Genomic DNA, 144,179 nt, shown 5'->3' on the forward strand with positions numbered 1-144,179 from the left:
GATGCTGAAAATCTGAATATTTAAAATTGAAATACACTGCATGACAACTGTTTTATAAAACAGTAAGAACTTGAAATGGTTAACCAATATTATGCAATAAGTTCTGCCAATCAGGTGTCAACAAGTCTTGTGGAGAATATCTTAACTCATACATTAGTGATTGCTCTTAGTGTTAACAGCATGTAGCTAAGGTAGTAATATGTATTTTCCCTTAAGTGTATCCTGATGTAACATAAGAGCCAATCATGCATTTTAGATATAGTTGCTAATAATAAACCTTCCTGTGCAATCAGCACCAAAATCATCTTCTGCTAAATATGTCATGTGGGCATCTTTTCCTACTAGGCATCAGTAGTTTAACAAATATCAGTCAGAAGGATTGGCGGTAGTGAATTCACCCATAATGTATTCGCAGTGCTGGAAATTAACACCATGAAATTTATTAATACTTGAAGAGGGATAGAAAACACATGAATGCTTCTGGTCTGTTATGGTCAAAATTGAAGGGAATGAAATTGGTAGGGCATGGAGGGGAGGTGGTGAGAGTACAGGGTGGCAGCCAGTTGGAAAATAGAATTACAGAAATAATCAGATCAGCCATGAGGTTATTGAAAGATCCACAGGCTCAAAGTATCAAATGACCCACACCTGCTCCTTATATATGCAAGGTATGTACCAAACACTGAAGGACCTGTTATGTATTCCCAGAATTTCGACTTCTTATTTCAACAAAGATAATATTCCATGTTAGAATTTATGCAATTTACCAAAAAGTCATCTATGAGAAGATTCATCTTTCCAGCCCAGACACTGTCAGGTACTGAATGTTGTATAGGGAAAGGGGTAGAAAAGTCAGGGGTAGGCCATAAAAACCTCAGTGAGTGAATGGAATGAATCCTTCAATAATAAATATCAATAATCATGTCGGTAATCAATAGTTACAAATTCTAATTTCAGAACCCAAATATAATTAGCACCTTCAAAGTAAATCTCTTTACTTCCATGCCATGGTAGAGACCTATAACAGTTGCAAAGGCTCTTTCACTTGACTGCCATGCCAACAACCTTGTAAGCCAAAGCATAAGCAAATTCACTGAGCTGTGCCTAGCAGGAAGTTCTTTCCACAGAATCTATTGACAATATTGGCTGGAAATCCTGTCGCAAATAAACATCGTTGCACTACTTAGGCCTATTCTAGTGTTGGTAAATCCCTATGTAGCAGTAAACTTTGAGTGATGGAACACATTGCTGTAAATTTCACACCAAAATGCCAGAAATATGAGCATGGATCAAAGAGCTTGAATGACAGGCTATAAACAATCTCTTGGCCCCAAGATTCATTTCATAAGCTTTTACATATTCAAGAGAAACATTAGCTTTAACTGGAATTTCTTTGTTATAGTTCCGTTTTGAAAACATTTCTGTAGTTTGAGTGGTTATGCTCCTTGGACTCCATTACTTCAGACCAATTAGAGACCAGAGGGTAAAATATTAAAACACAACCAGGCACCTTGTGTCCCAGGAAATGAACAGATAGGAGTTGAAAATTGTGGCAATGACATCTTTGTCACAGTACTGCCCAAGGCCATATACAGGTGAGTTCATAAATGGTAAGCAACAGACCTACCTGCCTTACTATGCAAATTGGAGTCCTACACTGAAATGCTGATGTAGCATAATTAAATCTCTTCAACAGTTCATAGCGTTTCTTTACATTGGCTCAATTCTATACCTGTGCTTAATTTTTGCTTTAATAACTGGGTTAAAATCAGATTAGCACAACCAGTAAAAGAAGTTGTGCTCAATGTCATTAGAAATTATGAATAACCACCACCCTTTATAATCTTAGCTGTGAAATTATTTAATTAACACATTTACATATTTAAGAGGTTTAACTAAAACAATTTTTCAAAAACTTACAATGTTTAAAAGAAACTGGTTAAGAATCCATGGTGTAAATGTTTTATATTAAGCTGAAATATTAATACTTTTATACTACTTTATTCTTTATTCTTAAATACTTTATTCTTTCATGGGATGTGGGTGTGTTGAGGGTCAGCCAGCATTATTGCCCATCCATCATTTCCCTTGAGAATGTGATGGTGAAGTGCTGCTGCCCATGTAGGGTAGATACACCCACAGTGCTGTTTGAAAGGGAGTTCCAAGATTTTGACCTCATGGTTTTGAAGAAATGCTGATACATTTCCAAGTCAGATTGATGTGAGGCTTGGAGCAGAACATGCAGGTGGTGGTGCTCCCATTGCATCTGCTGGTCTTGTCCTTCTAAATGTGTCAGAGGAAATTTTGTGTCCTGTGTCGTGTAGATGGCAAGCACTGCTTCAATTGTATGTCTGTGACACTGTGCCAGATGTAATTGTGGTGACTGGAAGATTTTCTGTTGCCTCTTCTTCTGGTACACAGCAGCAGTGAACATCAAAAAATTGCACACCCATTCTTTGACTTTCTGGCATAATAGACAGAAAATTACAGGCCTGTGGTTGTGTGATTTTTCATGGTGCATCAGGAGCACCAAAAGGTGAAAATCTCAGAAATTCTTTTAATAGAAACCTTTTACACGAAATCTGTACTTTTACCATGTTGAGTTTTAATTCCAGTTGATAAGCTGCCAACAGAGAGAAATCAAGTCTGGATGCTCTATCAGGCCACTGTCGTAAAAAAAGTCAACACTTTTGACAGTGTTTACCATTTACAAAATGCACTACAGTAAATTGTCAAGGCTCCTTTGCCAGCACCTTCCAAACCCACAGCAGCTACCATCTAAAAGGACAAGGGCAGAAGATGCATGTGAACACCACTGCCTGCAAATTCTCCTTCAAATCACACACTATCCTGCCCTGGAACAGTTTAAGTTGCCAATGGTAGGATTTGATAAACAGCTAAGCAAGCTAACAACAGCATTAAACTGTGAGTTAACATCTATACTCTTGGCATGCCACCAGCAATGAATAAATATCATTGTCAGAGTGTCATGTGTTAATAAGGGTGGAATGTTCATTCTAGCAATGTTTTCAGGCTGCACTTTGCTTAACAACATGTTCAGAAGAAATACTGAATAATTCCATGAAGAGACAGTGGAATGAGTTCATTCTGAATAAATTAAATTCAGTTTATGTACAAAAAAATTCAGCAGGATGGTTACAGAAAATTCATTCGCTGTTTTGACAGAATGTAATTCCTATATTCAGGAGCGCTACCTCTATGTGGTTACCCTAGAGTGAGGTTACCCTAAACTCTTTAGAAGAAATTTTATTTTCCAGCTCAACTATGTTCTTAAAAAAAATATTCATCACCAATCAGTAACAGGAACATAATATCAACAATTGCAATGATATTAACATGCCACCCTTACACATTTTGAACATTTTTGATAACTATTCATATCGGACCTTAACAAAGTCTGATATTGAATTTGGCTGCACAGGAGAGGGATAAGTGATTACACTTCATTTTTATTGCACTGGTCCAAAGCTACCAGCCAAATGTAAACGGAAAAATTACTGCTGGCAATGAGCACTGTCAGTGAATGCTTAATGAACTTGTTTTAAAATCAGTTTAAAATAAATAAATGTCATTAATGCATCAGACTCATGTGCACATCAGTAAACTTTCATCGAAAGTTATCTCCTACAGCAATTCCAACTGTATATTTTGACTAAAATGATAGTCAGCCCAGTTTCAATTTCAGTTATGAATTGGGAACCAACTTTCCCTTACTGAAAGGAGGGTACTAAATCCACGTGAAACTCTGTTTGGAATTTGACATAGTAAAATGTTTTACCTGCACCCCATTGATCTGTTCTTTAAAAACAAAATGTGCCAGCATATCTGGTTGGGTTTATATCAGTGAAGTACCTCCTTTGATATATTTTTCATGATTTCTATCACTTGAATTGGCACAAAGCCAACCAGCCAAGTATTTTCCACTATGGATAGTGTGGAGGTGGGGACATGAACACTTTAAAAAGTTCTTGGGTATCAGGGACCTGAAGAGGATAGTATGAAAAGAATACCCTTGGAGTTCTTGCCTTTGGTATAAAAATTGCCCCAAAGTGTTTTCCAGAACTACAGAACACATAGGGACCTGGAAACTTCTAACAGGATTAGGCAGGAAGGATGTTCTTGATGTACAGAAGCAGGGGTGATAGCTTAAGAATAACAAGTAAATATTTTAAGACTGAGATGTAGAGAAATTTCTCCTCCCAGACAGTGGTGAACCTATGAACTTCACTAGCACTGAAAGTGGCTGAGGCCAAAACTTTATGTGTTTTCAACAGGGAGGTAGATATAGCTCTTGTGACTGAAGGGGTCAAGGTAGAAGGGAGGAGGGCAGATTAGGGTAAGATTAGGGTATTGAGCTCTATAATCAGCCATTGAATGGTTGAATGGTCTACTCCTGCACCTACATTCTTTGCGTCTGTGTTTATGAATATTGCTGACAAACCAAAGAAGACTTCAGGAGGGAGCACTCATGGTCAAAAAGATAAGTTCTGAAGAAAGTCTCACAAAAAAGTGAAGAGGCAAAAAATTTTAGGGAAACCTATTGCAATGATGTTGCTACCAGATGAATAATTCAGCATTTAGAACAGGGACCAGGAGCAGATGTTTCAGCTCAACATGTTTAACATCCTATAGATCAACCAAAGTCTCACTAATGGTGGAGCAAGCTCAAGAGGCAAAATGATACACTTTTGATCTTATTTCTTACGGATGAATGACCAATAAAGTCTTTTAATATATGAGAAAATTTGTGAAAAAACATTGGCTGGATTGATATTATATATATTTTTAAATGAAATGAATGGGCCAAATTAATGACATTATGTCATTCTTCCCAGTTTTAAAATTACTTGGAATAAGATTAGATTAGATTACTTAGTGTTGAAACAGGCCCTTCGGCCCAACAAGTCCACACCGACTTACAACCCACCCCTGCATTTGCCCCTTACCTAACACTACAGGAAATTTAGCATGGCCAATTCACCTGATCCACATATCTTAGGAGTATGGGAGGAAACTGGAGCAAACCCATGCAGGCACGGGGAGAACGTGCAAACTTCACACAGTCAGTCACCTGAGATGGGAATTGAACCCGGGCCTCTGGCGCTGTGAGGCAGCAGTGCTAACCACTGTGCCACCGTGCCGCCCACCGTCCCAAATAGTTCAATAATATTCTCTGTAGTAACAGTGGTAAATTTCAGTAAATCATTTGGACACCCCAAATCCATTAACCTGACTTACTGGATTGTTAACCTTATATAATAGACTATGAACCCTTTGTTAACCTTAACTGATACATACAATTTTTCACAATGGCACATTCACAATGACTCTTAAAGGTCAATTTAAACCAGCCAGTCCTGCAGCAATTGTGTGAATAGAGGTTAAAATTATATGGAGATGTATTTGTAAGCTAAAGACATTATCTGTGCCTGCCCCTCTGATGCACCCCTACCATTTTAATTTGTCTGGTTTCAGTCAAATGAAGGTCCCTTGCCCAAGAGGAACAGATGCTTAAATTGAGTTAAATTCACACCCTTTCCTGTGGACTTAATTAATACCCATAAAATCTCAAATCTGTTAGTGCAAAATGGTGACTGCCAGAAGAGATGCAGATAAATATTATTATTCTTAATTCTTGATTCCTTGGGCCATGTTTGCTCCTTTCCATTCTTTCCATACCTTCCAAAGACTGTTTGCATGAGTTCCCAACAGCAGCCTGGATCCCTATCCCCACTGTAGATACTGAATCCAGTCTGACAGCAGTGACATCATTCTCCATGGTGGTATGAAGAAGTTGCAAAGAAGGAAGAACCTTTGGGCAGGTAAATGAGAGCCTGGCCTTCAATTCTGTCAGGATTCACATGTACATGGCTTACCACCCACATTGAGACTTGCCCCTTTGATTTCCAACTTGCTTCAGATGTCAACACTGATTAAATCGAATCCTGGCAGTCTTGTCCCATGACTTGTACCTTCTCCTCCAGCTGTTGCCTGCCAACCCATCCACCTTTGTGACATAATGTATTTTGATGCCAATTAGAAAGCAGAAAGATTCATTATCCATTGGATGAAACTTGACTTTCAGCCAAACAGCCTTGTAATCAACCAATTGCACTATTTTTATACTTGGTAAAGAGAAATGTTCAAAGACATGACAAAGTCGTCAATCTTTTTTTTAATGTTTCCAAGAATTTCCTCCGGTATTGTGAACAGTGTTGTGGAGTTTGATTGGCAATGTTTGGAGACTCCAAGCCAAACCTAGATAGTTGGCAACCATACCAGAGCTAAAATTAGGATTTTCATTTTCACAAGACTAAAATAGATACAAGGTCCATAAAGAGTGGAAATTCCACTTTGTCACATCTAGAGGAGGGCCCAAGTTTTGGGCACCAGTTTTCTAAAATTGTGTGGCCACCTAAAATAGGATATTAATCGCCAAGATAAATGAATGTGAATAATGTCTGTTTTTGGTTCCTCAATCTACAAGCTGCATTCTGATACAGTCTGGTCCTTGCTTCAGACGTACTTATGATTGCTGCATTCCGAATACTAAGTGTCAGCAAAACGTATGTGAAAAAGATGAACTTGAGGAGCAAGTGTATACCCCCACCCCCTCGCCACCCCCACCTGTCCCCTCACTGACTGCACATTACCTGTAATAGATCTCCTGCTCTCTTCCCTCTCCTCCCTCATCATTACCACTCCATCTCCCCTTCCATGATCAACCTTGGGGCTGCTTTTCCAAGGCAATTGGCTTGAAATGTGTTTGCTAAAAATGGGCAAATTCTCTGTGGAGGTCAGATAGTCCATGTGGCCTGAGCTCTAACTGTGGGCCAGTGTTGTGTCAGCTGGCTCAGGTTTGCCTTGGGGCTTGCATTGCTGGCAGTACAGCATCATCCAGACTTTGATGAATTTCTAACCCAAATACCAATTCCATATGTTTTCTGGACCACTTCAGCTCTTGCTGGAGGGGTTTTACTATGTAACCTTTCATTTCTAATCTCCAATATATTCCTATCAGTGTATCCCTTAAATGTTATAAATTACTATTGTCATTACTCCTCTGAATTTTCCTGTGTTTTTCCTTCAAATTGCAAAATAGTATGATATCCAGGATATCCTTCCTCCCATCTGCAGTATATGATTGCTTGTCTTGTGCTCATTCTTTACTAATGCCTCAAAACTGTGGAACTTCCTATCTCCCAAAATCTTTCTTCCTTCTCACAATCTACAGCATTTCCAATCCCAAGCTTGGTGTCACCGAGCACTATGTCTTGATTTATTTCCTACTCATGACTACACTGTTCAAACTTGATGGTGCCTTGCGCAATGGGCTTTGGCCTTGCACCTAACTTTCTCAGTATCATTGCTGCATTTCCTGCCTTTCTACTTTCTTTCTACTTTTCACTCTACTTTTGAATTTATTCAAAAGTCTGGCTTCCAGCTAACCCCAAAGATCCACACACTTTCAGAAACACTACATGAACACTCCTCCCCCCCATGAAAGTGCAGATGACATATCAATAAAATATTCAGATCATGTTATAACTAATATCATTAGCAGAGGAAACCTTGTGCCATTAAATTTTACCTGCGTTCACACAAACTGCAGCTAAATGACTCTCTCTATATATCAAGCCACTGACTACAGACTAAACACAGACAGACTGAAGTTTTTTTCCACTTAATACCATTTATTGCAGTACTGGTCCACGATAAAATGGGCGCAAAGAGGTTATTGCGAATAATAGACAATTTTTTAAAAAAGATTTTATCCAAATTATTCCATTTCTTTTCCTTCAAATACAAGCAGAAAGTGTTTATTTGATGCTAGGGATATCTTAAACAAAATCTTTAGTGTCGAATGGCTCAGATATAGGAAGTGGCGTTCAAAAATACCCTAGATTGTATTTTGTAAAGTATGAATGAAATGACAGAAAAATATTAAATAAATATGAATTGGGGAAACTGGTTTCTTCTGGACTTAATTTTGGTGCAATTGCCATAAGGAAATGTAATATTATGCTGGAGATTTCTTCAGAAATTATTCTTATTCAGTGAAGAGGCCAAATAAAATGAGTTTCCACCAACGTTATAACAGTTGATTGGGACAATGCCCAAGGGAATTTCTGCCATTTAGCATTTCACATAAAGCTTGGTTTTCAAATTTTGGAGGTCAAAATCAAACTTAGTATTTTAAAAATAAAATCCTTATAACATTCCGTCAACATAGAATTATTTATGATTTGCCTTTTGTGTTGCAATTTTAAACATGCAACAATATTGCCATCTTCTGGTAGAAATGGAACCTGACACATGGATAACTGATTTTCCAACATTGTTATTCATACTCCTTGGGAATGAATATTTCTAAACTTTTCAAGTGTACTTGCAATTTTAGGAGAATAAGCACACAAAGCACACTTATGGAAAAATCAAGGTTGAGGAAGATATACACAGCGTGTTGGAGTGAGAAATTCAGAAGTATTAATGACTGAAGTAAAGCAATGGGCAGTAGTATGTTTTGATCTTTGTATAAGAACATCTCATGTTATGTTCAAGAGGGAAAATCCCACATAAAATTATTTCAGCAGTAGTTACATAGCACAGACCAAGAATTGCTACCTGTTTGCTTGTGTTGGCTGTAAATTAAAATTAAACGACAGGTTATAATGCCAAAAAAAACAAACAGAAATAGAGCTTCTGGTGTAGTGCTGAAGGCAGAAAAATATATATTTTAATTAGAAAGGAAAGAATCACTACCTTAGAAGAAAAAATACTCAGTAGAAGTCTTGGCTAGGATTATGCTAACATAAACTTTGGCGCAAATGCTAAGTTTTATCGATTGAATATTTCCTAGTTGACACTGCCAGGGTTAATCCCTGCCAGGGGTTGAGGTCAAATATAGGGTGCTAGAAAAAGTCTAGCCGGTCACTGGTTTGCCCTCGATGTATGTATTTGCAAATAGCAGGCAATGAGTAATTTGCAATATCTTCCATTGTTTCAGGACATGAGAAATCCTGTAAACTTTAGTCGAACTTTAGAAACAATGAAAAAATTTAATATTTCCTATTTTGACTCAACATCACTCTAGAGGTTTAGCATTGGAAAAATCACTTCGTTTGTGCAATTAATATTTTTGACAGGTCAAATTATGTGATGATGATACATAGGCTTATTTGAATGTTAAATGCATTTAAAAAAAATGTCTAAGGAAAAGCGCAAAAGAAGCAGAACAAAGCCTTGGCAGTGAGTACAAAGACAGAGTCAGGCAGTCAAAAATTGACCTTCCAACAGATGAAATGTAACATTACAGGAACTGCCAGAATGGCTCTTACGTAATAGTGAGACAGAGGAGTTGGGTGAGCATTGCATCCAAGTGTAAGTCTGCTTCCCAGTCATAGTTTTATGACTGACAGACAAGAGTGCTCCAATGGGCTCTGTAGACGTGAGGGTGAAATACTTTGCAATACCGGAAGGATGATAAGACTACCAATAGTTAAGTCACATGATTTTACAGATGAGAGGTATTAAAGGATGCATACAAAAAATAATTTAGACAGGGAATTGATAATGCAAACAACACTGAGGTACTTACCATGTATTGCCCATACTTTCCTTTGTTTAGGGTCATTACAATGGGGGAACTGCAGTGTAAAGAGTGGATCCCAGTTTGCAGCATCTGGAATTGTTTGCAGCTGTCCTTTAAATATGGTGTCAGCAGTACAAATGTTGGAGTGTCCTAGCAATGGTGAGTACTTACACCCCTCCACAGCATGTTTTTTCAATTACTCCAGGAATGGTATCCAAGAGGACAGTGGCATAATTAAGCAGGCAGGCAAGTTTATCAGATGTATCAGGTAATCAGGATTAATGAATGGAGAGTCCACTGACATGGTATCAGTACAATGCTGGCCCGAGTATTGTGTGTCTGGCCGTCTCCATCGATAGGTTTGTAACAGGTGCAGACAGCCAGTGCCAGCATATTCTGTTGATGCTGGAAATGCACACAGTCCTACAGTGCATTGCTATTGCAAACTGAAACAGGAACGAGGGCCTTGACACTACTCCAACTGTGCGTTCCTTTCATGGAGACAGGGTGATGGGAAGAGGTTTGCATAGGAAGGAGCAACCACACATGGGACCCCAGAAGCTTCTTCTCAGAACCCTCCAGAGGCACACTGTTCCTCCTCCAGCGATCTTAAAGACTGTAGACTTTCAAGCCAAGGAGGGTGAGCCTACATTTGAGCAAGAGATGCTCAGCTGGCTTGGTCCCCTTAGGCAGCAAAGCACTAGTGGGATGACCATCCAAGTTTTCCAGGCAAATAAAGCCAATCTCATGGAGTAGGCACCCCTTGCCCTAAAGGCTCAGTGAATGTGCACTAAGAGAGCAATGTGAAGTACAATAGACAGAGGCTTGAGTCCTTGAAGGAAGAGCAACATTAGTGATTATTAAGAAAACGACATAAGAATTGTAACTATGCCTCTGTGTGCAAAGGGCGTGCAAATCCCAACTAACCCAGATCTCTAAAGCACTGTTGAATCATGGAATCCCTACAGCTTGTAAAGAGGTCACTGGCCCATCAATCAGCACCAACCACCACCCCCCACCAAAGAGCACTGGATACAGACCCAGCTCCTGACCCTATCACCATAATGTCACATTTCCCATGGCTAACCCACACAGTCTGCACAATTCCAGGACATAATGGGACAATTGTGCATGGTCAATCCATTTAAACTGCACATTTTTGGAATGTGAGCACCTGGAGGAAGCCTGCACAGACCTGGGGAGAATGTGTAAACTCTACATAAGCAGTTACCCAAGGCTGGGAATTGAACCTGGGCCCCTGGCACTGTGCTAACCACTGAGCCACCATGTTGCCCACCAAGATGGCAGATTTACTTCCCTAAAGGACATCAGTGAATGAGAAGGGAGTTTACAACTATCAATATTGGTTACATGGTCACCCTGAGACCTTCTTTTGTATTCCAGACATTGAATTCAAGTTACAGCATGTGTCATGGTGGGAATCGAATCAACGTCCCCAGAACATACACCTGTTCTGGATTACTAGCCCAGTGAAATTACTAATATGCCAGTGCCTGTCTTTAAAATGGCATGAGGGTCAGACCAAGATCAGCCATGATGATGTGATGAGGCTGGTGGATTGTTGGTTTGTGACAATGAAGGGTTAAAGGGAACTGGTGACAAAAAGTACACAGTAACCTTGTTGTAGTGAACTAGTTAGACAAATGAACAGGTCAAGCAGTCAGTGAGCTGTAGCCACCAGGTGACCGCTCTGAATTACATGCTGAGATTTGTCTGCCTGCCAGCCAGTCAGCTTCTCAGGGGAGGAGAGGAGGATTGAAAATGATGTATGAATGAGGTGAATTGGGGCTTCTGTGAGATGTAAATGCATGGAAAAAAAGGTATGACCACTCAATGGTGAGATTCTAAAATGATTAAAGACTGGAGGTAAAAATTGTAAATATTTTTCTTGACGTGGAGATTCTGATTGATTTTCATTTTTCTTAGTTTTCCCACCATTTTCTCCATTACTCATGTAATGTCAGGGAGGCACAGCTTTTCTGAAGTGCTATTATAGGTTTTGTGTTAAAGGGACCAATCAGAGAGCATTGGCAGGAATGTTCATTTTGCTATTGGATGTCAGGAGCATGAGAATGAAAGGGTTTGTCCAAATTTGGATAAAACAAGCATTACAAACAGTCTCATTGTTCTGCTCAATGAGGCAATGTGCACAAATGGTTAAATGCAAGGCAGTAAAGTTGAGGATTATCAGATGTGCCATTATTTCATTTATTAGCAAAGAAGACTTGATGAACTGAATGGCCTACTTCTATTCCTATGTCTTATCACCCAATTGAATCTGTAACAGTGTTTTGATAGGCATATTTGTTTCTTTTAAAAATATTATTTCCTTCTGCCTTACTTTATGGTTGGATCTTGCCTGAATATAAGCATCATTTTATCACATTGACTTACTGATCACCAACAATCTGTCTTGGTCCACTCACGTCAATGTAATGGTCAAGAAAGCACAACAAGTCTCTACGTCCTTAGCAGGCTAAGGAAACTCAGCAGGTTCACAAGAATCTTAACAGTGGATGTAGGTTTACTCACTGAGCTGGAAGGTTCATTTCCAGATGTTTTGTCACCCTACTAGGTAACATCTTCAGTGGGCCTCAGGTGAAGCACTGCTGAAAATTTCTGCTTTCTATTTATATTTTTGGGTTTCTGGGACAACACCTCCATCCTAGGACAAGCCAAACAAAGACATGCACAAGAATTCCTAGAAACATGGCATTCCAACCGGATCTCTATCAACAAACACATTGAGTTAGACCCCATCTACCACCCCCTGAGAAAAGGAACAGGAAGTGACTTCACCACAGGAAATAACACCACCACAGGAAATGACATCACCAACCCAAAGAAACCTAAACATATAAATAAAAATTAGGAATTTTCAGCAGTGCTTTGCCTGAGGCCCACTGAAGATGTTACCTAGTAAGGTGATGTAACGTCTGGAAATGAACCTTCCAGCTCAGCGAGCAAACCCACATCCAAAACCTCAACCTGAGCTACAAATCTTCTCAAAACTCACTACTCTTAACAATTTTTTTATAGATGCACCATAGAGAGCATCCTATTTGAATTCATCACAGTGTATTTTGGAAACTGGTCCTCTCAAGACTGCAAGAAACTACAGCGTGTCATGAACACAGCCCAGTCTATCATGCAATCCAATGACTCCATCTATACTTCCCACTGCCTTGGGAATGCAACCAACATAATAAATAACCCTTCCCACCCCAGTTATACTCTCCTCAATCCTTTTCTGTTAGGCAGAAGATATAAATGTTTGACTATACATATGAATAGATTCAAGAACAGCATCTTCCCTGCTGTTATCAGACCTTTGAATGGACCTGTCAAACATTAACTCCGACCTCTCTCTCTGCAGCTTCCCTGCATCTGTAACACTGCATTGTGCACTTTGTTTTGCTACCTTGATGCACATTGTATGACATAATCTGCCTATACAGCAGGCAAAACAACTTTTCACTGCATCTTGGTACATGTGCCAATAATGAATCAATCAATTGAAAACTGTACATCTCTGAGATGACACTTGTGACTGATGGGACGTGTTGAATTTCTGACTGCAGTTAAATGATGCTCTTCTGAGTGTTAATTAGCTGTGGGACAGATGTGAATGGCAGGATAGGACAAGAAGTGGAGGATACATTCCCCATTGAGTCTTTGGATGACAGAGTGGGGAACTCCACAGTTTGAAAAATCTTGCCAACGTTCAATGAATTCCTCAGAGTTCAAGATTAGGAAAATTATATTCCTTGTTACATGCAAACTACTGCAACATGGATATGACGTGCAATTTTCAAGTTTTCAGATAACTCACAACTTGCCAAAATTGTTTAGTTTTTGTTCCAGCAAGAAGTGAACGTGGTAGTAGTGGACTTTAGGAAGATGCTGACAGGTTTGGTAAAATGTCAGATCAGTTTAATGCAGATATATGTGAGGTAACACACATTGTTGCAAAGTTGATGTGTAAAAAATGGCAAAACTGTAAAATTGGGGAAAGTATCTCCTTAAAAGATGATGTTTTTCATTGCTTAGAGTTAAAATGGATGTCTGAACAGCAGTTAAAATGCAGGTGCACAGATTGAAACATTTTGTATCGACCATCAAGCAGCATTTTTACCATGACAAGTCTTTTCATATTTAACCAATTAATTTAACCCAAGCACATTGAAAGCCAATTAAGCTTAAATCTGATGGTGTTGAGAACCTTGAACCAATCCAGCTGTAAAGAAATGTGTATGTTAGCACAGGGGCAAATGGGCACGGGGAGAGCCAACTGCCATCTGCCAACTGCCATTTTCATTGGTGACCTTTAAGCGGCAATTGGATAGGTACATGGATAGGTGCTTAAGCTACGACAAATGTTCGGCACAACATCGTGGGCTGAAGGGCCTGTTCTGTGCTGTATTGTTCTATGTTCTATGAAGAGATAAGAACTTTTCAGCTCCATGAAAAAAGCAGCATCTATCCATAAAGGTACGCAGCACTTTTAGATAATATTCCAGCAAAAAGAATCAGAAGAAAACAACAGAGGAGGCATTTTGGACAGAGGAAGATGACTCAGAAAGTTCAGGAAGACACATTCTGATTGATCTTTGAGAGACTAATTGTGGATTAGATTCCCTACAGTGTGGAAACAGGCCCTTCAACCCAACCAGTCCACACCGACCCTCCGAAGAGTAACCCACCCAGACCCATTCCCCTCTGACTAATGCACCTAACACAATGGACAATTTAGCATGGCCAATTCACCTGCCCTGCACATCTTTGGACTGTAGGAGGAAACCAGGGCACCTGGAGGAAACCCACGCAGACACGGGGAGAATGTGCAAACTCTACACAGACAGTCACCTGAGGCTAGAATTGAACCTGGGTCCCTGGTGCTGTGAGGAAGCAGTGCTAACCACTGAGCCATCATGCGGCTCCATTTTACCAAAATTTATTGTTTTCTTATTACTCGGATTTATATAAGAGGGACATGTGTTATTGGAACAGCATAATATTAGAATCTTGATTTATTCAGGAATAAGTAGTTTGGTTTGTGAATAATTCTGTTAATTTGTTCACCATTGGGGTTAGATAAATAAATTGTTACTTGTTAATTATAGAGTAGGTGAAAGGATTCCATTCCATTTAACTGCTCCTTTATAATGGGCTAGGGGTAAGAGGTAGGTTTTACCACTTTTCACACTTTTATCAGATTACAAGGTGAAGTGAGCTTCTCCGGGGATTTCGGTTTTAATTATCACAGGGGTGTTGACCTCCACTTCATAACAACATTGAGAGAGAGTATAGAGAAGCAGTATGATCAAGTGATTATCATTTTGAGAGGGATGCAGGAACAGATTAATCTGCTGATGCTTATAACTGATTTTGAAGGTGGAAAGGCAATTCGCTAGCTGGTAAATAAAGCATACCGGCTTTGTAAATAGCAGCAGTGAATCAAAAAAAGCAAGGGTATCATGTTGAATCTTTGCAAACCACTGTTTAATTCACAACTGAAATAAGCCTACAATTCAGGGCACTATATTCTAAGAATGGAGTTAAAATGCTGGAAAGCTTACAGGGAAGATTATCAGGATGATGTTGGGATAATGTAATGTGGAGACAATGGTGAAGTTGGAATTGTTCTCTTTAAAGCAGGGAAGGTGAAGGGAGATTATTTAGAGACACTCAAGATTATGACCTTGTTAAATATCAGAAAAAGTAATATTATTTCATCTGGAAAATGGGTCAGTAACCAGACATCATAGATTTAAAATACCTGATAAAATTAAAAAGTTTTCACAGGTATGAGGAGCTGAATGGTAATTTTTTTTCTCTGTGTGATTCAATTAATTCTGTTCCAGTAAATTTTTTTGCAAATGGCACAAAAGTTTATTCGGCCTAAACCTACTTATTTTTATATGACAAGCAATAAATGGGCAATATTATGGGATGTGATCCCCAAAATACTGGTAAAAAGAAATATTGGAATTCTTTGCAAAAAAACGGGAATGTCAACTACTCAGTCAGTTTAAACCAACAGTCCTGGCATGTTGCCTCAATGCCCCATGAATGGAGGAAGGATAGAACACTACACTTATATGCTGTATTTACAGGAATTAGAAGTCCTTCCCTCCACTTCTGGTTTGCTGAAATTGACACTGTAAATTTCACCAAATGCAGTAATTCCAACAAATAAAGATTTAGTTTATGAGCTGCTCAAATGGAAAGTTCTTAGATGAATTTAAAGTAGTATTACTGTGCTGTTTACACTTCTACCTGTCAATCAAAATCTAATTGCACTGCAGGCCAAGCATCAGAACAAATATCATTTGTAAACTGGGTACAGATCAACACTTCCTGTTTCAAAAGGGATAAATGCACCAGTGCAAAGGATCTTCAAATTTCTTTTCTCCTTAACCTAGACCCGATACCCATCCATCCCCACCGCCTCCACAACCACCTCCACCTCTAATTTTGTAATTACATTGAATCAGAACTAGCAAATTCTTTTCATAATTCCTGCAGTGTTTAATATTTTCGGTTCAATTTATTTCTTGCGGTCATACTAGTTAAATAAATATCTGAAAGAGTGATGGCACTCAGGAAGCTCATGAGACATTGGAGCATAAATTCAGCATTGTTGTACTTGTTTAGATGGTGTAACATGGACACCATTATGATGGATTCAGCAGACTATGACTGATGCCCAATTATAAGTAGGTTTGGCATGTCGCTAATTTAGTCAGGGCAATTACCAGGCAGCCCAACACAGACTGCTTTTTAATACAAAAATGAATATCTTGTGTCCATATCTGAGAAATTCCGTCGAATGGTTTTTCTCGTCTCCACAGAGACCAATGGATGCCACCAGAAAAGCTGTAGATAAATTTCTTTCTAAGTTTACATTGACATGTAGCCGGAAAGAATCCTCTCCTTTAGCCATTACCAAGGTTCTGTCAGTCTATTCTGCCCTATTTAACTTCCCTATTCATGATACCTGTAAGGCAACAGTTAGGTGTGTGTTGGGCAGAATTAATCCAGAAAATCATATTATTTCTTACCTGCAATTCACTGGACTTCTTCCGAACAAATTCCTGATGAAGGCCTTATGCCCAAAACATCGATTCTCCTGCTCCTCAGATGCTGCCAGACCGGCTGTGCTTTTCCAGCACCACACTTTTCAACTCTGATCTCCAGTATCTGCAGGCTTCACTTTCTACTGGACAAATTTAGAATGTTTTGTAACCACTTTTTAACCAGTTTTGTAAATTAGCAGATCTAATTGTCAGGTTTTTTGAAAATTGAAAGCTAATTTAGCTAAAGATATCTACATGAATGATGGATACTTAAACCTTAAGAAACTGACAACCATCAATAGTTTCTAGCGAAAGCAGACACATACAAAAATGATCATAAAGACTGAACGGTTTTTAACAAAACAGTTTGACACTTGAAAATGCTTTATGTCATAGTGTCTTGCCTCAGCAGTAATCCTTCTCCTCTCCAACTCAGGAAATTATCAGTCCAAGCTCATCTCAGAATTAAGTGACAATCTAGTGCATTTTCAGAGTAAAAGTGCCTTTGCCTGAGATATCATGCTTTGGGTGGAATACAATGTCTGCCTTCTTAGTGGTTTCAATACTTTTGTAAAAACTAATAATTCTTCTTTTCAATAACACAAAATCAGTCAGCCATGCAGTCTTTGCATTTTGTGGAGACTGCAAATGTGTTGCTGGTCAAAGCACAGCAGGTTAGGCAGCATCTCAGGAATAGAGAATTCGACGTTTCGGTTTGTGGAGACTCACTATGTCAAAGATGTCTGCCAAATTTGAGCCAGAGAGTCATAGAGATGTACAGCATGGAAACAGACCCTTTGGTCCAACCCGTCTCTGCTGACCAGATATCCCAACCCAATCTAATCCCACCTGCCAGCACCCAGACCATATCCCTCCAAACTCTTCCTATTCATATACCCATCCAAATGCCTCTTAAGTGTTGCAATTGTACCAGCCTCCACCACTTCCTCTGGCAGCTCATTCCATACATGTGTGAAAAAGTTGCCCCATAGGTCTCTTTTATATCTTTCCCCTCTCACCCTAAATATATGCCCTCTAGGTCTGGATTCCCCGACCCCAGGGAAAAGACTTTGTCTATTTATCGTATCCATGTCCCTCATAATTTTGTAAACCTCTATAAGGTAACCCCTCAGCCTCCGACGCTCCAGGGAAAACAACTCCAGCCTGCTAAGCCTCTCCCTATAGCTCAAATCCTCCAACTCTGGCAACATGCTTAAAAATCTTTTCTGAACCCTTTCAAGCTTCACAATATCTTACCGAAAGGAAGGAGACCAGAACTGCATGCAATATTCCAACAGTGGCACAACCAATGTCCTGTACAGCCACAACATGACCTCCCAAATCCTGTACTCAATACTCTGACCAATAAAGGAAAGCATACCCAAACGCCTTCTTCACTATCCTATCTACCTGTGACTCTACTTTCAAGGAGCTATGAACCTGCACTCCAAGGTCTTTTTATTCAGCAACACTCCCTAGGACCTTACCATTAAGTGTATAAATTCCGCTAAGATTTGCTTTTCCAAAATGCAGCACCTTGCATTTATCTGAATTGAACTCCATCTGCCTCTTCTCAGCCCATTGGCCCATCTGGTCCAGATCCTGTTATAATCTGAGGTAATCCTCTTTGCTGTGCACTACACCTCCAATTTTGGTGTCATCTGCAAAATTACTAACTGTACCTCTTATGTTTGCATCCAAATCATATATGCAAATGATGAAAAGTAGAGCACCGATCCTTGTGGCACTCCACTGGTCACAGGCCTCCAGTCTGAAAAGCAACCCTCCACCACCACTCTCTGTCTTCTACCTTTGAGACAGTTCTGTATCCAAATGGCTAGTTCTCCCTGTATTCCATGAGATCTAACCTTGCTAATCAGTCTCCCATGGGGGACCTTGTCGAACGCCTTACTGAAGTCCATATAGATCACATCTACCTCTCTACCCTCATCAATTCTCTTTGTTACTTCCTCAAAAAACTCAGTCAAGTTTGTGAGACATGATTTCCCATGCATAAAGCCATGTTGACTATTCCAAATCAGTCCTTGCCTTTCCAAATACATGTACATCCTCTCCCTCAGGATTCCCTCCAACAACTTGCCTACCCCCAACGTCAGCCTCGCTGGTCTATAGTTCCCTGGCTTGTCCTTACCACCTTTCTTAAACAGTGGCACTACATTAGCCAATCTCAAGTCTTCTAGCACCTCACCTGTGACTATCGATGATACAAATATCTCAGCAATAGGCCCAGCAATCACTTCTCTAGTTTCCCACAGAGCTCTAGGGTACACCTGATCAGGTCCTGTGCATTTATCCACCTTTATGCATTCCAAGACATCCAGCACTTCCTCCTCTGTAATATGGACATTTTGCAATTTTGCTTAGTAATAGTCCAAAAGTAACACTGCATTTGAAACAACGTGAAAGACTTTCCTTGTCAACCTTTCCTCTCACCTGAGGTGTGGTGACCCTCATGTTAAATCATTAGAATCATCTGCCTTCAACGAGAGAGCAATCCTCTGGTCCAGTAGGACCATGATGCAATTACATTTAATTTGTCATGTTTCTGAAAACCATTAAAAAAATGCAATAACAATGCAGGTTTTCAGTTTGACCTACAATGAATAGCTCCCCAAGTTAATTTATTTGTAATTTGAAGTCTATAAAAAGTAACTTTTCTTAGATGACGGAATCAGCAACACAGATTACATCTTGATGGAAGTTTTATGTTTAAAGATTTTTTTTCCATTGAACATTCTGCATGGTTCCCCTCAATGACTTTATCACATTCTATTTCCCACGTTGCACTTAATTACTACAATAGTTGTTCTTTAAATAAATATTTTAGTTTTATAAAGAATCGATTGCATATACTCGAATAATGGTTGATCTCAAGTAAAATTCAACTCCTCACATTTGGCCAAAAATACTTAATTTTTCATGTACCTCGTTCATAAGTCTGTCCTTGACTTTCAGCAAAAAAGCCACTCTTCTTACGTTTACCAGATGCTTATTTGCTGAAATATTCACACCTTTGATGTAAACACCACACATAGCACACTAGTAAGGGTGGTAATTCATTTATTTATGTCTGTACAGGTTAAAGCTCCCTCTCTGATACTTTAGGGGTGGGATTGATGGGCATTGCCTCCAATCTGGCAATTTTGTGATAGTAAGTCAAAACAGAGAGGCTGGATTTCAACCCAGCAAAACAATTACTTGTGTATAAGTCAACATCCTACATTGTGGCTGAAATTTTAGAATTTTCAAAACTTGACATGTCTTTGAGTAGCTGTGGTCTTTGAAACTTTGCAACATTTTGATTTTAAAAATCCAAAACTGTGCGGTGAGGAGACAGATACTGTATTGTGAAGGAAGCTGATGGAAACTAACCACCGTGTAAAGGGTTATTTGAAATAGTTCACCACTCTATTCTTTGTCTTGGGCCTATCTAGTGATTATTGACCGAGGGTACTCCATTGCAGAGTGTCTACTGAAGAGGTACTGATTCAAAACAATACAAAGAATAATTGCATAACAGCAATAAGTACAAATACATTTGGCATAATTACTAGGATCTTAGGGAGCAAGTACAGTTGTATCTGATCTCTCTGAAAGCTGGAATTGAACTCATTATCTCCAGTCTCAGATTGACTTTTGTGACATCGATACAATGGGTGGAGTCAATGTAACATGAATATTAATCTCCTCAGAATTATTATTTAATATAACAGTGTCAACAGTAAGCTGAACTGTACCTTTGGTTAAAGGTTAATAGAGGCAAAGTTGAGCTCCTTTCCAATCTCTGTTAGTTATTTTTCCAGTTAGCTAGCGACATGAGTTTATGATGAACACTAGACTCCTGGAATATTGTACATTTTTATTCCTTTACAGATGTAAATGACTTGTCGTGAATTTGCAACACCTTGTTTTTATTTGTAGTATTTTGCATTACTATATTCAAGTATTTTCTGCTCCCCTTTATCTATGCCTGCTGCATCACAGTCCTGTCTGTTCCCACAGCTTGGGCTGGGTCAGTGCTGTGGAGGGGGGGACATTTCCCAATTCCTCTTTGTACAATGCCAGGAAATTCCAACCTTGCAGTGCTTGACTTCTCTTATGGCAACAGAAATAGCTGCCATTGCAGTTCAAACAGGCAAAAGGCTGTGAAATCTATGAAGGTCAAAATGGCAACTGAGGTTCCAAGGCTAGATCAAAAATTCCTCTGGTATACATTGACACTGGAGTAATTAAACATCACTACGTGACTCAACTGTTTTACTATCCATTTGGCTTTCAAATGCCTTTTGGCTGCTTGACTGAGATGAACTTTATATGTCATCCAACACTTTTTCACTACTTTGAAGCCTTTGCAAAAACTAATTCACAGGTCATTAAACTCTCCAACTGCCCTCTTGTAATAGTAGTAAACATTCACAATTTTTGACTTTTGCATGTTGTCCTTCTTCTCCATCTTTGCTTAGACATATCAAAGGAGTTCACTTACCTTCACACTTCCAGTTCTGACATAGGATCTATGCCAATATGTTAATCTTTACCCCGAAAACAATAGAAATATGCAACAAGGAAACCTGAAAGCTACGTGAGCTCTTTGCTTTGCTAATTTGAAATAGAGATGCATTTGCATGAAATTGTTGTTCAAAGATGATATGATTAGATTACTTACAGTGCGGAAACAGGCCCTTCGGCCCAACAAGTCCACACTGACACGCTGAAGCGCAACCCACCCAGACCCATACCCTTACATTTACCCCTTATCTAACGCTACGGGCAATTTAGCATGGCCAATTCACCTGACCCACGCATCTTTGGACTGTGGAAGGAAACCGGAGCACCCGGAGGAAACCCACGCAGACACGGGGAGAACGTGCAAACTCCACACAGTCAGTCGCCTGAGGCGGGAATTGAACCCGGGTCTCTGGCGCTGTGAGGCAGCAGTGCTAACCACTGTGCCACCGTGCTGCCCTAACAAATGAAGAATCTTAAATTTTAACTTTCACCAGAAATTGCACATATGGCTTAAAATTAAATTTCTAATACGCTCTCAGGAAATGTTTACCAATTACATGTAGAACATTCAGATTAGACAGGAACATTTCACAATCTATTCTGAAACAACCTTATATGTTATTACAAACATCAAAGACAACTATCTAGCTGCCCAGAAAATAATACTTGAAAAATATCTGAAATTACATTTTCAGAACATCTCTGACAATCAAATGCTGAGTTTCTCTGGGGCAGTACAGCAAGTTTGAGACAAAGATGTTTGCCAGGAAACATGGTGTTGTGTTGAAGTGGCAAGTAACTGGAAGCTCAAGATCTTTTTTGTGGACACAACATAGGTATTCTGCAAAGTGGTCACCCAGTCTGTGCTTCAGGAGAGGAGGCCACATTGTGAGCAGCAATTGCAGTAGACTAGGTTGAGAGAAGTGCTGCTTCACTTGGTAATTGTGTTTGGGACCTCGGATGGTGAGGAAGGACAAAGTAAATTGGTATATGTTCCACCTTCTGCGATTGTAAGGGAAGGTGCTCTGGGGCTATGGGGAGTGTGGGTTGGTGTTGTGAGCAAAGAATGAGTGGATCAGTGTCCCGGAGGGCTGATAGGGAAGGCAAGGAAAATGTCTGTCTGGTGGTGGTGGAGGCTGAGTACAACCTGGAAGAAACAGCACCTCATTTTTTGCTTCAGAACCAAGGCTTAGTCGTTTGGGGAAATGAGGTGAATGAGAACCAATGAGAAAAGACGCTGCATGCATTATGAAGTGAGAGTGGTAGATCATGAGCTTGGCGAGAGATATTTGTGCAGTGGCAGAATGACAATAAGTTTGAGGTAGCAGAGAGAAAATGGTGGAACTTGTCCTTGCAAAGTGCAAAGGATCATGAACCATCTCGCAGCATTGTCACACTTTCCTCCAGATCATGATCACACCACACTGACCGAGGTGGCAACTTCAGACCAGGCGTGATCATCTGAGAGGACAACCCTCCTTCCCAAAACCCTGTCCACAAGACATCCAGGTTCCTGTATGCAAAGCTGGCTGCCCACTTTCCATCCTCAGCCGTGCTGTTTGGAATTGCACAGCCAATCATTCCTGTCTTGTAGTGTTTGAAATGACGCGCAACTGGGATTCCAATCTTGCACTCAGGACGTGATTTCTATCATTGCTGAGTGCAAGATTGATATCATGGAGGCAGGATACATACTTAATCAAGTGAACAGTGGAGAAACACAGGAGAATAGTCATCAGGGCTGACAGAGGGAAACCTCTTGTAAAACTCCCTGAAACTGACACTTAGCCAAAATATGAAAAAAAATACCCAAAATCCAATTTACTGAAAAGCAAATAAAAACAATTTACAACAATCTTAACATTCATTAACAAAAGTACAGTCTGTGACAATCATATGTTTTCTCTGAGAAGCAAGGACAATGAGGCATGATTATGTTGCAATAATTCCTTTCAATTAAGTTGGGTGAAATTCTGAGTCTAAAAATAAATCTCTTGTCCTTTGCTCATAGTCAGTTTCCACACAGATTTGATTGATCCATGTAAGCCACACATCTGGTACAATTCTCTGTGTTAGTGAATACATGCTTATTTGGATCATTAGTTGCAAGGCAGATGCCAGTTGGTTCCACCCCTTGGCTATGTAGTACAGGACCTCGAATATGGTCTGGACTGACATTCAACCTTCTCTGCTTGCTGCCACATGTTGTTCCATTTTTCTGATCTTGCAGGCTTGGTCTAGCCTTGGCCATGACCGGACTTTCTTGTTCTAGCATATTACATTTTAAATTGATTATGGTTTTATTCATTCATTCACATCATTTCCACCTTAAACTTAAATGTGTGGAGTTTGCTGATGAATGCAGAATGTTCAAATTGTTTGCAACTTCTCAGATACTGAAGCATTCAATGTCTATCTACAACAAGACATAGACAGCATCCAGGCTTGGGATCTTAAGTGGCAAGAAACCTGCAAAGATAGCAAACAATGACCATCTCCATCAAATAACCAACTTTCCTCGCCATTCAATGATTTTACCATCACTGAATCTCCTAATGACCAGAAAATGAACTGGGCTAGCCAAATAATACTGTGGCAACAAGAGTTGATCAGAGTCTAGGAATTCTGAGGCAACTAACTCACCTTTTGACTCTTCAAAAGCCTGGCCACTTCTACAAGACATCAGCCAGGAGTGTGATGGAATATTTCACACTTGCCTGGAAAGTACATTTCCAACAACCATCAAAAAGTTCACTACCAACCAGGACAAAGAAGCCCAAGTGACTGAAAACCTACCCTCCATCTCCAACATTCATTTCCTCTGTCACTGATGCACAGTGGCAACAGTGTGTAGAATTTACAAGATATATTGTAGGAAATCACCAATGATTTTTGAAAGGCTTATTCCAAATTCACAACATCTGCCACCTCAAAGGATAATGGAAGCAGGTGCACGAGGCCACCATCACCCAGAGGTTTCTCTGCAAGCCACACATCATTCCTGACTTGCAACTATATTACTGTTCCTTCACTGTTGCTGGGTCAAAATTCTGCAACTCACTTTTTAACTGTCCTGTTGATGCGTTTACACTATATGGTCTTTAGTGTACCACCTTCAAGTGGTAACTCACCACCACCTTTCTCAAGGGTATTTACAGATAGACAATAAATGGATAGGTGCAATCCAACAACACTCAAGAAGGTTGACACCATCTCGGACAAAGCAACTTAATTGCATCACATCAACAAACACTATTCCCTCCACTACCTATGCTCAGTAGCAGCAGTGTGTACTATCTACAAGATGTACTGCAGATATTCACCAAAGACATTTAGACAGCACCTTCCAAACCCACAATTACTTCCCACCTAGAAAGAGAAGGGCAGCAGAAATATGGGAACACCATCACCTACAAGTTTCCCTTCAAGCCACTTACCATTCTGACTTGGACATATATCACCGTTCCATCATTGTCACTGGGTCAAAATCCTGGAATTCCCTCCTTAATGGCATTGGACTGCAGTGGTTCAGGAAAAGGAAGGCAGCTCACCACCACTTTCTCAAGAGAAGTTAGGCATGGGTCAATAAATGCTGGCCAGACAGCAATGCCCATGTCCCATGACTGAATAAAAAAAAGATGGTCTAGCATGGACTTACACATCCTATGTACAGATAAAAAAAAATTCAAGACACCAGTTTCAAACAAAATGATATTCAGATTCTCCAGCTTCATATTTTTGCTGATGTACTTTCAATATAACCATTAAGGTTATCTCTAGTAATGCAAAGAAAATTAAAAAATTAATGGTTCTTAACTGTTACATTCACACAGTAGTGTATAGAATCTACTGAATCAATACTTAGAGTGGATAAAAAGATAAAAGGCAAGCAAATAAAAATGAGAAAGTTTGTTCAGAGCAGAGATTTGCGTATTACCTGTGATGCACCCTTGAAAGCAAGAAAGAAAAATCAGAATGGAATATTTTAAATGTGCCTCTCTGCAAACTTAGTTATTGAAAATAATTACAATTGTTCCATTTGGAAAGGAAGTGGCAGCAGAAAGTGTCAGGTTCACACATTAAACCAATGGAATAAGACTTGCAAACCACTTCCACTTGCTCCACACTAATTAAACTATACCCTTACAGAATGACTGCATGCACACTCTATATTGCTGTACCAAAAACTTGTCAAGACTCCAAGATAAATTAATCTTACAAGGTAAGTTACTGATAGACCATCACATACCTTTCACTTGTGCAAATGTTTGGATTTTAAAATGAATGTCTAAAGAAAGCCAATTTAACTTAATGCTTTCCATGAAGATTATAGTTAAGGGCCACCCTTATACTAGACACCAAAGTGCAAGGAGGGCAACTGGAACTGCCAAAACTGTAGGAATAACACTCTCTTCAATTTTGTTAGCACCTCAAAATGAGTGTGGAGATTGTGACATGTAATTTTCTCATGTTCACTGATTGCAATGTAAAAAGCATGCAAAAATCACATTACACACTCGTTTAAATTATTTCAGTGTCTACCCAGTACAAGCCATACTTGTTCAATGACTGGATGAATCAACAAGCGTCCAATAATGTGAGCAATATCAGCCTTCACTGCTTAAAACATCGCTGTGCTGATTAAAAAGGAAGTACATTGTGGCTTGAGGTATTCATAGCTGTTTTCTGAAGCTGCAATGGATGAACATGTGGCAGTTTAAAGTGAAGACATCCTGAGTGAAGCCCACTCAGTAATTGGGCTCCGCTGACGCCTCAGCAGAATAACTGGATAGTCAATGTACAGTCTTGTATATATGAATGACTAATTCCGATCTCGGCATGTAAAGAAATGGAATGTATGGCATCACGAATTGTATAGATATCAAAATAATTTTATGAATAAAGTATATTTTTGAAATTAAAAAAATCCTGAGTGAGGTATAAATGTCATGCATAGTTCCTGACTGAGGTTCAGGTATAAAAATAACTCACTGACTCTCCTGCTCGGAGTCCTGTTCCCCTCCTCCTCCCTCTTCCAGCTGATTGTCCTGCTCTACATGACCTCTGCTTATTCACCATATCATGATGTTTTCTAGGGGCAATGACTACCAATGTGCAGATGACTGGGATTGGTTTGTGCAGAAGACTTAAAGTTAGCAAAATCTCAGCATCTGCTACTCCTCTCCCTTATATTTAAAATTATACACAGCACCAAACACTTGTAGAAATGAAACTGCATGCAGATAAATTTACCTAGCAACTAATCAGGAGCTCATTCACAATATAGTGCCCTGCTGAGTATGTGTTCAACTTGTAGGGCTAAGAAAGGATAATAGCTTCAACTTTGAGATTCAGGCCTTAAGCCATGGTCATCTCTTCTGAGCTCCAAGTGATCTGCACCACACAAAATACAGGTCTAACCAATACAAATTTCATGGCCCTTATTTTTTGGGAGAAGATGACAGACAACATGATGCAATGAACATTTGTTTCTTGCAAGTCAATTGAAAATTCAGGCAGCAGAGGTGGACAGAGGTTAGCACTACCCCCTCACAGTACAAGGGACCGGGGTTTGATTCTCAGCCTCGGGAGTCTATCTGTGTGGAGTTTGCATATTCTTCCATGTCATCCCACAGTCCAAAGATATGCAGGTTAGTGGACTAGCCATGGTAGATGCAGGGTTATGGGGATTGTGTGGGCTGGTCTTTGGAGGGTTGGTGCGGACTCAATGGGCCAAATGGCCTCTGTCTGCACTCTGCCAATCCTATGAAATCCTTACTAATTGTTATATTACTTAAATGGATGTCTTAAAGGAAAACTCACAATGAATTACTTTACATCTTAAAAGAAACAAAAATATGTGAACGTTGACAAACAGACACAATCATTCTGTCCTACACAACTGTCATGCCTTGCCCCTCCAAAAGCCATGTGATCTCTTGAAAGAGGTGACAAAACCAGTCAAATGGGGAAAAGAAAATCTAATTAATGTCATACAGCACTGATCTTCAGGATGAGGCAATCTCTATTCCAAACGGGAAGTGTAAAGATCAGCTTAACGTTCTCATTCAAAATTGCCTTCTGAACTGCAGTCTCCCCTAGATCTTTAACGACTTTTTCTTTTCAGAAGCTGAGAGGCCTGCTATTCATTTCTAATATTTTCTTTGATATATCTAATTTTCAATATTTAGTTGGAGTAAATTAGTAGTTTTCAATACTTAATGCTTCTTTTTGACATAGGCCTTAAAGCCAGCAATGAATTGTGGAAGTAACATAATAAATTGCTTGTATTCAAGCAATTTCCAAAGTGCTTCCAAATGCACTGTTTCAAAATAGTAACCTATTCAGTTTCACCAGATGTACATTAAAAATGGTATTGACTGAAACCTTAAGCTTTACTGACAATATTCTATAAACCTTCTCCTTTCAGACTGGGCAGGCTGTTAGTAACTGGAAGTACTGTATTCTGACTGTTAAGTGACAGTGAATTTGGAATTAGATCAGAGTGACGAAAAATGTGGAAGCCAAGACTGCTGAGCGGTATGAATGATAAAGGGGCATTGAAGAAAACATAGAAAGGTGTAGCAGTTTGAAACCAGGAAGAATCTGAGGAGGTGACTAAATAGAGAGCAGATTAGTGCTCAGCTCATGGACTAAAGCTTCGGGAGTCACCACAAACAATTATCATTAAGCTGTTCCATAAGTAAGTACTGGATTGAAGGTCACATTAACGTGAATACAAGAAAAACAAACTGCAGCAATTCAAACATGCAGCTCACCACCACCTTCTAAAGGGCAACTAGAATGGGCAATAAGTGTTGGCCAGCCAGCAACATTCACAGCCCATGACTAAAAAAAATTGCTGGTACATTGAGTTGTCCCTTGGTGTTTTAACTCATCTTGCTCAGTATCTGAGTTCATTGTAAACTCCATGATTACCTTAGATGTCACTGCTTTATTGGATTGACTGCTCTATCCAGTCAATGGCTTGCACTTTGAGTAAACACTCTTTTTCCTTTTGCGTTACTCTTCAAACACTTCATGTTCTCTTCTTCTGATGGCATAACTAATATCACACTCATCCTATTTCTGTGTCATTCAATATTTTGTAAGTCTCAAATGATATTATTATTTTTTTTCTGAATTGTAAAACTTAAGGTTCTCTAATCTTAACTGCTAGCACATGATTTTATATTTTAAATCATTCTCTGTATCTCTCCAATGATTAGAAGTAAATTCCAATATTACAAAGATTGTCTAACCATATGATAGTAAAACATAACTTATAAAAAAACTCAACTGTAACAATCCATTCTGATGTTCTTAAGTTCTCCTACACATTGTAATGATAAGCAAAGAATACTATTTTCAAATATTCTCTGTGCTACATCTATTCCTTTGATTGCATTCCTAAGTCATTTGTTTTTATTTTGTGACACTTGTAAGATGAAGTGTGTAAAGATCCATCATTAGATTTGTGTATCCACTGACAGTAAGCACTCAGCAACCCACACAGGTAGAGTTCTGTTTGCTTGACATGGATCCAGATTCTATACATGGTGACATTACACCAGTTAAAATCACCAAGCTTACCAGCACAGGAGGTGAGAAATTTCCTGTGGCTTTGTTGGTTGAAACCAATACTATTTCTTCTCATATGCAACATTTCATTTGTCAATATTAAATTGCTTTCACCTATTTGTCAGAAATACAGAGAATTTGCACATGGGGTTCTTATGATTTATTGCTGTAACTTCAACAGAAGACCAAAACAAACAGCACCTATGTAGTTTTTAGCATTAAGCTTAAGTGCTATCATTTTTAAGCTGTTTTGCTAGTGTATCTGAGCTGAAAATGTGTTGCTGGTTAAAGCACAGCAGGTCAGGCAGCATCCCAGGAACAGGAAATTCGACGTTTCGGGCCAAAGCCTTTCATCAGGAAGGGCTCTGGCCCGAAACGTCGAATTTCCTGTTCCTGGGATGCTGCCTGACCTGCTGTGCTTTAACCAGCAACACATTTTCAGCTCTGATCTCCAGCATCTGCAGACCTCACTTTTTACTAGTGTATCTGAGAACAGTACAACAGCAGATCAGGAAAACCTCTGAGAAAATTCAAGCCTATGATACAGATTACTGCATTTTGAGTAGAAAAGGTTTTCATGGCTGTGAGATAATATCCTTTCCAATTCAAAATGTCAAGAAGGGTTGTTATTACCGGGATCAGCACTCTCTGTCTGGCAATACTCAGCAAGCTTTGGATCCTGCAGCTTACATTAAGCAGTCAGTGGACCAACCATTTATGAATCTTATTGGATTTTAGGTTGTGCAACAATAAATGATCTTGTCCCTATTTGTTTCTGTAAGGTGCATCTCTTGGACAGGTCTTTACCAGCTAACTCTGCAGTAATAATGTTAACACAGTTTCTGAAAATCTGTATATTTCCTGCAAATGCTACCAGAATTAACAGACTGACAAATTAAACTTTTCATGTTGATATTCTGTTTGTTTTGTTAATTTCAAAATGCAATAAACATATCTTTATTTTTGTTAAAGAAGCAGAATTCCACAAAGACTTAGATCTTGAATAATCTCAAATAGCTCATTTTCTTCCTTATAGCTTGCTTCCCTCTAGTGGTGATATATAGACAATTGTAAGAATGGAGAAAATCTAATGCTGAAGTTTGATGTTTTTTTTTAGATTAGATTTACAGTGTGGAAACAGGCCCTTCGGCCCAACAAGTCCACACCGACCCGCCGAAGCGAAACCCACCCATTCCCCTACATTTACCCCTTACCTAACACTACGGGCAATTTAGCATGGCCAATTCACCTGACCCGCACATCTTTGTGACTGTGGGAGGAAACCGGAGCACCCGGAGGAAACCCACGCTGACACGGGGAGAACGTGCAAACTCCACACAGTCAGTCGCCTGAGACGGGAATTGAACCTGGGTCTTCAAGCGCTGTGAGGCAGCAGTGCTAACCACTGTGCCACCGTGCCGCCCAAAATAGAGCTCTTACAAAATATTGCTAGACTATTGCACTTATCTCACAATTCCAAAATTGGTAAATACACTCATTGATATTTTATTTTATTATAAGTACAGAAGTAATTTATAAATAAGTAATTTATAAAAGGTACTGAGGACACATCTTGTCTCTTTGTGGGACATGTGGAACATCCTTTTGTCTCATCCAGAATTGAAAAAGTTTATCAGTTTTGCTTCCAATTATTTTCCTTTCCTCACCATCAGCTGTCCATCTCTGATTCTTCCTTTCTCTTCTTTGACTTCTCTGTTTCCATTTCTGGAAAAGACAGTCCACTACAAACCTAATGACTTCTACAGTTAGCTTGATGACACTTCCTCATGTACTACTTGCAATAAATTGATTCCATTCCTTGCACCCACTCCTGTCCTCATACCTCTCCTCCCTCCAAGAACAACAATACAGTGCCCTTGACTTCATTTTCCATTCCACCAAACACTGTGTTCAAAGAATCTCTCTTCAGCATTTCCATCAGCAGGATAGCATGACCAAACACCACTTCCCTTTCCCTCCACTGTCAGCATCTCACTGGTTCTATTCCTTCCCCAAGACTTTGACCCCTCCCTGATACATGCAATCACTTCTTGAACCTTCATGGCATTTTCCTGTGAATGGTGAAAGGGGTAACACATGCCCTTGTAGCTCTTCTGTTGTCACTGTCCAATCCCCAAAGACACCTTCCAGGTGAAGCAGCAATTTGGTTGCATTTCTTTTGATCTCAAATACTGAATTCACAGTTAACAATGTGTTCTCCTCTACATTGAAGAGACCAAGCACAAAGGGAGTGACTGCTTTGTGGGACACCGCTATTCAGCAAAACTGACTCTGACCTTTCCAGTAGCTTGCCAGTTCAATACATCTTGCTCTTATGCTAACATTTCTGTCCTAGGCCTTCTGTATGTTCCATTAAGCCTTGTGTAAGCTTGGGGAACAGCGCCTCTTCTCTTCTTCATCACTTTACAGCATTCAGAACCTATCACCAAGTTCAGCAAATTCAAATCACGAATACTGTCCTCCATTTTGATTATATCTATTCTTTTCTTACAGTCTTGCTTGCTTAGTCGGCAGAGCTGATTTATTTTCTGCTACAATCACCTCCCATCAGCACCTACTCTCCACCCATATCACTCTTCTATTACCATTTGTCTTTTGCTCTGGGCATTCTTAGCATCTGTTCCACTCGATCTCCTGCCCCTTTTCATAAGATAAACATTAGTCATTTTTCCAGCCCTCTTTAGCTCCAAGGAAGAGTCACATTTAATTCATTATTGTCACTCATATTTTTACAAAAAAAATTGAAAAGATGTTGCCAGAACTGCCAGGTTTCTCCAAAACTTTGTTTTTATTTCAATTCTCCAGCACCTGCAGTACTTCTGCCTTTGTTTATACAGAAAACATATTTTTGCACATTATATTTCATTATTCCCATTTACCTAATGCTACTATTATTCCAACTACCAGAGAGAATAATTAAATGGTGCTTTGCCATTTTAATCAATCACACTTCCTTGAACGTTCTCACCTCACCCTACCCCCCCCCACCAACCTGTTATATCTAACCTCCCTCCTTTACAACTGAAATTGTAGAAATCTGCTTTTAATGTAGTTTGAATCAAAACTGCATTTGACCAGACTCACAATCCTTTTTAAAGTCAGGGAGCTGATACATCAGGTGCTAAACAATTTCAGAGGTTGAACCAGTGTTTATGGGGAAAACAGTGAAGAGGGAGCTTTACCCTGTATTTTATCCTGTGCTGCTCCTGTCCTGCTCCTCAGGCAATTGACTGTGTGGAGTTTGCTCCATCTCCCCGTGTCTGCGTGGGTTTCCTCCGGGTGCTCCGGTTTCCTCCCACAGTCTAAAAATGTGCAGGTTAGGTGAATTGGCCATGCTAAATTGCCCATAGTGTTAGGTGAAGGGGTAAATATAGGGGAATGGGTCTGTGTGGGTTGCACTTCAGTGGGTCAGCGCGGACTTGTTGGGCCGAAGGGCCTGTTTCCACACTGTAAGTAATCTAATCTAATCTAAAAAAAAGTACATGAGCAATCTTTAACAGGTAGAGTAAAGGAGAACCCTAAAGCTTTCTATAGGATTGTGAGGAATAAAAGGATGACTAGGGTAGGAATAGGGCTAGTCAAAGACAGAAGTGGGAAGTTGTGTGTGGACCCTGTGGAGATGCTAAATGAACATTTCTCATCTGTTTTCATTCAGGAAGAGGAGAATATTGTAAAGAAGAAGAATGAGATATTAGATTAGATTCCCTACAGTATGGAAACAGGCCCTTTGGCCCAACCAGACCCATTTCCCTCTGACTAATGCACCTAACACTATGGGCAATTTAGCATGGCCAATTCACCTAACCTGCACATCTTTGGAGGAAACCAGAGTACCCAGAGGAAACCCATGCAGACACAGGGAGAACGTGCAAACTCCATACAGTCAGTCACCCAAGGCTGGAATTGAACCTAGGACCCTGGTGCTGTGAGGCAGCAGTGCTGACCACTGAGCCACCGTGCTGCCCATCTAGTTAGGAATCTAGTCTAGAAAGGGTCTAGTTGGTAAGGTTAGTAAGATGGCAGTGTTATCAATTCTAGAAAAAGTGAGAGTAGATAAGTCCCCTAGATTGGATGGGATTTATCCAAGGATTTTCTGGGAAGCTAGGGAGATATTGGAGCCTTTGGTCTTGATCTTTGAGTCGTCACTGTCTACATGTTTAGTACCAGAGGACTGGAGGATTGCAAATGTTGTGCCCTTGTTCAAGAAGGGGAGTGAAGATGACCCAGGTAATTATAGACCAGTGAGTCTTACATCTGTTGTAGGAAAAGTTTTGGAAAGGATTACAAGAGATAGGATTTATAATCATCTAGCAAGCGACAATGTGATTGCAGATAGTCAACATGGTTTCATCAAGTGCAGGTCATGTCTCACAAACCTCACTGAATCTTTTGACAAGGTGACCAAGCATGTGGATGAGGGTGTGGCAGTTGACGTGGAGTACATGGACCTCAGTAAAGCCTTTGATGAGATTCCACATGGTAGGCTGTTGGAGAAAATGTAGAAGCATGGGATTGAAGGTGATTTAACAGTTTGGATTAGAAACTGGCTTTCTGTAAGAAGGCAGAGAGTGGTGGTTGATGAAAACATTCAGCCTGGAGTCTGGTTACTAGTGATGTGCAACAAGAATCTATTTGGGACCACTGCTGTTTGTCATTTTTATAAATGACTTGGGCACAGGCATAGGTGAATGGGTTAGTAAGTTTGCAGATGACATTAAAATCGGTGGAATAGTGGACAGTGTGGAAGAATGTTGTAGGTTGCAGGGGAACTTGGATAAACTGCAGAATTGGGCTGAGAGGTGGCAAATGGAGTTCAATGCAGATAAATGTGAGGAGGTTCACATTGGGAAGAATAACGGGAATGCAGAATACTGGGTCAATGGAAACATTCTTGGTAGTGTGGATGTGCAGAGAGATCTTGGAATTCACGTACATAAATCTCTGGAAGTTGCCACCCAGGTTGATAGTGCTTTTAAGAAGGCATACAGTGTGTTAGGTTTTACTGGTAGAGGGATCAAGTTCCGGAGCAGTAATATCATGCTACAACTATACAAAATGCTAGTGCAGCTGCACTTGGAATATTGTATACAGTTCTGGTCACCCCATTACAGGAAGGTTGTGGAAACATTGAGAAAGGTGTAGAGGAGATTTACCAGGATGTTGCCTGGTCTGGAGGGAAGGTCTTATGAGGAAAGGCTGAGAGACTCGGTTTTGTTTTCATTGGAGAGAAGCAGGTTAAGAGGGGATTGGATAGAGACATACAAGATGATCAGAGGATAAGATGGGATGGACAGTGAAAGTCTTTTTCCTAGGATGATGATGTCAGCTTGTACGAAGGGGTGTAGCTACAAATTGAGGGGTGATAGGTTTAAGACAGATGTCAGAAGCAGGCTGTTTACTCAGAGAGTGGTAAGGGCATGGAATGCCCTGCCTGCCAATGTAGTTAACTCAGCCACATTAGGGACATCTAAACAGTCATTGGATAAGCACATGGATGATGAGGGGGATGGGCTTAGATTAGTTAACAGGTTGGCGCAACATCGAGGGCTGAAGGGCCTGTTCTGCGCTGTATTGTTCTATGTTCTAGGTGACTAAGTTGGAGTCTTGAGCTGCAATATTGTTTTAGGCTGGGCTTACTGAAAGACAAGGGAGTTGAAATGTATTCCAGCAACAGGCACTGGGATGCTAGTGTTGCAGCAAGTTGCTACTCACGTAGTCTACTAGTGCTCATTAAAGAGACCACATAGTGTTTGTGTGGCTAGCACCTGGCCTACCCTCCTGTGCTAAATGGAAACTGTCTTCTTGTAAAGTGCTACAGTCACTAGGCTGATTGAATTGGTAACATTTATTGCCCAATTGGGCAACTTGCTAGAGTGGGTCATGAGAATCACTTGTCACTACCCGGAGACAAAAACTGCAGCTCTGTTAACCTGCCTGATTGTCATCCCATTTGGTGAAAATTAAAATATTCTCAAAAAAGGAATTAGTTGGAAGCTGAAATTTAGCTGTATCCCTTTAAAGCCATTGAAGCTTAACAAATATCGACTATTCATTTAATATGATGGAGATAACAAACAGTCTGTGAAAATATATATGGCAAAGAGTTCCCCAGCTATGGAGTACATTTCCAAAGGTAGAAGGTAATTTGTCTCTGCCAATCAGCCCTTTTCTTTATGCAATGCAAGCCCATTCAGAAGGTCCGATTTTCTAATTTTTCAGCTGTGGGAAATGCTCTCCATAAGCAACAGTTGCCGCTCTCTAGTTATCATCAACAGTCAAACTGTGCTATGTAGATTAAGTCATGTATACATCAAACACCAGACCAGTAGAGGTCCCCCTCCAAGCCACTGCGCATTCACATTTGGTGGCTCAGTGGTTAGCAGTACTGCCTCACAGCACGAGGGATCCAGGTTCAATACCAGACTTGGGTGTCTGCCCATGTTGGCATGTTTTCTGCCAGATGCTCTGGTTTCCTCCTACAATCCAAAGATATGCGGGTTTGGTGGATTTGCCATGCTAAATTGTCCATAGTGTTTAGGGATGTGGAGGATAGGAGAGCTGGGTCTGGGTGGGATACTCATTGTAGGGCTGGTACAAACTTGATAGGCTGAATGGCGTTTTTCTTCACTGCAGGGATTCTATGATTCTTTTAGTGTCCCTGGATCGAAGCCCTGGAATTCCTTTCCTAAGAACATGGCGGGTGTGCTGATGCCAAATAGAGTTCAGCAGCTCACCACCACCTTCTCAAGGGCAACTAGGAATGAGCAATAAATGACGGCCTCAAGGTCAAGATTAGAGTGGTGCTGGAAAAGCACAGCAGGTCAGGCAATGTCCAAGGAGCAGGAAAATCGATGTTTCAGGCAAAAGCTGAAGGGTTTTTGCACGAAACGTCGATTTTCCTGCTCCTTGGATGCCGCCTTTCCTGCTGTGCCTTGCCAGCACCACTCTAATTTTTACTCTGATCTCCAGCATCTGCAATCCTCACTTTGGCCTAATAAATGACAGCAAGGCCCACATCTCCTGGGTAAAGTGAAAAAAGCAGCACATTCCTTTCCCCATAGGAAAGCAATCCTGACCATTTTCTAAATCAACATCGATGCATTTATATTTTATTCAGTCACATACCATGGTAACAACATCCTTCCAGAATAAAGAATTTCACACATGGTCTTACTTTGGACATGGATTTATTGGATGCCTTTTCATTCACTTTACACCTTTGCTTTTTCAGTTGTGAAGCACTTTTTTGACTTCTGCCTTAAACTAGCGACAATGGACTCAATGCAACTCCTCCAGTGTGATTTCTTGTCTGACATGTTGGCATCTGACCTATATGACTGTTACCAAGAGTAAGCCAGTGAAACCCTTTTCCACTCCAAGTCCACATCAATGGGCTGTACCATGGCCCTGCTTGTGAAATAGCTTTCACAAGGTCTCCCACGAGATTCATTTCCTTTGAGAAAATGGTTCCTGAATGGTCTGTATCACCTATTTTTGTTAAGAGCATTCTGGCCACTTAAGGTACATAAAACAAATCCTATTGTAGTCAAGTTCTAACAGACCATATTTCTAATGTTAACAGCAAAGCTACTGGATTCCATAAATTCTTAACGTAAACAGGTGGACATCAGAAAATTATTGAATCTTATAATCTGTAGGGAGTAAACTTAAATAGTATCAATAATAAAAAAATTATGATTTATGTTCGCTTGTATATCAATTAATCTTGTGAGTGCAAAGCCACTAATTTGCATTCGATGTTTTCTATTAGGCTGAAAGGAAACTAAATGCAATGTCTGTTGCAATATTTCAAACATATTTTCAATCAATTAATCTGTTCAGGAATGTTATATCCCACATTTGGAGCAGGTGTGACTTGAACCTGGTCTCCTGACCCAGAAGTGGGGGGACACTATCACAACAGCCCTCTGCAGTATTTCATGTGCTTTCCAATATTTACAGAGGTAATCATTTTATGTCAGATATCACATCCAGATCATAGTATCTGGTCAATAATACCTGTATCACAACAGAATAGATGCTTTCTATGCTCAAATGCATCTAATTTCATTGGCTGTTCATGAATATGTATTCTTTCATATTGTTCAACTGGTCTTTCATGTCCAAATGAGGCACGACATGTAAAATCAAATTACAAATAAGCTGCCTTTGTTGCACCCTGCACTTCTCAACATGATCAATTCTTTTAAAACAAATTTACGTGTGAAATTTGCTGCCAACATTTTTGGTACTCAATCAGATTACTGGCTGCTTGGTTTTTCAGTGATTTGAATTTTAGATCTATTGCCTCTTTGACTCTTGGCAAGTTCAACTCTAATCACACTCCCACTTATACTTAGCCCAGTAAGGGAGGTTAGAGCTTCTTCTGCAGTGCCCTCATCCTTGTAATCAAGAAAAGCCCTGTGTTGGGCCCCCTGCCAATTCAGACGCAATGGAACTGCATTGTGCTCTCTTAAGGTATTCTTTAATTCACTGACCCTCAGATTATGAGGTAGGTTACCCATATAAATTGTAGTAACTCTGGTTGGAGCATTAAGCTGGTTTTTACAGCTAGGCTCATGTTCTTCACTAGCTTCAGTATTTCTGGCTATTTCCATTACATTAGTTTTAACTTTGGTAGCACCTCCACTTTTCCCGGACGATATTCTTTTGTCTAATAGCCTCTGGAGTTCTTCCTCTGCGTGCCTTTCCTCCTTCAGAGCAACATCCTTTCCTGCTTTTTGTTCCCTGAACTGAAGGCTTTTAAGGATTGGAATTTTTTCCATCATATTTGAATCCACCTGAGCACCAAGAAAGGAAAACACAAACATCAAGATCAGAAAAACTATGTACATGTGAGAAGGAAAAAAATTGAGGTGAATTCATATCCTTGAAAGCTGTGTCACAGTTAGACAGGGTGGTAAAGAAGGTGTTAGCATGCTGGCCTTCATTTGCTCAAACCACTGAGCATAGCAATTGGGATGTCATTTTGTGGTTGTACAGGACATTGGTGAGGCTGCTTTTGGAGTACTGTGCACAATTCTGGTCACCCTGTTGTTGAAAGGAGAGTTGGACTGAAGGGTCTGTTTCCCTGCAGTATGACTATGATTTTAAGGTCACTTCTTCAAGGTAAATTGGAATTTTCAAATTAGCCTGTGGACCTCCTGTAGCTTGGGGAACAGGCAATTACCTCAAGGCAATATCCCAATAGCAGACTAGGGAGCCAGTATAATCTTCAAGGCCTGTCCTGCCTCACTGACCTCATTACAGTTTCATATTGCCCAATGCAGGAGTATCCCTCCACAATGATGCAGCTATGACCATTTCTGAGTTTAAAAGTTTCTGTAACGACACCTCCAGATGTAGCTCCTTCCATACTGGAGGACCTTCATTGGCTTTGTGGCTTGGCAAGCCCCCCCCCCAGCCCCACCACAAGAATTACATCCCAAGCCTGTTAATTGACTAATTCAGGAAATAAACTGCCGGTTGACTGTTTCCCACATATTGTAGAGTCATTTAAACCCAGTCAGGGCCCTGATTCAAAACCCAGAATCCTGCCAGCAACTTAGATGTTGTCACAGACATCATAATGGCACACAACGTCCATTGAAAAATATGGTTTTTAAGAGGTTGTATTTGTAATTATGTTGCAATAATGTGGTTCACTAAAGTATGTGCAATTCTCAATTACAGCTGTGCTTTCATAGACTGCAAAGTGGGATACAGGCACTTCCCCACTGGAAAAAGACTGAGGAACATGGATGGTAAGAGGGGGATCGAATATAAGGGTCACTGTATAAGACACTTCAGATCTCAGCTGGAATAGTGCATACAGTCCTGGGTGACACGTTGTAGCAAAAATGTGAATGTATTGGAGGGAGTACAGAAGTGTTTTACAAGAATGATTCCAAGCATGAAGAATTTCAGTTATGAAAATATGATTGAGCAAATTGGAATTGTTTTCCTTTGAAGGAAGGAGACTAAGAGGAGACCTAACGGAGGTTTTCAAAATCATGAGCAGACTCAATAGAGCAAATGCTGAGAAATTGTTCCCAATTTACAAGAACAAGAGGGCCATGGATTTAAAGTGATCTGCAAAAGAAGAAAGGGTGAAGTGAGGAAAGATGCTTTCACTCAGCGAGTAGTTACGGCATGGAATGCACTGCCTGGGAATGTGGTGGAAGCAGGTTTAACTGAGGGCATTGGATGATTATTTAGATAAAAATAACATGCAAGGATATGGGGTAAAAGCAGATTAGCCCTAGGCAGTAATGCTCTTTTGGAGAGTTGATGCAGGAATGATGGCTGAACAGTTCCTTTCTGTGTCGATTGTGTCGCACGTTGTCCTGAAAAAGAACAACGAGACCAGTACTTTGACAGAAATAATGAATAATTCTTTCAGGAATTCAAAGAATAAAAAAAGGATTGTAAACCTTTGACCAAATAATTCCTTGAGGCTTGGAACAGCTGCAGTTTGTTTTTATCACTCTGCTAGGTGTAAGGATGTAGTCTACAGTGAGATCATGGCTGTCCATCAGCTCTTCTGGGATATCAAGCAACTAGAAAAATGACATGAAAAACACAGAAATAGATTATAACTCATGTAACTGGTTTCATTGATTTTGTCCCAGAATTCACAAAGATTTCCAATGGCCCGTAAGTGTTACCAGGTACGAAACAAATTAACTCACTAATAATACCCTGCCAATCTGACATCATTTACTACAGCTGGCATTTCACTTTGGATTGCTGCTGAGACAGCACCCTCTGGCATCCTCTCTGAGCCACTGAACTGTACTGAGAGGCATGCTATTTGGCGCCTTTGGCAGTGACTGAATTAAAGGAAAAATTGAAGTATCAGGCTCCTATAGCAAACATACATGCAGGCGTTTATTTTTTTTTCCAATTTATTTAGAACTTTAAACCATGTTTAAATGTTTACCTTGTCACAACTGGCTTCCTGATTGGAGTTGGAGATTTTGCACCATCTTCCGATGTTAAGCAGTGAGGTGTGAGACTTCAGTCTTCAGGTCCCACTGTGTTTAATTCACCCCAAGCCACGGAGATGTTCACAGATCAACACCTTTCACAGCTACTTTTACATACTTACAAACACTTTAATGTCTTATGTTAATAAACTAGATGGTCCTTCCAGTAGCTACTTGTAAAGTCTTTTCCCATCTGAACAGCAGCTCCAAAATGATTTCTTTTTTTTGGAACAGCAATACTTATATAAGACAGTGATGTCTCGGTGATCTGTCTAGGGGCACTTGGGCTAATGCCATACCTTTCTTCTCCTTGCCCAAGGTTGGCATGATTTCTCTTGAATGGGTAACTTGTTCTGTAGGAAAGTGTAATCTGTGTTCAACTGGGTCCGTTTTGCCAGGTTTGAGCAGCTGTTTAGAAGTGAGTACCCTTTATGAGCAAGAAAAGCTTGGATCTTTGCCTGGATGAGAAATGTGAACTGTACCATCTGTCCTTGCTTAGAAAAGCAAAGAACAGTTTTGGAGAGCAAATGGATGAATTGTACTGTGCAAATTTTGTTGATGCTGTTGTAAGCTGTATTTATTTCCCTTTAATGCTTCACCTGTGCTGGGATCACTGTGTACTGCTGGTGATTAACTAACTAGAAAAGTGAAATAATTCTGAAGATGCAATTTTAGGAAATAAAGGATTGCTGAACACTCTGGACACAAACCGAGCATGAAGAATCTGTTTGCCTCAGAAAGCCTACCCAACTTTCAATGTATGTTAATTGGTGGAGTATATCAGCCAAAGGATTATTAAGAATACAGATAGGGGAAGCTGCAGATGAGTTGAACCTTGCAAATTTGGGCTGATAAAAATCATAATAACAATTTTGAACAAAGATCAAATGCATTCAGCACTGGAAGAAAACCGAGCAAATAACTATAAACAAAAGCAAGGAATTTAATGAATCAGTGCAACAATGCTTCCTTGCTAAGCACACCAACCACCGTGATCAGAAAAGGCCTTGTATTTGTTCAGTGGGTACAAAACATCAAAGGCAACCATTTTAATACTTGGGTGGACGTCGTTTTATAAAAGACTGTTTCTCACTGTGAGTGGTAATAATGCAGGAACAGTTTTGTTAGAAAGAAGTGGCCAGAGGTGAATTGAAGGAGGAATTGCAATTGACAATGATTTATTAGAATTGACGACCAAATGGTATTACTGCTGAACTATTATTCCTGAGATGTAGTTAATGTCCTGGAGACCTGGGTTTGAATCCCACCAAGAAAGATTGAATTAAATTCAATAAAAATCTGGAATTAAGAATCAAACAATGACCATGAATCAATCTTCTGTTGATTATCAGGAAAAATCCATCTGGTTCACTAATGTCCTTGAGGGAAGGACACTGCCATTTGGTCTGTCCTGTATGTGACTCCTGACCCACAACAAGGTGGTTGACTCTTAACTTTAACTCTGGTGAAACTTGGATGTTTGATGAGCACTCAATACTCTAAACTGTTAAACACATTAAAGATATATAGAAGAAAGCTGAATGGAGCTTTTAATTTATAAGGAAAGGTAGGTTAAGTTTTTTTCACTAGAGCATAGAAGGTTGAAAGGTGACCTTATATTGATTTATAAAATCATGAGTGGCATGGATAAGGTGAATAGCCATGGTCTTTTTCCGAAAGTGAAGGGGGTTCAAATCTTGGGGACATATTTTTAAGGTGAGAGGAGAAAGTTTTAAAAAGGACATGACAGGCAACATTTTGACACAGAAAGTGGTTAGTGGGTGGAATGAACTGCCAGAAGAAGTGCAGGATACAGGTACAGTTACAATATTTAAAAGATATTTGCATAAGTGCATGAATAGGAAAGGGATATGTGGCTTGGAGGGATATGTGCCAAATGCAGGTTGGTGGGACTAATTTAGTTTGGGAACATGATCAGAATGGACTGGTTGGACTGAAGGGTCTGTTTTCATGTTGTATGATCCTATGACAAACCATTCAATAAAAAATTCAAGCACCATTAGGATATGGGTTCTCTCAGTTTTTGGAACTAGATCTCCAAGGTTCAAAATGGGCACTCATATGTGATCGAGCTTGAAGATCTTGGGGACAGACTATATATGGTTTGTTGAAGGAGCAGGTGTGATTGCTTTTCTTGTTAAGTGAAAGTTGAGAAGCAAAATACCATCTAACTATCTTTCCCATAGAGTTGATGGCAATGATGGAACTGTTGTCATTTTCAACTCCAGTTTTTTTGTCATAGAATCCCAACAGTGCAGAAAGAGGCCATTCGGCCCATCAAGTCTGCACTGACACATGGAATTGATCCCATCCAGACCTCCTACCCTATCCCTGTAACCTCGCATTTACTATGGCTAATACATTAACCTGCACATCTTTGAACTGTGGGAGGAAACCGGAGCACCCAGAAGAAACCCACACAGACAGAGGGAGAATGTACAAACTCCATACAGTCAGCCAGCCAAGACTGGAACTGAACCTAGGTGCCTGGCACTGTGAGGCAGTAGTGCTCACCACTGAGCCACAGTGCCACCCAGATTACCACTTATCTGAAGATTGTGTCATCAGCACTCTCTTTTGTTTGCATTATCATCATCCCTTTGACATTTACTTTTGTACTATCACAGATCTTCCCTTTGGGTCTTTCTGAGTCCCCCCAACTGTCTTTCCCTGCTTCTGGACTTACTTTAAAAGCTGTTACATTTGTCTAACTTTTTTTGGTTCAGATGGAAGGTCTTTGACTTGAAACATAGGGTTCCATTTTAACAGAATTGATTTAATAGCTTTGTCAGCCTTGACAGAAGAGCATGGTCTGGCTCGGCACAATTCCTGTCCTGCAGGGCCTCCAGGTCCCTGTCCAGAAAGAGTTCCATTATGCAAGGTCTACCTATTTCTCTCATTATGGTCCCAAACTCACCTCTTTACTTCTGCACTACTCCCTAGTGTGCCCCATTCTTCTTATTCATCCACTCACTGTAAGTATGAGGACTTGGCACTGCCAGGACATCCTGGGATCCCTGACTCCGATGCCACACGTAAAAGACAGTCCTGCACCAGGTAAAGTACTGGCAGCCTCCAGCAACCCTGCGTGGTTTGTTTTCATGACTCCAGACACAGTAGGTAAGGGGAAGTTGGTGTCCTGCTTTCTGGACAGGGACTTGGAGGCCCTGCAGGACAGGAATTGTGCCGAGCCAGACCATGCTCTTCTGTCAAGGCTGGCAAAATAGGCCACAGCGCCAGACCTCACCAGGCTGGTCCAAGATTGCCACCCGAGTCAGTGCAGTGTCGACTGTCTTCCAAAATGTGCAGCATTGAATTTTCCCAATGCGCTAGGGTAAGTGCCAACATATCGCCACTTCCAATGCACTCATTCTCTCTCTCTCTCTCTCTCTACTACCATAAATCCCTCTCACCAAGGCTTATGGTCTACTCCTCTCAATGTCACATGCAACAACTTCCCTTACCACAACTCCATCCTCCCAAACTCTACTAACCTCACACATCTTGTACTCTGCCTACTCATTCACATCTCATCACATGTCCCAACGGTGCCTGCAGTAAAACCTGGGCAGCCACCTTTACCTCAATAAATCCCTCCCTTCTCTCACTCCAGGAGAAAAGGGTCCACAACAGGATAGAATCAACTGGGATAGATAGTGGAGTGATTTGACATTCAGCTCGCCCGCAATATAAGGAGACTTAAGAGGGAAATCAGGAGGGCAAAACGGGGACATGAGATAGCTTTGGCAAATAGAATTAAGGAGAATCCAAAGGGTTTTTACAAATATTTTAAGGACAAAAGGGTAATTAGGGAGAGAATAGGGCCCCTCAAAGATCAGCAAGGCGGCCTTTTTGTGGAGCCACAGAAAACGGGGGAGATACTAAATGAATATTTTGCATCAGTATTTACTGTGGAATAGGATATGGAAGATATAGACTATAGGGAAATAGATGGTGACATCTGGCAAAATGTCCAGATTAAAGAGGAGGAAGTGCTGGATGTCTTGAAACGGTTAAAGGTGGATAAATCCCCAGGACCTGATCAGGTGTATCTGGGAACTCTGTGGGAAGCTAGAGAAGAGATTGCTGGGCCTCTTGCTGAGATATTTGTATCATTGATAGTCACAGGTGAGGTGCTGGAAGACAGGAGGTTGGCTAACGTGGTGCCACTGTTTAAGAAGGACAGTAAAGCAAGCCAAGGAACTATAGACTGGTGAGCCTGACCTCGGTGGTGGGCAAGTTGTTGGAGGGAATCCTGAGGGATAGGATGTACATGTATTTGGAAAGGCAAGGACTGATTCGGGATAGTCAACATGGCTTTGTGCATGGGAAATCATGTCTCACAAACTTGATTGAGTTTTTTGAAGTAACAAAGAAGATTGATGAGGTCAGAGCAGTAGATGTGATCTATATGAACTTTAGTAAGGCGTTCGACAAGGTTCCCCATGGGAGACTGATTAGCAAGGTTAGATCTCATGGAATAAAAGGAGAATTAGCCATTGTATACAGAACTGGCTCAAAGGTAGAAGACAGAGGATGGTGGTGGTGGGTTGTTTTTCAGACTGGAGGCTTGTGACCAGTGGAGTGCCACAAGGATCGGTGCTGGGCCCTCTACTTTTTGTCATTTACATAAATGATTTAGATGCGAGCATAAGAGGTACAGTTTGTAAGTTTGCAGAAGACACCAAAATTGGAGGTGTAGTGGACAGCAAAGAGAGTTACCTTAGATTGCAACAGGATCTGGACCAGATGGACCACTGGGCTGAGAAGTGGCAGATAGAGTTTAATTCAGATAAATGCGAGGTGCTGCATTTTGGGAAAGCAAATCTTAGCAGGACTAGGTCCGAGGGAGTGTTGCTGAACAAAGACTGCAGGTTCATAGCTCCTTGAAAGTGGAGTCACAGGTAGATAGGATAGTGAAGGCGGCACTTGGTATGCTTTCCTTTATTGGTCAGAGTATTGAGTACAGGGGTTGGGAGGTCATTTCGCAGCTGTACATTGGTTTGGCCACTGTTGGAATACTGCGTGCAATTCTGGTCTCCTTCCTATCGGAAATATGTTGTGAAACTTGAAAGGGTTCAGAAAAGATTTACAAGGATGTTGCCAGGGTTGGAGGATCTGAGCTACAGGGAGACGCTGAACACGCTGGGGCTGTTTTCCCTGGAGCGTCAGAGGCTGAGGGGTGATCTTATAGAGGTTTACAAAATTATGAGGGGCATGGATAGGATAAATAGACAAAGTCTTTTCCCTGGGGTCAGGAAGTCCAGAACTAGAGGGCATAGGTTTAAGGTGAGAGGGGAAAGATATAAAAAAGACTTAAGGAGCAAATTTTTCATGCAGGTGGTACGTGCATGGAATGAGCTGCCAGAGGAAGTGGTGGAGGCTGTTACACCTGCAACATATAAGAGGCATTTGGATTGGTATATGAAGAGGAAGGGTTTGGAGGGATATGGGCCGGGTGCTGGCAGTTGGGACTATATTGGGTTGGGATATCTGGTCGGCGTGGACAGGTTGGACCGAAGGGTCTGTTTCTGTGCTGTACATCTCTATGACTCCAAGCATGGAGTCTGTCCATGCTGTGACATCATGCCCTGACTATCAGATAGGAAGCACTGTCTATTACTCTCCCATTATCATCACTAAGAATGAAATCTTAACATGCTTGAATACCGGTCTATCCTTAGGTCGCTTCACTTACTCATGTTCCTAGAGGGCAACATAGTATCAGCACAATGCCAGCCTCTAAGTAGCCTGCCCTGCATCTCCACCTCTGAAGAAGAAGCCACAGATCCCTCTGAAAAGACACTTCAAGGCTCAGATACTGGCACTCTAGTGGGTAGTTTTGTTATATTAGAACCAGAAACACCTGCTGGTGAGCACATCACAATAAAAGATGCCATTACGATTCAAAACGCAACAACAAAGTGAAAAACTGTCTTGTAAGTGGATCGGAGATGTGCCAAAAGGGTTCCGTCAGGTATGTTTCAGATGCAATGATCTGCAGCCACTGAACATGAAGAGTGCCTGAGATTTTGGTGTCTCATGTCCAAGATGGAAGCTTGAGGACCAAGATGCAGGTTAGAGTCACTGGTTACTACTCTGGCTTTCATGTCGGTATTGTCACCACCTAGTTTTAACAGGTAGCTAGGAGACTGCATAGCAATGAGGTGAAATTAGGTGTTAATGAGATGCTAATATCTTTCATAATTTACGAGTGAGAATCATGTCTCAATGTTCAACATTTACGTGGAAGATAGCACTTTTGCTCTCAATGTTGAGAAGTTCCTCGCTGGCTATCACACGATGTTCTCAAGTTTCTCACCAACGGCTATGTCGTTCATGGGTGGAAAAATTCTGCCAATGAAACATGCTTCTGTCTCTCCTAAGGTATTGTCTCACCAACTGAGTATTGAGCATTTTCTGTTTCTAACTAAATTAGTTCCGAACTAAATTAATTTGGTGGCATTGGTTAAAGGAGCAATGTCAGTGAAGACGCCCCTTACAAACCATACCCTGAGATCTTGAATGATCAACTACACTGACAGGGCCTTAGCTTAACATCATACTCAAAAAGAAAACCATTTCCAATGATGTAGTAGTGTCAATCTAAGCAAAGAGCTCAAAAACATAAGCATGACTTTAACCACAAGTCAAAATAATACCACAACCAAATGAATTTGGAGATGCCGGTGTTGGACTGGGATGTACAAAGTTAAAAATCACACAACATCAGGTTATTGTCCAACAGGTTTAATTAGAAGCACTAGTTTTTCAGAGTGCCGCTCCTTCATCACAACCACTTGATGAAGAAGCGTCGTTCTGAAAGCTACTGCTTCCAAATTAAACCTGTTGGACTATAACCTGGTGTTATGTGATTTTTAACAACCAAGTTGATTGTTTTAATATCGTTTGACATAGGTCATGTAAGGTTAACAGGATTGCCATTTGTAAAGAATGAGATTGCTTATTCAGTTACTCTCCTCTATCTTGTATCCATCTTCAGATTAGGACAACTGCTCGTACATCAACAGGCTCTAATACAATGCTCCTCAAACTTCTTTGGTTGAAAAATCCCTTTCAATTGTGTTATTAATCATGGAACCTCAATTTGATTTATTATTGTCATATGTATGTAAGTACAGTAAACAGTTTTGTTTTGCAAGAAGTACAGCAGATCATAACATATAAAGACACAGAGACCATATGGTGATTGAACAGGGCGAGGGTTGAACAACGGTTGGAAAGAAGGTGTACAAAAAGCAAGTTTGGGAACTACTGTTCGAACAGACAGGAAGGAGTCAGTCAGAAGAAATGGACCAGAATATCAAAATAATAGGTGTGTTTTCTTAAAGTTGAAACCATTGTGGTTAGAATCATACTACAGGGAAAGAGGCTATTAATTCCAACAATCCAGTTCTAGCTCTCTGAAAGCATTTAAAACTGGTCCCACTCCCATTGCTCATTCCCATAATCTTGCATACATTTCTTTCACTCAATGTTAGTTAAAAAATTCATTTTGATATTTTTTAAAAATTCATCTGCTACTATCACCCTTTTGGGAAGTGTACTTCAGGTCTTAGCTTGTTGCATAAATAAATGCCTCCTGTTCTCACCTCGTCTCTGGCTAACATTTTACCAATGATTTGGGACGGCATGGTGGCTCAGGGATTAGCACTGCTACCTCACAGCACCAGGGACCTGGGCTTGATTCCAGCCTCGGATGACTATGTGGGGTTTGCACATTCTCCCAGTGTCTGCATGAGTTTCCTCCAGGTGCTCCGATTTCCTCCCACAGTCCAAAGATGTGCAGGTTAGATGGATTGGCTGTGCTAAAATGTCCAGAGTGTCCAGGGATGTGCAGGCTTGGGGGACTACCCTTGAGAAATGCAGGGTTGTAGGGATAGGATTGGGGAATGTATCGGGGTGGGATGCTCTTCAGAGGTTTAGTGTGGACTTGCTGGACTGAATGGCCTGCTTCCACACCATAGGGATTCTATGGTAATTTGATCTGCTGTCTGCTGACTGATCATCCAACCAGTTCAAATAGATCCTCCTTCTTTACTCAATCCAAACCTACCAAGATTTTAAACATCTCACTATCTTTGTCCCTTCAACTTTTCTGCTCTTAGAAGAATAATCTCAATTTCTACCATCTCTCTACACAACTGAAGTATTTTGTTGCTCAATTCTATTAGACAAGAAAGTCACTCTGCTCTTGCAATATAAGTTTATTTTTACCCCCTCCTTTCTCAATCACATGAATAGAAAAATCACAACATCCAATTCATACAAAATTTTGGAATGAAATACATTACCCTTAGCAGTCTCTGAGTACTGACATCGTTAGGATTTCCACAAGAAACACGTACTCAGAGGTATTCAGTTACAGATTGGCTCCAGCCAAATACTTTCATTCTTCAAAATAAAAACTAAAAATGAGAGAAATGTGCAGCAGGTTGATAAACACCTTAAACAGACAGATTAATGTTCTCATGGAACCCTTCAATAGAACAAAATGTCCTGCTGTCCACTTGCAATACTTTCAGTTTTTACTCTGGATTTCAGCATTTGTGGTTTCCTTTTTCCTCTCCTCTAGCTCCCAATTTATTTTTCTAGTTGGAAAGAAAACATTTGACTGATGGCCCCAGTCACAACATGGTTTTCAGCATGTGCAAAGGTTGGTTCATGCTCTGGTCCAAACTCAATCGTGTGTTAACTGACTGACGGGGGGAAAACCAAGGTCTGTGCTTTTAAATAATGCACAAGCAGGAATAGGTTCAGAGGTAAGGTGGTGTTGCTTTCCCCTGATGTGTGACAGTCGCTGACTCTAAATGTTTTAAAGACGGAGCTGGGACAGGGAACGTATCATCTGGTCAGTCAGAATGGAAGACAAGGAGTCCATTCAGCCCATCTAGTCCATACTCACTTTGTCTCAATACAGTCAGTCCCACACTCCCTCTTTATTCTTGTTGTGTAAGGCTCTGAACTGGTTAATGCTGAGGAGTGCATGAAACAGTTCAGTATGTCCTCATACAACGTTGTGGGGGTTTGGTGTGGCGGGGGGTGGGGGGGGTGGAGGGGGGGGGGGATGGAATCAAGTCTTGATCTTAAAGCAGACGGACTTACCATCAAGGTCCATATTTAAAATTCTTAGTTAAAATGGGCTGAATCTTCCTCAGGTTGGCCAAATGTCAATTTCAGGATGTTTCATGAAGGCTTTCCCTGAGCCCTAGTGACCTTTCTCACGCAATTTGATGCTGCTCACTGAATTAAGTTGGCCCCATGCCTCTGCAGCACTGCCGGTGTCCAGCCTTGTACCGAGCAGTCCTAAAGGTACTGATCAGTGCCAGGATCTTACAGCATTCACACCACAGGTGCCATATTTCAAATGTTGCCAACCTGTTCCAAAGTAGCCCCAAGTCAGTGTGGCATCTAGGAATGTGCAGCAATGCTGCAAGAAGATTAATAACAAGGGTAAATGCCACCAACCTCTCTCTGCTACTTCACACTCATTCCAACTGTATAACAGCAAGCATCTCCCAACAAGGCGCATAGACCACCATTCTCAGTATTGCACACAGCATCTTTTCTCAATGGCTTTCACATACTCCATCTCCCAAACTAGAAACCCTGCCTTCATTCTGCACTCCTTACTCACTCCATCAGGATAAATTGTGAGGTGCCCTAGGTTCAGACAAATGCATTGACTGACCATTGTCCACCTTAATTAGACTAAGGATTACTCCCCTTAGATTTTGAGACATGAGTACCTGGTTGAAGCAGTGTGTTTTCTGCAAAAGCTGCGGCCACATATTGTAGGTGTGATATTAAGAAATCTGCCCTCATTAAAAAGGCAGGGTAAGGCAAGGAAGAGATGCTGTAAACATTTAAGGCACAAAGTGAGTGAGAATCAAGAAAGCAAGTTAACCGCCCAAAGAAGCACTTTGAGATGGATGATTATCACTGTTTGCAGCACTAGAAGCAGCATAGCAACGTGAGGTGTTGGGGAACACAGGGTGCAGTGCTGACATGCTGAACTGTATTACAAATTAAGCTGAGACATGCCATAATGATGCCGTGATGTGGTGCACTGGTGATGCCAAATTCCTCAAACAGGTAGACAATTGCAGTCCATGAAGTGTGTTTGAGAGTTCTGGACAAGGTGGATGACCATAAACCATAGGAGCAGAAGCAGGCCATTTAGTCCATCTGGCCAGCTTTGCCCAAGAGGCATTTGGATGGGTATATGAATAGGAAAGGTTTAGGGGGATATGGGCCGGGTGATGGCAGGTGGGACTAGATTGGGTTGGGATATCTGGTCAGCATGGACAGGTTGGACCGAAGGGTCTGTTTCCATGCTGTACATCTCTATGACTCCATGACTCTATCATGGCTGAAAGGAATCCTCATCTTCACTTTCCTATCTTATCCCCAAAATCCTCGATTCCCTTTCTGATTAAAACTCCGTTAGTCTCCCTCAGCTGTTACACTTCACTGTGGTAGTCTGCTGAAAATCAAGACTTGCTATTCCCGAAGTCATCACAAAAGTTAAACATTTATAAAGTATGCTGAATTCCAAAATTTACATGTCTTTTAGACCCAGGTTGACAGAATGCACAAACTAAGTTTCTATGTTTAATCACGATTATTATTTACATATTAATAGACCCTAACCACAGCTAAACAATTATGAACTGTTGACCAGTAACTCCACTCATTAAAACTTTAATCCCTTTATAACCCTGCCTCCTACATACACATACAGTCAAACTGGAAAGAAAACATGGGTGTGGTGACAGAAGGAAAGAAGGGGAAAGCAGTTTAATGGCCCCTATCCACATGGCCCATTGAGATGGTCTTTTTGGCTAGTCAAGACATGCTGCACCTTATTTCTCCTCCAGGTACTTGCACTTGCATACAGAAGGTACAAGGTGGCTGATTGATATTTATCAAGTTGCTTATTGGTTAAGATTCACAGCTTACGGAACTGTTAAGGGCAAAAGAAACTGGCTTTCTTTAGACTTAAGGTGTTTTTTTTTAACTGCAGAGAAAAGAGACAGCTCCTGTGCTTGCAGAGATTCGATGGCTTCTCCCAAAACATTCAAACCCCAAAGCTGTTCAGCCATCTAACAGCTGGTCTATTAACTGTTGTCAGACAGGACTACTTTATTGTTAATAATTGGTCACTAGTATACAAACCAAACAGCTACTTGCGGCCAGTTATTGCTCTGTCTATATACAGCTACCTGACATCAGTACAGTAGTATCCAGACATCCAATACTACTTGAACAAGCAGCAGTAAAAACAAACACTCACAATAAATGTCACCTAATCTGCTTCTATCAAATCTTTTACACAATCTTCAGTTTTTAAGAGTTTTTCTTTCAGTTTTAGTCCATAATCAATAATAGAGAAAAATAAAAAGATACAGTCCATATAGAGTCTGGGACTTAATGACAAAGGTCTTCATGATAAAGAACTACAGAGATTCACTACCATCTGAGAGAAAAAATTTCTCCTCTTTGAAACAAATGACCCCTTAATCTGGGATTATGCCCTCGGGTCCTATATTCTCCCACAAGGGGGTACTACCTCTCCACAGCCCCCTTAAGAGCCCTGTATGTTTCAATAAGTTCTCCTCTTGTTTTTCTATACTTTAATCAACTCAACTTCTCCTCAAACGAAAATCTTACCATTCTTGAAATCAATCTACGAAATGTTCTCTGGATTGCTAACATTGCCAGCATGTTTCTCCTTGGATAAAGGGATCAAAATTGTTGTCTGCATTCCAGTTGTTATCCTCAGCTCTTGCCATCACATCTCTTTTTGCAACATGGGTGATATAATGTCCATCATTCATGTTCTCTAATACATATTGTAAATTATTGTGATCTGAGCATTTATCCCTGTGGCATGACAGTAGTTAGAGTACCAAATCAAAAATGTACCTATCTCAATTATCTGTCTTCTTTTAGTCAGCCAACTTTCTGTCAATGCTAATGTACTAACAAAAGGTAAAGATTAAAAATCACACAACACCAGGTTATAGTCCAACAGGTTTAATTGGAAGTACACTAACTTTCAGAGCGCTGGTCCTTCATCAGGTGCTCTGAAAGCTGGTGCTTCCAATTAAACCTGTTGGACTATAACCTGGTGTTGTGTGATTTTTAACTTTGTACACTCCAGTGCAACACCGGTCTCTCCAAAATGTAAAGGTAGTCTTACCAGACTTTAGGGCTGCTTTGTCATGAGAGGAAGATGACTGGTGGTGGTTTAACCTGACGGTCACCATGCCTCAGGTGAAGGGAGAGGTTGAGAAGGAGAATCCTTTATGATAATCTCAGCCGGTGCAGGAGTTTAATCCAAACTTTTCGCATCACAAACCAACCATCCAACCAAGTTAGCTAACCAACCGCATAATATTCTACCCCTGACCAACAAGCCCCGTATTTTTTTTTAATTGCTCTGCTAGGTTTCAAGGTAAGTGCATAGCAGCAGCTCTGGAAGCAGAAATCACTCATGAGATGCTGACTGACATGCTGAACTTTCCAACCATACCTGCTTAGCTTAGAGAGCATGTTGCTCCAAAAATCACTGGCTCCTGTCTTACTAAATAGCCTTACATACAGTAATAGAACATAGAACAGCACAGCACAGAACAGGCCCTTCAGCCCACGATGTTGTGCCGACCATTGATCCTCATGTATGCACCCTCAAATTTCTGTGACCAAATGCATGTCCAGCAGTCTCTTAAATGTCCCCAATGACCTTGCTTCCACAACTGCTGCTGGCAATGTATTCCATGCTCTCACAACTCTGTTAAAGAACCCGCCTCTGACATCCCCTCTGTACTTTCCTCCAACCAGCTTAAAACTATGACCCCGCGTGTTAGTCATTTCTGCCCTAGGAAATAGTCTCTGGCTATCGACTCTATCTATGCCTCTCATTATCTTGTATACCTCAATTAGGTCCCCTCTCCTCCTTCTTTTCTCCAATGAAGAAAGTCCGAGCTCAGTCAACCTCTCTTCATAAGATAAGCTCTCCAGCCCAGGCAGCATCCTGGTAAACCTCCTCTGAACCCTCTCAAAAGCATCCACATCTTTCCTATAATACGGCGACGAGAACTGGATGCAGTATTCCTAGTGTGGTCTAACCAAAGTTTTATAGAGCTGCAACAAGATCTCACAGCTCTTAAACTCAATCCCCCTGTTAATGAAAGCCAAAACAGCATATGCTTTCTTAACAACCCTGTCCACTTGGGTGGCCATTTTAAGGGATCTATGTACCTGCACACCAAGATCCCTCTGTTCCTCCACACTGCCAAGAATCCTATCCTTAATCCTGCACTCAGCTTTCAAATTCCAAAATGCATCACCTCTCATTTATCCAGGTTGAACTCCATCTGCCACCTCTCAGCCCATCGCTGCATCCTGTCAATGTCCCGCTGCAGCCTACAACAGCCCTCTGTACTGTCAATGACACCTCCAACCTTTGTGTCGTCTGCAAACTTGCTGACCCATCCTTCAATCCCCTCATCCAAGCCATTAATAAAAATTACAAACAGTAGAGGCCCAAGGACAGAGCCCTGTGGAACACCACTCACCACTGACTTCCAGGCAGAATATTTTCCTTATACTATCACTCACTGTCTTCTGTTGGCCAGCCAATTCTGTATCCAGACAGCTAAGTTCGCCTGTATCCCATTCCTCCTGACCTTCTGAATGAGCCTACTATGGGGAACCTTATCAAATGCCTTGCTGAACACCACATCCACAGCTCGAACCTCATCAATTTTTCTAGTCACATCCTCAAAGGACTCGATAAGGTTTGTGAGGCATGACCTGCCCCTCACAAAGCCGTGTTGACTGCATTTGATCAAGCCATGCTCTTCCAGATGGTCATAAATCCTATCCCTCAGAATCCTTTCTAACACTTTGCAGACAACAGATGTGAGACTGACTGGTCTGTAATTGCCAGGGATTTCTCTATTTCCTTTCTTGAAGAGAGGAATTACATTTGCATCTCTCCAGTCCTCAGGTACGACTCCAGTGGAGAGCGAGGATGAAAAGATCTTCGCAAGTGGCGAAGCAATTGCATTTCTTGTTTCCCAAAGCAGCCGAGGACAAATCTGGTCCGGGCCTGGCGACTTGTTAATCATAATGTTTGATAAAATTTTCAGCACATCAGTTTCCTCTACCTCTATCCATTCCAGCATGCACACCTGCTCTTCAAAGGTTTCATTCACTACAAAGTTTGTTTCTTTCGTAAAGACAGAAGCAAAAAACTCATTTAGGGCTTTCCCTACCTCCTCAGACTCCACACACAAGTTCCCTATGCTATCCCTGATTGGCCCTACTCTTTCTTTGACCATTCTCCCTTATTCCTCACATAAGTGTAAAATGCCTTTGTGTTCTCCCTCATCAGTTCTGCCAAGCCTTTCTTGTGTCCCCTCCTGGCTCTCCTCAGACCATTTCTGAGCTTTTTCCTCGCCTGCCTGTAATCCTCTAGAGCTGAGCTTGACCATAGCTTCCTCCCCCTTATGTAAGCTACCTTCTTCCTTTTGACGAGAAGCTCCACCGCTCTTGTCATCCAAGGTTCCTTTATCTTACCCCTTCTTGCCTGTCTCAGAGGGACATATTTATTCATCACTCGCAACGACTGTTCCTTAAACAGTCTGCACATGTCTATAGTGTCTTTACCATGAACAACTGCTCCCAGTCCATGCTTCCTAACTCACGACTAATCGCATCATAGTTTCCTCTTCCCCAATTAAATATCCTCCCATTTTGCCTAATCCTCTCCTTCTTCATAGCTATGTAGAGTGTGAGGCAGTTATGGTCACTATCACCAAAATGCTCTCCCACCACAAGATCTGATACCTGCCCCAGCTTGTATCCGAGCACTAAGTCTAGAATGGCCTCTCCCCTCGTCGGCCTGTTAACGTACTGAGTTAGGAAATCCTTCTGAACACACCTTACAAAATCAGTTCCATTCAAGTCTTCTGCTCGAAGGAGGTTCCAATCAATATTGGGAAAGTTAAAGTCACCCATTACAACAACCCTACTACGTCCACACTTTTCCAAAATCTGCCAACCTATGTTTTTTCCATCTCCTTGCTGCTATTGGGTGGCCTGTAGTAAACTCCTAACGAGGTGACTGCTCCCTTGCTGTTCCTAATTTCCACCCATACTGACTCAGTAGGCAGATCTTCCTCGACAATAGAAGCTTCTGTAGCTGTGATACCCTCGCTGATTAGTAGTGCTACACCTCCTCTTTTTCCCCCCTCCCTATTCTTTTTAAATGCTCTAAACCCTGGAACATCCCACAACCATTCCTGCCCCTGAGAAACCCATGTTTCTGTTATGGCCACAACATCATAGCACCAGGTACTGATCCACGCTCTAAGTTCATCACTTTTATTCCTGATACTCCTTGCGTTAAAGCAAACACACTTTAACTGATCCCTTGGTTCCTTCCCGGGAAAATCCTTCTCACTAGCTGGTCTACCTCTTGCTATTGCCTCATCTGCATCAACTCTCACCTCTGGTATACAACTCAGGTTCCCAGCCCCCTGCCATACTAGTTTAAACCCTCTCGAACCACTCGAGCAAACCTTCCACCCAGGACATTGGTCCCCTTCAAGTTCAGATGCAACTTGTCCTTCTTGTAACGGTCCAAACCTGCCCAAAGGCATCCCAATAATCTACATATCTGAAGCCCTCCCTCCTACACCAGCTGCACAGCCACGTGTTAAGCTGCGCCCACTCCCTGTTCCTCGCCTCGCTATCTCGTGGCACCGGTAGTAAACGAGAGAACACTACTCTGTTCGTCCTGCTTTGCAGCTGCCATTCTAACTCCCTCTAAAGATACTTTTTAGAAATATGTTTCCATTCATTTATGCTATTTATTATCTCATCAATGATCTCTACTAAATTTATCAGGCAATATTCTCCCTTCATGAAACCATGTTGACTCTGCTTGATTATACCATGCATTGTTAAATGTTCTGCTATTGCATCCTATATAATAGATTCTAACATTTTTCCTATGACAGATGCAAAGTTAACTGGTCTAGATAGATCTTGTTTCTTGTCTCCATTCCTTCTTAAATGAAGATGTTCCATTGGCAGTTTTCCAATCCTCTCAACTTTTCCAAAAGCTAAGATTCTTGGGTGATAACTATTAAAGCATCCACTATCTCCATAGCTATTTCTTCAAAAACCCTAGTATGCAATCCATCGGTCCAGAGAACTTTACAGCCTTTAGCCCCACTAGCTTCCCGAACACCTTTTCCTTAAATGATAGTTATTATGTTTATTTTTTCCCCCTTCTTGGGTCCCTTGATTATTTGGTACTTTTTTAGAAAGCTTTTGGTGTCTTTTACCATGAAGACTGATGCAAAATGTTTATACAGCCTCACTGTCAATTCCACATTCCCCATTATTATTTTCCCAGCCTTATTCACTTCCTTTTTACATTCTTCAAAAAACTCTCACTGTCCATTTTTATATTACTTGCTATGTTGCCCTCAAAGCTTATTTCCTCTCCCTTTACTTTTTTTGGTCATCTTTTGTTGGTTTTTACAACTTCTCCAATCCTTTGGTTTATTACTAACCTCTGCCACATTGTGTGAACAAAGAACAAAGAATATTACAGCACAGGAATTTGACCCTCCAAGCCTTCACCAATCAGATCCTCTATCTAAACCTGTAACCTATTTTTAAGACTCTGTCTCCCTCTGCTCCCTGCCCATTCATTTATCTGTCTAAATACATCTTAAATGGTGCTATTGTGCCCGCCTCTACCACAGCCACTTGCAACGCGTTCCAGGTACCCATCACCCTCTGCGTAAAGAACTTTCCATGCATACCTCCCTTAAACTTTTCCCATCTCACCTTGAACTCCTGACCCCTCGTAACTGAGTCTCCCAACATGGGAAAAAGCTTCTTGATATCCACCCTGTCTATACCTCTCATGATTTTGTAAACCTCAATCAGGTCCCCCCCAATCTCCGTCTTTCTGAAGTAACAATCTCCCCGTGTCTGGGTGAGTTTCCTCCGAGTGCTCCGGTTTCCTCCCACAATCCATGGATGTGCAGGTTAGGTTATTTGGCCATGCTAAATTGCTCAATGTGTTCAGGGATGTGTCGGTTTGGTGCATTAGTGAGGGGTAAATATAGGTTAGAGGGAATAGGTCTGGGTGGGTTACTCTTTGGAGGGTCAGTGTGAACTTATTAGCCAAAGGGCCTGTTTTCACACTGTAGGAATTCTATGATTTTGATTCTAAATAATCCTAATCTACTCAACCTCTCTTCATAGCTAGTGCCCTCCATACCAGCAACATCTTGGAGAACCTCAGCTTTTTCTTTCAATTTGACTCTTTTTGATACTATAGATGCCCAGAGAAATTGCTAAAGAACTATAACTCTTTTGACTTTCAAGTAGGAATTGAAGTCGCTAGTTTCTCTCTGACATTTGGAAAAATAGCAACATGCTTATACATGTGACAAAGCAGACATGAAAAGGATGTTTCCTCATATATGGCAATCCAGAATGAGAAGCAATAGCTTTAGACTAAGGGTTGGAAGATTTTACACAGAGTTGAGGAGAAAGGTTTGTGAATCAAAGGGCTATGAATCGGTGTAATTATTTATCCCAAAATGCTAAGAATTCCAGAACGTTGAGTAAATTTAAGGAAGAAGTAGACAGATTTTAATTAATAATGGGAGGGAAGGGCTATAGAGAGCAGTCAAGCAAGTGGAGTTGAAGCCAAGATGAGACCATATTAAATGGCGGAGCAGGCTCGAGGGGCTGAAATGCCTACTCCTACTCTGAGTTCTATGTTCTTATGAGATCATGTAATAATGAGATGTTATTAGACCCTTGCCACTCTATCGATACCATATTCCAGGTCAGCAAATCCCTCGCTCTCTATAATCTTTCAGCCATGAGCAGAAAATCAGAATTCTTCTTCAGATGTTTATCCCCTTCTTAGCCTTGGATTTATTGCCTGGAAATTGTTATTTCCAGATTACACACTATAGCACAAGACATAAGAGCTGGCTTAGGAGCGTTCTAGTTGCGATGTATTAGGCATCATAGGTTTTAGATTAAATTCCCTGCAGTGTGGAAACAGGCCTTTCAGCCCAACAAATCCACATCCAATGCTCCGAAAAGTAACCAACCCAGACTCATTTCCCTACATTTACCCCTAACACTATCGGCAATTAAACTTGGCCAATTCACCTGACCTGCACATCTCTGAACTGAGAGGAGAAACCGGAGCAAACTCGTGCAGACACAGGGAGAATGTGCAAATTCTACACAGACAGTCGCCCGAGGCCGGAATTGAACCTGGGACCCTGGCGCTGTGAGGTAGTAGTGCTAATCACTGAGCCACCATGCCACCATTTGAAACAGGTGTGATAGACCAATATGACCTTTCCAATAATTTTTAAATGTCTATGTCAAATATCTGCGATCCCTACGCTTAGGATGCACACAGTAACTCTGCCCATTCTATTAGATCAAGGCTCATTTTCATATGGAGATGTCAGTAATGAACAATACCTGTGGAGTGATAAGTACCCAATGTTAATTTTTGTTTCTAAATTCCTCAATTTTTTTTACCTTTTGTTCAACAAACCTGACAGTCATGCACTGTGGTGACAACAACTGTGTTCTCATCAACTGCTCCCATTGATACCATCATCGCATATTCCAGGTCAGCAAAGCCCTCGCCTTTTCCAATTCTCCATCCTTTACAGGAAACACAATTTAAATATTTTTTAAAAATTGCCTTTTGGACAAGGGGTAAACATGGCCAATAGTGAAAAGAAAGTTTTGCAATTTATTTCGATAGGTCTAAAATCTCATTTTCATATAAAAATTAACACAATTAGTTGTATGAAAAAAATATGCTTTTTTTTCCCAAATTCTTGTTTATTGCATACTTACAATATTATTAAAAAATGTATTTTGATGTCCTGACACAGTGAGATGTACTGTTTCATAATGGGAAAATAAACTAAAAAGAGAATTGTGGCTGGCATATGTCTTTCAGGCTCCAAGATGTATTTGGTAATTCATTCTTTATATTAAAAAAAAGTTGAATACCTACTTGAGGTATGGCTCAGTATTTTGAAGCTCGGTTGCTGAATCAGGTATTTGAGTTTAGTTATAGATGTAGACATCAGTTGCTTTACATATGTAGTCATACACCAATTTGCAAGGAATGAAATGTATTTAATGGATGTGACCTTTGCTAACCAACCCATGTTCTGAGTGTCGCCCTACGTTTTTCCAAGGAATGTGTCCAAGGACACAGCAAGTTACTAAGTTGGGGAGAATAGTAAACTGTGAGGATGACTCTGAGCAACTTCAGAGAGATGTGGACAAGTTAGCCAAATGGACAGACATCTGGTAGATGAATTTCAATGCAGAGAAATGTGAGGTAATGCATTTTTGTCGAAGAAGCATTGAGAGTCAACATGGGCTCAATGGTACACATTGAGGGAGTGCAGTGGCAAAGGAATCTCAGGGTTCACGTGCATAATTTTCTGAAGGTGGCCAGATCAGTTGAAACAATTGTTATGAAGGTTTGTAGAATCCTTGGGTTTATAAACAGAGTTTGAGTGTAAAAGCAAGGCAATTATGCTATTCCTCTACAAATCATCCATTAGACCATATCTAAAGTAGTGTGTTCAGTTCTGGGCACCTTTTTGAAGGATGAATGTTAAAGCCCTAGACAGAGTTCAAAGGAGATCTACTTGAATGATAACATAAATGTGGAATTTAGGTACAAGGAGCGGTGAGAGAAATTGGCTTTTTCTCCTTAGAGCAGAGAAAATTAAGACATGACCTCATTGAGGTGCTCAAAGTAATGAACAATTTTGATAGGACTAAGAAGGATATTCTGTTTCCAATAGTTGGTATGTCCATAACTAACAGTCATAATTTCAAGACGGTCAGTGAGAGAACTAAGATAAGGATAACCTTCTTTACTCAGAGAATTGATAGGATTTGGAATGTGCTGCATGGAAGAGAGGTGGAGGTGGATTCCATGGGAGGTTTCAAAAGACAGCAGAATATATATTCCAAAGTGGTGAATGTAGAGAGCTACAGAGATAGGGCTGGACAGTGAGATTAGCTGGGTAGCTCTTTTGAGAGCTGGTACAAACATAATGGGCCAAATAACTTCCTTCTATGCTGTAAAATGCTATGCGCCTACATTCACAATTTTTATAAAAGCCTTTGGGTCAATAATATTCTCAGTCAGTTGCTCTAGGTAATAAAACACAATTTTCAAAAGTCACACCATGCTGCTTAAAATCAATCACCAAGACTAATGAGATTTTCCACATATTGCTTTCTGTTCTTGTGCATAAAAATATTTCAAACATTTGTCCAGATGTAGTCAATGTATGGAGTTAATGTATGTAAATGCTTAGCTCTTCTGAAATACTCTGTATTTCTGAGCTGAATACTTGTGTAATTTGAATTTGTTTGCATTTTCCTTGCCTCTGTAGAAAATCAAAACTGCTTCACTGACAAAAGCATGTAAAGGCTCTAACCAAAGAACTTGCGGGTCCTTGATAAATATATACCTATCAGGCATGGAGGTAGTTGTCAAGAGAGGGAGCCATGCTTTACTAAAAAAGTTGAAGTCAAGGGGAAGGTGAAGGCTTATGTGAGGATGAGGCATGAAGACTCAGTTAGGGGGCTTGAGTTAGAAGTTAGCCAGAAAGGATCTAAAGAAAGTGCTAAGAAGTGCCAGGAGGGGACATGAGAAGTTGTTGATGAATAGGATCAAGGAAAACCCTAAGGTCTTCTCTTGGTATATCAGTAATAAAAGAATGACTAGAGTAAGATTAGGGCCAATCAAAGACAGCAATCAGAAGTTGTGTGTGGAATCTGAGGACATAGGGGAAGCGCTTAATGAATACTTTTTGTCAGTATTCATATTGATAAAGAGCAATGTTAGTGAGAATACGGAGATACAGGCTACTAGATTAGATGGGATTTGTGGTTCACAAAGAGGAGGTTGTAGCAATTTTAGAAGAAAATAAATTCTGAAATCAATTCTGAAAATAAATAAGATCCCTGGGCCGGATGGGATTTATCCTCAGATTCTCTGAGAAGCCATGAAGGAGATTGCAGAGCCTTTGGCTTTGATCTTTATGTCATCATTGTTGACAGGAGTAGTGCCACAAGGCTGGAGGATAGCAAATGTTGTCCCCTTGTTTAAGAAGGGAAGTCAGGACAACTCTGCTAATTATAGGCCAGTGAGCCTTACTTCGGTTGTGGGTAAGGTGTTGGAAATGGTTATAAGAGATAGGATTTATAATCATCTGGAAAGGAATAGTTTGATTAGGGATAGTCAACATGGTTTTGTGAAGGGTAGGTCGTGCCTAACTAACCTTAGTGAGTTCATCAAGAAGGCAATAAAATAGGTAGATGAAGGTAAAGCAGGTAGATGTGGTGTATATGGACTTCAGTAAGGTGTTTGATAAGGTTCCACATGGTAGGCTATTGCACAAAATACAGAGGTTTGGGATTGAAGGTGATTTAGATTAGGTTAGATTACTTACAGTGTAGAAACAGGCCCCTCAGCCCAACATGTCCACACTGACCCGCCGAAGAGAAACCCACCAAGACCCATTCCCCTACACTTACCCCTTCACCTAACACTATAGGCAATTTAGCATGGCCAATTCACCTAACCTGCACATTTTTGGATTGTGGGAGAGAACAGGAGCACCCGGAGGAAACCCACACAGACACGGGGAGAATGTGCAAACAGAAAGTCGCCCGAGGCGGGAATTGAACCTGGGTCGCTGGTGCTGTGAGGCCACCGTGCTGCCCATAGTGGTTTCGTTCAGAAATTGTCTAGCTGAAAGAAGACAGAGGGTTGTGCTTAATGGGAATTGTTCATCCTGGAGCTCAGTTACTAGTGGTATGTCAGAAGGATCTGTTTTGGGGCCATTGCTGTTTGTCATTTTTATAAATGATCTGGATGTAGACATGGAAGGATGGGTTAGTAAATTTGTGGATGACACTGAGGTAAGCAGTGTTGTGCTGAAGGAGGTTGTGGGTTACAGAGGGACATAGCTAAGATGCAGAGCTGGGCTGAGAAGTGGCAAATGGAGTTTAATGCAGAAAAGTGTGAGGTAGTGTACTTCGGAAGAAGTAACATGAATGGAGCGTACTGGGCTAATGGTAAAATTCTTGATTTGGAGATGCTGGTGTTGGACAAAGTTAAAAATCACACAACACTAGGTTATAGTCCAACAAGTTTAATTGGAAGCAAACTAGCTTTCGGAGCGATGCTCCTTCATCAGGTGATAGTGAAGGGATAGTAAAATTCTTGGTAGCGTAGATGAACCAAGAGATCTCGGTATCCAGGAACATAAATCTCTGAAAGTTGTCACCCAGGTTGATAGGGGTGTTAAGGTGGCATATGGTGTGTTGGTGTTTATTAGTAGGTAATTGAGTTTCAAGCTCATGCTTCAACTGTACAAGACACTGGTAAGGCCACACCTGGAGTATTGCATTACCGCATTATAGGAAGGAAGAGGAAGCTTAGGAAAGGGTTCAGATGACATTTGCTAGGATGTTGCCTGTTATGGAGGGAAGGTCTTACGAGAAAAGGCTGGGGGAACGGAAGCTGCTTTCATTGGAAAGAGGAAGGTTGAGAGGTGACTTAATCAAGATGTATAAGATAATCAGAGGGTTAGATAGGGTGGACAGTGAGAGCCTTTTTCCTCAGAAGGTGAAGGCTAACATGAACGGACATAGCTTTAAATTGAGGGGTGATAGATTTAGCACAGATATCAGGGGTAGTTTCTTTACTCAGAGAGTAGTAGGGGCGTGGAACGGCCTGCCTGCAACAGTAGTGGACTCACAGATGTTAAAGGCATTTAAGTGGGCATTGGACATACATATGGATAACAATAGAATGGCGTAGGTTAGATGGGCATCAGATTAATTTCTCAAGTTGGCGCAACATCGAAGGCCGAAAGTGATATGTGAAATCAAGGGTACAGAAAGCTTAGAAACCTGATACCACATGAAAGATTCAGGTTTTATTTATTCATTCTATATTCAACAGAGATTATGCTGCCTTTACCCATGTTACAGTTATCTATCATTCCTGTATTCATTTACCTATATTGACTTCCAGTCTGACAAAAGTGCAGAGTTAAAACATCTGTCCTCGTTTTCAAATCCCTTTATGGTCTCTAACTTCCCCTTGTCAAAACAAATCTGGAATCACCACACCCCTACAAATCTGGCCTCTTAACTATCTCTAATTTTAATTACTCCATCGTTGACAGCCATGCATAAGTTCTGGAATTCCCTTCCCAAACCTGTTCCTAGTATGGGTTTATGATTCAGTGCCAAACTCTGTTCAATAAGGCTCCTATGGAGTAGCTTGGGATTACTATTAGCCTACTGGTGCAATGTCAATGGAAACTGTTGTTGGTTCTGCAAGAATACTTGAACAGTGTCAGATTTCCATTTATTAAAAATATTACAATACTAAGACATTATATTTTGGAATTTACATTCTTAATGTTACCTTTCTCTGATACAGCTACAGATCCCACAACAACCAGGTCCACATGAATGTTTGCATCAAGTCCAATCGGTACGCTGAAATCTTTCACTCCCTGGGGTAGAAGAGATCAAAGTTTCATATCACACATAGAAGAGAGAGGTGTTTGCTGGCCGAGCATGCAAATATAAAATGTACAAAAGGCAATACATTAATCATGGGTAACTTTAATCTTCATCTAAACTGGGAAAGTCAAATTGTTGGAGATAGCCAAAGAAGAACTCAGAATGTACTTACGAAAGTTTTCTCGAATAATATATTGCAGTTCCAACCAGGGATAAGATATTTTGGGTCAGGTAATGTATAATAAAGTAATTTATGGAACTGGCCTCAGAGTAAAAGATCTCTGAGAAAACAGTGATCATAACATGATCAAATTTAGTGTTTGATCTGCACGGGAGAAACCTATGTAAGAAACAACTGTACTAAACTTAACTAAGGGTAATTACAAAGGAATGAGGGAAGAGTTGGCTGGAGTGGACTGTAAAGGGTCCTCAGTGGAAAAAAACAATGGGAAACAATGACAGATATTTAAGAAATGATTCATGATTCACAGCACAGATATCTCAGTGAGGAAGAAGTATTCCAGAAAGGGAATAAGCCAGTTATGGTTAACCAAAAGATAAGGATAACATCATGGTGAAACATTACACAAAGAAAACATATACAATGCAGCAAAGATGGGTGGTAAGGCAGAGGATTAAGGAAGTTTCAAAAGCCAACAAAAATTACCAAAAATAACAATGAAGGAGAAAAGAAATTTTGAGGGTAATCTGGTAAGTAAAATCAAGATGGCCAGAAATGGCTACTTTAAACATATTAACAAGGAAGAGAGGGGACAAAATGAATATAAGTTACTTAGAAATTGATGCTGGAGAAATCATCATGGAGTACAAGAAAATAGCAGAATGGTTGAATAAGTGCTTTGCATTAGTGTCTTCACAGTAGAAGACATTAGCATTCAAAAATACCAAATAATCAATGGAAAATGGGGGAGAAAAAACTAATACAATTAACTATCAATGGAGAAAAAATACTGCAAAGCTAATGGGGACCATGACTTGATATGTTCCAGGGACCTGATGGGGTGTATCCCAAGATGCTAAAGATACTGGCTGCATTGGTAGTCATCTTCAAAGAATTCTTAGTTTCTGGAAAAGTTCCAAAGGATTGGAGAACTGCCAATGTAACACACCTATTCAAAAAGGTGAGAATAAAAGCAGGTAATTATAGCTTACCCCCATTACTGCAAAGATGTCAAACCATAAGATAAAGAAAGCCACCAATTTTTTTCTAATGATTTTCAACTTGTACTCATCCGGATATTTCCCAAGAATACAAGTTCAAGCTTAAAACCAATATTTATTATGTATAAGAGGAAAATGATATTTAGTTGGCATTGAACTGTGATTGGTAGAGGTATTGCCCTAGAAAATACACTCATTAATGCTGTTTGACATGAAACAGCCTGGTTTTGTTAAATTTTAAATCAAAACAAATTTTAGATTTATTTTCATTTGTCAAGGAGATGATTAGCCTGAGAGATAAAGCAGTGAATGGCTGTCACCTATTTTGCTGAGTTGGCGCTGAACATCAAGGAAGTCCTGAAATATGCCAAGCCTACCTCAGATTACCCAGTAAATATCAGCAACAGTTGACGCCCACTGCTTCAAACTGCTATCATGCAATAGCAACGCAAGTGATGCTTTTCCATTGACAGGATGCTGACCTCAAGCCAAAAGACATCTGCACATCACACAAATGAGTAATTGGTAGCTGAATTTAAAGTCGATGTGATGCTAGATATGTAGGCTGTGGACTCCAAAGACTGGTGGATTATATCAAAAAACATGCCCCTTTGGCTTTCACAATAACCAAAAAATTGATCATACCTAATTAGTCTGGGATTGTAACACTGTGTCTAACATTAGGTATGAATTTGCAACTGGACAACATTTGCAAGATAATCCTGAACGTGTAAAGAATTATGCTGACAACCAATTTAGGATCATCAGTCAGACTCAGTATGTGGATTGAAAGCCACATATATTAATAAAAGGGTCATGTCAGACAGAATAATCATGTCAGGGTACTGTTCCTGTTTCAACATAACAAATTAGGGTGCAGCCATTCACTGGTTGTTTTGCCAGGGCCTGATAAATAAGTCAGCTTGCTTGGCTTAATAGTTTGCAAAACAAGGCTGTTTTAACCATCAATAAACATCACTGGGTAAATCCTCCATAGCAATGCTTCTGTGAATCACCACTGTCCTCTCCCCTCAAATTTATATTCTTGCAAAGTGTCCTGATGAGTGCAAGCTTTGGCAAGATGTAGTCCATTTTCAGCAATGCATTAGCTTTAAAACACATTTAAATATTCTATTCTAATAGCCCCAAATTAACAGCCCCAAATTAAGATTAAAATCTTAAAGTAAGGGAACACTTAGGAAGCAGCGATCATAATATGGTAGAGTTCAGTTCTGCAGTTTGAAAGAGAGAAGGCAAAATCGGATGTAATGGTGTTACAGTTAAATAAAGGTAAATATGAGGGCATGAGAGAAGAACTGACGAAAATAGGCTGGAAGCAGAGCCTAGCGGGGAAGACAGTAGAACAAAAATGGCAGGTGTTTGTGGGTATAATAGAGGACTGCTGAAAATGTGTTGCTGGTTAAAGCACAGCAGGTCAGGCAGCATCTCAGGAATAGGGAATTCGACGTTTCGAGCATAAGCCCTTCATCAGGAACGTCGAATTCCCTATTCCTGAGATGCTGCCTGACCTGCTGTGCTTTAACCAGCAACACATTTTCAGCTGTGATCTCCAGCATCTGCAGACCTCATTTTTTACTCGAAGGTATAATTGAGGACACTGCACAGAGGTTCATCCCCAAGAAAAGAAAGATTATCCGGGGAGGGATTAGACAGCCAAGCCTGACAAAGGAAGTCAGGAAATGTATTAAAGAAAAAGAGAGATCCTATAAAGTGGCCAAGAGCACTGGGAAAATCAGAAAATTGGGAAGTCTACAAAAACAAACAGAGGATAACACAGAGAGAAATAAGGAAGGAGAGAATCAAATATGAAGGTAAGCTAGCCAGTAATATTAGAAATGATAGTAAAAGCTTCTTTCAATACATAAGAAACAAACGACAGGCAAAAATAGCCACTTCAAACTGATGCTGGAAGCCTAGTGATGGGAGATAAGGAAATAGCAAGAGAATTTAACAAGTACTTTGCGTCAGTCTTCACAGTGGAAGACATGAGTAATATCCCAACAATTAAAGGAAGTCAGGGAGCTGAGTTGAGTATGGTTGCCATTAAAAAAGAAAAAATGCTAGAAAAGCTAAAAGGTCTTAAAATTGATAAATCTCCTGGCCCCGATGGGCAACATCCTAGAGTTCTGAGGGAGGTGGCTGAAGAAATAGCAGAGGTGTTGGTTGAGATCTTTCAAAAGTCACTGGAGTCAGGGAAAGACCTGGATGATTGGAAGATCACTGTTGTAACCCCCTTGTTCAAGAAAGAATCAAGACAAAAGATGGAAAATTATAGGCCAATTAGCTTAACCTCGGTTGTTGGTAAAATTCTGGAATCCATCATTAAGGATGAGGTTTCTAAATTCTTGGAAACGCAAGGTCAAATTAGAACAAGTCAACATGGATTTAGTAAGGGGAGGTCGTGCCTGACAAACCTGTTGGAATTCTTTGAAGAGGTGACAAGTAGGTTTGACCAGGGAAACCCAATGGATGTGGTCTATCTAGACTTCCAAAAGGCCTTTGATAAGGTGCCACACAGGAGTCTACTGAGCAAGGTGAGGGCCCATGGTGTTCGAGGTGAGCTACTGGTATGGATTGAGGATTGGCTGTCTGACAGAAGGCAGAGAGTTGGGATAAAAGGTTCTTTTTCGGAATGGCAGCCGGTGACAAGCAGCGTCCCGCAGGGTTCAGTGTTGGGGCTGCAGCTGTTCACCTTATATATTAATAGTCTGGATGAAGGGACTGGGGGCATTCTAGCGAAGTTTGCCGATGATACAAAGTTACGTGGACAGGCAGGTAGTACTGAGGAAGTGGAGAGGCTGCAGAAGGATCTAGACAGTTTGGGAGAGTGGTTCAGGAAATGGCTGATGGAATTCAATGTGAGCAAATGTGAGGTCTTTCACTTTGGAAAAAAGAATACAAGCATGGACTACTTTCTAAACGGTGAGAAAATTCATAAAGCCAAAGTACAAAGGGATCTGGGAGTCCTAGTCGAGGATTCTCTAAAGGTAAACATGCAAGTTGAGTCCGTGATTAAGAAAGCGAATGCAATGTTGTCATTATCTCAAGAGGGTTGGAATATAAAAGCACAGTTGTGCTACTGAGACTTTACAAAGCTCTGGTTAGGCCCCATTTGGAGTACTGTGTCCAGTTTTGGTCCCCACACCTCAGGAAGGACATACTGGCACTGGAGCGTGTCTAGCAGAGATTCACACGGATGATCCCTGGAAGGGTAGGTCTAACATACGAGGAATGGCTGAGGATTCTGGGATTGTATTCATTGGAGTTGAGAAGATTAAGGGGAGATCTAATAGAAACTTACAAGATAATACATGACTTGGAAAGGGTGAACGCTAGGAAATTGTTTCCGTTAGGCGAGGAGACTAGGACCCGTGGACACAGCCTTAGAATTAGAGGGGGTCAATTCAGAACAGAAATGCAGAGACATTTCTTCAGCCAGAGAGTGGTGGGCCTGTGGAATTCATTGCCGCAGAGTGCAGTGGAGGCCGGGACGCTAAATGTCTTCAAGGCAGAGATTGATAAATTCTTGATGTCACAAGGAATTAAGGGCTACGGGGAGAATGCGGGTAAGTGGAGATGAAATGTCCATCAGCCATGATTGATTGGCGGAGTGGACTCGATGGGCCGAATGGCCTTACTTCCACTCCTATGTCTTATGGTCTTTTCATAGTCAATATTTTTCAAATCTCCTGGTTAAGGTTTGTTAATTTTATATTTAAATGTTCGCTAACAAAATTAAATACCTGATTTCTATAATCTTATCCAACATTTTATAACTGTATCTCTACCATTTCATATTCTAAGTCACTACATTATGGGTCCTGTTTATCCTTTTCTCAGCTAATAATAATTGTGCTTATATTAAACTTTAGAATTTCATCCGCTTTCTGTGGAACAACATCTGTTTGCGGCACACCTCTTTCTTTTACATTTGGACTAGGAATCTCATTCTCTCAGGAATGCTGGGCTCTACATCATTAAAAACCTTTCCTCGTACTGAAGCAGCAGAATTATTGAGCTATTTTTCTGGGTTTTTTTAGCTTACAAAATAAAGTTTATAAAAGTCTATTTATTTCAATTGCACATGAACATAAAGTGTCCAAAACAGATTTACTAAGAAAATACCTATGATTCTAAATCTTGCTTTCCTCTTAACACATTAACAACTTGCCGTATATATTATTTCTCCAATGAACCTGATATGGTAGCTTTCAGAGACAGGATAAAACATATACTGGACTCCAGTGAAGATGGAGAACTCAGTCTCTCACTTCTGGAATACTATGCACCTATTGCCAACTTATATGGTCAATCTAATTTTGCCCCTGGAAGAAAAGTCAGCATTTAATGTGAGAAATTAATTTGTGAACTTTTTAAAAAAATCTTAATAAATAAGGTAGTGCAAGCAGTTAGCATTGGAAAGATGTAAAATATGTACTGAAATAAAGCCTGATTCAATATTGATGCTGAAACTTATATTACAGTCACATAAAGCTGATTTTAGTCTCCAAAACAGAAACTGCTGGCAAAACTCAGCAAGTCTGGCAGCACCTATGGAGAGAAATCAAAATTAATGTTTCAGTTCTGAGGAAGGATCACTGGATCTGAAACAACTCTGATTTCTCCCCTCATATGCTGCCAGACCTGCTGAGCTTTTCCAGCAATTTCTGCTTTTGGTTCGGATTTCCAGAATCTACAGACTTTTGGGTTTTCTTTGCAGACCCTGTTTGGAATGAGAGCTTAGCTCGGGGTATACATCAGGGAAAACAAATTCACCTTGGGTGAGGTGCAGCTTAGAATCAAGACTATAACCACCTGGATATTTTCACCACTACCTTTACTTGTTTTGGACTTCCAAATTAGTATCTGGCCTTTGTAAACTATGATTAGGTTATCTTGCTTTGTTCAGTAATAAGGGGTGATCTACATGAGATGTTTAAGATGACTAAAAAATGGATAGGGCAGACAGAAATGATTTTTTCTGCTGGGAAGATCAGAACAAAGGATGTTAACTCTAAAGTTAGAAGTAAACTAATTAAGGGTAGCATCAGGAAGCATTTCTTCACAGTGTAGTGGAAATCTGCAACCATCTCCTCCAAAAGGCTGTTGAGAATGAAAGCTAATTAATAATTTCAAAACTAAGACTGATTGATCTTTGCTAGGTTAACAGCATTACAGCTTACAGATCAAAGCTAGGTAGACGCAGTTACAATACAGATCAGCTACAGACTAACAGAATGGCAGAATTGGCTTAAGTAGCTAGTTAGAGAAAGTGATGACTGCAGATGTTGGAGATCAGAGTCAAAATGTGTGGTGCTGGAAAAGCACAGCCAATCAGGCAGCATCCGAGGAGCAGGAAAGTCGATGTTTCGAGCATGAGCTCTTCATCAGGAGCTAGTGGATCGATTCCTGTTATAACTTTCCTTTAAGACCCAATGGGATGAACATGGATTTTTTAAAAGTCTAGCTGTAACTTTTGAAAACAACTTGCTCAATGAATGGATCACTAATAATTTTTCTTTAAAGTGACAATGCCTACAAATAAAAGGCCTTTTTAAATGATTCTCCCACAACCCCAACCCCAAAAGAACACATCTAAAAGTTTTATAGTATTTGTAGTCTCCATACAGTGAACTGAATTTTAATTAACTTCTTGCAGTATTCTGAAAGACAAGTCTTTCATTGGTTAGATACAATCATTAAAGACTAGGACATTTTCTCCATAATTTAGTTTGTGTTTGAAAACAGCATTGACGCAAATATTCTTACAAACAATATTCCAGCCTGCAAGAGCCTTTTGAGCCTACTTTTCCTCCTGCTGGAAGTTGGTGGAATGTGCATGAAACATTCATAATCTTGGAGAAGACTGAAAGGTTGAATGAATGCAGTGCTCTCATTTTACCCCATACTGGACAGGAAGATTCTACAATGAGTATTGGTCGAGACTCAGAGAGTAGAGTTGTTACAAGTGGCCTCTGCAATCCTGTGTTACTCTGGAGGAAATTAGTCAGGATTTTAAGTGAAATTTTCATGGTTCCATGAGAGACTCTCAGTGATCTTTCCGAACTTGGGGTACCACTGGTAGAGGCCACCTGTCCAACAATGTATCTGCATACTTAACTGCACATTGGTTGGTTTACAGGGAAATCATCCCAGTAACAGTCCCCACCCAGGATCAAGTCTGGCATTTGTCTGGAAGCATCTTGTGGCAGCTTGTGGGGGGAAAGAAGGACCCATGAGGCTTCCTACACCAACACCAGCCCAACACAAGAACACCTTTAATCAGTAGGTCTGGGTTTTGTTTTGTCCAAAACAGATCCAAACTTTTCCACCGGCTGGCTCAAGTTTTGAGTTCTCTGCAATAAGTTGGAACATTTTCTTTTTGTCCACCCTGTCTAGCTGCTTCATAAATTTTCAAGACATCTATTAACTCACCGTTTGGACGACTCTTTTCAAGAGATGAAACAGCCCCATTCATCTCAGCCAGTTTTTCCTGACGAGTCATAATCCATCAGCTTTACTATCATCCATGTAAATCATTTTGCACTTTCCCAATGCCTCTATCCAAATGCATTTTAAATATGGGGACCGGGATTGTATTCAAAATGCATTCTAATTAAGATAATAAGTAAAACTTAAACAGAATCAGAACCAGGGTTGGCACAATTGTTAATACTTATTGCTGAGTTTTAATGATGAATTGTGAAAGGTGGGTGGGAGGAAGGGGGGTTGGAAGGAGAGGAGAACTGACAGGTAGCTAATGCCCATGCAGCTCCACCCCAGCAAACTACCACAATATTGTTTGTGGCAGCAAATTGACTGCCATGTTTTCTAGATTACAACAGTGTTTTCACAAAAAGTTAACCTTTTCTCCTGGAATCTAGGCATATAGTCACTGGCATTATTAAACCAAAACATGAGACCATATTACTGAATCTAATCATTTCTTGTGGAGTTTTCCAATGACTCCTTCACCAGTAATTCATTATATTAAAAAAAAGTTCTTTGTTGGATCTAAAGAGTTTTGGGATATCCCAAATCAGTGAAAGATGCTGTACAGATAATGAATACAGATCATCTGTTTCATGTTTTCTGTACAAATGCAAGATTTTGTACCTTGTTCTTTATTATGAGAGCTTGGACAGGAACATCCATACCAACAGCTTCATACTGAGCTTTCTTTTGTTAATTTGCTTTTTTATTAACCATGATAGTGTGGAATGGAAAAAACTGGTCCCCAGCATTCTAGAATGTATAGCCATTCACAACAGTACATCAAGATGGAGATGGCTCAAGTGCAAAAGTTGCTCTACATTCTCAGTGCACCTGTTTGCATGTAAATGTGTAACCAAAAAATGTGCCAAAGGTTGAACATTTAACTGAAGTGAATGAAAACTATTTCAGTTACCTTCCTCATATTTGCAAAATGCTTTGTCCAAACATTTCAACAAAGTTACCCCTGTTTACAAGTTCCTCAAATTAACAGTCCTCTCAATCAGGGAAATAAAAAAAAGAACTTAAATATTAACTTCTTGTCAGCTTGCTTTAAACAAAAAGATTACAGTTTCATTGAGCACACTGAGCCAGCACAAGGAGCTAACCTTTTCTAATGCAACCCTTGTCATACAGTCACCGGCATCATTATACTAAAACATGTGACCGTGTTACTGAATCTAATCGTTTGCTGTGGATTCTCTGCACGTTTTTTCCATGTCCCCTTCTCAGTTAATTCATTTACAGTTCACATCCTGTCACAGTGGCAATTTTAAGTGGCTGGTGACCCTGTTAATGCCAGATCTATCATTACCCCTTAACTTCTTCCTCTGTTAAAGGCTTTTGTGTCCTCTCATTTATTCACTACCAGATCTTGAATCAATGTAACTATTGCTCCAGTTTGTGACCTGTTCCAGATCACTTGAGCTGCCAAAGTTTAACTAGCTGTTAATATTTGGAGGCCCGAGCTGATTGCCATTTCCAAGCTGCAGTCATCAGTACACTAGAAAGAACACAAGGTGGTGATCTACTACCAGCATTCTCCTCAGCGACTGACAAGGAGAATTATCTCCAGCAGCCAATAGGCAACCTTTACAGAGTTTACCGGCCATGAAAAGTTCTTTTGAATTGGGTCATCATAACATAGCATGCATTTATCGAATTAAGACATCTAATAAAAATAAAAAGTTTCAAAAAAACTGAACAGGATGACCAGAGTTTTCAGGAAGCCTAGGCTTTTGCAACAATTTGGTCATGTTTACCTAAAGTTCACAATGTTGATCGCATCCTTAGATATTGTGACAAAAATCAATACATTTTTTAACTGTACTTTGTTTAGAATCCTTCAGGTAAGTGCTAGATGTAGGTTTCCTCTAGGCAAAGAAAATATATGTACTTTACAATTTTCCAGCATGTGTGATTACTAAGTTATTCACTGAATTGAGTAACTTATGTAGACTTCATCCGAACAGCTAGCTTTGAAACCCAATCAATACTTCCTTAATCTAGGGATTAAATGGGCTACTTGCTGCCTCTACATTTTTTAGTCAGGGCAAACAAGGCTTTTCATTGTCCCTGAAACCTTTACTGTAAAATTGCAACACCTAAGCATCAAGTCATGACAATATACCAACATAGATGTGTGTAGGGATGTTGGTGGTGAATGTAGAAATATTGTGGGGGTTCCTGGGGGATACCATGGCACATGAAATTGCTTGTCCTGTTTAGAATCTAGCAGAAAGTTGCTTAAAACTTGGAAAGGAGCAGTTGTTGCTTTATAAAAGTGAAAGACTCTGAAGTATTAATCCACCCACTGTGACTCCACGAACACATATGGATTTGTGGAGAGAACAGTTTTGGAACTTGAAGGAGTAAGACCTAACATCCAGGTCCTCCTCCTCTCTTTTGAAACAATGTTGATGTAACCTGTAACTACTTGACAATGAGCCATTAGGGAGTTCCTATTCAGTACAAGAACATCTTTTCATTAGAGCAGTGAGTGGTTTCCTTCTACCACAAGCTGACCCTGTCGATGGCTGCACTGAAAGAAGATGGTGGCAGCAAACCTACAATATGGCGAGGTGAGGTGCAGCCTCCATTTAGCTGCATATACAGCATTTGCTGCTGATGTACCCACCTGAGCAGTAGAACACACACGTACCACCTCCTTCGAGGCCCCAGGGGGTGGGATGATTTTGTTGAACAGTCCAGTCCTGAGCCGAGGAGTTGGAACCAACAACGTCTTTCTGGCCTAAAGTAGGAAATGGTATATAAGTTATATTCTGACGACATCTTGTTACACCGCTGTATAAAGAGTACTGCACCCACAAAGGACAAAGTACCTTGGCACCATGTTGTAAACTCGGACGGCATCCGGGGACATCCCACTACTCTGCTTATCTCATTTTGCAAAGCATCTTTCTTAACAACTTTGAAGGCTCCTTTCTACACAGATATCCACTGAATGGAGCATAACAATAATTTTTGCTTTGATTACTGTATTTCTCCTCCTGAATTCATGCATTTGTACTGTACAGTACTCCAGAGATGTACAACATGTAAACAGACCTTTCAGTCCAACTCATCCATGCCGACCAGATATCCTAACCTAATTTAGTCCCGTTTGCCAGTAACCTTTTTTATTTTTGTTTCCCCAGCACCCATGTTTTGTGTGTGCAGGTGCGAGACACAGTGAAAGACACAAGGTGCATGAATCATTATTCAAATTTCCACCACCAGGAAGGAAACACCCGAGTGGCCTGTGAGAAGCAGTGCCCTTCACATCAAAGGGCAATGCTGCATGATCAAACAGTGAAGGAGAGGGCAGGGATTAAATCAAAATAGAGTTGGAGGGGTAAATAATGCGCTCCACACCCTGCGGCACCTACCTCTCCCTGAACAACTCGAGGGTGTTGGTGGACACTGCGTGCTCCTTTTCCAGAGACACCCGGGCTCTAAGTAACCTGCTTTATTTCATCAAATGGCAATTGCCAATTTATTGGCCTAATTAGTGTATGTCAGTGAGTCATTTAACCAGCAATGCAGTACGCTGAACTTCCCCTTGCCCAAGATTCAGATTTACCTTCCAGAAAGGATCGTTGGACAGTGATCAGAAGAAATATGTGCAAGAGGTCTTATTCGCCCATTTTAAAAGGCTCAGCTGTCTAATATTGTGTTAAAAAGGAAACTGCTATTTAACAGTTTTAAAAAAATAAAGTGCAGAAACAAAGCAGTTATGAATATGGACTAAACCCAAAGAATAATCCATTTTAATCACTCAAAAATTACATCCAAATGTTTACCTCAATGTTCTTATTTATTTATACATCAATGTCCTGAAGTTTGTAGCTCCAATGGACAGAAATAACAGATCACAAGTCAGATGTGGGTCAGTTTGCCATGACTTCAAAACGCATGTTTGTATTTGAAGCTTCTCTCATAGAGATCTCTTCCAGCAGAAAACCGTCAGCAAAACTGACAGGTTTCCTGAGAAAGAAAGCAAGATAAATTGGGGATTATGAGAAGCCTTCGATCAGCTTGTCATTCCACCATTTGTCATGGTTGAAGGATGCAAGTCTCATACCTCCACTATTTTACTTGTCAAAAAATTGCAGCCGACTGTGCATGTGTCTCTGATTTGGAGAAACAATGATAACCATATTCTTTAAGTACGTGTTTGTACATTTGTTCCTAGGATTGTAGATCTATATGTGGATGAACTACTGATAGTGTGGCTGTGTGCGTGCATGCTTATGCAACTGTGGCATTCTGAGTCAGTGAGTGTGTTGGTGTGTGCAGTAGCAACTGCAGTTGTGAGTCCATTAAGAGGAAATACAAATCCAAACAAGGCAAAATACTGAGGTGACTAAACAGTACAGTACTGGATCCTCACTGTGTGTCACAGAGAGGGTAAGTGGTGTTGGAACAGGTAGGTGTGAGAGATGCTCAGGTTGCAACATGGTCCTTCCACTGTTTAAGCACGGTCTTCTCCTGACTCTTGAAACCATTGTGGAAGCTTTTTCACCAGTTTTGGATGGGTCTTAAGCCTGAGATTCCAAGTGTTAGGTTGGGATGTTACATTTTTTGAGTTGGCTGTGAGAACATCCCAAAAACATTTCAGTTGATCTCTGGTCATCACTTGTTACGATGAAGCTCAGGGTAGAGAGCTCATTTTAGAAGTCTCACATTAGGAACGTGGATGAGACAGCTCATCAAGTTCAGTTGATTGACCATGAACAGTGCCTCAATAATGGGGATACTTGCTTGAGAGAGGACACTGAAATTGGAATGCCGATGTTGCTAGTGGACTTGCAGGATTTTGTGAAGTCAACACTAGCAATATTTCTCAAGAGAGCTAGGGAAGTGATTGCTGAGCCTCTTATTGAGATATCTGAATCTTCGATAGTCACAGGTGAGGTGCTGGAAGACTGGAGGTTGGCTAACGTGGTGCCACTGTTTAAGAAGGGCGGTAAAGACAAGCCAGGGAACTATAGACCAGTGAGCCTGACATCGGTGGTGGGCAAGTTGTTGGAGGGAATCCTGAGGGACCGGATGTACATGTATCTGGAAAGGCAAGGACTGATTAGGGATAGTCAACATGGTTTTGTGCGTGGGAAATCATGTCTCGCAAATAACTCTATCTGAGGCATCTACTCTACATTGCCAATGTCTCAGGTTACTGCAGGAGGGCTGGTAGTACATCTACACTGCAGACCATGAGCTTGCTGCAGGATTTGAAGTCCAGGTCTTTACGCCTTTCTTCATCAGACAGCTGAAGGCAGTGCTGGCACGAGGCACTGAGTTCATCCTCAATATCTCTTCTCACAGGGAGGAAGCTCCAAGGGTCCGAAAATTGATCCACATTTTCCAGTGGCTCACCTTGGATCTTGATAGACCAGGGGTGCAGTGTTATAGCTCTGGAGAAAGCTGGTAGGTAATCATTGTGTCCTGGATGTTTAGCCTAAGGCCCATTATCTCAGACATCTCCATGAATGCACTGACATTAGTTTGGAGCTCAGCCTGAGAGTGTATGCACTCAGGAGTGGTGTCTGAATATTGTAGCCTGACGACAGAAGTTGGGGTGGTCTTGCTCCTGGATTGATGTGGTGTAGGTTGAGCAATATCCCATTGTCTTGGAGAAGAGATCCATTCCAGCATGAAGCTACCTGAAGTTGCATATAGAGGGAAATAGAGAAGAGCACTGGTGCAATGACATAGTTTGCACTCGTACTAGCTGTACAGCAGATGCAATGGTGAGCATCACAGTTTGAAAGTTATTGTGCACAAGCACAGGGTGGTGATAAAATTTCTGCAGGTAGCCAAGACTGCCACTTCCAACGAGTGCACTGCAGCCTGTTAATCCATGCAGCAAGGTGGCTCAGTGGTTAGCACTGCTGCCTCACTGACTGTGCAGTTTGCACATTCTCCCCGCGTCTGCAAGGATTTCCGCTGGGTGCTCCAGTTTCCTCTCATAGTCCAAAGATTTGCAGGTCAGTTGGATTGGCTGTGCTAAATTGTCCCAGTGTCCACAGATCTGCAGGCCAGGTGGATTAGCCATGAGAAATGCAGGCTTATGGGGAGAGGGTAGAGGGTTGGGTCTGTTTGGGATGCTTTTAGGAGGTTCAGTGTGGACTGGATGGGCTGAATGGCCTGTTTCCAGACTGGAGGGATTCTATTAGTCTAATCACACTGTCCATTCTGATAACAAGAGATCCGGAAAGAACAGCAAGTTCACACCCAGTTTAACCTTAAAATTATTGTAATTGTAGAGCAGACAAATAATTGTGTAGCCACTAGAAAACTCAAGATATCAGCAAAAAACATTTTGAGATTGGCAGCAGCTCCTTGCACTGATGAGGCAAATGCCTCAGAATAGGTGAGCACACCGAGGAAAGTCTAGCACCTGACCACAACTAGAAGACAAAGGTGTACGACATAGTAATGGAAACCACCGGAATAGACTCTCTAGCATCTATCCAAATCTTTGCCCTGAAACAAGCAGATTTCAAAGCCAGCCCCTGGATAAATAGTTCTGTGCTGTGATAGAAGACCAAGATTTCATAGTGTCTCCTAGCAGAACTTGATGATTGGCTTATTGGATTTCACTGGTTGATGATCAAACATCAACAAAGGAATGAATAAAGAATGCCTGAATTTGGAAGATGGCTGCCATGAATCTTGACAGACCAGCTAGTCAAACCATGAGCAAAGTTGCAGACAAAAGGGTCAGCGAAAACAGCAGCAAATGAGAAGAATAAACTCACTGTTTGGTGTCACATATGTATGACTGGTCAAAGCTTATGCTGATGGTGATATTGAAGAGAATAACTCTTCGAAAACAGCAATTTACTTAGGATGTAGTAACTCACATACATGGTAAGAGATGGATCGATGATGGAGAATTGCGAAAATAGCTGAGGAAAGTTTGGCGCTCACCATCACAAGGATTAACAGAAATGTGTTCTCATCTGGGAAATGTTCACACATTGCAATGAGGTTGTCGCTGAAGTTAGATCGCAAAAATGATTAAATGATCATGATTCCCATTAGTCTGAGCAGCCTTGTTCAATTACTGGACAGCTGTCTAAACAAGCATGAGGGAAAAAAAATAGAATGACTAGATAATCAGAGCAAAGGAGATTTTCACCATGGCAAGAAGCTTTTTCTAATTCATTCATGGGATGAGAGTGTTACAGGCTAGCCTTTTATCACATTTCAGAGTCACCCCCATTGCTGAGGGCCTGGAGTCGAATGTCGATTACAGCACGTAAATATGACAGAGTTCCTTCCCAAAACAACATTCATGAACCAGATGGGTTTTTTACAAAATCAACAGTAGTTGCATGGTCATCATTTGGCAGGTTTTAGTTCCAGATTTTTTATTGAATTCACAATGTGCTTTGATGGGATTTGAACCTATGGCCCGAGAGCATATGCATGGGTTTCTGGATCACCTGTGCAGTGACATTACCACTATACCACAATCTCCTCACATAGGCCCCAATGTTAACAATCCTATACAGATGGGTTGTGGAGGTCTCAGATGAAATCAGATTAGAGACTGACATCAAATCATTCAATAAACGTGAGGCAGCACTTGGTGGTGCAGCAGATTATTTGTGGAATAGTATGACCCATGATGATGTTAATACTGATGAAGATGATGATGATGATACAATTCGAGAATCAAATTAAAAGGAGTTAATTTGGTTCTGAAAATGAAAAGGATTTGTGGATTCTAATTTACATTTAATGCATGGTCTGCTGCTCAGTGTTCTTATAATATATAATTTTATGTAGATTAGATTACGTACAGTGTGGAAACAGGCCCTTCAGCCCAACAAGTCCACACCGACTCTCCGAAGAGCAACCCACCCAGACCCATTCCCTTACATTTACCCCTTCACTTAACACTACAGGTAATTTAGCATGGCCAATTCACCTAACCAGAACATCTTTGGACTGTGGGAGGAAATTGAAGCACCCAGAGGGAACTCAACACAGACACAGGGAGAATGTGCAAACTCCACACAGACAGTTGCCTGAGGCGGGAATTGAACCCGGGTGTCTGGCAGTGTGAGGCGGCAGTGTGAGGCAGCAGTGCTAACCACTGTGCTGCCCATGTATTGCCTTTTGTTGATGAATTTGATAAGTTGTTTTGAATTTAGTGTACATAGATTAATGTCTGAGTCCATGGAGGTTACAATTGATTTATCAATAAAAATGTAAGAATAGAAACACGCCTGACTCCATCTCTACTAATTTTGGGAATGGGTTTGATGGGAACAGTGTCATTGACGTAACAACTCTGACAAAGCGACCTGTGGTTTAAAACTCGACATCACTCTACCTTTGGACGAAAAAATTTAAGTTTAGAAAACTAAGTAATACACAACAGTACATACTTATGTAAAAGGCATTAAGCAAGACTGAAAGGATTCAGATACATCACCCTATATGCGACTTGTCCTTCAAGAAGCAATGGGAAACATCACTGGCAAACCATTAACACATTTAGAGCTGGGCTGAGAAATGGCAGATGGAGTTCAACCTGGATAAATGCAAAGTGATGCCTTTTGGAAGGTCAAACTTGAACGCTGAATATAGGATTAAAGACAGGATTCTTGGCAGTGTGGAGGAACAGAGGGATCTAGGTGTGTAAGTATATAGATCCCTCAAAGTTGCCAGACAAGTGGATAGGGTTGTTAAGAAAGCATATGGTGTTTTGGCTTTCATTAACAGGGGAACGAGTTTAAGAGCAGCGAGATTTTGCTGCAGCTCTATAAGTCCCTAGTGGGACCACACTTGGAATATTGTGTCCAGTTCTGGCCGCCCCACTGTAGGAAAGATACAGACGCTTTGGAAAGGGTGCAAAGAAGGTTTACCAGGATGCTGCCTGGACTGGAGGGCTTGCCTTATGAAGAAAGGGAGGGATTGCAGTGGTGCTGGAAAAGCACAGCAGTTCAGGCAGCATCCGAGGAGCAGGGAAATCGATGTTTCGGGCAAAAGCTCTTCATCAGGAATACAGGCAGAGTGCCTGAAGGGTGGAGAGATCAGGTTAAATAAGCTTGGACTTTTCTCTCTGCAGAGAAGGAGGAAGAGAGGAGACCTGATTGATGTATATGAAATAATGAGTGGAATAGATAGAGTTAAAAGCCAGAGACTTTCCCCCAGGGCAGGATTGACTGATATGAGAAGTCATAGTTTGAAGATATTAAGAGGAAGGTATAAAGGAGATGTCAGAGGTAGGTTCTTTATGCAGAGAGTTGTGGATGCACGGATGCGTTGCCAACGGTGGTGGTGGAAGCAGAGTCATTGGGGACATTTAAGCGACTGCTGGACATGCACATGGATAGCAGTGAGTTGAGGGTTGCGTATGTTAAGATACTATATTTGACATTAGGATTAAATCTCGGTACAACATCATGGGCCAAAGGGCCTGTTCTGTGCTATACTTTTCTATGTTCTATGTTACAAGTCAATGAGTATTGAGATCAAACCACGCATATGATTACTCTGAAGGAGAGGAAGCTTCAGGAGGGTTCAAAGTTTGGTACTGACTGGTAACGCCACAACCAAGATTATTTTCAACAATCGTGAATGTCTTACAAGCTACAGGCAACATAAATCAACAACACTGTGTTACCATGATGCATGAAAATACTCTCCACTGCACTTTCACCATTGAACTACATGGTTGGAATGACTACTGCATCACGGGAAATGAGGTTGTTTAAGACAAATTATGCACAGATTTTACTTTAGTGGAGAAATTTCAAATTATTGCACTTGTAACAAAGACTTTATAATATTCTCAGGCTTTTTTGATTTACTGGATAAGCCTCTTTGATAATGCCACTTTTGATTAGATGTTTTACTGTCACTTGCATGGAGGTACATTAAAAAATGTTCTCTGATGTGCTCTACAGACAGATCATCATGTACAAGTGAATCAGGGTAACAGAACAGAGTGCAGGGGACAATGTTACAGCTGCCTAGAAGACTGACACTTTCATCTTTTGGCAGAATTTTCACCACCATAAGGCATCTGTTGAGAAGGAAGGCTGGGGAAAATACACTCTGCTAGCTCAGGATTCTTTTCCCCAATGTGCTTGGAGTTGTAAGGGCTATCTACTGAAGCCAGTTGTCAGACACTGACTGGAAGTTTCAATTCATTTCTAGGCGTTCCAAGGAGTCAGGAAGCAGACTGGCTACTTGGCAGTAGACCAGAGAACTATTGCTCTAGGCTGGCTTCGAAGTACTCCCTCCTTGCCTGCCTCACTAAAGCTGCAGCCACAGGCTGTTCCTAAAGAGTGGACTGAAAACTTTGACTACCTTTTACTTTACGAGTTGCTGGGAGCATATCAGTTACCTGCAAACATAAGGTGCCGTTCTATTAGAGCGGGAGAGCCTTCTATTTAATCTCCAGCTTTGACAGTCTGCCTGCTTAATTTGACATCATGTATGTCATCTGCCCACCAACTGGCAAATCCACAAGAAATCAGTGTCGGGTGATTGTTTTAGACGTGGTGTATGTTACGATCCCCACTTGATCCCAGTTATACGTTTCTAAACCAAACTTTGCCCTTTTGGGTCTGTGATTTATGGGAAAAGGGAGATGAGAAATAAAGAAAAATGATTACCTTGAAAACATTTTGTATAATTCTTTCAGTGCCATATCATTCCATCGTAAACAAGCACAAAGACTCAAGTCATTCCTGTCGTGCCAGCATTGGTGTATTTCATAGAATCCATGTCAGCACCAGGGACAGCTAGTTTTGAGGACAGAGGAAACAAGAAAACTCCTCTATTATTCTAGTCTTTCCTGACTACACGTTTCTTAATGAGCCAGCTATGTCTGGCATCGGAGTCATCCACCTCAGTTACTAATGCAGCTCTCCAGTTGGATGGCAAAGTTATGATATAGCCAAGTGCAATGCCAGCAACTTTCTTTACCTCCCTTATCATAACCATGGAATTAGGTAGACATCAATTTCCTATTGTAGTAATATCACTGAGCTCTGGAAATTGGCAGATTATGGACTGAGTTCACAAACAATCCTGCCACCCATTACTCTAATTCGCTACTTGATGCTGTTCAAGTCCCTGCTATAGGGAAGATGTCGTGAAACTTGAAATGCTGCATAAAAGATTTTAAAGGATATTGCCAGGATTAGAGGGTTTGAGCTATCAGGAGAGGCTGAATAGGCTGGGGCTGCTACCCCTGGAGTGTCGGAGGGGTGACATTATAAATGTTTGTAAAATCATGAGGGGCATGGATAGGGTGAACAGCCAAATTCTTTTATCCAAGGTAGGAAAGTCCAAAACTAGAGATCATGGGTTTAAGGTGAGAGGGGAAAGACTTAAAGGGACCCAAGGGGAACATCTTCAGGCAGAGCGTGGTGTGTGTATGGAATTAACTGCGAGAGAAAGTGGTGGATGCTGGTATAATTGCAACATTTAAAAGGCATCTGAATGGGTACATAAATAGTAAATGTTGAAAGGGATATGTGCCAACTGATGGCAAATACGACCAGATTAACTTAGGATATCTAGTCAGCATGGACGAATTGGGCTGAAGGGTCTGTTTCCGTGCTGTACAACACAATGACTCTATGAATGCATTTTGCTATTCTAGAATCGTTGTTTTTGTTTTCATGGCCAATAGACAATAGGTGCAGGAGTAGGCCATTCTGCCCTTTGAGCCTGCACCACCATTCAATATGATCATGGCTGATCATCCTTAATCAGTATCCTGTTCCTGCCTTATCTCCATAACCCTTGATTCCACTATCCTTGAGAGCTCTATCCAACTCTTTCTTAAATGAATCCAGAGACTGGGCTTCCACTGCCCTCTGGGGCAGAGGATTCCACACAGCCACCACTCTCTGGGTGAAGAAGTTTCTTCTCATCTCTGTTCTAAATGGGTCTACCCTGTATTTTTAAGCTGTGTCCTCTGGTTCGGCACTACCCATCAGTGGAAACATGGCCACTTTGGCTCTATTAGCATTTTACAGATTTTCAGAGTGCTATGGATAGTTCAAGAGATGAGGTGGTTACTACATTACGCCGAAGCAAATCTGTGATCATGAACTCAGGTCTTTTAGCGTAGCCAACTCTGACAAGTGGAACCAAATGGTAAGCAACCATGAGGAAGTAGCAACTGGGATCAGTATGCCCTTCGGAAAGGACAATGTGGGATGAAAGCAACTCACCATTGTGCAGTGTCAGCTGCGATTCAGTTGGCAGCAGTCTCTGCTCTGTGCAAGGAGGTTGCGGGTTCAAGTTCCACTCCAACAACTTGAGCACAAAAAGCTAGGCTAATACTACAGTGCAGAACTAAGGGGGCGCTGCACAGTTTGTGATGCTGTATTTTAGATGAGACATGAAGTCAACCATCTGTCTTGTCCATCAGTTGGATGTAAACAATCCCGTGGCACTACTTTAACATACAGAGCAGAAGATCTCCCCAGTTCTTGCGCTCAATCATCATCCCTAAAATTTGGCTCTTAACAAATTACTATATGTGAGAGCTCACTGTGCAGAAAGTGGATGCTGCATTTTGTATATTACACTGCGATTAAAAATAAAAATGTTAAAAATAAAAGTTACTGGCTGTAAAAAATGCTTTAGGACACCCTAAAACCATTTTAAAAATGCACTATATTAATGCAAGTCTTTCTTTTATTAATATATATCGACTGAGTTTGCTGTATTTCTTGCCCAGTAGTCTTTACAACATAATAGGTGTTTGCAATTAGTAAAAGAGAATATCAAAAGTGGTGAATTTTTGGCTCACCTGTACAATTCTTCCTTCCAAACCATACAGAAAAAAAGTATCAACAAGATCAAACTGATCCACAGTAAACTGGCAATTAACACCAGAGTTGTGATATCAGTGGTCTACTATATAAGTGGTGGAGATGTCACAAGTCTGATTAGTAATTTTAGTACAAAATTATTTCCAGATCATCATCATTCTGTGCACTTTACTATCCACAATACACAAAAATAAAACATTTTGTATTCAGAGTGTGTTGTGTTCCCCAGAATAATATTCAATATCCTATCAATACCATAGCTAAGAGGACAGATTTTGCTGCTCAACTTGTAACTCACCTTTAAGATTACTTAGCAGCTTTAAAAGCTCTAATTAATTTCTGTAATACCAACACCATATTTATTGAAGTGACCTGCAAGATATGGACTGCATATTAACAAACTCCCCATTATAGTTGAGCACAATAAATTGTGAATCTGAACTGCTTCCACTTATTTGGTTCACATGGGTTACTCCTCTTAGATTTAATAATTAAACATATTCGACATCATATTTGTCTAAGCATCTAAAGGTATGAGTTTTGATATATTAAAGGCACAGCGCAACATTCTTTGGAAGATTAACTAAGTATGTTCAGTTTATACTAATGGAACTCCTCCCCAGAAAAATCATCCAAGCCTATAAATCTATACGACATACTGTATGTGTGACATGTATCAGACAACCTACAGTCAGCCATCCTATTACAACTGGTGGACTGAGAAGTGGTCCCCTGCATTATACCCATACGTTTACTCCAGAGAGACCTTGGCACTGGGACAGCCTGGATGAGTGCCCAAGGACAAAGTAAAAATACTCCTCAAGCAACGTGGAGGAGTAAAACAGGGCTGAAAGCAGCTAGCTTGGGTTCTCCTTAAGTTCACGTTGAAACACTTCCCCTGCCTTAGCCCATTTTATTATGGGGTCAAATAACCAAGTATCCAGTCTGGCAGCAGTCAAATTGTTGACTGCAATTAATTACAGCATATGACCTCCCAAGTTGTAAGACTTTCAATGTGTCCTTCTTCAACTGTGAAGGCACAGAGTAGCCAGTTGCTACCTTTTCACATCAATTAAGCTTTTAATATACTTTAGAGAGGAAAAGCTTCACCTGATATTTTATTAAAATGCCTGAACATGAAAATAAAATGTTATTCGCTTGGAAATGAGCCAGCTGGATGGATTTCAAAGGAAGAGGAACTTGCAATCGACAACACATCACAAAAAGACCTCAAATGTGTTATATACAATAAATGACTTTTAGTTAGTAGTGGTCACAAAATTTGTCTCCACCGTGCTTTCTGCACTATGAGAAGCTGGTAGGGAAGAACTTCAGCACAGAGCTAACATTTTTTTTCAGAATGGCAGAGTGGGTGTTCCAAATAAAGTGTGTACAGATCATGATGTCAGTTGTCCTGTAACACCAAGTTGATGCTGCATTAGTCATTATCTGTCTCACCCCTCTAGTTAGGAGACACTTTTAAATGTGCAGAGCTGAACATGGGCCAGATGCATGAAGGACCACTGCTGTCAGCACTATTTTAAGGAATTGTGCCGCGCAACCCGAAGCTGAGTTGCTTGTGACTACTTAGTTGCTGTTCCACAATTTCTGAAAATCCTGAAAAATCTGTGCAAAGTTAATCATATTAGCTGTCAGTGGCGCTGGATGATGTGAAGGAGCTCCGAACTTCTGAAAGATCCCTAAATACATTACTTGCTTTCAGTCAAGGAAACTATTTGTCACAATCCCCTTTGTGCAAGGATCCCCCCTTGTGCTGGAGATATCAGAGAGAGAAAAAACAGAGTACAGAAGTCACTTATAGCAGGAGGAGGAGGAAGGCTATAAGTGGGAAGCCTTACCCACCCAGGGTTTTCAGACAGCACTTCTTTCAACTGTAGCTAAACCAGGAAAAATGCATTCGGGAGCTGTATTTCATGTGACTACGCCACATCGTACAGGTGATCCTACAGTCTCAGAGCAGGGCAAAGCCAGTATTGCAAAACCTATCAAGGTGATGGTTAACACTTAACTTTTGCTCTAGCGGATTCCCCCAGGATGGAGCAAATGATATTGAAAACATTTTGCACTTTGTTATCCCTATGAAAGGGGTCTCTGATTTCATGGATTTTGCACTAAATAGAAAAAGGAGAAATACCTGTTATCTTGGTAGCTACTATTAAGCTTCTAACCTCCCATGGGGAAATGCAGGAAAGATTAATACATGTTGCTTGAGTCTATGAATAACACAGGTTTCACAGTCCTCCTTGGGGTCTTCAACATCCTTGGACATCGCTGGCCACTATAGCACTGACCAAAATTTGGCTCGGTGCAATTTCTCCAGAACGTCTTTATGAAGAGAAGCTGGAATGACCATTCAGTTGTCTCACATCCATAAATCATCCCGAGTCGTAAAATGCTATGAATTCTTAAAGTATGCTTACGATCAACCTTTCAGTTGACCTTTTCGTATAGCTAGCCTTTGACACACTGATTTTCCTGGTCCCTCTTCTATACCTGTTGTATTTGGTTCAGCTGACAATTACTTGCTGTCACTGTTGTTGTGGACTGAGTACACAATGCAATCTCATGAATCAGCTCAATATCATACCTCGAAAGGATGTTGATTGTTGCTCAGGATCTGGATCAAATAAGCCATCACAGGGAATAATGACTCTCTGCCTCCAAATGACAGGTAATCACTGAGGGCAACTGCCCCAGCAAAGATTTCAAGTCAACAGGAGGGCTTTGCGAATCAATACAAAACAAACAGATGGTCAATCCATCAAGTCAACTTGAAGATATGTTCTGGGCCAGAAGTGGAAATGCACCCTCAAATGTTATTCTTTCTTAATAAAATAATGATCATCAATCTCCATGTGTGCTTAATGTTTAACATTTCATTAACAATGAAAAATTCTTAAATTTGCAAAATAACTTTATCATCAATAATGATAAACCCTTTTTAAACACTCATCCACAGTTCATCACATTTCATTTTCATGATACTATATTTATTTGACAAAAGAACAACTTGCAATGATTTTTCAGTTCCACTAAAAGCCACTTCTAAACCTAGAAAAAATTGGTTAAAAAAATAGAAAGTCTTTCAGAATTCACCTCATTGCAGAAACAGTAGGAGAAGAAGATAGCATTGAAGAGTGGTATTCACAACTATTGCTATTATGATTTTATTGAAACCGCTTAGCATCCATGGATATTCACAGTGAAAATATGCACGTGGTAGCAATTACAAATGAAAATCTTTATAAATAATTGTCTGGCTGCCTGAACTAAACAAAGCTTCTTGATTCAGGAGGTTTAATTTAAAACTGCTGTGTTTAAGTGCTTGGCTTCAAATGACTTATTACCTGGAGCGTAGCTAAACGGACTCCTTCTAGTGGTTTGTCAGGATCCACCTTCACCTCTCTGGTCTTCATAAAACTATCTAAGTTTTTGATTCTATTACAGGCATCATATGCACCCTGCAATGACAATAAGAAGCAAAGACTTACTTCCAGTGTGAGCAAACGGACATTTTCCTGGGGTTTGTCGGGATTTACTTTGATGATCCTTGCATTTTTGAACTCTTGCAAATTTGGCAAATTTTTTGCAGCTTGGGCAGCTCCCTGTTTCCAGAAGATGTGACGAATTACAATTAAAAACAACCACCGGAAACATGCACGGTTTATTATATCTTTATTTCCCCCACATTTTAAACTCTTCGCCCTCCCTTGCATTGCATTAACCTTTTTACCCACATAAATCTCCTTTCCAAGCACATCCTAAAAACTCTAGATTACACAAGGGGTTAGGTTTCACTGCGGTATTTTGAACACTGAGAATAGAGTAATAAAACTGGAGCACCCACACACTTCATTTTTTTAAAAAAACTTGCAGTCAGTAATACTTTTAGAACAAAAGTAGTTGAGAAAGCATTTTGTGCACACTTGAAAACTGCATTGAGGGATCTGAAGAAAAATGTAAAAAGAACATGTTCCCTTCATACAAAAAAAACAGGAGATGACTGGATGTTGCAATTAGTGCTAGTAACACTCAAATTTATTATGTCCAAGACCAGTTTACCCCAGTCCAGTCAGATGAGCGGAATGCCTCCACTGTGTTGACTGTAAAGGTCACACTGGTCAGGGTCTTGTAGTGCAGATGTTGCATTTCTACCCCTTGGTCAGAAACCCCTGGTTCAAGACCCAATCCAGCTCTTGTTGACCAGGTATGTGCATTTATAATGAGACCAAACTGCTTAACTGTCAGAAATGAAACAGCGAACTGAAGATGCTGGAGATCTAAAACAAAAACAGAAAATGCTGGAGAAACTCTGCAGATCTGGCAGCATCTGTGGAGACAGAAAACAGAGTTAACATTTCGAATCCAATGAACAGTTCTGATGAAGGGTCACTGGATTTAAAACATTGACTCTGTTTCTTGTTCCACAGATGCTGCCAGACCTACGGAGTTTCTCCTGCACTTTCTGATTCGGTTGATTATCAGCTGATGTATCCTGCCAATATTCCTGATGGCAGGCATGAAGAGTGGGTGACTTTCCTGATTAAATATCCTGCAGAAGGCAATGGCAAAATAGCCTTGTACTTTTCCCATTACCATGGGCCAAGTTAACGGGATGTCTGTGGCCTAACCTTTGGAAAGGAGGGCATCACAGAAAGAACCCACTTAGATTATATCAATTTAGACTTGATGGAAAGCTCAAGGAAATGGTTCTCTTCAGCACAAAGCAGTGTCTCCAATCAAAAGGACAAATCAATAGCTGGTTTAGGAACAAAAAAACCACCACCCTGGTGTTGCACAAGTATCAGCTGTGAAGCACATAGTCCGAGCAAAGCAGATCTGGCTTTTTGGGCCGAGTGTATGGGAGTTTTTGACACTGGCATTTGATAAATGAGATAGCAAAGATTTCATTTTTGTTACACTAAAATCACGAGGGCAAGCATAACTCATAACAAAAACAACAAAACTGATCTAAATTTTCTCATAGACTACATGTTACTACATGCTGGAATGCACAAATACATAAGAAAGTGAAACAGTTGCTGGAGTTTAGTGATTGCTCAGTCAGCTTGTGCAAGAGTCTCCCTCCCTCTTTCTCTTGCTGCTTTTGTGCAGGACAAATGACCCTGACCCAGTGCTAAATGACCACACTGGGAACAAAAAACGTTCTAGTCGTAAGCACTGACACCCTCGCAAGTCCAAAATTGATTAAATGAAAACAAAGGTAACAGTGTGGCTAGAATAAGAGGCTGCCAACATGTACAGAGCCTGGCTCTGTATGGGCATAAGACAGACTACAAAGGCCAAGGGGATCAGCAGGTCTGTCAGCACTCTCCCACATTCTATAACCAGCTGCGAGGGATATATTTAAATGTTTCCCCCTCAGATTTAATTGTGGTTAGTTAGGCGGTGTTAGCTTAACTTCTTGTTTTGCTTTCACCCACAGGTTGGTATCAAACTGATTGTGTAAAGAAGAACAAGCTTCAGTGATAACCTAAATCCTTGTTATGAAAACAATGATGCAAGTAGCTATGTTTGTGTTGAACTTATGGCAAAATGTTGATATAATATTCTTAATACTGTGAATGTGAATTCCTTACAATTCTGTTCTAATCTTATGTAATATTGTAATCATGATTGAGGTTCTATAAATGTAGCCCAACAATAAAAGTATCTATTGTGATTATCCACTAATTATTATTTAATTTCAATTGCTTTTCAATGGCTCTAAAATGTTCTAAAGTAGGCTGCTAATATTGAGAAGATGGGTGGAAAACATTGACTCACCTAGTTAAGTTTTTCCCACACTTACTAGAAGAGTTTATTGCCACCAATTGAGGTGCAGTTCAAATTCACATGCGTAAACTTTGGCATGGCCTCTTTTGAGGAAATAATACGAAGCTAACTTCTGTCGAGTTTGACACGGCTACTTTGTCTGAGTAGATTCACAATCACGCTTCCCTCATCTGCGCATCACTGAGTCTGTAATGGTGCTTGCTGCATTAGTCCTAATGTCTCACCGACATTAACAAAAACCACTGTAGGAGACTGAAGAAACAAAATTTTGATGAAGATGATTGAATTTCGGGAAACGTAGACTACAGTTTAATTTCTTCAATACTCATGTTTAAGCGTTTACATAAATTTGCTCACATCATGGAATCTCCTTTCCAGCATTTCAAACAAGATAGACTGCTGCCTTGTCCATGTAATAAATACAGACTGCACTTTCTTTAAACTTTTGGTGAGGAAAAAGTGTCAGCATTTTCTTCGGTCCCTTACTTCAGCTTTTGCAATGTCTTTTTTGTCAGGCTCTGACAGCTACAGCATGAACAAATTTTCTTTGAAATTAATTCTCAGCATGTGGGTGTCACTGGGAGGGATGGCATTTATTGCCCATTCCTACTTCCCTAGTGAGGGAGGAGCTGGGCCACCTTCTTGAACTGCCGAAGCTTTGTTATTCTTTGCAGCAGCTTGATAACATCAAGTGGCTTACTTGGCCATTTTGAAGGGCAGCTAAGAGTCAACTACATTAGTGCATAACTTAAGTGACAGATAGGTCAGACCAGCTAATGACAGCAGCTTACCTTCCCTAAAAGACATTAGTGAACCAGCTGAACATTTATAATTATCTAATAACTTCACTGTCAATTCGGTCTTTATGATACCAGCTTTTAAAATTGTAAAATTTTCAACAGGATCCACTCTATCCTTACGAACAATATTGCGATCTCACCTTGAACATGCAAATTAGCAGCAACAGTAGGCTATTTGGCCCTCGAGCCTGCTCAATAAAATCATTGCGAATCTGATTGCATTCTCAAATCCACATTCCCAGCTATCCTCAATAACTTTTGACTCTATTTGGTCAAGAAGGAATCAACCTGAAAAATATTCAATGACCCCCACCTCCACCACTCTCTAGAGAAGAGGGACACTCCTTATTTTTAAGCTGTATCCCATTACTCTAATCTCTCCCACATGGGGAGAAGCCCTTAAAGCCACTTGTCAAGTCCACATTGAATCTGTATCAATATGCTTGTCTCTCATACTTCTAACTCCCCAAAGACACAGACCCAACCAGTCTCACCTTTCCTTATTCCAGGTATCAGCGATGTGAACCTTCTCTACATGGCTACTAACACATTTACATTCTTAAATCAGGAGATCAAAATGGTACACAGTCTCCCGGATGTGATGTTGCCCAATGTTTTGTACAACTGCAGCAAAACGTGCCTATAATCAATATTTTACTTCTCTTACTAATCCCTTGCTCTACTTGTACACTAAGCTCTTTGTGATTCATGTACCAGGACACCCAGGTCCCTCAGATTTCTGCAATCTCTCTCCATTGAAATAATATGCTGCTTTTCTAACGTGACTATCAAAGTGACCAAGTTCATTATTTCCCACATTTTTAAATTGACTCATGGGATGTGTGCTTCACTGGTAAGGCCAACATTTATTGCCCTTCTCCAGTTGCTGACTCCTTTTGTTCTCTTCACAACTTACTTTCCTACCTAACTTGTTATGATCAGTAAATTATATTCAGTCCCTTCATCAGTCATTTACATTAGTTGTAAATAACTAGGGTTTCACGAGTGATTCCTGAGGCACAACATAGGTCACATCCCAAAAAGAAATTTATGCTCACTTCCTATTAGCCAACCAATACTTTATCCATGCTAATCTGCTGCCTCCTACTCCACGTGTGCTTATTTTGCATAGAAGCCTTTGATTTGACACTACTGAAGTTATCATCTTTGGAACCATCATCATGGATATTTTACTGCATCCTCTCCAATGTCTACATATCATTCCTAAAATGAGGTGCCCATAGCTGGATGCAGTGCTTCAGATGAGACTAGTCCAGTGTTTTATACAGGTTTAACATAGTTCCCTATTGATGAAGTCCAGGATGCTAAATGCTTCACGGACTGCCCTCTCAACTTGTCCTGCTACCTTCAACGATTGATGCACATATACACCAAAGTCCATTTGCTCCAACATCTTGTTTGAATTGTACCCTTTATTTTATTGCAATTGTATAGACTTACTGACCAACTCAGTTGGCTGGATTGTTGGTTTGCAGAGCAGTGTGATGCCAACAGCGTTGGTTCAATTCCCATCACCGGTTTGTGGTTAACATGAAGGACTCTCCTTCTCAAACTCTTCGCTCGCTTGAGGTCTGGTGGTTAAATCACCACCAGTCGCTTCTCTTTTTCTCATGAGAGAGCAGCCCCTATGGTCTGGTAAGACTATGGTGACACAACAACAGACCAAAGTGAATCTCTTCAGATATCTCCACTTTACATTTCTTCTACCAAACTGGCTTGACGGAGGGTGGTGGTGAGGGTTTGTTTCTCAGACTGGAGGCCCATGACTAGCCATGTACCACAGTGGTTGGCACTGGATCCACGATCATTTGTCATTTATGTAAACAATTTGGATGAGAATTTAAGAGGCATTGTTAGTAAGTATGCAGATGACATCAAAATCTAAGATTGGAAAGCAATCTTGATCAATTGGGTCATTAGTCTGAGGAGCGGCAGATGGAATTTAAAACAAAGAACAATACAGCATAGGAACAGGCCCTTCTGCACACCAAGACTGTGCTGACACATTTTGACCTTCTATACTAAAACTGTCTTCACTTCCAGGATTGTCCAGTTGTTGTTTGAAAGCTGCTATTATGAATGCTTCTACTACCTCCTCTTGCAGCGTTTTCTAAGCACCCATCACCCTTTGTGTGAAAAACTTGCTTTGCACATCTATTTGAACTCCATCCCCTCCCCCACCCTGAACCTGTGTCCCCTAATAATTCACCCCTCCGCCCTGGGAAAAGCCTCATACTTTCCACTCTATCAATGCCAATCAGAATTTTCTAAATTTCTATCAGGTCATCCCTCAACCTCTTGCATTCCGCTGAAAACAAATCTAGTCTATCCAACCCTTCTTCATAGCTGAAATCCCCCATACCAAGCAACATCCTGGTAAACCTTTTCTGTACCCTCTCCAAACATCCACATCCTTCTTGTAGTATGCTGACCAAAACAGTACACAATATACCAACCGTGGCCTAAATAAAGTTCTGTAAAGCTGCAGATTAACTTGTCTATCGTTATACTCAATGCCCCTTCCAATGAAGGCAAGTATGCCATAGGACCTGCACACACAGATCTCTCTGCTTATTGATACTCCTAAGGGTTGTGCCATTCACTGTATAATTTCCATTAGTACTTGACCTTCCAAAATGCATCACTTCACATTTATCTGGATTAAACTCATCTGCTATTTTTCCGCCCATGCCTCCACTGGTCTACAACCTTCTGTATCCTCTTGGCATCATCCTCAATATCCACAACTCTTATCAATCTTTATACCATCTGCATACTTTCGAATTAGACCAGCTATATTTTCCTCCAAACCATTTATATAGACCACGAAGAGTAGATAGGTAAAAACAATGACTGCAGATGCTGGAAGCCAGAGTCTAGATTAGAGTGGTGCTAGAAAAGCACAGCAGTTCAGGCAGCATCTGAGGAGCAGTAAAATCGACGTTTCGGAAAAAAGCCCTTCATCAGGAATACAGCCTGTAATCCTGATGAAGGGCTTTTGCCTGAAACGTCGATTTTACTGCTCCTCAGATGCTGCCTGAACTGCTGTGCTTTTGCAGCACCACTCTAATCTAGACACGAAGAGTAGATGTCCAGCACGGATCCCTGTGGAACACCATTACCCACAAATCCTCCATTCTGAAAAGCATCCTTCCACTGCTACCCTCTGTCTTCTATGACAATGCCAATTCTGTATCCAACTTGCCAACTCACCCCAATACCATATGACTTCACCTTTTGTACCAGCCTCTCAAGAGGGACCTTGTCAAAGGCTTTACTGAAGTCCATATAGACAGCATCAACTACTTTTCCCTCATCAACCGTCTTCGTCATCTCCTCAAAAAACTCAATCAAGTGAGACAGGACCTTCCTCCACACAAAACCATGCTGTCTATCACTAATAAGTCCATTTGTTTCTAAATATATATAGGTCTTGTCCCTGAGAATCTTTTCTAATAATTTCTCTACCACTGATGTGAGGCTCACAAGTCTGCAATTGCCAGGATTATCCTTGTTACCCTTCTTAAACAATGGAACGTTAACAATTCTCCAGTCCTCTCGGATCTCACCTGTGGCTAAAGTGGATACAAAGATGTCTGTCCACGCTCCAGCAATTTGTTGTCTTGCCTCTCTCAATATTCTGGAATAGATCCCATCAGTACCCAGAGACTTATCTATCTTAAACTTTTTATGACGGACAACACCTCTTCCTTTTTTATAGCAACTCGGCTTAGAAACTTGACACTCCTGCCCTGAGCTCATCCTCCATCAATTCTTTCTGTTTTGGTGAATACTGACACAAAGTATTCACTTAGGACCTCTAAGTATTCACCTACCTCTTCTGGCTCCATATATAGATTTCTTTGTCCTTAAGTGGGCCAACCCTTTCCCTGGCTACCCTCTTGCTTTTTATAGATGTATAAAAAGCCTTGGAATTCTCCTTAATCTTGTTTGTGAATGACTTTTCATGACCCTTTTCAGCCCTTCTAATTCCTTGTTTAAGTTCTGTCCTACTTTGCTTAAACTCTTCAAGGGCTTTGTCAGTTCCCATCCTCTTAGTTCGTTTTGACCAAGGTCATATCATTCCTGGTCATCCAAGGTTCACGTAATGGGCCATATCTATCCTTCATTCTCACAGGAACATGCGACTCCTGAAGACTTATCAACTGCCATTTGAAATACTCCCGAATGTCCTATGTGGATTTACCCTCAAACAGCCACCTCCAAATCAACATCCTCCAGTTCCTGCCTAACACTGTTGTACTGCACCTTCCCGTAACTTAACACATTTACCTGATAACTGCTGTAATCCCTATCCAGGAGTATCTTAAAACTCATGGTATTATGGTCACTCCTCCCAAAATGCTCCCCCACTGAAACTTCACTCACCTGGCTGGTTTGGATTTATTCCAATAAATACAAGGTATTGCATTTTGGTAAAATGAACAAGGGCAGGACTTATACAGTTGATGGTAGGGTGCTGAGTAACATTGTTGAACAGAGAGAAATGGGGGGAAAGGTACATAGTTCTTTAAACTCTGCACCAAAACAGGGTGGATCAGTGGTGCTGGAAGAGCACAGCAGTTCAGGCAGCATCCAACGAGCAGCGAAATTGACGTTTTGGGCAAAAGCCCTTCAACCCGAAATGTCGATTTCGCTGCTCGTTGGATGCTGCCTGAACTGCTGTGCTCTTCCAGCACTACTGATCCAGAATCTGGTTTCCAGCATCTGCAGTCATTGTTTTGACTTCATCAAAACAGGGTGGTAAGGCAGACTTGACTTCATTGTTCAGCCCGTGGAGTATAAGAGTTGGGGCATCATGTTGAGGACATTGGTGAGACTAACTTTGGAATGCTGTTCTGGTCAAAAAGAATGGCACAGGAAAAACACATTGTGTCAGCCGGTATCTGAGGAACAGGAGATTCGATGTTTTGGACATAAGCCCTCTTCAGGAAGGTGGAGGGGAAGGGGGATGAGAGATCAATAGGGGAGTGGGAGTGGGGCTGGGGGAATGTAGGTGGGAAAGCAATAGGTGGATGCTAGTGGGAGATTATTGTGATAGGTCGGCGGGGTGGGTGGAACACATAGCTAAGAAGGAAGATGGACAGGTCGCTCTGCTACAGAAAGGATACTATTAATTGGAGAGTGTTCAGAAATGATTTACAAGGGTGTTGCCAGGAATGGAATGTTTGAGTTATACGGGGAGGCTATTTAGGCTGGGACCTCTTTCCCTGGGATATAGGAGGTTGAGGGGTGACATTACAGAGGTTTATAAAATCATGAAGGGCATAGATAATGTGAACAGCAAAGGACTTTCCCATTAAGTAGAGTTCAAAACTAGGGTTCATATTTTTAAGGTTGGAGGAGAAAGATTTAAAAAGGAGCTGAGGGGCAATGTTTTCACACAGACCGTGGTTCGTATGTTGAATGAGCTGCAAGCTGAAATGGTAAATGAAGGTACAGTTACAACTTTTCAAAAACATTTGGACAGGTACATGAATAGGAAGGGTTTAGAGGGATATCTACCAAACGCAGGCAAATGGGACCAAGTTTAGTTTTGGAAAACTTGGCTGGCATGGAGGTGGACCAAAGGGTCTATTTCTGTGCTATATGACTTTACACCACTTGCTCACCCATTCCACCAGTTTATGATTTACCTGAAGTTCTACACAACACTCCTCATGGTTTACACTATCAAATTTCATATCATGCATACGTTTTGAAACTGTGCCCTGGCCTAAGTCATGAATGTATATAAGGAAGGACAGTAGTCCTAACACTGACACCTGGGAAACTCCACCACAAACCTTCCTCCATTATGAAAAACAACAGTGCAAGTTTTCCTGTTGATTTTGTGTCCATATTGGTACTCTGTATTGTATTCCACAAACATTGACTTAGTTCACAAATCTGTTTTGTGACACATTATTAATGTCTTTCGGAAGTCATCACATCATGTTATAAGCATTATATCTGAAAATGGGTTGCTGGTTAAAGCGCAGCAGGTCAGGCAGCATCCAAGGAGCAGGAAATTTGATGTTTTGGGCATAAGCCCTTCATCAGGAATCCTGATGAAGGGCTTATGCCCGAAACGTTGAATTGCCTGCTCCTTGGATGCTGCCTGACCTGCTGCGCTTTAACCAGCAACCCATTTTCAGCTCTGGTCTCCAGCATCTGCAGACCTCACTTTTTACCCATAAGCATTATATCATTAAGCCTCTTAATACCCTCATCAATGTCTCAAGCAGGTTAATTAAACATGATTATCACTTAACTCTGTGCTGGCATTGCTTAATGACCCATAATTTGCCAAGTGACTACTTACTTTTTCTCAAATTATCATTCAATATTCAATGGAGGTGACTGTGATCTTACCGTGGGCTGGACAATGTGAGAAGCCAGCGTCACCTCTTTTAGGGAAGGCACAAGATACTTATGTGCCAGTTCGGCATTTAACAATAGTGTGGCAGGCTGGCCCTGGGGGAGAGCTCTTGTAGGCCCCTGCTTCTTGTTTGTTCATTCATTGGCTGTGGGAATCATTAGTTAGCTCTGCATTAATTGCACATCTCTAATGGTCATTGAGAAGACAATGGTGACCATTCTTGAAGATCCTTGTAATTTCACTCTCACTTCCTTCAGTATCCTTGACGCATGTCATCTAGTCCTTTTTTTAAGAAATCAACTTTAACTAGATGGCCTATTCAACAACTCCTTATCAATTTTATTCCTTCAAGCATCTGGCACTAAGTCATTAAGAAGACCTGAAATCAAAATTAAACCAAACAGCATTATAATGATTTTGTAAATAACTATTATACAGAACAGTAGAATGGAGAGCACAGTGTTAAAAATAAAGCACAGGGCAGGGTTGGATAGCTTCAATTGGTCACAGTCGTAAGTAAGTCATTGTTTAGATTATAAAAGACAACTAAAAATATTTATACCAACAGTTCTTTTAGCTGCAAAAGATTTCCTTGTATCAATCCAAGAATGCAACTCAATGGATGAACAATATCGATTTTGAGACTTCTCAAAATTTTTACTTTAATCTACTAATTGCACATATTTTCACAGAATAGTCACTGAGAAATAGGAGTTCAGTCCTCTAAAATTAGTTACAACAACAAACAAGGTTTTGTAATGGTTTGCCTCGAATGAATCTGACATGAGAAATTGAAACTTAAGAGGCAAATAAGGGTTATTAAATGTAAAGCTAGCAAGACTTCAAAGTGGTTTTACCTTGAAATTAGGAATTCTGTGGTGAACCGGTCTTGGGAAGTTTGCCAAATTGTTTTCTTCCATATAATCCCAAACTTTCTGGCGAATGTCCCACTTGGAGACACCTAGGGAAAAAAAAATTAGAAGGTTCTCAGGTCTAATACATAATTTCAGATATAACTGCCCTATCTTTGTCACCGTTAGGGACAAGGTGGCTCAATTGTGACATGAAGAATTTGCATTGCGTTACTCAAGGAGGAGGTAGAATATAAATACGTGCTGTAAGTAGACAATATAATTTAAACTGCTTCATAATCTGCTATACATTAGGAGATAGAATTTTGATTATTTTCACTGATTTTTGAAAAATTCATTTTTCATTCAATGATTAAAAAGGAAATTAGGTATTGACCAGGATGGCTTTCTAAGTATTTTCTGCTTATCACAATCTTTCAATGTATAAATTCAATTAAAATCAAAATAAAACACCTTTTTTTTTAAGTTACGACCACAGATTTCTACTCTGCAGATGATAATCATTTATTTATATAATTTTGTGCTCACTGAAGCCTTCCCCAGCATCATTTCATCCAGTCTGCTTCCAAGTTTAAACCATTTTTCTATTCCATCACATTTTATGTGCACCTAAAAGTCTAGTGAAGGGAGTCAAAGGCTGCAAATTAATTCCAGAACTTTTTTGGATGTTCACAATCCAGAACAATTTCTAGGAGCTTCATTCTCATGCACAATATTTTGATTTAAACCCCATGACTGAATGCAAGTCCATTATATTCATTATGACCAGGCTGCGCTCTGCTGAGGTATGACCAGCAGAAAGCCTGATATTTTATACTTGCATTGACAAACATAAGGAACACACCAGGTAATATCAGATCAACATAGCATCATCAGCCAACATGTCTACCACACACTTTTTAATTATTATGTGCAAGCAAGAAATTTGAAAGCAGAATAGCAATTCTGGTCTCCTTCCTATCAGAAAGATATTGTGAAACTTGAAAAGGTTCTGAAAAGATTTACAAGGATGTTGCCAAGGTTGGAGGATTTGAGCTGCAGGGAGAGATTGAATAGGCTGGGGCTATTTTCCCTGGAGTGTCGGAGGCAGAGGGGATGACCTTATAGAGATTTACAAAATCATGAGGGGCGTGGATAGGATAAATAGACAAAGTCTTTTCCCTGGGGTGGGGGAGCCCAGAACGAGAGGGCATAGGTTTAGGGTGAGAGGTGAAAGATATAAAAGAGACCTAAGGTGCAACGTTTTCACGCAGAAGGTGGTACGTGTATGGAATGAGTTGCCAGAGGAAGTGGTGGAGGCTAGTACAAATGCAACATTTAAAAGGCATCTGGATGGGTATATGAAAAGGAGGGGTTGGAGGGGTATGGTCCGGGTGCTGGCAGGTGGGTCTAGATTGGGTTGGAATACCTGGTCAGCATGGACGCATTGGACCGAAGGGTCTGTTTCCATGCTGTATATCTCTATGACTCTTGATAAGTTTTTATTGAAATCAGAAATAAATTAACTATAGTATGTTGTTCCATAATTATTGCACATCTTTCAAATACACGTATAGAAGTGTTCAGATTTTTCATGTGTATAATTTGCAAGCTTGAGTACAATAATTCTGTCCTACCTATATGTCGAGTGAAGAATTCTTGAATTGTCCATACATTTTAATTAACACAATTCAGTCATTTCCTGCTCTCTTTCAGCTCTGTTCACATTCGTTTAAGCAAGATTTATTGCGGCATTTTGTCAAATAGATTTTGAGTCGGTAAAAAGTATGAAATATGAATGCCAGCTGCAACATGCTGCAACAAACCCTCAATTTGAATAATGTTCTGTTGAGCCAATGCTTTAAATAATCATCAACATTCAATACTTTTATTGCATAAACATTATAAAATATTGCTCAATGGAGCTTTTGTGTATGAGAGAAGAATGACAGAATAAATGAATTGGGTAACTTTAAAAATTCCACATGATTTGGACACTCATAAAAGTATGACAACCTTAACAAAACAAAAACCAATTCTAAAACATGATCCATTGATAAGTATATTAACTTATTCTTTTCTAATTGTCTAAAAACATCTCCAAATGTGCAGTGCTCTTAAAGATTCTGTTTAATATTCTACTTGATATTAGCTTTCCTTTATTACTGGCATGGATTTCCAATATCGTGCTGCTGAGTAAAATTTGTCAAGGCTGATGCCTGCGAATTTTCATCTCACTTTATAAAATATCTCTAAATCAGACAGCCTGCGAAGCATTTCTACTAAGACAACAAGTTAGTGTGCTAATACACCTTCTCAGATTGTATTTCTCCCACCAGGTGAATCCACCATCTTTTCAAGGCTTTCTGGCAGAGTTGCGGAGTGAGAATCTGTGACTCGCATGGGGAACTCAATATTGCACCTCAATAAATACTCTTTAGCAGTTACCCAGGGCCACACGGCAGGAGTTGCTTCACCCAACACCTTTGGGAGAAACAAGTACTTTGACATCAGGAACTTTACAACAGGAAGAAAACCTTTCTAACTGAAAATATTAAAATATGTCATTTTATTTGTAATTTTGATCTCTATTAAAGGCAATTTTGATGCTGCAACTTTGTGAGGAAGAAGAGGAGTGAGACTCAAAATTATAAAAAAGTAAACTTGCCATTGTCCCAGAGATCATAAGGCTGCGCTCTCATTAGGGAGAGAGATGACTGAAGGATCACATGCAATGGGATCTTAATCAGATGGGCCATGGGCCAAGGAGTGGCAAATGAAGTTTAATTTAGATAAATGTAAGGTGCTGCATTTTGGGAAAGCAAATCTTAGCAGGACTTATACACTTAATGGTAAGGTCCTAGGGAGTGTTGTTGAACAAAGAGACCTTGGAGTGCAGGTTCATAGCTCCTTGAAAGTGGAGTCGCAGGTAGATAGGATAGTGAAGAAGGCGTTTGGTATGCTTTCCTTTATTGGTCAGAATATTGAGTACAGGAGTTGGGAAGTCATGTTGCAACCGTACAGGACATTGGTTCAGCCACTTTTGGAATACTGCATGCAATTCTAATCTCCTTCCTATCAGAAGGATGTTGTGAAACTTGAAAGGGTTCAGAAAAGATATACAAGGATGTTGCCAGGGTTGGAGGATTTGAGCTATATGGAGAGGTTGAATAGGCTGTTTTTCCTGGAGGGTCAGAGGCTGAGGGGTGACTTTATAGAGGTTTATAAAATCATGAGGGGTATGGATAGGATAAATAGACATGGTCTTTTCCCTGAGCTGGGGAAGTCCAGAACTAGAGGGAATAGGTTTTGGGTGAGAGAGGAAAGATATAAAAGAGACCTAATGGGCAACTTTTTCACTGAGGGTGGTACATGTATGGAATGAGCTGCCAGAGAAAGTGGTGGAGGCTAGTACAATGACCATTATTATTGAAATGCTTACACTATCCTTTATAGTCAGTGGATTTCCTGGTCACAACAGTTCAGTTCAGTAAAAACATTATTACTTCTCCTCTGGCTATTTTGCTAATTGCTTCAATCCCTGTCCTAATGTCACTGACCCTGCTGCCTCTAGAAATAGGTTTTCCTCATTTACGTCATCAAAAACCCATCATAATATTTAAAATCTTCATCAATTTTTCCCTTAATCCTCCCAGGTCCACAGTTTAATCTTTCTTGACTCTGCACATTACTTTGGTGTCATGACATTGATGCAACTTATGATGATATAACTGATCAATACAATATAGCACAGGAACAGGTTCTTCACCTCACCAGGCCAGCAGTGATTCTAATCCTTATTTTGACCCATTATTTCTTGCCCATGTGCAGGTTCTATCCCTCTGTTTGTCTTCTGTTTGCATGTCTATCTAGAATCACCTTAAACATTGTTAACGTGCCTGCTTCTATCACCTCCACTGGTAGAACATTCCAGGTATCCACCATTCGCTTGTAAAAATTTTTCCCCACGCTTCTACCCTAGAGCTTCCCCCGTTACCTTGAACCTGTGTCCTCTAGTAGTTGACCTTGGCACTCTGATGAAAAAGCCTCTGACTATCCACCTGATCTATGCCTCTCATTATGTTGTATACCTCCATCAGGTCACCCCTCAGCCTGCTTGCTTCCAGCAAAAACAATCTGAGTTTAGCTAACCTCTCCTAACAACTAAAATCATTCACACGAGGCAACATCCTGATAAACCGTCTCCCCTCCATTTTCCCCTCCTTCCCTTCCCCCTGACCTGGGTTAATAGCTGTACAATGGAATTGTATTTCCTGAAGTGGTCAAGGAAGAACTTCATCTAGGTAGACTCACCACGTGCAGCCATAGGCTGACCTACCCTAACCCACACCCTCCCACCTCGTTAAATGCCCCCAGCACCAAACCACACCGGTGGTGAGATTAAACTCCTGTTTTGGAGGTCAGGATTTGCAGAGATCTGCTTGGGATTATATCAGTTAAGTATATCACAACATACTTTCAAAGAGGTCAGCATTAACTTAAAATATTAAAGTCCAAACCCTACCAGGCTTCAATTTGATTGCAGGCTCCATGTTTTTATTCCCTGAACTAGTTCAGATTAACCATTTGCCAACAGAAGTAATGCGGTGCCTGTGCCTTTAAACTGACATTGTTTCCGACTGAAGAAGCGAATGTACAAAGTATCCGATGAGCGTCACAATTGGCGACGTCACGGGTAAGTGTAGCAATTGTTAGTTCCACTCTGCCCTCCCCCGCGACCGATACGTGTTTCCGCACCGACTTTCCAAATTGCAAGCAAAATTAGCAGCAGTTTCCGCACTTTCATTGCAAGGCAAGGGGAGCCGAAACTGCGAATCGCTTTCAGAGTGCAGGATCCACACTTGCACGCAAATTCCCTCGACTGCTTCTGGGCTTTGCAAAGCTGCTGACATCTGCAAACAACTGCAGGTCTCCTCACATGTGCCTTTTATGCTTCACGAACCAGTGAGACGACAATCCATGGCAAACTAGCAAGAGCTGTTTACAAATAATAATGAAAAAAAAAGTCTTTGGCCACCCCAGCAATGCTGGCAACCGAGAGAATATTGAATGTGGGCAGATCGTGACATTTAGTTTGCCAACTCAGCTGTCTGTTTTTGGAAATTTGTACCACAGGCTGGATTTAACAGGCGATGACAAAGCATTCACGATTGAGCTCAAAGAAGGCTGCCCACAAATGCTCACTGATCCTTGTAGCGCTGCATGCTGCTCCGTTCCTCCATGCCAATTTAAATCTGCCACAAATCAATGGAATCTCCTGGCATGCAGCACTTGTGTTGTCAGTCAATTTAATGATTAAAGCCACCATCAGCAGGTGGCGATGGTGAAGGGGTGTGCTAGAGCTATTGTGTGGGGACCTCCAGCAGTCGATGGTGGGGGAGACTGCTGACTGGGGGTGCTTCAACAGTTGTATGGCGTCCTCCAGCAACAAGTGGCAATGGTGAAGGAGGGTGCTGATTAGGGGTGCTCGAGTAGTTGCATGGATACCCCTGTAGCAGGTGGTGATCCTGAGAGAGGGTGTCTTTGGAGAGGGAAGGCATAGACAAGTGAGACCTCGATCCACAGACTTAATTCTATGTAAACTCTTCTTTAGGGTCATAGAGACATACAGCACAGAAACAGACCCTTTGGTCCAACTTGTCCATGATGACCAGATATCCTAAACTAATCTAGCTCCATTTGCCAGCACTTGGCCCATATCCCTCGAAATCCTTCCTATTCATATACCCATCCTGATGCCTGTTAAATGTTGCAATTGTACCAGCCTCCACCACTTCCTCTGGCAATTCACTCCATGCATGTACCACCCTCTGTGTGAAAAAGTTGTCCCTTAGGTCCTTTCGCATCTTTCCCCACTCACCTTAAACCTAAGCCCTCTAGTTCTGGACTCCCCACCCCAGGGAAAAGACTTTGTCTATTTACCCTTTCCATGCCCCTCATGATTTTATAAACCTCTATAAGGTCACCCCTCAGCCTCCGACGCTGCAGGAAAAACAGCCCCAGTCTGTTCAGCCTCTCCCTGTAGCTCAGATCCTCCAATCGTGGCAACATTCTTGTAGATCTTTTCTGAACTCTTTCAAGTTTCACAACAACCTTCTGCTAGGAGGGAGACCAGAATTTGACCTTAATTTCTTCTCAGGTTTGTAATGACCTGATGGTAGTAGAATAAATAATTCCTGTTTCATGATTTTTCAGGTATGTGTGTGTACAAATCTTATGTTACATTTCTGACATGGTCGGCAGGAGTCTACAGTACATCCTGTAGTCATGATGGATGATGCCAAAACATGCCCATCAGCTGAGATGGAGTGGATGGTGAAGGAGTTGATACTGGCTATGTCCATGAGGAAGGCTGAAGATGTTCTGGCATCATTGGAGATTCAGGTATTGGCAGGAGGAATCAGACCTTTAGGCCAAACTCTGGTATAAAATACTCAAGGGCTTTGTTTAGCTCTATGGAGGAAGGAATTGTTAATCTTGTTCAGATATTCTACTCGCCAATAAGTAACAAGCTGGACAGATTTGGAACGAGACCAGAAACACTCAGTGATCCAGGTGAAGGTGTCCAAGGGCCTCCATGCAGGTGGCAATTATGGTGACACATCTGTGTGGGAAAGCCAGAAATAGGTACAGATGTTCAAAGAAGCCTGCAACAGATCTTTGAGCTACTGACAAGGATTTTAGAGGACAGCGGTAGCTGGTCAAAGCTACAACACAGAGTTTATGAGTACAGGCAAGTGGAAGGGGAGGACCTGGTCTCTATATTCCTGGAGATAGTGGTGATGGTTGAGTGCATTGTCCTATATCCCTCATTCAAATTGACCAGGGACATAATCTAAAGGGCCATTCAGTAGAAGCTGTGAGGATACTTAATAGTGACAGACTTCAGTTATCTTTCTTTGAAGCATGAGATCATATAATCCAGACCATGGGGAAAGATACATACGATACATATGATCACATAAGACCAGGAACAATACTGCCACCATAAAGATGACTGTCAATATGGATGGTGATGTAAGCCTGAGTTGAAGAGGCAGACGAAATAGATTATCATACTGATCTCTATCTTCACTGTATACTTTGCAGCCAATTCCACTCAAGGGAGGTTCCAAAGTCATGTTGGTATTGTGACAGGGCTGGGCACTTCAGTCAAGATTACCCTCAACAACTACAGCCACCATGTCATCAGGCATAGAGATTCAGTGCAATACAAATGCTTCCTTTCTCACTAGATGCTAAAACTAATGGACCTCCTGCCAACAGGATTGAATCAGAAGTGCTGAGAAAAAGATCATTGAATGATCACAAGGCTGACAAGACTGACGTTCCAATCAATATATATTCTTTCGAAATCAGAATATCAGGGGTCAAAATAACATAAAGGACCCTGAAGCATACCGAGTCATCAAGCAGCTCGTCACAGGTGCTTACATTTATGTTATTGAACCAATAGCTGCAGGCAGCCTCAAAGTGGTTTAGAGGAAGGGGAATTGCTTGATGTCAGAATGTGGTGGATGATGTGGAAGTACATGGCTCACACAATGAAGTGTCAGTGTGTGACAGCTTGAGTGAAAGAGTCAGGTGGCAATGTGGAATTCTGGGGCGAACTGTGCACTGTTAGTCTAGGAGGTGCATCCAGTATAAGGCTTACTCCTGCCCTTGAAAATAGTGCAAGGGGAAACATACTGAGAGGCAACAACTGAAGCAACAAGTATCATAATGAAACCTGGAAAATTGACCAACATGGACCTCAACATGGGTGACATGCCACAGTGCCTAGATTTATTGAAGGTACCAGTACAGATAAGATGTCAACAAGCAAATGCTAGATAACGTCCCAATCCTTACCACTTGCCCAGATTGCTAATGGAAGAAAAGAACATTGTTGTTAATATGGACTCAAACATCCTAGCCATCGTGGCGCAATTGAACTTAATTGAGCATCTGTTCATGGACAGGTACTGCATAATATGCATGATTGCTGACACAGCAGGTTTTCGGCAGGGAAATGTGTCATGGAACCTCTAGCAGCAGATGGCGACTATGAGGGAGAACAGCAGGAGAAATCAGCAAGATCTCTTCTTGGGAGGGGAGGACTTATGGAAACGAGGTGCAGATGAAGGATTCGTCAACCTAATGTAAATCATAGAACACCATTCCATGTAAACCTTGTTTAATCTTAATTTCCGTTCATGTTTGCAATGATTTATGCCAGTGGAATAAAGAATCCCTTCTTAGTAATCTTTAGACCATCCATGTTCAAATTGCATGTTCCATTAGCCTGCAGCATTCACATACAGAGCAAGCCAACAATTTGCAAATACTGAGGCCCAGATATTCCAGTAGCTCTCTAGTCATTGGAATAGAGCAAAATGGAGTTGTGAAGGGACCACTCGGAATTCCAGAAGCAGCTGATACTGTGATAATTGCTCAGCGTCGGGCAAAATATGTGGAGAAAAGACAGAGTTAATGTTTCAAGTCCAGTGTCTCTTCAACAGAACCAGTAATTTATAATGGTGATAACTGACAGACGTGCTGAATTTCTTCCGGAATTTCTGTTTGTTTGTCTCAGATCTCCAGCATCCTCGGTTCTAAATTTTACTACAATGCTGCATGGTTTGGGGGAAACAGTTTGAATTCTCCCAATATCCTGCAGTATGAGGGATCTGCTAGATTTTGGATATGCTTTACATTTATGAAGGTGTCACAATTGGAATTCTACGCTACGGAAATATAGCTTGGTACTAATGGAAGAAAACAGGAACAGAGTGACAATCTGTAATTATGCTTCTCAGAATACCTGGGCCTAAATATCCTTGGCATTTAAATTTTTATGTGGTAAAAGAAATGATCACAGTTGGGCGAATATTGAAGCCAAAATGAAAGCAAATAAACTTGTCTTTAAAAATACATGTCTTCAAAAACATGTCGATTATTTTATCATTACAGAGGAATTTGGCATTCCTTTCTCATGTCTGGTGAGGATTTTCAATAGTAATTGTGAAGTTAGTAAACTATTTAAAAATTTAGTTACACCACATTTAACAAGATGTAATGATTCCTGGGTTTTGTTTTTGAAGTGAGACTTACTTTGTTACATTATTCTTTGAAAACTAGGAACTAATTACAATACACACACCATGGGATGTCACAGTTCATTGCTGCACTTCAGTCAATATATTATGTAGCAACTGGCCAGATTTTCTTTTATTTGTTCGTAGGATGTAGCACTCTCTGACTAGGCCAGCATTCATTGTCCATTCCTAATCCTGCTCTAATACTGAGGTAATTATACAGTTGAACATGCTGACATCATTCCCTCCACCCCCCACACACTCTGACTACTCTCAGCCTGTCTGACTCTACTTCGCCACCTGACTTTTGGGAAGTCATGTTGAGTATGTACAGGACATTGGTGAGTTTCTGGTGTACTGATTCCAGTTGTGGGTGTGCTGTTCTAGGAAGGATATTAGCAAGCTGGAGAGGATTCAGAAAAGCTTTACTAGGATGTCGGTGGGAATGGAAAGTCTTGAGTTATGGGGAGAGGCTGAAAGGCTGGGACTTCTTTCACTGGAAGGTAGAAGGTTGAGAGGTGACCTGAGAGGTTTTTAATATCATGAGAGGCATGGATAAGGTGAATGGCTGGTCTGTTTACCCTATGGTGGGAGAATTCAAGACTAGGGGGCATATTAGATTCCATACAGTGTGGAAATAGACCCTCCAAAGAGCAACCAACCCAGGCCCATTCCCCTCTGACTAATGCACCTAACACTACAGACAATTTATTATGGCCAATTCACCTAAACTGCACATCTTTGGACTGAGGGAGGAAACCAAAGCATCTGGAGGATAGTTACCTGAGGTGGGAATTGAACCCAGGTCCCTGGCCCTGTGAAGTAGCGGTGGGATTTATCTGAGGATTCTCTGGAATGCTAGGGAGGAGATAGCAGACCTTTTGGCTTTGATATTTGAGTTGTCATTGTCTCTGGGTTTAGTACCTGAGGACTGGAAGATTGCAAATGTGCCCTTGTTCAAGAAGGGCAGCAGAAATGACCCAGATAATTATAGACCAGTGAGCCTTACTTCTGTTGTAGGAAAGGCTTTGGAAAGGATTATGAGAGATAGATTTATAATCATCTAGCAAGTAACAATTTGATTTCAGATAGTCAGCATGGTTTCGTCAAGGGCAGGTTGTGTCTCACAAACCTCATTAAGTTTTTTGAGAAGGTGACCAAGATGCAGATGAGGGTAGGGCAGTTGACATGGTATACATGGACTTCAGTAAAGCCTTTGATAAGGTTCCACATGGTAGGCTGATGGTGAAAATGTGCAGGCATGGAATTGAGGGTGATTTAGCAGTTTGGATTAGAAACTGGCTTTCTGGAAGAAAGCAGCGAGTGCTAGTTGATGGAAAATATTCAGTCTGGAGTCCAGTTACTAGTGGTGTGTCACAATGATCTGTTTTGGGACCATTGTTTTATAAATGACTTCGATGCAGGCATAGGCAGATGGATTAGTAAATTTGCAGACAACACTAAAGTTGGTGGAGTAGTGGACAGTTTGGAAGAATGTTGCAGGGGGCATAGATCCCTAAAGATTGCCACCCAGGTGGATAGTGCGGTTAAGAAGGCATATGGTGTCTTAGGTTTCATTAGTAGAGGGATTGAGTTCCGGAATCGCAATATCATGCTGCAACTATACAAAATGCTGGTGTGGTCACAGTTGGAATATTGTGTACAGTTCTGGTCACCCCATTACAGAAAGGATGTGGAAGCATTGGTAAAGGTGCAGAGGAGATTTACCAGGATGTTGCCTGGTCTGCAGGGAATGTCTTATGAGGAAGGGCTGAGAGACTTGGGTCATTTCTCATTGGAAAGAATAAGGCTGGGGGGGGGGATTTGATAGAGGCATACAAGATGATCAGAGGATTAGACAGGGTAGACAGTGAAAGACCTTTTCCTAGGATGATGATGTCAGCTTGTACGAGAGGGCATAACTACAAATTGAGGGATGACAGATTTAAGACAGATGTCAGAGGTAAGTTCTTTACACAGAGAGTGGTAAGGGCGTGGAATCCCCTACCTGCTAAGGTAGTCAACTCAGCCACATTAGGGAGATTTAAACAATCCCTAGATAAGCACATGGATGATTTTGGGATAGTGTAGGGCGACAAGCGGAGGATAGTTCACAGATCGGTGCAACATCGAGGGCCGAAGGGCCTGTTCTGTGCTGTATTGTTCTATGTTCTATGCTAACCACCATGCTGCCCCATATGTTTAAGGTGACAGGAGAAAGGTTTAAAAATGACATGAAGGCAACTCTTTTTACACGAAAAATAGTTCATGTGTGGAATGAAATTCCAGAGGAAGTGATGAATGTGGGTACAGTTACAACATTTAAAAGACATTTTGCTAATTACATGAATCAGAAAGGCTTGGAGGGTTTGGGCCAAGCACAGGGAGGTAGGACCAGTTTAGTTTTGGATTATGGTCAGCATGGACTGGTTGGACTGAAAGGACTTTTTTCCATGTTCTATGACTCCCTCATTTTCAACCGTCCTTTGCCATTCACTTCACCATTTCCTTGTTCAGACTATTGGACATAGATTCAGCATGGAATTCATCGAGTGACCCTTCCAAAAGAGGAAGGAAAAATGTTTTGGCAGATGATCATCGTGACAACAATCAATAGCAACATTTAAGAAGAAAGTGGATAAAAATCTGAAAAAGTCAAGTGTGGAAACATATGGGGAATGAACAGGAGAATGGGATCCAACTCCACCGAAAAGCATGTGGAAGTCCAATGGCAAAGACAAAAACAGAAATGGCCGGAAAAAGCTGAATAGATGTGGCAGCATCTGTGGAGAGAAATCAGAGCTAAATTTTCAGGTCCAGTGACCCTTTAATTCAATGGGTCTCTTTTCATCTTCCACATCTGACATAACATTTCAATTAATATTCTCAACAAAATGCTAACGGTCTGTTTAAGATCTCGTTGTAATTATTTTTTCAGGAGTTTCTTTTTAATAGTCTCATGGTCATTTTGTTACTGAGAAATCCTGATGATTGATGATGATAATGAGAAAGAGCACTGTATTTTACAGTGTTCCCCAACCACTGATTGATAAGTCAAGCATCAACCCCGTCCATCTGGACCCCGGCTAACCAGCAGTGATATTACGCTGGAAGCAGCCTTAATTGTTTCAGGGTGACACTTGCGCCTGCATCTGGGACAAAACCACACATTAGACAGCTACTCGCTGATCTGATTTGCCAGTAGCTCAGCAGCCACAGCAACGTCAAGATCAAGACGTGATTGCTTCAAGGTTCCAGGAAAAGACTGATGGAGCCCAGACTGAAGGGACACCCTGGAGGGGCTAGGGTGAGAGAGAAGGGTGAACATTGGGGAGCAAGTTTGAGATATTTGAAGGGAAAGCTAGAAGCGGGGGGAAGGAGTGGGGTGGGCCGGAGGTTGCAATCTTACATAAGGATGTAGGAGGGAAGGTGTGGCTGCCTTCGGTGCAGACAGGGCATCCCCTGAAGTTGATTAACCCGCCATCCAGCCAAGAGTAGCCTGTATATTGAAATCTGCAGGCATCCCATTGTTGGGTTATAACTCACAGCTAGTATACCTTCAATAAATATATTCACTGTGTCATGGCATGTGACTTGATGAAATGAACAAATCAGATTCCATTCTAACTGGGCCACTTTAGCATGACACACTGATGGAAGCCTGCAACTGTTTGTAACAGATACTGAAATGCCATTGACTATGATATATGCATAAACCAGGAACTGTGAACAACGTCTGCTGAATCTTTTAAAACCAGGTAACTCACACTAATTCTTGTGTTACAGGATCTAAGAAAAACATAGCTGTGGAAGGTACAAATACTCTATGCAATGCCCAAACCCACCAAGGCAGATTACTCAGGTCTGCCTTCCCCTGCACATATAAAGAGAAGTAAAGGTGAAATGAGACCCTTAATGGCCAGTTACTAAAGGTCACTTGGTTCTCTAAAACCTGCTCTGCCCCTGTAAATGGGAATGGGGTGAGGTTCACGGGGTGGGGGTGGTCAGGACAGCTGTCTGCTTCATTTTGTTATCTCTCTTGGCCTTACAATGCATCTGCAGCTAAGGACCTTAAGATCCACCTCAGACTTTCCATGTTGGGTGCAACAATTGAACCATATTCCAAATCTGCCCAAAATTGTAGCCATTTCCAGAAGAGTTTATGTTATCCTCAATTTCTTCTCAAACCGTATTTGAATGTTGACAATTGCAAACTCTATTATCAAAGAGTGGAATTGACAATTTAAAATGTTCACTGTTAAAACATATCCCGGATTATACTTTAAGGTAGCAACTTGTTGCTGACAATTGACATCTCATGAAAAAAAAAACATTTTCAATCATAATGTCAATCCACCACCAGTGACAGGACAGGAGAGGGTTTGGCACAAGGATAGGCATTGCTGTGGGATCCTTCTGAATTGTTAGAGAAACAAATAGGAAGTGCCCCCACTCAAGATCACAGAAATGCCACTGGGTACACTAGACAGTTTTCCCACATAGTAGAGTGTTCACCTGCCATTGGTACAATGCTATAAGTAATGGGGAGAGGCCCCTATTTGGCCACTTAAGTGGCTCAGATTTCTTCTTCGTGAGAGGTCTATCTTTCACCTTTCCCTCCATTGTCAGAATGTCAACAGGAAGACAATGGACACCCTATTTCCTCCTGTTCCCCTTCTCTCACCGCCTGTTACTTCAGGACTGGTAAAAATCCAGCCCAGTATAAACAGGGTACTTAAATCAAACAGTGTGCTGGGGAAATTTAGCAGGTTCGGCAGCATCTGTTGAGAGAGAAAAGACAGTAAATGTTTCAAGTCCAGATTCTTCTTCCAAAGAAGAGTTTTATTAAGAAGAGCCATATTAGACTAAAACTGTTAACTTTTTTCTCTCTCCACTGACACTCCCAGAGATGCTGAGTTTTCCCAGCACTTCCTGTTTTTATTGCAGATATCCAGCATCTGCACCACTTTGCTTTTATATAGGTAAGGTACATATCCTGCTTATACTAACATTGACAGGTGCTGGCAGGTGGAATTTCAACCTTGCTGAATATCTACCCTTATGAGTGTTTTAATCAGAATTTCTGATTAAAGCTGTTCTATATTTTGAGGCAAATATTTTGTAAATAGAGTAAAAGTCACCAGACAATGAACAGCAGAACCCACTTTTCAAACATCTGAGAAGCAGACCCATTCTCTTGTTTGTGTGGATACAGTTGATGAGTCACGCAAGAATAGCATTCCAAAACCAAAAAATGTAATAAATTTGTACCACAGAAGTAAGATAGATGATTTCGGAGCTTTACTTCAAGCTGTTGTTGATCAGTATGAATGAGGAATGATTAAACTGGTTGATGCTGGAGTGGCCATGATGCAAATGTTCAGCATTCAGTGAGATTACCAAATGAGAAAAAAACAATGATACAATAATATAAAAGGCAACATTAAAGGGTGATTTTACTTACCTACTCATACCATGTCTAATGAAGTTAATTCTTGCAAAGATAATAGTTGGAAACACATTTAAAGATTGAAGGAAAGATGGAAACAATTAACCAAAGCAATTGAATATGGTATTATTTACAAAATTTAATTGCTACCCGCTGCAATTTGCACAACGTGGGCAAAACCAATGACCAAGTTCTCACACTGATAAAAAAAATGATGTGCTCTTAAAGGATTTTTTTTACTTGTATAAGAATGTCAACCTAAATAAGTTATTCATGCAATGAATATTTGGCAAAGGTGTAAGCATTCTACATGTTGAAACCTTCTCTAGGTCCCATAGTATGTGGTGCAAATGTTTTTAAAAGCTGAATATCTGTTATTACTGGTGTTGCAAAACCAAGGTCAGAGACAGAAGATAAAATTAAAGAGGTTAAGCTGTGATATCGAAGTTTCACCAAAGTGCAAAGAGAAGATTTCTGCTAGTTTCTGACCTTTGCTGTCATTTGCAACTCATACAAGGTGTATACCATGCAGCTGTTGTGCTCTATGATGTTCAAGCTTTTTGTTAACTAGTAACTCCTCTTTGGTCATATCAGACTGGCAGCTCTTCCTTGATGGCAAATTTCTGAGGGGCACAGCAGATGTTTATAATTCTGGAAATTTTGTCTGGCAAATATGTAAGGGCTCTTGTACTGCTGGGATAATGCCCCTACCTGTGAGCAGGCTGGACTGGATTCAAGACCCATCTGCTGCAGAGATCTGAAGTAATATTTCTGCACAAGTTGTTCAGAAAATATTAAGATCAGATGCTGGAAATTAGAAACAAAATCAGAAATTGCTGGACAAACTCAGCAGGTCTGGTAGCATCTTTGGAGAGAAGGCAGAGTTAGTGTTTCGGGTCCAGTGATCCTTCTTCAGAACTGATTGTAGTAAGGACTAGGTTGGTGTAAATGCCAGAAAGGGGGAGTGGAGAGGGAGGTCAGAGTAAGTGATAGGTGGAGATGGAGTCAAGAGAGAGAGAGTGAAAGACAGTTAGGCAAACAGAGGAATAGGTAAAGGTCAGCGTGAGGGAATGAGTAGCTGCTAATGGGGACAGACCACGAGCTGTTTATGGTAGCATCCCATGTGATGACAACGCCTGATGTGGGAAGTTGGGGTAAGGACATGGGACTAGGTGTTCAGGCCTTAAGATTATGAAACTCAATATTGAGTCCAGAAGTTTGCAGGGTTCCTAAGTGGTAAATGAGGTGTTATTCTTCTACCTTGCACTGAGCTTTGCTGGAGCACTATAGCAAGCTGAAGATAGAGATGCTAGCCAGGGAACACGGTGGTGTGTTGAAATGGTAGGCAACAGGAGATCAGGGTAATTTTTGCAGATATAACGTAGGTGTTCTGCAAAGCTATTGAAACCTGAAATGTTCACTCTGCCTTCTCTCCACAGATTCTGCCAGACTTGCTAAGTTCATCCAGCAAATTCTGATTTTGATTAGAAAATATCTTTGGCAAATACCTACATGACCAGTCTGGACAGTGAAAGAATACTTTCAATACCATTGATGGTCATGTCAACACCACAGGAGTAGTCCTCACTGTGCTATAATTCTAGTTCCATTTTAGATTGTTGGATTCTCAGTGGGCAAAAAGGGATCATTGTCTCCCAATTACCACTCTTGGTTATGGTTTCTTTCTTGAGGCATTGTGGGAGGACAAATAAAAGGAGGGTCAATGCGTCCTGCATCTGAAGAATTAACATGTGGAATACTCATTGTGGTGTCTCAAACTGCTGGCACTTTTCTTGTATAATCCACGAGTGAGGGTATGCACTTTGAATGACCTCACGGTGCTGTGGGTGTTTGAGGAGATCCTGGAGCTCAGAAATCAGCATTCAAACCATTTGACCCATTGTCTCTGCCACATTATTGAAATACTAAAGCATGTAAGGCAAAGAAATGGGCTGCAATGACATAAAAGACAATGATGACCGAACATTGACTTGGGTTGCACAGGTTTCCTGAAGCTGTCTCAATGGAGCCTGAGCAACAAATATAAAAAAAGCATGCAGAGAAACTGTTTTCAAATGGCTTAAAACATTAACCAAACTTTAGAGATGTTTTAATGCTAACAAATTATTCACTTCCACTTCAATCAAATGATGTAGGCAACTACTTCATAAACTGAGAAGTTTTATGTACAGTAGTTACGTAAAATAAACTGAAATATAAAAAGCCATTAGCTGGCACACAGTCATATCCCCTGATATCAGCAGACTGAATGGCTCAAAAAGAATGATGAAAATCTGGGGAAGGATTTCAATGGTGCACAAACAATGGAATTGACTTCCAACAGAATGATCTAATCAAAAACATACATTGTTCTGTTCTGGCACAATTAATGGACCAGAAATGTCATGGAAGTTCAGCTCCCGCTTTCTTTGACAAAGTGACTTGTGAGAATCAACATGGAAACCAATTACATATAGTGAAAAAGTGTGATGGAGCAAATGCATCCACAGTGCTAACCTCATGGCTATCAAAATATAGAAATGATCAGCAAAACTGCAGCCGATGAGATATAGATCAGTCTTGTTTGTTCTGCTGAAGTCTGCAGTTAATCTGCTGAAATATTCCACAGTGTAACATGGCAGCCATTCCAATCCCTATTTATCTCATGGGAAGACAGTGTATTACAATCCGTTCAGGGAGGCTGAATTGCAATTCCAACATGCAAGTTGTAGTCTGCAGTTATGCATAGTGATGACCTAGATTTCAACATGTTTGCGATCACATAATTGACCTGAACCTTAACGACCTGCCATTGTTGCATGGTGGAAGGATTTTCAAGTTGATATTTAATCTGTTAGGCTGCATTATTAATGTCATTGGTTGTCCAATCATGAGTGGGATTCACCTGATTTTCTGATACAGAGGCAGGATGCTGCTGATTATGTCATGGGATCTTCAGCTTTATCATCATATCAGGTGTCCCCTTGCTGCTTCTCTAAGTTGGATTGCAACATAATCTAATGATGGACTTAAAAGCCTGCTTTCAAAAAGTATTATGTAACTGGGAAAGTAATGGACCTAAACCTTTTTTGGTTCCAGTATGTTGCAGTTCTAAATGGAAAACGTCTGTTCCATGTCAAAACTAAATTTGGAAGCAAGACTACTAATGAGTCCAAGGGTAACTAAATTGTTTCAAATAGCTGTGTGTTATACTTGGCTGCTGGTTACCATAATTGATGTTGAACATTCAGCATCTATCTATGGCAGACTTTCAAATGACACACAAAGAAAGTTGATAAAGTCAATGTCAAGTTGTTTATAATGATGAGATTTAGTAAGGATTATCTGATTTCTAAAATGAAGAAACAAATGTGATCGCTTGTAAAAGCATTGTTTATTTATTAAATTGATTTGACATTCATGTTAATGCTTCCCAATGCTGTTTTTAGACAGTGTATAGTACTTACATCAATTTTATGTATGAAAGAACATATTTTGCAATAAGACATTGTCACATATTTTTAAGTAAGAACTCTTACATCTTGACAGAATAGTGTGATAGCATAAGAAACAGGAGCAGGAATAGACTATTCAGCTCCTCAGACCTGAATCTATCTTTGCAACAATGTGCTGTCACCAAGTTTGCATATGAAATAAAAGCAGGTGGGGAAGCAAATAGTAAGTATGACACAAAGAGTATGCAGAGAGATACAGACATGTTGAGTAAGTGGGCAAAAGTTTGTCCGATAGACTTGTCGGCAGGAAAATATGAACTTGTGCACTTTGGAAGGAAGAATAGAGGAGCTGAATCTTATATAAAAGGGAAAACACTGTGAAGAGTTGCATCAAAGAGAGATTTGGGGTCCTTGTGCATGAAAGAAGCTTGCATGCAAATCCAGCAGGTAAGAGGGAAGGCAAGTGGACTGTTTGTATTTATTTGAAAGGGAATGGAGTATAAAAGTAAGGAAGTCTTACTGAAAGTATACATGGCACTAGCCAGACCACAAAAACAGAAATTGTGAAAGAAACTCAGCAGGTCTGGCAGGATCGGTGGGGAGAAAACAGAGTTAGCATTTCAAGTTCCATGACCCTTTTTCAGAACTAGTCAGATGTCACCTGAAATGCCAGTAATGGCTTTGGTTCCCTTATCTAAGGAAAGATATATGAGCACTGGAGGCAGTCCAATGATTACTCATTACATTAATCCTGTATATGAGGAGACATTCAGTGAGTTGAGCTTGTCCCTATTAGAGTTCAGAAGAATAAGAAATCTTACTGAAACACAAATTCTTTCAGGCTTGGCAAGGTAGGTGCAGAGAGATTGTTTCCCTTTGTGGGAAAGTCTAAGACCAGAGGGCATAATCTCAGAATAAAGGGCACACAGTTAAGACAGAGATGAGAAAGCTTTCCTTCTCTTAGAGGGTAGTAAATTTATTGATTCTTTCAGAGGGTTGTAAGGCTGGATTGTTAATTTTTTTTCCAGGCTGGAACAAGCAGATTTTTAAAAGAAATCAAGTGTTACGGAGTTAAGGTGGAAGGTGATCGAATAATAAGGTCAGCCATGATCTCATTGAATAGCGCACAGATGTGTGGGGTAAATGGCCTATATATGCTGCTACATCTTATGGTATGTCATTCAGTATGATCATAGATGAGCTTTTGTTTCAACTCCAGTTTCGCACTTGCTTCCCATATCCATTTAATGTTTGAGAGGTCATGATTCTGTTTATCTCACTGTTAAATTTAATCAAATTCAATCTTATGGTCTTATTAAGGGCTACGGGGAGAATGCGGGTAAGTGGAGTTGAAATGCGCATCAGCCATGATTGAATGGCGGAGTGGACTCGATGGGCCGAATGGCCTTACTTCCACTCCTATGTCTTATGGTCTTATGGTCAAATATGGAGCATCTACAACCCCTGGGGTAGAGAAATCAAAAGATTCACAAGCAGTCAAGTGAAGCTGTTTTTCCTTATCTCAGCCTCAAATGATATGCTCCTGATTCTTAAGACTGTGCCTCCTCATGTTCTATAATTATGTATCAGATAGATAATTGATTTATCAAAAAAATCATTATTCTGGCAGGTGTTAAGATATGATGACAATGTTGATAAATAACTAATCATAATTTATAACATGCTTAAATATAAAACAACCTGTAAAAGATGAAAAGACTTGCACTGTTACGATCATTTCAGCATGCAAATAGTGACAATGCATGTCTCCTTAGTTTTCAAAATAGAGCTGAGAAGTCTGCTTCACTGCATATTTGTAAAACAATATTTTGTTGTCAGTTGTTGCCGCCAAAGTGAGTTACTTTATTCTTTTCCACGTTATTGTATTTTATCTGTCATCTGTCTCCCACGCAGACAATGTATCCCTTTTTGACGACTTTGTCTTCACTTCATAGTTTACATGCCAACTTAGCTTTATATTATGGTCAAACTTAAATATATTATTTTGTTCTCTTTAACTAAGTCACTAATATAGACGACAGAAAGATAAAACTTCTTAATTCTTGATGCAGCCCACAACGTGCCTTTAAAAATAAAAGTTTTCACATAAAGTTTCATGACTTTCTAACAACTTCACATCATACATAAAGATCATAAAACTGAATTGCAGGTCTCTGAACATCTTGAACTTTACTACACTTCACTTTCATATTCAATTGAATGTGATTATTAGTCACATGCAAGAAAGAAGCAGCATAGATTACTGTAGCACTTCATTCAGTAGACTACCTGAAAATATTGTACTTCTTCCTTTTCTTCACTTCCTATCTCTGCTACTGAACCTTTACCTTACATATGAACCTTGTGTAATGTTTCATCAAATGCCTTTTGGAGCTCCAAATACATTGCATTTACTAGTTCCTCTTTATCTATGCTATCAAAAAAAGCTTATAGATTTGCCTTACAATTTTTTTCTGTTGTAAGACAATAGCATTTTTCTGACATTTGCTATCAATCTTTTATTGTTTACTATTTTCTTTCTGTCTTTCCTGAAACATGGACTAACTTTGGCTATTATAAAATCTATTGAAGCAACTGTCAGTTTTCTTTTTATTCATCGGTTATAGCGTTTATGTCCCTGTGTTCCTTGTGATATTCCATTTTTAGTATGTTCTCGGTTATTTGCCAATCAAATTAAGCAAAGTTTTTGCTCCCCAGTTACAATCCATCAAAAGAAATGTTAAAAAACACAGCTGGTATCTTAATTCTTGATGCAGCCCACAACGTGCCTTTAAAAATAAAAGTTTTCACATAAAGTTTCATGACTTTCTAACAACTTCACATCATACATAAAGATCATAAAACTGAATTGCAGGTCTCTGAACATCTTGAACTTTACTACGCTTCACTTTCATATTCAATTGAATGTGATTATTAGTCACATGCAAGAAAGAAGCAGCATTTTTATCTGATTTAAATCAATATTTTTCAGTGAAAGGAATTTTGAAAAGCTTATTTTTTGCAGATTTCCCTCACTTGGAAGTGCAATGGCATAATTCAAAGTGGGATCTTTGAATGGAACAGGATTTTTTTTATTCATTCACAATATTGGGCATTGTTGTCTAGGTCAGCATTTATTATCCATCCCGAATTGTGCAGGAGGAACTTCAGAGTTGACCCCATTGCTGTGGGTCTGAAGACCCATGTAGACCAGACTAAGAAAGGATGATAGTATCCCTTCCCTCAAAGGCATTAGTGAACCAAATGGATTTTTATGACAATCAACAGTGGTTACATGGCTGCCATTAGGCGAGATTTTCTTTTAATTTAATTCTGGCTTCACCATCTGCTATGAAATTCAAATTCATGTCCTCAAAAGTTTAACATGGGTTTTTGGATTATTTGTTCAGTGACATCATTACTACATCACCACCTTGTCTTGGAGCTAACAATAGATTTAATACTGTTTTGTGTATTGTGAGAGATAAATGGTAAAAAATATAGAATTATAAACAAGATCATAGGCAGTCTCAGGATGTACTGAAGTGCTTCACTGCCAAATGCAACAGTCAGTTTGCTCACAACAAGACTGCACAACAGCAATGAGACAAATAATAGTTCATTTATTTTGGTGATAATGACTGAAGAATAACTGTTATCCAGGACAGTGCAGGTAGACAGTGGAACTGCACAGTGGCTGCCTAAAAGAAATGTGGAAATTGGATGATGAAAGGTGTATGGCTTTAGAATCTTAAAGAGTTTAGATTTTAATATAGTGGTATATGAATTTGTTTCCAGTTCAATGGGTTTATTAATTAACTACATCAGCTTTTTCTGTAGCATGATTTTAAACAAGATAATGTCAGGGAACAGATGACTGAAGACTTCCTGGAAAATTATTTTAGAATGTTTATGTTGTGAGGTTTCAGAACAGCAGAAGGAAAAGTCATTAAGCCATTAGTTTAGCAGAAGCTTGGATAAGCAAGTTTCTTTAAATGTAACAGCTTCTGAATTTAGTATGATGGACACCTGCTGAAGTCAGATGTAAGAATATCTTATCCTTGGAAAAAGAGCTTGTTTGGCTCAGTTAAGAAAATACATTACTTCAGTGTGAAGAGCTCACAGTTGTGCAAGTCAAATAATGAGGCTTAACAGCTCACACAACCAGAAGTTAAATGAAACAGTTTTGATTGGGAATTTTCTCTGGCTTTTGGTTAACTGCAAAGTGATAGTGTTATGGAGTAGATGGGAATTTGTTTTGCAGTGTTTGAAGTCTTTAAATTGTGTTATGCTCAGATAGTTTTGTTTTGTTTTGTGTATTTATGTTTCAGTGAAAGACCACCGTTTTTAAATTAAAGAATAAAAAAACAAACAAAATATGATCTATCAAGCCAGATTTCATTCTGGAATCTGGTGAAGGTAGGAGTAGGTGATGAGGAAAAGAGGCAGATGAAACATAATGACCTAGATTACCCACAGGCCAGATAGCTGTTACCCAGCGTAGGCCGGAGTTCCAATTGGGAACCCTGCAGAATCCCCATTAGAGCACATTCCTAATGAATTGTCTGGGGAATTGAAGACTCTGTTGGGCAATTCCTCTTTGCTGGGAACACTTCAAAAGTCTTAATTTAACTTAGAGAATTTAGTTGGTTATGATTAATTAAGTAAAATCGTTACTCAAGAAAAGTTAGACTATTAAATACTTAGGCGAACTCCTGAGTGACTATTTGACAGATGTCCTTCTTGCTTCATGTCTAACCAATCTCCACCAGACCCCTTACATCCCAACTCTGATCTGATACCTATCACAGCTTGTTCTGACCTTCCCTCCCCCCCCAAATTGGCCCCTTACCCCTGATCTGCCTACTTTGCCCTACCCCCCACTATCAGAGCAGGCCTGACCCGATCCCAATTCACCCTTAAAATCTGATTGAAGATTTGTAGCTCGGGTATCCGTTGTTGTGGTTCTGCTCGCCGAGCTGGAAGTTTTTGCTGCAAACGTTTCGTTCCCTGGCTAGGGAACATCATCAGTGCTGTTGGAGCCTCGTGTAACACATCGACCTGGACCCCACATACAAATCACTGCAGCTGAAACTGACACCCGGAAGCGGCAAGAACAAACCAATATAAATACCGGAAGAAACATCAAAGCAGCGCTTTACACGAGGCTCCAACAGCACTGATGATGTTCCCTAGCCAGGGAACGAAACGCTTGCAGCAAAAACTTCCAGCTCGGCGAGCAGAACCACACCAATTCACCCTCAAATTCCCCCATCACCCTCCCCACTCCATCTCCCCTGCCCCTACCACAGACCATTAGACCAGACTCAATACCCTCCCTCATCAAACCTGGACTGGAAACACCCACCCCAGCACTAACTGCTATTGGACTCATTACCCCCACACCAACTCCTCTGTATTCCCATTGCCAGACTAGAACACCCAGCTTCCTCATCCTCCACCAGGTCCAAATTTACCCATTCACCCCAACCTACCCAAAACACTGCATCGCTGACCTGACTTCCCTTTATCACTTTGCACCCTTGCACTCTACCCCCTTCCTCCTTTCCATTTGGCATCCTACTTACTGACGTGCTAAACCCACCCTCCCACCACCACCCACCTTCTCCCTACAGTTTAGATTAGATTAGATTAGATTAGATTACTTACAGTGTGGAAACAGGCCCTTCGGCCCAACAAGTCCACACCGACCCGCCGAAGCGCAACCAACTCATACCCCTACATTTACCCCTTACCTAACACTAGGGGCAATTTAGCATGGCCAATTCACCTGACCCGCACATCTTTGGAATGTGGGAGGAAACCGGAGCACCCGGAGGAAACCCACACAGACACGGGGAGAACGTGCAAACTCCACACAGTCTGTCGCCTGAGTCGGGAATTGAACCCGGGTCTCAGGCGCTGTGAGGCAGCAGTGCTAACCACTGTGCCACCGTTATGCATGAGAGAAAAAAACCTGCTAGAATGCAAGTGCAGTTCTGCATTTCTGAAAGAGTTCTGATTGGAATTTCCTCTTAGAAATGCAATGCTTATAAGCAAGGTCCCACTGATAGAAATTGGGTAAATGTAGGTAAATGTGATTTATTTTTAGTCATGATGATTGATGAATGAATATTAGTGATGAAACTGTGGTGAATCCCACTATTCTTCATCAGATCTTGTGTTCACCTCTAACAATGCAGTACTCCCCAAGTACTGTACAGATGTGTCAGCCTGGATTAGTAATTAATAAGTGACTCTACATATTTCTGACTCAGATGCACTGGAAAACATTTATTTAATAGACTGTTTATATTACACTCACAACTATTGTAACTCATATAATAAGTGCAGGATATTGTTTCTCCTTTTATCTACATGCCTGTTCAATGCCACTGTTCTTTTGTTTTAAATAAGAGTGCAACATACTGGGAGATCCACAAGATAATTGATTAAAACTGAATTTATCTGCCACTTTCATTATGAATCATACAGATTAAATTTTTTTAGAAGCTAAATCCTTATAAGTATATAAATATATGGGAAAGCAATCTGATAACTGGGGAAATATTTTACACTTTGAAAAGTTTTATGTGTTTTTATATTGTACTTGGATCAGCAATTGGAATAATTTGAACACAGTTGAATAGTTTAGAATTCTATATTTAAAAAGCTAAAGGTTTACCTATAATTGATACTCAACTCATAAAATACAGAGAATATTTGTATTTGTATATACTCTGCCTTGCTGACAGATGGTAAATGAGAGAATGCTGCAGTATTAGAACTGAATAATACTATTTAATATGTTTGATAGCAGATATTTGGCTATACAGAGCTTTCCCCAATTGATTCTAATTCTCATTTTTTGATAAATACTTTAAATTACTCCTTTCAAATCGATATTCATCCTTCCGTCATGTGGTCAAACCTTGTGTCATCGGAGACTTTTAAAAAAAAATTAAGTGCATAAAAAAGCTGTTGTGGACTGCATGAAAGACCAGCCAACTCTAGGTAGGTTGCAAAATTTTAGCCAAGACATTGGCATCAGGATGACAGAAAATAATTTTGAAATATGTACACTGGAGCCAACTGCATTTTATATAACATCAACATGACTTTAATAACATCCATAAGGTACTTGATCTTAAAAATATTAAAGTGAAGGTTCATTGCTCAGTGCTGGTGGTCTTCTGCATGCTGTACCAACATTTGATTGGACTGAATGGAGCTTTTCATTTGGATCTTTGAACAAATCTGATCTTTAGCAGACATTTGTTCAGTGGATTAAAATATTATATGGCAGATGTTGCCCACAAAAATGTCATAAAAGACTATGTGTAAGCTTCATAACTTTTAAAGGGGACCAGGGAAAGGTCAAAACTATTTGTTCACATTCATGGAATGTGGGAATCACTGACTAGACGAGCATTTACAGCTCATCCCTAATTGCCCTTCAGAAGGTGGTGGTGAACCAGCATCTTGAACTGCTACAGGCTATATGGTGCCTTCTTAGATTTGCCAATCTAGTGTCCCTATGTGATAGAGGTCAGAGGTAGAAGTTTGGAAGGTGTCATCAGAGAAGTCTTGCTGAGTGACTGTAGTACATCTTGTAAGTGGTATACACCACAACTATTGTGGTGAAGGGAGTGAATGCTGAATGTGATGGGTGAGGTGCCAATTAAACAGGCTCCTTAATCCTGGTTGGTCATCTGAGGTTCTTCAGAATTACACTCATCCAGGCAATAGAAAATATTCTGCCACGCAGCTGACTTCTGCCTTGTAGACAGGCTTTTGAAAGTCTGGAGGTGAGTTACTCACTACAGAGTTCCCAGACTCTGACCTGCTATTGTAACTATAATATTCTATGGCTAGTCCGTTCAATTTCATGTCAGTGGTAATCATGAGGATATTGACAGTGAGGAGTTCAGTGATGATGCCATTGAAAATCAGTGCAAATTTCTCTGACTGTGGAACCACCTCATGGATCATCCTAGAATGGCTACAGTGCAGAAGCAGGCTATTTGGCCCAACAAGTCCACACTGATCCTCCGATGAGTAACCCACCCATTCCCCTACTACTCTACATTTACTCCTGACTAATGTATCTAACCTGCACATCCCTGAACACTATGGGCAATTTAGCATGGCCAATTCACCTAACCTGCACATCTTTGGATTAGATTACTTACAGTGTGGAAACAGGCCCTTCGGCCCAACAAGTCCACACCGACCCGCCGAAGCGCAACCCACCCATACCCCTACATATACCCCTTACCTAACACTACGGGCAATTTAGCATGGCCAATTCACCTGACCCGCACATCTTTGGACTGGGGGAGGAAACCGGAGCACCCGGAGGAAACCCACGCAGACACGGGGAGAACGTGCAAACTCCACACAGTCAGTCGCCTGAGGCGGGAATTGAACCCAGGTCCCTGGTGCTATGAGGCAGCAGTGCTAACCAATGAGCTACAGTGCTGAGCCATCTGCATGTGCTATTAGACAAACGCATTGTACTGGATATACAAGAAATGAGAACCCCAGAAATACAAGAAATTGATCAAGAATACTATATATCGAAATGGCCGTATCATAGCTATCTTTAGTTCCTAAATTTACTTTTGTTGTCTAAAGTTATTGGGCTAAATTGTAGAAGTTTTGGCTGAATCCACAGTTGTATTGAATTTTTGGAAGGCTAATCACCATGAGGCCAAGTGAGTTCTCTCATCCTTTCATATCAAACTTACCTCATTACTTACCTACCATGCTCCAAAAGTGTCCTTCCCATCCGATTATCACTCATCTTACCACATGTCATTCGCTGAACAACTTCCCAGTCAATGGATATCCCAGAAATCATTGACATCCTGGCATCTGCACCATCTTTCAGTCTGTTGTGCACCTGGATAAGCACTGCCAGTCCATAGCTGCCCTTCACAGTTGCTGACATTTCCCCTGGAAATGATAGACAGGGGAAATCAGTGCCCCACTTTGTAAGCAGATGCCTTGAAGCTCTCTGGACATGGTAATGCTAATGTTGGGCTTCCTCCTACCCCCCCCCAACACAAGCAGTAGAGGCCATGGTACCAGACCATGCCATCCAGGTGCAAGGTCACTGCCGTGCTTCGAGCAGTCTCAGCTATCTGAAGGAATGCTCAGCAATATTGGGTGAAGGAGAAGTTCCACCATCTTCTTTCAGATACCACATACTTACTCTGTCTCTGCTACTGCACCCACCTCCCACCAAGGCTCATGCTCTATAATTCTCACTATTGCTTGAACGTCTTCTCCATTTATTGTTGCCCACCTCAACGCCCGACACTACTGAGTCTGCACTTCCTGATCCTCACTGGGACACTTCCCCACCTGCACTTACAGTATTAGCTGGGCTACCTACTCTCATCTCCAATAATTCCTGCCCTCTCTCTCATTCCAAGATGAAAATAGCCTGCAATAAGGCACCAAGAGCCAAGACAGGCATGTGCTGCCCATCATTCAGCTCCTCACCCTGATCCTGATATTGCCTGGCCACTTCTAGCTCACTCCATGGACATTGTCATTCAACACATTCCGGCCTCTAAGAATGCTTGGGATTAAACCACTTATGCACTTCAGTGGTGCACCTTGGATTATTATTTGTAATGCTGCAGCAAGGGCACAGTGTGTTCAGGGGCATGCACCTAGCTCATGGACTGGACCAAGCTGCACTTTCAGGCTCTTCATTTACTCTGATAGCACTCACTCACAGCATTCGTGTTCTGTCTCGCCTTGTCTTTTTGTACTTTGTCCCTTTAGACAGAGATCCCAGACCAAAATTACTGCTGCTTGCCAAGCCGTTCCAGCCAGGAAGCTCGTCATATTTATCAGTAGGCTTCAGTAAGTCCAGGGGTTTAACCTTTGCTCAGGGGCTCCCAGCACACAAAAACAAAGGCAGACTGTGAGATGAGTCCAGGCCTTGCTCAGGGTGTTCCAAACGGAATCTACTGCCTGAAAGAATATTTGAAGCAGGGTCAGTCAGAGGAATATTGGAAGGGGAAAGGTTTATATAGCAGTAGGGAGAACAAAGAATGAGACTGAGCAGACATTCTTTTGAAAGAGTGTACACAGGCGTGATGGACCTGATGGACTCTTCCTATGCTGTATCATACTATGATTCTACAATTTTACAAACCCAATAGTCTATAGGAGGCTTTGAAGAGAATACATTATGAACTAAAATTTAAATATCTTTCTACTCATTTTTCTTTAGGGAAGTTACAAGGAGATAAGAGTTTAACGGGATAAATTCAAGGGTCTTAAGTCCCAGGAAGGTTAGGGTTTACCTGATCTTTACGAAGACTTGTCATACTGACTCAGACATCTTTCACATCAATTGTTTTCTCTCTACATTGCCCGAGAGGCAGAATTTCCCCTGATCACAACATATTCCAAAGAAGATTAACAGTTGTGTCTTTATATGCTATATTAGAAGTGACTGTTTTTCTGTCTTTCAAAGGATGGATAATTGTATTGCAGTTAGGATTGTTGCTACTAGTCATATTGTATTTTAAATTATATTAATGCATACTTTTAATATAACTTCTGAATATGGAAGTATCCATATTTTTGAACTTGTGAAAGTGTTCAAAATTATTGAACATTCTCAGTGCCCATGTAAGAGTGGGGAATTGGCAGTCAAAATATTATATGCACCTGTACAATCAGACATTTATGATGTTTTATTAAAATTCTTTAGTTTCTGCTTTCATTCTACATATTGCTAATCAACATTCCCAGTTTTGTTTGAGAAACCAGTGTCCGTTTTGAATGAAATGCAAACAGCCAATATGGGTTTTGTACAAGTGCTCCGTTTATAAATCGTCTGATGGGAAAATTTGAGCCGAAAGCAATATTTATGTTTCATGAAAAATGGTACCAATTGTCAAACATTTTTTTGTTTATCATTCTTGCACTTCAGTTTTCAGCAGCAAAGTAACAAAATAAAGTAATGCATGAGCCAAACAAAATGAAGTGGTAAAATGTGATGCTGGAAAAGCACAGCAGGCCAGGCAGCATCCGAGGAGCAGGAGAATCGATGTTTCGGGCATAAGCTATTGTTCAGGAATTCCTGAAGAAGGGCTTATGCCCGAAATGTCGATTCTCCTGCTCCTCGGATGCTGCCTGGCCTGCTGTGCTTTTCCAGCATCACATTTTTCAACTCTGGTCTCCAGCATCTGTAGTCCTCACTTTCTCCAAAATGAAGTGGTAGGAATATAATAAAGTGAGGCATTATGCATTATCACTTGGCCTTGTGATGCTGAAACAACTGAGGAAAAAAGAATTACTGTGCTATTTGATGTTGCATTCTTACTAGTGAGATTGTGTTGAACCTTCAAATTTCTATAACTTTACCTATAGAAAATGTACAACTATTTATTACAATGAGTTCTATGCATGTTTCTGCCCTTTGTGTATGATAGAGTTACTTTTAGTTTAACTTTAACAAAAGATAGAATTACATTTACAGCAGACATATCTGCAAAGATAAACTTGATCATTACCAGTGAATCACATTGGATGTAGCACAGTATAGGTTTTGTACTCCATTCCAATAAGGTACCTAATCCTAACCCCTGAACCATTCCCTTTGCTGCCAAGCACATACTTTCCATTTCCTACTCTGATTGTCCTCATGACCGAAGTGAGATTGCCAATTTGTGGTCAGTTTTGTGCTTCGGACTCTGGGCTAAGAAATGGACTGGGACTGTTCATATTCACTTCACTGAAGCCTCTTACAGCTTTTACAGAGAAGAACCTTTCATTCCATTAACTTGGGCTGCATTCAAACCCAGGCGAAAGGACAGTTGTGCTAACTCACTGTGCTACCCAGTTCCTCTCAAGCGATTTTTTTTTAAAAGAAGTAAATAAACTAACTGCTTGAATATTTTTCAAGATTTAGAGTATCCTTCCCTGTTGTGTTTGCTGTGTTAACTTATATGTAAAATAATTACCTGTTAATCTTCAGCTCAGCACTTTGATTTAATTAAAATAAGCAACTTCATGAAGCACCAATACATTTGCATGCATCTTTGTTTTCAATTCTTAGTTTTGTTTCTTAAAGTTAATGGAATTCAAAACATTAAACATTTGTCGTAACTATTATGTACAAAACTTTGTCTGCTTTTTGGCAGACCTATTTACATCTAACACAAGAACACCCAGCATACAACTTTCTCTCTGTACAAACACCTCGTGAAGTAGTACAATAGTACAAGGATTGTGGACTTGCCACTCTGTATCACTTAAATGACCTATTAATTTACTCAAAAATAATTACATTCAAAGCTGTGAGGTATGATGCTTTGACTTTGTTGTTTCCCTGCTCTGACCTTAATTCATAAATAGAAAGAAAAATCAATGCCTTTAATCATCTGAGGATGCTGCAAAGTGCTTCGTCACCAATTGAATACTTTCTTGAAGTACCGCCTCTACTGTACAATAGGAAGCACGACAGTCGGTTTGCTAACCACAAGATTCCATAAACAGAAGTACCACCATCACCAAATAGTCCATTTAATGATGATATTGAGGGGTAAGTGTTGGGTGGGACATCATGAAAACTAGAATGCCTTCTTCGACATAGCCATGGGCTCTTTCTTATCTAAATGACAGGTAGGCCATGCCTTTTGGCTTAACGCCTATTCCAAAAGGTGGCATTTCCAACTCTAGAAATAATGTATTTCAATACAATATATTATTTGCTTATAAACAAAAGCAGAAATTACTGGAAAAGCTCAGCAGGTCTGGCACCATCTGTGCAGGGAAACCAAAGTTAACATTTTGGGTCAAGTTACCCTTCCTCAGACCTTTCCCTTTGAGTGTGCTGCATTCTTCAATTACTGCAATCTATGTGTAGGGACATCCTACATGCCTGTTGGGAAGGGCATTCCAAGATCTAGCATTCGAGGAAAGGAACAGCAAGAGTTTGGAATCAGCTTGTGTGTAACTTTGAGACAAAAGTGCTGGTGGTGGTATTCCCAGGTATCTGCTTCCCCTTCTACATGGTAGAGCATGTGGATTTGGAGGGTGATGTCTAAGAAGCATTGATGAGTCATTATATAGTGCATGTTGCAAATGATGCACACTGCTCTGACTGTGTTATACAGGGTGCCAATAAGCTAGCTGTTTTATATGTTATTGAGCTTTCTGAATTGTGTTGGAACTGCACTCATCGACACAAATGGAAAATATTACATCACTCTCCTGATTTGTACCTTGTAGGCTTTGTGAAGTCAGGAGATACATTATTCATTCCCAGCTCTTGTAGCCACAGTATTTAAATGGCTGGTCCAGTTCATTCAGTGATAATCCCCAGGATGTTGGTAGTGGAGTAATTCAGCCACTGAGAGTCATGGAATAATGGTTGGATACCATTTTGTTGGCAATAGTCATTGCATAGCACTTGTACAACATGAATGTTAATCACTTCAATATTACAAGAGTCAAGAATAATGTTGAACATTGTGGACACATCAACTAAAATGCACACTTCTGAGCTTATGAAAGAGGAAAGGGCATTGATAAAGCAGTTAAAGATGGTTGAGTCAAGGACAATACCCTAAGGAACACCTGCAGTCATATCATTCAGCTGAACTGATTGATTTCCAAGAACCACAGTCATCTTCTAAGTATGATTCTCAACTATTGGAGAGTTTTCTCGCTGACTCCCACTAACTCAGAATTTGCTAGGACCTCTTGATGCTGCACTCACTCGATGCTGTCTTCATGTCAAGACCAGTAACCTTCACTTCCCCTCTTGAGTTCAACTCCATTTTTGGATCAAGGCTGCAGTGAGATCAGGGTTGAGTGGGCCTGGCAGAACACAAACTGAGCATCAATTAACAGTCTATTGTTAACTAAATGCTGCATCATAGCACCAAGATGATGCGTTCAATTACTTTGCTATTATAATAAAACTTAACCTTGATTCTCAAGAGCCAAATCGAATAAAATTTGAAATTATGTAATCTGTAATTATTTGAACTCCCTACTGCAACAAAAGAAATGCTATCGGCTAGAACTAATGCACCCAGGATAAAATATTCAGGAGGACTCAACGTTATCACAGTTGTCTGGTTTGATGGATGACAGGTTCCAAGCAATGAGATGGCTGAAGAAGACAATTGGTTTAGCAATTTTGAAAGCAACTTACATTCAATTAAAGCAAGATCCAATGTTTTAAACAGGATCAGATAACAGCTGATAACTCTTAATGATTTAAAGGCATTGTAACAAAATTAAGTTTCTCTCAGATAAAGTGAAAAATTTAGATCAAGAAAATAATGTAAAAACTAAGTTTTAAATGTAAATAACTGTGTAATAAACACAATGTTCTGTGATTTGCATGTCTGTCTGAAAATGGTGCTGGATTTACCGTGGGCTTCAAAAACCCAGTATTGGGACCAAATAGCAATGAGGTTGACTCAACAATTTTTTGGAAGTCGGTTTCATAATTGGTCATCTATGTGATGGGTGGTGGCTAGGTTCTTGATACTGGCAGCCCACTCAGCGGACCGAGTAGCAGAGAAATTACTTCAAGATGATGGGGAAAGTTATCATCAGAGAATGCCATTGGTTCCACAATTGCAATCACTTTCACATGCGTATTCCAGATTAAGTGTATAGTGAAACATAGACTACTCTATCCCAGACAAGGGACTAATTCTAAATTCAAACAATTATGTTTATTCCACTGGAGCTTTACTTCTTATAACCAACCATTTTGAAAACTAAGTGAGACTCTCAATTTGTGCTTAGAATTTTGGAATCTGCGGTCCGGATAATTATTTTCAGCAAATTGCACAATGTATAAATAATGGAATTAAAAACCAAATGAAAGGATAATTGCAACAACTCAAATATATCCAGTTCCTTGGAAGCTTTTTAAAAATTCTTCAACAGTGTTTTTTTAGACAATTGTTATTGTTTACAATGAAAACATAAGAAATAGGAGTCAGAGTGGACCATGCAGCCTTTCATGACCATCTCACCATTCAATGAGATCATAGTGATCTGTTACTCCAACATTTTCCTGCATTATCCTTGAATTCCTTCTTGTCCTTAATATGAAGAAAACTATCTACCTACCCCAGTCTTGACAATAATTCTCTTTATATTGGTTCTGAATTATGCTCAATTGCGTTATGATGAGAAACATTTCTGTATTTGCTGGAATGGGTCCCAGCTGCAAAAGGCTTAACTAGCATGGCTGTATAAAAAAATTTAAATGGTAAAGTGACAAGGAAAATGAGCATGTCCTCTATCAAAGTAGATCGTGAGTAGATTGTCACAATGAGATATGATAATATTGGTGGTTAGAACGACTCACTATCTTGTTGTGAGGCAATACCTAACTCTTACATTCAGGTTGTCAAAGTTATCTGAATCATTATAATGTTTGAGTATTACATTTTCAAAAACTTGGATTCAAATTCAAAACATGGCCAAAGCCTCCTGACTGTATCCTGCTCTTGACTGCAGGTCACAATTGCAATTCTGATGAAAAATGAGTTGACATGAAGTGATAATTTCATTTCTTTGTCCACAGATTTGCGAGATTTGTTGGATATTTTGAGCATTTTCAGTTTTTATTTCAAATATTCAACAATCAAAGTATTTTGATTTGATGGAGGCTAGGTCTGTTTGCCTGAACTAAGCAGTCTGGAGCAGTTGAGGAAAATATTCTTATTCAGCTTGATAGAGCTGCCCCCATGCTATTCGATCCTTCTCATGTGAAGAAAAAAAAATGGAATGTGCTATTTGTTTACAGGAGACTTTCTTTTGCTCTGACACTATTATGATAGGATGAACATTCTTGAAATCAGATTTGAAAATCAATTGAATCAACATATACAGCTTGTTGCATGAAATGGTTCCCTTTCTGACATATAGGCCTAGCTAAATTGAATGAAATATTCAAATCAAAGCAACCTGTGCAAAGCTCTGCAAGTGTGCAACCAGATATTCATAGGATAATGGCTATGCAATGCAAATGTAATGCAAACACTTCTTCACATGAAAGAAGCCATTGTTTTGGTATTTCATGAGTAAAGTACAAAATCCATTCAAAATTACGGCTGTGGAATTGTTGATCAACATTTTCTATGAATAATATGAAAACAAGAATAACTATTCTGCTAATGCTTGATGCTGTATATTCCTCCCTTGTGCATGTCTCCACAAAAATGGTTTATTTTAAAGATACAATAAAAATGTCTCTGCTGGAAAGTGTGTGATACATTACTCACGTTTGAATGTAGTCTCTAAATCACGACTGATCCTTATCTTCTGACTGAGGTTTGTGCCAAAATGAAGAAACTTTGATGCAATTTCCTATAGCTAACAACCTGAGACTCATCATCTGGCTTCAATGTACAACTCTTCAATGTAAACCCTTGATAATGAGCTTTCTAACCCCGTCTGCTCAACAATATACGCCTGTGACAATATGTGCTGTATAGGCCATGTGTTATGCAATGTTCCAAGTCTAATTTTTATGTTAAGAAATGTTTTGAGAACACTTGCTTTTTCCTTTTATATCTTCAAAAAATCCATTTCATATTGTGAAAGTTTCCAGGTAGTCCAAGAAATTGCTTGAGTATTTTGAAATCCAGATTTACAGTATAGCTTTGGTTTACAATATGGAGTGCATGCACTTAATTTATTTAGTGGTCAAAGTTTTTCTAGATTGAGAACTGACACACAAATTACCCCATAACTTTCTAAAACCATTTATACCAAAAATTGCTTTGCAAAAGAGTCAGAAGGTCTCCAACTCCAGTGTATAGAAATCAGAATTGTCTATGTCCACTTTGTTGTCCACGACAGACTTTTTAAAAACTATTAGCCTTCTTAATTGTTACTAAATCTCTTCCAGGCTCCCTATTTTAATAAAATCACAAGAAAATTTGCTGCTAAACTTTTGTGTTTCCAATGTTTGCCAACTAGGGTTGATTTATAGTTATGGCAATGCTAAGCACTAACAACGTACACTATAGAAATAGTTCAAAACTTCCACACAATGCAATGGCATAGATATGGTCAGTGGTTTTGTAAGAAGACATTACAGTTTGGGCTGACTGGAATCAGCTGTTCTTTTTCTAGTTACTTGTTTGTTGAAATTTAGACATATATTGGAACAGTCATAATCTCTAAAGAGGCTGTTTGACAAAGTAAATAATTATCAAAAAATATACACAGTATATTATAATTGGAAACTGTGATGAGTGGAAAACACTTATGATCCAGGCACGTTACTGACAGCTGCAGTGTTTTCCATGGAAATTGCTGACATCACTATGTGGAAACTGAAAAACTGGAGCCTTGAAGCTCTGTAAAAGAGAAGCTATAAGCACTTCTTAGTCTTTGAATAAGATGATGGATGGGAGCTTGAAAAATATATCATGCAACTGTAACCCAAAATACTCCTGCTTATCTGAGAAAATGCAAACAAAACTTCAACAATGTATCAGGATAACTGATTCTATTTGTTAATATGAATTTTCATCCCTGTAAAATTCTTTCCTTTCTATTTCCCTTCAAGACAAGTAAGAAATCCTATGCTAGAGGAAAATCAATTTCTGTGTTGGGAAGCAGAATTCAATCTCCTTTGTATTAAGTGCATAAATATCTAATCTTTCTCATAATATTGATTTCCTGCATCTCTTCGTGCAGCAGAAACTCACCAAGTCAAACACATAAATTCAACACATTAATTTTTTTTTGTCACCCACAACATCCCAGATAACCTATCATGGGAGACATAATGAAAATATATTGCATTTCACAGCCCAATTTCATAATTGGTTATGTGATGTTCAAGTCACATTGACCCGCATTAGGTTAGAATGTCCATTTAACAAACAGCACATACTCAACAAATAACATTCCACTTTGACAAATTGCTTTATTTTACAACAGTCATTATAACATAGTAATCGGCTGAATGAGGTAGAATACTTCAAATTAATTTTACAATACTTTATCTACTACACGGGAACATTTAATAGCTGCACTTCAATTAATTGGTTTTCTGGTTTGCAATATTTTAATGGGGAATTTTATTTTGGACTGATGGGTCTGTTTCTGTGCTGTACATCTCTATGACTCTTAAAAAAAAGCAAAACTATTCTTTTGTTACTTACATTCTATACATTTTTCTTGTTGGACTGAGAAGTTGGGTTGTACTTTATTTCCAAACTTTGAGGAGCTTCAGTAATCTGCTGAAGTCCGTTACTCATTGGGTCTGCCCTCCACTTAGCCAAGAGGTAAAAAGTGGTTTTTCCCTCATCTGTCTGCTACGCATTGATAATATTTCTTGTCAATCAACATTTCTAAATAAACAGACCATATGGTCTTTATCATATTGCTGTTTGTGAGGTCTTCCTGTTCACAAATTGGTGTTTCATTGGCTGTAAAGGGACAGTTGGGTTTGACAGGCACCGAGGATTACACTGAAACCAATCTTTAAATGCAAACTCTTTCTGTTGCTTAGCTGACATTAACATTATGGTTATTCAAATAATTGAAGGAAATATTTTAACAATAGAATTTTTTTTGACTAGCCATTCTTCATATAATTTCACAGAAATAAATTCGAGAAAGAGATAGAAGTTATAGTGTGGTATATGGTTTTATTATAAATAATCTGTGTTTAAAGTCATTATTGTAGGTCAACGTAATTTGTTAGAGAGAAATTGATTGAATGATTCGAAATTGATTGTTCAGAGAATGTTGTGCCTAGTTGGACTTGAATTCATAAAGAGAGGATTTACATTTCTGCAATAACTGAAATCCTTGGAATCTCCCAACATATTCTGCAACCCGCAATTCACTGATTAATGTTTAAACACTGTTTTATATAGTCAAATGTATTTTCTACAGGGATTAAAAGATTGACTCAAATCTATAGTGTGCCTTCGACGACCACAGGGTTTAAATTAAACATTTTGGAAGTGTTGCCACTATTGTCATGGGGTAATACTGTTCGCATTGTTTAATTGTCTGACGTGAACTCTGGATGACAACAGTCAGACAGGGTCTCTGGACGAAAAGGCATTGCAAAAATTGATCTTTTGGAATTATTGAATATCATTCATACCTTTCCGACCACATCAGAAATTGTTGACAACTCCCTAGTCTGTTGTTTTGAAAAGCAATCCTGTGGACGGGGAATCAAGAGCAATAAAATGTTACAAGCAAATTCCAGATCGCAAGCTTGCCCCTTGCAATGTCAGTAGAGAGGAAAATGCACAGAATAATAACCGTATAGCTGAAGGTGAAAGGGGACTTTGAGCAAGTGGGAAACTTCCGGTAGAACTCCATCTTCCTCCCCCCATCTCCAATCACTATCTCCTAATCAGGGGCTCCATCCCTTTCTTATTCATGATTAGGCTATTTCAGAAATCCTTTCCACCTTCGTGCAGTAAATCTTTGCTCTCCTTCCTGCTGTGCAGTCATAAATTCTCTTCACAATAGATTCTGCAATTAGGAATTATTATTGTGAAATCGAACGATGGATGTCCCCATTTCCTTTCAAAGTATGAAGTAGGGCCGTCTCTTATAAACTAAATGGTAGATCTTGTTGGGAAAATATTAAAATACGTACCTACATGTTGAGTGATGTCTTAATATAATAAACAAGGAATTGGTCAGCTTTAAACTGCGATAATTATACAAACAAGCCCAGGTTAAACTTTTTTAAAAAAGTTTTGCTTCTCCGAAAGGGGAGTTTAATGCTAAAAATTTCTCGCAAAAGTAACGAATGCTCCAAACTCTCCGGAAAATTGTTTCAATTTGTTTCCATGTAATGTTATAGAGTATGCAGTAACATTTAAAATGCACCGCTTTGCTGAGTTTCCAGACGACTCTTGCGGACTGCACCGTTCTCCTCTCCCTCTTATTTTCTTCCCTCTTCATCCCAGTTCGCTGCCCTGCTGCCGAACCTGTGTGTAGTTTCAGTCCATTCAGCCTTCTGGCGATGCAAAACTAGCTGCAGAGGGAAAAGTCTGGTTTTGTTGCTAGCGTTCTTCTCATACAGTAAAGTGCACCATTCATTCAATCTGATTATTTTTTTGGTGTGATTTCCGAAGGGTCTTGTCATATTAGTTTGTTTGAAATTGCTACCACGTTGTCAGGAACGAAAACATTGAAGGTAAATAGGATAAGACTTAATATGTTTTCCTTCATTGCGTTTCATTTTATCGCTACCAGAGATGCACAAAGATATATTCTCAGCGCCGACCGCTCATTTAAGTTATTGAATCCTGCGCCTATCTGCGTTTATGTTTTTTTTAATGGAACATTAACCTGCAAATATAAAAAAGGCTTTGTCGCCGGTGTTCAGAAAACTAAGGAGATACATCTATATGATGGAAAACTGAAACGAGAAGAAATCTAATGGCGAGAGACTGGATGCAGTTGTTTCCTGTGATCTTCCTCAATACTAAGAGCTTCTTTCGCGTCCGCATCGATCCGGTTCACTTGTACGTCGGCTCATACGAGGTATATTCCATGCCAAAATGGACCAAATTAAGTACTTGGTCAAACTTAACCTTACAGTAAAATGCAAGCGTTCAGCATTTCGATTCTTACAGAAGACAACTTTCCGGAAATGCAAAACGGGGGCAATAGAAATAATGATTTAAAGCATTCATTATACTGAATCGGACAGAGACAGGAGTTTGCATGTTTTTTCGTGTGATATTTTAACAATCTGTTGATATGTCTTTGGGATACCGCTCTCGTTTTAAGCTTCAGTACTCAATGTGAACTGCTAGTCTTTGAGTAAGTGATACTGGCAACGAAGTCCCAGACAAATCGAGCGAGTCTTTGTGGAAGTCCACTTTTAGAAATGCCAGGAGGCTGACCCCGGTCTTGTTCAGTGGGTCGGAGCTGACATGATCGAAACCAAACCAATTAGCTGGCCAGACCACGTCTTTATTGTAACCTGCAATTGGAATAAAACTATCATTTTCTTTATTCGATAAACGGATCAATTGTGTTTAATTATAATACAGTAATATTATTAATATCTATAAAACTGCTTTGCAACATTCTCTACATTATCTATCGAGCACGTAAATTTTCCGTCTGGATTTTTGCAATGTACTGTAAATCTATATAACAACATTTATACCGGGATGTTTAAAATGTACTCTTCAGGCAATTCATTCGTCCAGTCAAATTCAGATCTTAATGGCTACTGGGAAATTGATATATTTTTGTGCTGTCCGAATCTAAAAGCTTGGAGTGAAATTCGATGTTGAGAGTAAACAACGAAGACTATTCACAAAGGGGAAAAAATAGTGATTATCTTCATATTGGCCAACTCAGGTAAAGGTAGAAAAAAATTGACAAATTTAACTTCGGAAAATCCTGCAAACATAAATAACGTCAGTAGAGGGCAGGAGTAAATAGAGAATGAAAAGATTGTTTCAAACAAGTGTGGGTAACCATTGGATTATCGTTAAAACGTTCGCTCCAAATGCACAGACGGCGGACAAATATCTGTCATAATGCTGATCTAAATGCACGGGCTCGCACCACGTTAGATGAAAGATTTAGTTTTGTGACAAACTCATGAAATAATGCATTATTGAAAAAATCAGTTCATCGCCCGAAGAATACTGTACAGATTCGTAAAGTTATTGCTACTGCGTTTAGTTCAAATTTTAGCTATCAGCGCCGCTTTTCCCCTAATAGTGAAGACTTTCTTTCATTGAAAGTAAGGAATTCTAGTGAAGAATACTACTTTTTAAATAATGAAGCGTTTAGGATTTTTTTCTACACAACAGGCACGCGAATTGGATTTGTCAAAGAAACATTTATAACTGTTATAAGCCGCAATTGGGAAATAACGTTATCTATAAATATGTAGTAACGTTAATACTTTTTTTTAAAAAAAACGATTTTATGAGGGGAAAATGTATAACAGCTATTCTTAGCTTGGCAAAGGGAAGAGGCATTGATTGTAGAAGGAGCCAGGGTCCAAGTCGAGGGAAATTCTGGCCTTATCTGCACATACTTCTGTGCTACTGAAGGCTTTTTCTTGCCCTGGCGTTTGCAACCAGTTGTTTTTGCTGCCACTGAACCATGCTGCTTTCAGTTGGTATTGACATTAGGATTAACACAGACACAATAAAACGCGGAGACATAATATTTGTTCGTCCATTTCAATGTGTCAGACTGCTGTGACAGTTCAAAAAAAAATTTAAAGAGATCTCCGTCTACTACTGTGGCTGGGATTTTGAAATGGTTTAAGTGATTCTCTGCAGAAATCTCAATCAAAGATTAAGGAAAATCGCGATGCTTGACAACGACAAAAACAAAAAAAAATCACATCCACATCCATGCACTGGATAAACAAGATTCCACTTTGTGTCTTACTGTTTCCCAGTTATGTACGGTTCATTTTCACGATTTGAACAGGCAAGACAAAATACCACGCCTGTTTATTATAAAATAAATGTGCATATCTCTTTCAAGGTAACTAGTTGTAATCGGTACGAGTGGGGAACTTTAGACTATCATCCCACACTGAGTAAAGATGAATCCATAACATCGCCATCTCCCGTAACCATTCTCGTCTCTCACTCGCATGGCCTACGCCTGATTTTAAACAATCTTTAATACATCGACGGTCCACCAGGCTGCAATTGCCTCGGCGACACAGCCTCTAACATTTGTAACCGATGTGAACGGCGATACCGATGGAACCGGCACAGGCAGAAGAATTGGAGACGTGTCGTATGTATAAAAAATAATTTTTGAAATGAACTTGTGACCAGATAGTAGCTAGCAATCTGAAAGAGCACTTGCTGATTATCTGGTGCCCTTACACATATAATTATATTCCGAATATTGCTTCAAAACGTAATTAATTTAGAATGAATATGCTTGTTAGTTTTTACTTCATTGCAAGTGACATTCGCCGACCGTAGTCACTTTTTTTAAAAAAAAATTATTTTTGAAACTTGCTGAAAAGTATAACAGCAAACAATCCTGAACATCAGTTTTGTGTCTCATGGGTTTGGGGGGGGGGGGGAGATTGTTGGTGGTGGAGAGTGGGCGGGGGGAAGTTGTAGATAACCGCAATAAAAATAACCCGACAGACTGTGTAAAAAAAAGCTGTTATCAAAGTCCGCCAGACTTCAGGGGAACCACAGGACGTTTGTCACTTATCGGTATAATTATTACCCCAGATGCATAATCTGATTTATGTCGGTTTGAAGTGTAAAATAAAATAATCAATGTGGCAGACACAAAAAAAATCAGCATCAAATACATGAAAATAAACGGGGGGTTGATCATTCCTAGCGGTTATTCCCTTTTGATTTGATTTTGAACGCACTCGAAGGGAAACCAAGTTAGTTTCCCTTTCAGGAGTTTTTGGATAAAGGATATGATCGATTTCCATGCACAGTCCGCCTGGACCCGAGAGTAAATATAGAACGTGTTTAGCAACAGTCTGGAGATATTTAATAAAACAAACTAATTAGTCGAGAAGACATCTTATTTCCACTACATTAAGAATTGCTCAGTTCGTTATAAAGTAGAATCTATTTGCCTTGTTCGTAATGCAATATATCAATCGAGCAAAATTTCTTATGATAATGATTTAATTTTAAACACAACAGAATATAGTTTTCACTCATTTAGTGAGGTGTATGCGTTTGGGGTTGAAGTACCAGTTACACTGCAATCACACGCTGCTTTCAATACCACGAAAGTATATTTGAAGGCAATTTTCACACAAAAGGTACTTTTCCCCTTCCTGACTATTGTTTTAATTCAGTTTGATGTTTTCTCATTCGTGTATTTAATTCCGTAAATCTCAGAATGAATTGCGTCTTACTACACTAAAAGCAGAACAAAAGAAAACCTTTTGACTTCGCTACGTGAGGAGGGAAGTTCAGTAGCAGCACCTTGTCAGAAGAATTCCTTCGTGAACTAACGCAGCCGGGTTAATTCCTAACAGGACCGTTAAATGGGCAATAGGAAGGTGTCAGGGGTGGGGTGGGGAGTTGGAGTTCATTAAACTCTCACCCGAAATTAGTTATTTAGCGGTGAAAAATATTCGATCATCTGGCAGAAATGAAATTGTATGCGAAGAATAAAACACACACACAACAGACAACACACACAATAGGCTGCGTTTCATGCGAGAAAACGTGTGTTTTCTTGAATTTTCGTTACAAGGAGGGCAATTTCACGTGCAGGTTCCGTGAGATCCAGAGCAATAGCTGAAACGAGTTTTGTCGCAAAATAAAAACTCAGGAGTCTTTATATGATTGATTTACCAGCACTGTATAATACAGAAAACTACTGATAATACTGAATCTTGGTAGCCCCCCTCCCCTCCTCACCCCAACATCAGTGAAACCTGTTTCACTTTTACAAGACGCCACCTACGTGTATCGATATGCAATAACGCCCCACAGCTCGCATTCTGATTGGCCGAAAGTTTGGGGAAGGGGCGGAGCCTGCCTGCCGTAAAAGCCTCTCTCTTCTGAAAGTTGTTGAAACTTCCCCCAAAAGCTTTTAGGACTGTCTCCGGGCGCGCTCTTAATCAAGGGGACCTTATTTTTTTTCTCCAAAAAAATAAGAGAAAGAGAGGGAGAGAGAGAGAGAGAGAAAACGGATCCAACCCTTCAACCAATAAAGATAATTTCTCAAATATTCGGTGCACGGCTGTATTCTGTGCCGAAAAGCAAAACCCAAAAAAACAATCAGTCTCACTCCCCGGCGATGCAGGCGCGTTACCCAGTGTCAGACCCCAATGCTCTTGGAGTCGTGCCTTACCTCAGCGATCAAAACTATTACCGAACCGCCGGCACTTATGGCACTATGCCCACCCCGATGAGTATGTACCCGGGCCACGAGCAGTATACTACAGGCATGGCGAGATCGTATGGACCTTACCACCATCACCAGCAGCCGGCACCTAAAGACCTGGTCAAGCCTCCTTACAGCTATATCGCCCTGATCACCATGGCCATCCAAAACGCGCCTGATAAGAAAATCACTCTCAATGGGATCTATCAGTTTATCATGGACCGGTTTCCATTCTACCGCGAGAATAAACAGGGCTGGCAGAACAGCATCCGCCACAACTTGTCGCTGAACGAGTGCTTCGTCAAAGTGCCCCGCGATGACAAAAAGCCGGGCAAGGGCAGCTACTGGACGCTCGACCCGGACTCGTACAACATGTTCGAGAACGGCAGCTTCTTGCGGAGGAGGCGGAGGTTCAAGAAGAAGGATGCGGTCAGGGACAAGGAGGAACGCGACCGGCAGCAGAAGGAAGCGGCGAAAGGGGGCCAGCACGTCGCCTCGCAGACCGACACCTGCCCCGACAAGAAGGTGGTGGTCAAGAACGAAGCGGGCTCGCCCGGCATGCCTGTCATCACCAAGGTGGAGAGCTTGGAGAGCCCGGACAACGGCAGCTTGATCCAGGACAGCCCAAGGAGTGTGGCCTCCACGCCGTCCGCGTCGACAGAGAACTCCATCCCGGATCACAACACCACCAACAGCAGCCTGTCCGGCTTCAGCGTGGAAAATATCATGACACTGAGGACATCTCCTCCAGGGGACCTCAGCCCCGTGGCTGTGAGCTCTGGGAGGACTGGAATGGGCTCCTCTCTGCCCGTGAACTACCCTCCAACGCAACAAGCCGTGTACAGCCCAGGCTGCACCCACAACATGGACTCGAGTGGAAGTTACCATTGCAGTATGAGAACCATGAGCCTGTACGCGGGGGACAGGAGCAGCCACATGTTGGTACCCACCAGCCTGGAGGATGCTATCTCAGACCATTCCGGCGGCTCCTCCCTGAACGCCATGAATCTGAGCACAGCGCCGGAAGGTGTCCTCAGCCCGAGTCACCCTCAGCAGGCGGGGGCGCCGGCGGGACAAGCCGCTTCCTGGTACCTCAACCACGGCGCAGATCTCAACCACCTCCCGGGCCACACGTTCGGCAGCCAGCAGCAGACTTTCCCCAATGTGCGGGAGATGTTTAACTCCCACCGACTCGGCATTGAGAGCTCAGCCCTCAATGACCATCAGGTGAGCGGGAATACGAGCTGTCAAATGCCTTACCGATCAACACCGTCAGTATACCGGCATTCAGGACCATACGCCTACGACTGCAATAAGTATTGATTTAACAACCAACCTCTCTATCTTCTCATTGTTTTTTTTAATGTATATTGGGAGATGAAAACAAAACTGCAAAAAAAACAACTTGAGACTGCACATAAAATTACTGACTGTGACAGTCCAGTCTACATTGTGTTGACCAGTTGTTAGAAAGTGTGTATAAGGAGTTTGAAAACTTAAGACACGCATTTTGTTTAACATTCTTAACATTAGGGATACCTACTTGAATAACTAAAGTTTAGCAAAGTGACAACTGCCAAATGTAGGGTCTAAACTGCTTAATGGACCAAGATTCTAGTGATGCCTTTGTATGTTCTGTTTCTGCAGTTGTTTGTTTAATCCAGTCACGTTCCATTTTCGACAGCAAAGATTTTTTTTCTCTCTCCTGACATTTTGTCCGGTGTTGATGCGACGTTATATTTGATGTAAATTGTACGATTTTCTATGGAGGCTACGTTACAGAGCCATTTAATATATTTTAAAGTTCAGTTCACTGGATTTTTTTTAAATGTTCCCCAATCATTGTTAAGTGCCAAAGCGTAACTGTTATTCAACCTCAGTTTTATAGCCATGTGCCTTGTACAGTGTAATTTTTATTACGTTCTTATCATCGATATATTTGCTCCGTTTAAAACCAAAGAACTAATTTATTGGATGCATAATATTTTTCTAAAACACGAAATCTCTTTTTTAAAAAAAATGACAATTCTGTATTGCCGATCCAGGCCCTGACTGCTCCGGTCTGTAATTGATCCTTTTAAGATCATTTTCTTTCTGAGTTCAGTTGATCTTAATTTCTGTATTTATCTGAAAAAAAACCCAAAATAAATCAGTATCGATTTTTTTTTGCCTTAAGTTAATGTGGCGTAGTGGATTTTTTTTTTGGTTTATTGCATACTGGCTTGTCATTGGCCTTTTGTCTGGTTAATTCTGATTATATCCGTGCTGACTTCTACTCAGTCTGTGATATTGCCTGTCGATTTGGTTGCCAGAGCAGTAACAGATTGCACGGTTCATAGAGTTGACCACATCACACCACTCTTTTACTGAAAACTATATAAAGTTTCGAGACTGTCAAATAGGTGCCCAAGATTGAACGCGATTTTGTTTTTAGGTTTAGTAAGATCCATGAAAGTAATTGAGAACAAGTTTATAACAGACGTGTCAAGGATCTGAGGTGACCATGTGAACTCTATGTAATGTCTGAGCCCATAATTTACAGGACAATGTCATGCCCCTGTTAAATGCACTTTTGGTTACCATTTGATCCAAATAATTAGTTTTATTTTGCTTCGATAAAATAAACCTTTGCAACTTTAATAAACCTGCCGATTCCTAGTTGCTCCTGCCTCGGATGTGCTGTCCCCTCTTTCAACATTTATTAATCTCAAAGCATTTGATTTGTAATGTTAAAACTCCTGCAATATATTTACGTTCCAAAAGACTTAGAACTTAGAAATTTGAGACGGCGCAGGTCCACTCACTGACAGACTTAGCCATCAATTTTAAATTCATTCATCAGATGTTCAAACCCAACCAAACACTGGTTTCAGTTGACTGAAAGAACGGGGCTTGCAGCAGAAAAGCTCATCTCCGTTTAAATGCTAAAACCTAATTACGGTTGACAGAAACTCACAACAAAGCTGAAGCCAGGTCAGTATAATTTTATTTTACAGTTATGCTTCCTGAATAGGCCTCAAACCGTTCCCCCGGAGCAGTAACTCCACCTGAAGTATTGGATTTAGGTGAAAAGAATGAAACTTATTTTGACAAGCGAAATTTACAGAATTCTGATTGTTCTGTGAAGTTCAGTGTCAATTACACGCACAATATTTTCTGAACATAGTCTCTGATTCAATATTTATTTATCGTGGCGTTTCATAATGACAGTTACTGGTCTGTGGTGCATTGAACTGCTGTCATGTAACAAATATCAAGGCCCGTGGCCAAATATTCATCCGGCAGACTCCATTGTAAGTTAAGCCTTGGCAGGTTGGGACGTGATAAAAGTTATTGGAAAGTGCACCAAGCGAGCCCGAGTTGTATTATAATTGACCA

The 144,179-nt window shown here is 40.5% G+C and overlaps 2 protein-coding genes across 4 annotated transcripts; one reads left to right on the forward strand and one right to left on the reverse strand.

Annotated features, from left to right (window-relative positions):
• Window positions 1-36,015: 36,015 nt before the first annotated feature.
• On the reverse strand, window positions 36,016-102,682 carry mthfsd (methenyltetrahydrofolate synthetase domain containing). Of its 3 annotated transcripts, none has more exons than XM_060837598.1 (8): window positions 102,449-102,682; window positions 97,930-98,033; window positions 87,565-87,678; window positions 73,870-73,983; window positions 63,436-63,526; window positions 58,501-58,613; window positions 39,279-39,404; window positions 36,016-37,646 (listed from the first exon to the last, which is right to left on the reverse strand). In XM_060837598.1, the coding sequence occupies exons 1-8, from the start codon at window positions 102,474-102,476 to the stop codon at window positions 37,107-37,109; spliced, it is 1,230 nt and encodes a 409-aa protein (XP_060693581.1). In that variant the 5' UTR covers window positions 102,477-102,682; the 3' UTR covers window positions 36,016-37,106. The 3 variants fall into 3 exon arrangements, with proteins under 3 accessions (XP_060693581.1, XP_060693580.1, XP_060693583.1); XM_060837597.1 differs by lacking the exon at window positions 87,565-87,678 and adding an exon at window positions 87,421-87,534 and having other exon boundaries at window positions 102,449-102,680; XM_060837600.1 differs by lacking the exon at window positions 87,565-87,678 and having other exon boundaries at window positions 102,449-102,680.
• Window positions 102,683-140,507: 37,825 nt separating this feature from the next.
• Window positions 140,508-142,976, forward strand: LOC132823653 (forkhead box protein C2-like). The gene has a single exon (XM_060837601.1). The coding sequence runs from the start codon at window positions 140,715-140,717 to the stop codon at window positions 142,122-142,124; it is 1,410 nt and encodes a 469-aa protein (XP_060693584.1). The 5' UTR covers window positions 140,508-140,714; the 3' UTR covers window positions 142,125-142,976.
• Window positions 142,977-144,179: the final 1,203 nt, after the last annotated feature.

The sequence above is a fragment of the Hemiscyllium ocellatum genome, chromosome 17, assembly GCF_020745735.1.
Source record: "Hemiscyllium ocellatum isolate sHemOce1 chromosome 17, sHemOce1.pat.X.cur, whole genome shotgun sequence".
Taxonomy (NCBI): domain Eukaryota; kingdom Metazoa; phylum Chordata; class Chondrichthyes; order Orectolobiformes; family Hemiscylliidae; genus Hemiscyllium; species Hemiscyllium ocellatum.

Excerpts from the sequence above, each read along its gene's own strand:
- mthfsd (XM_060837598.1), bottom strand. The coding sequence starts at position 102,476 with ATGGAGCCTGCAATCAAATTGAAGCCTG. Across the intron at positions 73,984-87,564 it reads TCCGTTTGCTCACACTGGAA|GCCAGAAAGACGTTGTTGGT; the intron begins GTAAGTCTTTGC and ends TTCCTACTTTAG. Across the intron at positions 58,614-63,435 it reads TGTAGCTGTATCAGAGAAAG|GATGGAGAATTGGAAAAGGC; the intron begins GTAACATTAAGA and ends TTTCCTGTAAAG.
- LOC132823653 (XM_060837601.1), top strand. The coding sequence starts at position 140,715 with ATGCAGGCGCGTTACCCAGTGTCAGACCCCAATGCTCTTGGAGTCGTG.